We start from the raw sequence: 104802 nt of genomic DNA, 5'->3' as shown, positions 1-104802 counted from the left end.
CCTCTGTTTGGCCCTGGGTTCCTCAACATTTTTATGGGAAGGTCACTAATAAACTAAGTGTGTAAATGCTCTACAATCCAGTTTAAAAAAATAATAACTGCTACTGGTGCTTACTCTACATATTTTCTGCAAAACACATTTATTTACCTTTCTTTCTAATAAAATACACCCAGCAATAAATAAAAGGCAGTAAAAATATCCATGGTTTGCTATTAAACTTGATATATTTTTAATGACAAGTTTTAGTATACTGTTTTTGGACAGATCAGGCATTATTTGGAAACAAGCATCCAGTGAGGACATGACTGAGATTAGCACCAAGGTACAAACACAATTATTTGTCCCAAGTATAGTGTCTGTATTGAGAATTTAAATGTCTCCCCTGAAAGATCAGATTGCATATTAAAATGGTCGATATACTTCTAGCAATGAGTCACTTGAATAAAAACACCACCATAAACACATTAGCCTTTCTGGGGTTTTGTTTTGTTTTTTAAGTTTAAACTACAGTCTGGTGAGTTCAGTTCATCACATGCTCATATAAGCACAGCAATGGCAGAGAAAGAGTCTTTGGAATTTCAAAGTCTTTCTTTTCCTTCTTTTTTATAAAGAGAACTTCTCAAGAGGGTGATTCAACCATTTCTCGGAGACATAAGTAAAGTGACCTGAAAAAAGGAGGATTTCTTCAGTCCCCACAATTAGCTGGCCACTTCATTCTGTGGGTCTGAAAGAATAAGGCAGGAGCCAAGGGCACCCACGTGATGCCCTCCTCTGTTGGTTCTCTTTCTCAACAAGTCCTGCTTGGTCTCAGACATCCTCCTTGCCCACCTCATCTTTTCCCATCATCCCTCAAGGGAAGGATTCTTTAGGCAACATCAGGGAATCCCACCTAAACAAAATCCCTTCAGGAGCAACAGAGTTTGAAAATGGCTTCAGAAACTAGAGAATAGTGTTTTTGTTTCCTTGTTTTGGAATTCTGGGCAAAGCACCACTTTTCTGGATCCCTAGGTGTTTAAAATAAAGCAGCAGGACGTAATAAACCACCCAAATTAGGTTTACCAGAAACTTAGATACACTCCTTTCCTTTTTGCAGACCATTTAGGACAATGCTCCCAGAAGGTCACCACATTAAAGGAAGCACAGCCTGGGAACAGCAGACGTGACATCTGTTGAACTTACTTTTCCATCTGTCACTGACACAGGCCACGTACGCATCTCCAGAACTCTTGGGGTCTCTAAGGGGCCTGCTAATCCATTCCTTCTCCTTTGCCCTTAGACCATCCCAAACACAGGATGATCTATCCTGTTCTTAAAGACCTCCAAGCAAGAGTCCACAATCACTCTTAGCCAAACATTTATAAATAATTTCCCTATGGCCTTTCCCCATTGCTCTGGATACACTTATACTTCCCATAGCTCTTCCATAAAGGAAATAAAAATATTGTAGCCAGGAGCTTGATAAGACCTACATAAATGACTTTTTTTGTGGTGCTAGGGAGTAAACCCAGGGCTTCTATACTCCCATCCCCCCAAACAAAATAATTTCTTTTTTCTTGATACTGGGGATTGAACCCAGAGAAGCTTTACCTCTTGAGCTACATCCCCTCAGCCCGTTTTATTTTTTATTTTGCAACAGGAGCTCATTAAGTTGCTATGGCTGGCTTTGAATTTGTAACCCTCCTGTCTCAGCCTCCTGAGTCACTGGGATTACAGACCAGCACCAAGGCACCCAGCAATAATTCTTAATCTTACCCAATAATCAATGTCATGAAAATTTTCTGATAAAAAATTAACTGAAAATTTATAAAGTATAGGTATAACCCGTTCTGCAAGTTTGTTCTATTCAACCTTTTATGGAAATTGAAAGTTAAAGAAAAGCTTAACCATTACCCCTATCCTGATCTGGAAGAACTATGGAACTGCTACAGGAACTATGACCATTTAGAATTCAATGGCACTGATATTAGAAAACATTAATGCATTTGAGGTCAGCCTGGGCAACTTACAAAAATCCTGTCTCAAAATAAAATTAAAAAAAAAAGGGCTGGGGATATAGCTAAGGTGGTAGAGTGCACCTGAATTCAATCTCCAGTACCTTTAAAAAAAAAATTTTTTTTTAATACCTAAATCTAGGAACTTCTCAATCACAAGCCTAAGGCCAAAAATAGGTTGGAGACCTATGTACAGATTAAGCCCAATTTTATAACATATAGCCCCAGAAATGAAATATATGACTAATCAAACAAATGAAAATATTATTTTTGTCAGGCACATGACCATGGGTACACAGATCTAGGCTTGAAAGGCACTGACTCAAACCTGGGAAAAAATGGATTGCTAATTTTACTTCTTCTGGACACCAGTGTTCACTATTTCTAATAATCACATAGGGCCAAACTATGCTAGTAATAAAAGGTTTGTGCTTTAACTAGTGGCTCAATTGACCTGCAGTCCCAAACCAGAAATAAGGTTTATATGTAAAAATCATCAATGCTGATAATCCGAGAAAAAAGCAACATCCCAAATGACCACAATGACATCTAAACACAGTGTCTGGCAAATATAGACTAGGAAATGTTCTGTCAAAATAAAGATGTGAAACCAGGAAGCAGATGGCAAAATTCTTTCTAAAACCTTAAGGAACATTTTAGGCACTGCCGACTGTTCTCCAAATAAAAAGAGATGTTTCATCAAGGGTAACTGAAGATAGTCACCATAATAACTGCTCCAAGCCTCTCTACTTGGCTCACGTGGCTGGCTTGAGAGGGGAAGCGGCCCTCGTCAGGGCATGAATGCACACCCTGCGAGGTGAGACTGGGGCAGCTCGCTGGCATTCTGGAGGAACTCCAGAGGCCTGCGCTGGGTTTCAGTCAAAGGCAAGGAATCCTCAACTCTACTTTCTGAAATAATGCTTTGTTAGGCAATCACCTTCTCTATTTGAGATTTCTTTTACGTTTTTGTCCCATTGTCTTGTTTTCTAGGCTGTGTATACACCTGAACCTTTCTAGACAACTGGGGAGTAATAGTATATACTTGTATGCTGCCTTTTCCCCAGATCTACTGCACTGATGTTTGGAAGACTCAAAGGAAACCATTAATAATGGAATATTTCATATTTTATAGACAGGGAAACTGGCCTCAGGAGGACCGCTCTTCATTCATATAATTTACATGAAAGCAGTTCTTTCTATAGGTCATAAAGTTGTAGGTGATGCGATAAAATGGGCTAGAAAAAAAGGATTTTTTTAGAATGGGGATGATACAAGATCGATTTCTGTAACTACCTTTTTATTCCTGAAAACCTTTTATTCTCAACCTAAACCTACCTCTACTCCTGGGGACTTCCCAGTGTATTTCTTTATGTCTTCTAGAGGCCACATGTTAACAACACCTTTTGTGATCTACATGAGTACAACTATATACATATGCAAAAGTATACAGGTATATGCCAAAGAGAAAGTTAAACCAAGAGCACTTTTAATTTTAGGTGGGGAGCAGGGGGCGCTTGCTGGCAATTAAACCCTAGCCTTATGCATGCTAGGCAAGTACTCTATGACTAGCTGTACCATCAGCCATAAAAGTACTTTAATACTGGCTTAATAAATGCTCTCTTATCTACCTTACAGACTATAAATAGTATTTAGGCTTAAAAATATACAAAACAAAATTCTACAATCTGGCTTTTTTTGGTGCCGGGGATTAAACTCAGGGCTTCACATATGGCCAGGTAAGCACTTTACCACTGAGCTACAAAATAATTTTTAATATAATCTATAGAAATGTTATCCCTTTTCATTCCTCAAATCATCTTCAGAAAGCCAGAAAAATAAAAATCTTGTAGCTGATAGGGACCAGTTAAAAACACCAGAATTATTTTGTCATAAACAATATTCTTCTACTTTATATAAATGTACATCTACATCTAATCTTGGCATAATTTAAAAGTGATTATTGATATTTACAAAATTCAGGTCCAAGTGTTTTTCTCATTTTGTCTCTATTTAATCTATGCCAATCCTCAAGAAGGATGGTATGAAAGTGGGAAGAGAGGTAAATGTGGATCCAGAGCTGAGGCCAGGGCTTCATTCCTGGGGGCCTACTTTTGCTGAGTCTTACCCAGAATCTTGTCATTTTAGGCAATCATTCAAAATTGAATTATCACTTCCACTGGCCCTGACACTCCATGTCAATAGTTATTTCTTGCCTTATTCCCCTCAGTAAATATAAACAATTTATAGCTAAGCTGAGTGTAAGAAAACAGTTAAGGCCAAAAGAAACTTCATGTGTGCTGCTACTCTTGATAGGCCAGAGCTCAAATCATATACTTAGTCTTAACAAGAAAGCAAAAGGAGGGAGGGAGGAAGGGAGGGAAGGAAGGAATGATGTTATCTTTTAATTCACTAAATATCTTGACTGAGGCTGTAGCTCAGTAACACTTGCCTAGCATGCACAAGGCCCTGGGTTCAATTTCCAGTACCACAACAACAAAAAAATTGTTTATTTAGAAAAATTCTAAACAAAATATATTAAATATATTTATTTTTATAACTTAACATGCACATTTTAATAATCTTTTTGTTTCCATACAAAACAATCCAGAGCTTTCTGAAGAAAAAAGAAAAAAAATGGCTACAGAGAACCCTTTAAACATAAACATGCATGGTTCAAATAGCAACAAGAGACAGGGCCTTCATCATCACTGGTGAGCCAGTTTATTCCAAAACTTTAGGCAAATAACAGTGGTTCTTCTGTATCTTTTCCCCAAAAAACTTTATTATAAAGACCCATCCTTCATCCCAAAGGGTCATTCTTACTAATGAACCATGCCAGGCTCAGTAGCACACACCTGTACTCCCAGCTACTTGGGAGGTTGAAACACAGGGATCATTCGGAGGAGGAAGATCACTTGAGCCCATGAATTCAAGGCCAGCCTGAACAATACAATAAAACCCTGTTCTCAACAACAAAACATATGGCAGAGGAGAACCTCCATTTTCATAGAAAGAAAATGAGAGAGAAAAATAAAAAATAACAATATAGCATAAATATTTTTACCCTAAATAGCAAGGACTTTAGATAACATGTGGTAATAATTTTATGTACCTCAAAGTACATAAAATTTTAACAATATTTAAAAGAATAAAAAAAATCATCTTCTTGACTAAGTGTTTCAAGGCATGTCAAACTGCAGGTTTACATATGACAAAGTATTATGGACCACCAAATATGTACAAATAGGAACTGCAAGCATTTCAGTTCACTGAATATCCAAACCAAATAAGATGCAAGGACCTACAGAATAAACACAAAGTCGGTCTACAGTGTTTGAGTTAATGGGATTTAAGACCCTTCTATTTTGTTCTGCAAGATAATTTTGAATAGTTCTGTTTTGTGTGTCCACAGTTATTCAGATAGAGATTTTTTTATTCTGAAACTCAGAATATTATAGGCCATAAAAAGCTTCAAACTCTAATGTTGGTATAGTCTGATTCAAACATTTAAAAATAGATCCACAGCTTTCATAAAAGTCCCTTGTCTATTGCAAAATATAACTTTTAAACAAGAATGTACCATACTGATAATTGTAGTTATCAAAAAAACTGACTGAAATAATCACTGAAATGTCAGTCCAGGAGACCCTTGATCTTCCTGTTTGGCTGGCATAACAACCTACATTTCTGTGCATTATATACTGACACCCCTAATAGACTTCCTATGCTGATTCTGGATGTTCGTGGGAGGCAGATGAATGAATTTACAGTTATTTTACTGTGCCAGAGTTGGTTTGTTAATAATTTGACTCTTAAATATTTCATTTGAGTACGTGGAAAACGCAAAACTCAATGGCTGATGTACTAGGAGGAATGAGAAAGCTTTAGCCTTAACTGAGTGCACACAGGATTTAAAACACAGGCTGTGTTCAACTGAGAAAAGAAGCAAATACAGGGAACATGCTGAAAAAACACTAGTTGAAAGTAAGTAACCTAATCGTACATCTAAAAAATGAAACATAATTAGAAATTCCAGAATGATTTATGTATGATCTCTAGAACTTTTCCCCATTTTTGTCCATAAAATGCTCACATATATTTTTAGGAATATACTGAGTAGGATATGAAAGAAAGAGATTTCATGTGCTGAAAACTGACCCATGACCAGTTTTTTTTTAAATATTTATAGAATGAGTCTGTTAAGATTAGAAAAATTTGTTTTAGCAATCAACAAATGCAAGCCAAAAAAATTAAACACTAATCTACAGTAAAAGGTGCTACACAAGAGACATTTATTAATGTTCTGTTGTATTTACAGTTTTAATATAGCAAACCAAGGTGAATTACCACTTGGGCAGAAAGCACATCATTCTACATTTATAACGCATCAGTTTCTGCTAACACATTGTAAAAGCAAGTAGTACAGTATGTTAGGGATCATCTCAAAAGTTCCAAGCTAATTCTTTCTTTGCTCTTAGTACCTAATCCTCTGGGACTCTAATTATACAGTGTCAAGAATTACATTTTAGTAATTAAGTTGCATTTCTCCTTACACTTTCTATTTTATACAGTGACAACACCTTTAGAATTCCTTAGGTACATACCACATAACAATAAGGTACTGCAAAATTTCAAATACAGACCATAAAAATTAATATTTATTTATCAATTAAGAACATACATTTTTGACCACACCTTAAATGTATTTTTGTACTATAATTTTGCTTCCAGGTGTTCACACACAGTACAATAAATTTCTAGATTAATTTTAACAGCAAATACGGATTATGTGCAGAAATGCAGTCATAACAAAATTTTTAACTTTTGAGAAAACCCCTTTAAAATAGCCAGCCTTAAACATATCTTACACTAAAATCTTTTAATTCCCAATTTGCTTTGAGATGGAGGATGACTAAAGCAAGACTGCCCCCTACTGACTAAAGGGACATGGCTCCATGCTATTTAAAATGACTACAAACAATACATAAGGCATTATTAATACATCACAGACTTGATTGCAAGAGCTTTTTCAAACATTAACCACTAATGATTCAATGATTACAGAATTATGCATTAACTATTAAAATTTTACACCTAGGAACAAATAGAGAGAAATGATCTTTTCAACAGTACTTTATTTTTTAAAGCAGGTGATTATTCCTCTGTGTTCTGCATCTTGATTCACTTCCTGCAGGTGTTCTCTTGCTTCTTGAGAGAGAATTCATAAATGCAGGAAGGCCTTTGCCAGAAAACATCTGCCAGAGAAGGATATTGAATATTGAAACTCTAGTTAGCTTGTTATTTTGGCTGAGAGAAGGATGTAGTCACAAAAGAAAGCAGGATGTTTGGAGACACGAGAAGTGCATTTTAACATAGTTTTCAGATTACTATATAATGACATCATGGTATTCAATAAACATTCAATTTTTAGTCCTTAACATTATCAAGGCCTCAAAAACTAGAAAGAACTGGTCTGCTTTCTCTAAAAACCCAGGGTAGGGGTTTCTCTCTTCTGTTCTAACAAAAGAACAGAATGAAGTAACAATTCACCCTACCTTTAACCCTGTCAGGAATGACTAAAACTTAGAACAGAATTCACATGCTCAAGTAATCTTCCTAACACACCTGAAGCTACTGTTTACCCAGACAATTCTGTCAATCTCACTTCCATTGAGGATGTTGATGATATCATGCTATATTTAAACAGACCAAGGCAAAATTTTAAAAACACACTGTAAACTCACAATTTCCATAAATACTTTTTAAAAATAAATTTTATAAAAAGCCAAAGTATTCTGGGGGTTTCTCTGAAAATAATAAATATATGTAATCCTGAAATATTTTAAGAAAGTTATATATGATTGAAATATAGGCTATCAGAATAAAGTCAATAGTGCCCCTCTCACCTTTTTTGGTGGTATTGGGGTTTGAACTCAGGGCTTTGCTCATGCTGGGCAAGCACTCTACCATTGAGCAATATCCCTATCCTGTTCATACATCTTGTTAAATGCCCGTTTTAATTTAATACTTTGAGGCAATTCCATACTGGCATAGTAAATTGTTCTGATTCTCATGGAAATAACTTGGGAAAAACTACCAGTTACTTCCTATTTTAATGCTAAAAGACAAAACACTAAAGAGATAACATTGATTACTGTAGTAAACATTTATTGAGAAACCACTTCTAGTACCCAGAACCAAGTGACAACTTAATGGGATCAACTGACAATTGGATGGGCTCATACACAGGCCTTTAGTTTACCTTTCTCTCTCCAGTTACTATAAAAGCCACAGGAACTCCACCCCAGGCACTTTTTAAAATATTTTGCTTAGATTACTGGATACATCTTTAAAAGGCTGTTCAAATGCAGACAAAGTACAATACTGGAGGAAATTAACATAGCTTTTAAAAACCATCAACATTTTTCCAAACTCCAAATTCAGTTAATATTCAGTAAACCAATGATACTGACTACAAGAGCAACTGTTATTTAGATTAAGAGACATAAAAGATTTGAAGATCTCAGAATATACAGAGACATCAGAGAGACAAGGAATTATAAGGAACTATAAAAACCAAGAAGAAAAACGAAAATTGGCAGACTGTTACCAAATAGAGGCTTTTATAACTAGGTCAGACTCATTACAAACCAAAGTGATTTCTGTTTTATCTGTTTTGATTAATGATGAAACTAATGAAACAATGCCTCTTAGGTCAAAACACTAGTTTGCAAGAACATTATGATAGAGTACAGGCAACATTTGTTAGTTCATGCTACTTCATCAATAGCCTTAACTGTTAAACCACTTTAACTCATGCAAAGACAAAGCCTGACACTCAACAATCATTTAAAATCCCTAAGAGGCTGGGAGCAGTGGCTCATGCCTATAATCCAGCTACTGGGGAGGCCAAGGCAAGAGGATCACAAGCTCAAGGCCAGTTTGGGCAATTTAGTGAGACTCTGTTTTAAAAAAATTAATAAAGTGTTGGGGTTGTGGCTCAGTGGTAGAATACCTATCTTCCTAGCAAGTTCAAGTACTTAAATTTATCCTCAACACCATACACCAAAATAAACAAAAACATCCCTAAAGAGGACCTAGATAGGTTACCATAGGTAATCTCAATGACCATACAAACTCCAAATAAAGATTCTTCCAAAAGGCACTGCTGTCTAAGACCCAGAGGCATGTTCACATCCACTTGACTAGCAATATCACATAAACAATGGTGGACTACATGAGCTGAAGGACAGATTTTGAAGACTGTGGATATCATTATACTAAATTTTGATCTGACCACTTTGGAAACAAAAGGGATCCAAAAGCCTATATATCATTTAAATGAAGAAGGAAGACAACCAAACCAGTTCTTATGTATGTTTTGTGAATTTTTAAAAATAGAAAATCCACTGTAAACACCATTTGTACTGTCTTGCCACTCAAAACAAAAATCCATTAAATCAAACTTTACCTTGAGAAGAAATTCCTTTAATAAAATGAGAGGTATTAAAGGAATTGGAAGAGGTGAAGTGTGTGCTATCATATAGAAAAAATTAAAATATTTGTTCCCTCAGGTATAGCTTACCAAGATAAAGGAATCACTTACAAAAGGGCCCTAGCTCATTAAAGCCAGGGCTTAAGGATAATTTTCTTTCTATTTAAAAAGACTTCTAAATATATTATACTTCATATGTACAAGTGCTTTTGGTACAACACAAATAGTGTTAGATATAATCAACTAAGTTACTACCTTATAGTTACTGTAGCGCATGCCTCATTTACCTGGCAGCATCAGAGAAGGTAGTGGTCCATAAAAATGTACTTTTCAGTGAACATAGTACATTTATTTTTTATTTTTCAAACAGTGCTAGGGATCAAACTCAGGAGGTCTCTGCATCCTAGGTAAAAGCTCTACCACAGAGCTACATCCCCAGCCCTGAACAGAGTAAATAAGTGTGAGTAATTTTTACTTTTTACCATATCAAGTAAAGATGTTTCTAAAAGAAATGCTTCTTTTTGAACAACAATAAGGAACATTTGCTTCCTCTCAGTCACACAATAGATGACACTGTGTCCACCTTTAGCAGTTTCTTCTGGTTTTTGTTATCAAGTAGGAAACCAGTTAAACTGAGGTAATTAATGTACCTTCCCTGTTGGCCTTCCAGAGCCTCCATGGGCTCTAATGGGGTACTTGACAGGACTACCTGAGTGTCAATAGGCTTTTGTAACATCTGCTTTGGTCTTTGGGGGATCAATTCCAGGTTGGTTTTTTATTTTGGGTAGCCAAAACTGAAAAGTCACTACTCTATACTCTCCTCTAGTAAAATCTTAATACAGCATGAAAGGTGTGTTATTTTTCTGCTATGGCTATTTTTAAAATTTTAAATTTCCTTTCTGTGGTCTTTCTGACAAAAAGAAAGCTTTTTTTTTTTCTTTTTTCTTGAGGGGCGGAGCTACCAGGGATTGAAGCTAGAGGTGCTTAACTACTGAGCCACATCCCCAGCCCTTTATATTTTGAGACAGGTTCTCACTAAATTGCTTAGAGCCTCACTAAATGGCTGAAGCTGTCTTTGAATTTGTGATCCTCCTATCTCAGCTTCCCCAGTCACTGGGATTATAGCATGTGCCACAGCGCCTGGCTATAGTTAGCTTTTTTTTCCCATTTACACGTTTTATTTGGAAATGTTTACACAAGTACAGGGAAACTAAATTTTTGAGATAGTGGATACTATTAGATTATCAGTTTATTATAAAAGAGACATGGAAATTATTTACATGATGAAAGATTTCAGAGCTTGAGTGGAGTGGGCAGCTTCATAGGATGCCACTTCAACAGAGATTCGTTTCAGTCTACCTACTTTCCAAGAATGTCTCCATCTCTAAATAAGAAATAATCCTTGTCATCTAGAATTACTTTGGTGCCTCCATACTTTGGGAGAACTTTACCTCCAACCTTTATACTAACTGGCTGAATCTCTCCACCCTTTCCTTTAGAGCCTGATCCCACAGCTACTACTGGTGCTTGCAAAACTTTTCCTTGAAATTTTTCTGGAAGCATAATGCCTTCTTTGGTTACAGTTTCGGCTGCACTCCTTTCAACCAATGCTCTGTCAAAAAGTGGAAGAAACTTTCTAAATACTTGTCCAGCCATGACTCTGCACCACCGCAGCTCGGACTTCACTCTTGGTTAGCTTTTAACAAGTGACAGTACCATCAAAGAAAGCAGGAGTCAATAAAAGAAAAGCTTTCTCACTTGATGGGTTTCCAGTACATCTTCTAACTAAATTTACTCTGAACTAGAGAAAGAAAGCTATATGCATTTGGATCTGAATGGAAAGTTCTTATCCCCTTCAATGGACAAAGCACATTCAATCCCATGGTATGTTATGGCTTTTCAGGCTTCCTCTGGAGATCCTGAGAATTAATAAGAATATCATTAGAATTCTAAATGCTACTTTAGGTCTCCAAAACTCTTACTTTGAAGTTTTGAATCCTCTATTTTAAGAATGATTTTCAAATCAACTAGGATGTCAATGCTATCATGCCCTCTACTGGGGGATATGAATTTACTATACATAAATTTTTTTTCTTGCAGTGCTGGGCATTGAACTCAGGGCCTTGTATATGCTAGGCAAGTGTGCTATACCACTGACCTATTTCCCCAGAGCTGAAGCACTGTCAAGAGTCCTGATTTCAAACAAGCTCCTCAACAGTTCTCACAGCATTATTATCAAGGACTGCCTGCTTTATATCATAACCCTAAATACTTTTATTTTTATTCATTCATTCACTTATTATTTATTTATTTATTTATTTTGCAGCCCCAAGGGGCTATATCCCCAGCTCTTTATTTAATAGTGCTGGGGATTGAACCCAGGGCCTTGTGCATGTGAGGCAAGCACTCTACCAACTGAGCTATATCCTCAGCCCCTCCCCAGCTCTTTTTACTTTTTAAAATTTTGAGATAGGGCCTCACTAAATTTCTGAGGCTGGCCTCAAACTTGCTATCCTCCTATCTTAACTTCCTCAGCCTCTGGAGTTGCTGGGATTACAGATGTGTTCACCATGCCTAGCTAGATGTATTGTTTTAAATTCAGAACACTCATAAAACATTTCAAATTTTTAGAAAATAAAAAAATTTTCATTAAAGTCCCTAACAATCTAGGAAATCTGACTATTTCAGGCTTTCTATGCTATTTGTTATAGATAAAAAGCAAGATTAAATGCATGCCCCTATTAAAGATTCAAATTTTTATCCAGCTGAAGAACGTAGAGAACAGAGGGATGATGTCAGTCCACTGAGAAATTTACTGCTGCCTATAGAATTCATTATTTACAAGAAGAGAGAAATCTATCCCCTCTGGATCTTTTGCACAGCAATGTTTTAGGGGAGATTTGTGGTGATTTCAGCCCTGTTTGTAAAGAACCCTGTAAAAAGCATTAACTTTTGATCTTTGCTATTTGAGAATTAACCCCAAGGCTAACTGTATATTATAATCAGATATGTAGATGAAAGATGACAACAGTAATTGAATAAAACAGCACAGAACATCTGATAGGCCTCTTAAAGTTAGAATGTCCTAGACACAAAGACACACCACAGGCCTTAGGGCCCAAGTCAGTGTTAATCCATGTCCAGATTTTGTGACCATAATCAAATTCATAACATGCCACACATTTTTAAACATGTAATATTAAGATTCTCCCTTTAAAAAAAAAACACAAAGTACATAATCCCTTGGGGAAATAATTTTAACACAGTTTAAGCCATCTGTTACTTACATACGTATATTTAATTCTACATGTAAAATGTTTAATACAGTATCTGACACATGGAAAACTTTATAATGGTAAGACTATATCACACTTGAAAAACATTTTTATTATATTCAAGAAGGTATAATCATATTATTCTCTTGCTTAAAAGCTTTTTTAACACTGCCTCATAACATGGCAAATTAAATACAGTACTTAATTTTCTTGAAGCATACACCATATACCTGAGACCACCATAAGCCTTCAAAACTGAGAAACCCACTTTTAGTACATCATTACCTACATAAACTATGATACCAGACAGCAAATACAAACTCCTGTTCTCATGGGCTTAGCTTGCACCCAGTTAACATGTCAGTGGGTTAAAGGGCAGCTCTATGAACTTGATGCTTCCACTGAAAATGGGCTTAATATTCAAGATCGTTAAGAACACTGATTGAACCTGTTTTCTAGTCTCAATTCTTTATATTCTTTTATGTTCCCATTGAGTTGTTGTCATTTGTATTTCCCTGCCTCTATTTCTTTTCTTTTTTTTTTGGGGGGGGGGGAGGGGTATGGCATTGGGGATTGAACTCAGGGGCACTGGATCACTGAGCCACATCCCCAGCCCTGTTGTGTATTTTATTTAGAGACAGAATCTCACTGAATTGCTTAGTGCCTTGCTTTTTCACGGAGGCTGGCTTTGAACTCTCGATCCTCCTGCCTCAGCCTCCCAAGCCTCTGGGTCCCTGCCTCTATTTCTGCTCTGTACTCTGCCTTAAGTGACTCTGAAATTCGTTCCCACGCTATCCAAATTTCCACTTGCTAAAACTCTGTCATTTAACATTAGTCACTACTGCTACACACATGTTGTTGTAAACCTTGTGTACTGACCTCTGAGTGGTACTCAACATTCCACTCTTATCATCCACACAGCTCCCAAAAGCCCAAGGAATAGAGTCATGAGGGCCTAGATTGTCTTACCAGAGAGCTTTATCTGGCATATTCTTTTCCCAAGGTTCCCTATCTCTTCCTTTAGGTAGCTATTTCTGTCTACCACTGTAAGATGGAGTCAGCCTCTTGGGAAAACCATGTGTGAATCAAAGAGCTTTGGCAGGGCTTAGTCCTCCTGTTCTAAGCAAGGAGAAAGGTCCTTTCTCCCCTTCCTTCTGTGGGGTTTGACTCCCCTCACCACAAGAGTGATAATATATGGGTGTGATGTGAAAGAAGGCACCAGGGAAGTTGTAAGATGTAAGATATAAGCCTGTTGGGCATAGTGGCACATGCTTGTAATCCCAACGACTATGGAGGCCGAGGCAGAAAGATCACAAGAACAAAGCCAGCTTCAGCAACTTAATGAGACCCTCAGCAACTTAACAGAGAGCCTGTTTCAAAATTAAAAAAAAAATTAAAAGGGCTGGGGACATAGCTCAGTGGTAAAACACCCCTGGGTCTAATCCCCAGTGGGGGGGGGGGGAGAGAGAGAGAGAGAGAAGCCTTATTGAGCTTATTAGCAGCCCAGACAAATGAAATTCCTAAAGTACTCTTATAGTCTCTCCTCCTCACTCTGGCCTTAGGGACTCTACATGATTAGAGAAGAGTGATTAGGCATGAAGGGTTCCTTGTGAATGCTGTCCTCTGGAACTGGAACAACACTAAGAGGATGTGAGAGAGATTCAATCAAGCAATGAAGCTTCCTGATGACAGCATTAAGATCGTTCCTTCCTTGGTATAATTAAAGCATGAGATGATGTTTTCTCCTATGGCAGTTTGCTCACTTGCCCTTATCAATGTTTTTTTGTAGATATAAGCCTTAATAATGTAGAAACTACAAAAAGACAGGGACTGTGCCTTCCTTACCTTCTATTTACCCTCTACCACAAACACTTACTCTAAAACTGAATAGAAATCTTCAGTGTAGCATGATTACACTGGGATAAGAACACAACCTCCCCCACACCACCCCCATCCCCACTCCACCCCACCCTCATACCTTTAATAAATAAAGAGAACTCTGGTCCTGGGGAGATTTGAGAAAGTTTCTGGCATCTTCCGGACTTTTGCATAATTAATAAATCCTCTGAGAAACAGGAGAAAGCCTAATTTAAAAAAGAAAAGTCAAGTGAATTTATAATTTCCATGTTAAGTCTTCACCCCAGAAATATCCCTCTTGATAGCAATTCTTTGTCATTTTTCTGCTAAAGGATATTAAAGCATGAGCAATTTCCAGAATTTCCAAAAGATTTTTTATAACAAATTATCCATTTATCAATGAGAAGGCATAATTTCATGAGCCAAAAGTCTATTTTGCATATTGAGAATCTAATAGGTCTAAAAAGGAAAAAGAAAAGATGAGGCCAGACATTTATATTTGAAGGCCACACTATCTACTGAGTTTAAAAAAATAAAAAAAGGATGAAAGTAAGTAAGTAATCCAAGATAATAAGTTCCAAAACAGGGAGAAGTTAGAACAGAGTTTTTCTCAGGTAAAAAATATTCTAAACTTTCTTGAGATTTTTTGTTGTTGTTGATGACAGTACATAAAGCTGTCCACTAGATGTCAGGATGCCTCCACCTATTATAACATTTCTCATATTCTCTGCTATTAAGCTCTTCTTTCTCTACTCTCATTAATGCTGTTTTTGTTTGTTTGTTTGTTTTAATGACTATACCAGAGTCTACTCATTTACAGAAGTCTGCACTTCTTGAAATGGTTTGTGGGGAGGTGATGCTACTCCTCCAATGGAAACCACACACTCCTGACTCTCCTTCAGAGATGGTCCTTGAGTTTTGAGTACATTTTAAACACTGCTATTGAAAGATAGATAAAGTTTACTGTATATAGTAAGATGGGCTCCAGTTTACTTACTGACTTGTACAACATAACCACAATCTAATTTTAAAACATGTTTCTTACTCCCCCAAACCCTGTGCCCATTAGCAGTCACTACCCTTTCACCTGTTCCCTCCTCCCTCTTTTTTAATCCATCACTTTCTTTTGGACACATGTTTAAGTATACTCAGAGGTGGAAAACTCTGTACTCAGGAGAAATGATTTGGGCAATAAGCAAGAGTTGTTGTGGCTGGGCTCAGTGAATACGATTCTGTTCAGCATCAAAAGCACACAGTAGGGCTGGAGTTGTGGCTCAGTGGTAGAGCACTTGCCTAGCATGTATGAGGTACTGGGTTTGATTCTCAGCACTGCATATAAGTGAATAAAGGTCCAACATCTAAAAAAATATTTTTTTTAAAAAAAGCACACAAACAGTAAATTAAGGGTTACCCTTCCAAATACTGGGATGGGCGAGGAGGGAGGCAGAGTCCTTCTAAAAGGGAGAGCATGTGACCTGTATATGGACGGGATAGTTACGAATCAGCTCAGATCCAACCAAAGAGTGCTTTGTGGGATGAGAATATAGATCAATTTTGCTGGATACTCCAACTTTTAAGAAAAGTAACACAAAACAAACAAACAAAAACCTCATGGATGATTTCTATGAAAAAATTTTGATTTGTAAATGTTGACAACTACAAGGAAAAAAAAAAACCTGTGGTACAGCTGGACATAGTAACATAATCCCAGCAACTCAGGAGGCTGAGGCAGAAAGACTGCAAGTTCAAGGCCAGCCTGAGTAACTCAGTGAGTCCCTGTCTCAAAATAAAAAATTTTTAAAAGAGCTGAGGATATATCTCAGTGGTAGAGTGCCCCCTGGGTTTATTTCCCAGTATTGCAAATATAAACAAACAAAACAAAGAGTTGAAACAAACCACAACCACAGGCTAGATGTAGTTCATGAGCTTCTAGTCTGAGACCCATGCCAAGTCCCTTGCAGAAGAAACTCCATAAAACAAGTTCTTCTCGAGAAAAGTTCCAAAAATGACCCAAACATTGGGTGCAAAAGCATATAAGTATAACCAATGTCTTAACATGTTTTTGCATATAAGAAAACAGTACACAGCAGGAATGATCAATGATAAAGTATCATAAATCCATCTTCCATGAAACTTTTAAATAAAAAAAATCTATCCATTAAATTTCTTTAAATAATTTATGCTGCAATCAACCAGTCTGCACACATACTTAATAATTCTGCTTTGGTTCATTCAGGATTTGATTTAACTTTAGACTTCAGGAGAGAGGGGTAGTCAGGCTTTCTCTTGAAAATACAATTTAGAGAATAAGCAAATCAAAGAATTATTCTCCCTAAGTTATTGTCTTGTTGGTAATTTTTATTATTAAACTTCTCAGTAATCAATGGAGGGGGAAAAAGAAAATCACTTTCTCTCTCTTGAATTACTGGAATTCCAATGACCAACAGCACAGTGAATGATGCTGCTTGCAGAAAAGGACAGGGAATAAAGTGATAAATGACTTGTATTTTCTATGTAAAATTTAGGGTCAGCAACACATGACTCTGTCAAACTAAGCAAAGCAGGTCCTGAATCTATTAAACCTATTAAGCACCTACTGGGTATGGTTACTAGGTTGTGCCAGGTCCATGAGCAGAATACCACCAAGAATCTTTAATACAGAGGCAACAAGAGGGCCCAAACCAGGAGGTAGGAGAAAATAGTGTCACCAATGGGGAACGTGGCAATCACATCAAACAGCTGCAAACAGCCCAGCTCTTGCTTCTAAGATGTAACAACAGTGATGATGGCCTCTCTTATTGTATCATATACATTTTCTAAATGAATAATGAAGAAGCCACATTAAAACAATTCACCCCAGTGGGCTTGTCTATTTGTTTGCTTTGTCTTTTTTCTTTTTACTTCTAAAGGAAATAATGCGTAAAAAAATAAAATCTTAAAACTGATAGTCTGGGCTGAGGATGTAGCTCCAAGGGTGGAGTGCTTGCCTTACATGCACAAGGTCCTGGGTTTAATCCCCAGCACTATACACACAACACACACACACACACACACCAACACACCACCACCACCACCAACAACAAAAACTAATAGTCTGAACTACCTGGATTTTTTTTTTTTAAAGTTTCCTCCCCACTATAAAATAATTCTTAAATGGTAAACTAAAGAATTCTAGAAAACCAATAACAGTCATTTCAGAAGTTATGTCTAATAAGGCTATCCATTTCTGTTGTCTACTGAGATCTAACCAAAAATGAACTATATACACTCATGAGTTTAATACACCTATGAGCAATTTGAGGCTGAGTTTGTGAACACTTTGTGGCAATAACAGGGAGGAAACTCCACAGATTAACCAGTCTTCTCATGAGTAATGCTCTACTGATCAAATGGGGATGAAGTATCCATAAATGGGTTAAGAAAAACCACTACAGACTCATCATTAACATGCACATTACTCTGATGGTGACAACAGCCTAATCTTTAAGAAAGAAACATTTTCAAAATTATACTTTTAATGGATAATTATTATATTGCTATGTAATAAGATGATGGTTTACTAAAAGTAATTTTACTTGTAAAATTTAACATAAATTTTTCTCTCCTTATATTATATTAGAAGTGCTTACCTAAAACCAGGAACACCCACCAGAGCCAGTACTGACCATCAAAGTATCCAGGGAAATAGGTGGAAAACTAAAAAATAAGGAAAACACTTTATATCAGCTTAACAAATACAATTTTACACAGTAATTTAATGGCGCATAATATACAAGGCATTTGTTAAACCACTGCTGACATTTAGCCCTTATAAAAGTTTAGAAAGTGCAAGTTGAGGGGATGTAGCTCAGTTGGTAGAGTGTTCGCCTTGCGTGCACAAAGACCTGGGTTCAATCCCTAGCACTCCCCCACCAAAAAAAGGCAAGTTGAAGTATGTTAATGTGTTACTGATTTGAAATGATCTGATAAATGCAAATCTATTTCCTTTCATGAAAAGCAGTCCTTTTATAGCTTTAGTTTTATGGCCTCCTTGTTTTCGGTTTTTGTTTGGTACTATTATGGGCCAGGATGTGCAAGGACCAAACAGACTCCATTTTATCCTGAGACTCCATATCATGTAAGAAATGCTTCTCCTGTGGGAAAGCCCCACCTCTGTACCCATTAATAGTTACCTAGCAATTCTTATACAATATAAAATTGTTCTCTTTGCTTTCCATCTTTCTTGGGCAATGTCCCTTGTCAGAGATTGATTATCTAGACGTTAGTAATCATTCTCTTGTACTCAACTAAGGTCATTTTGACCCACTTCCTTTCTGCTTGCTTGCTGCTATGCCAATCTGGAAAGTCCTGTGGGAAATACCAATGTACCCATTGCATTGTCTCGTTAACTATCCAATTCAGCTTCTGTACTTGCTTGCTTACATTGGCTAAACCTCCAAACATCCCTTTTGTGGTTTTTTGGCTTAAATATGAGGCCAACTTTAGGTGGGCATGTTACTCTGACCATCTTCTTTTTAGAGAGTAGAGTGTCTGCCACTGGCCAGCAATAAGGGCTTAATTGGAATGGCAATGTGTGGTCTGAGAGTTATTTGAGGGTCTTGATATCAGTTTAACAGTACCAGGGATTGAACTCAGGGGCACTGGACCACTAAGCTACATCCCCAACCCTATTTTGTATTTTATTTAGAGACAGGGTTTCACTGAGTTGCTTAGTGCCTCACTTTCTCTGAGGGGCTGGCTTTGAACTTGCGAACCTCCCAAGCTGCTGGGATTACAGGCGTGTGCCCGCCCCCACCCGTCCGACCACACCTGTAATTTTAAAGTATATAAAAATTTTTAAAGTAATTAAAAATTTGACTTTTTAAAAATACCCCCCCAACACAGTATTTGTCCTTCTTAAAACATGCTTCAATGAGAGTTTTACTTGATTTATGCAATGCTAAAATTAATTGTTTTCCTAATATTGCCTCTTTTCTACAAGGCCCAGTTTTGTTCCTACTCCTCCAGCCTTGCCTTCACCTTGGTTAATCCTATGCTTTTGCTAGTAACTGGTTTAGAAATGAACACAGGGTGTCATTCTGGCCAACAGAAATTCAGGATTTCTGAGAATGCTTCCTTGCTCTTACAGAGAAATGGGGAAAAAACTACCAACAACAAAAAATACAGATAGGCCAACAAGATTTTTCAACTTAAAAAATTTCAATTTTAAGATGTGTGAAAGCAATAAGAATTCAGTAGAAACCATACTTCAAAGTACCGCTCTTTTCCTGCACTAGTCACATGCAACGTTCTCTGCTGGGCAGCAGCAGTAAACCACAGCTCTCAATCAGCCATGTAATCGTGAGGGGAAACTGGCACTCTACTGTATACTCTGATGCTACTCTACATTTGGTAGGTTAGGTTAGGTGTTATCAAATGCATTTTTGACTTAATAATATTTTCAACTTACAAAATAAGTTTATCAGGACATGACTCCATTACAAATGGAGAAACCACCTGTAACTCCCTTTCTCCTGTTGAGTGCCATTGTGTTTCAATGTAGTATCTGAAACTGCCACCTTTAGTGAGAATGATAGCAACATGCTAAATATCAGCTCTCCCTCATGATGTTCATGAACTATTGATTTAACTAACCTCCATTTCAGGACTCATTTTCATGGAGAATAAACTTTCTCCATTGTTTTTCTGATTTTCTAAGCCACTTGGAGCTGGGTTTTCAGTTTCACATTCAAAAAGCATCCTAACTGATTTAAGCTCATCATTTGAATCAGTTAAAAATCAGTCAAAAATTTAGTTTCAAAGAAAGATGAGAAACTAATTCTATCTGTTTTTTTTTGGAGGTTTTGATATCAAAGAATTTACTGTAGTTGGAGAATTCATATATAGCAGTCCCCCACCCGTCCATACAGAATGACTTTCAAGACCCCCCAGTGGATGCTTGAAACTGCAGATAGTGCCAAACCCTAGGTATAAAATGTTTTTTTCCTATACGTACCTACCTCCAATAAGGTTTAATTTATAAATTAGGCACAGGAAGAGATTAACAATAACTAATATTAAAACAATTTTAACAATATACTGTGAAAAAAGTTATGTGAGCATGGTTTAGCTCTCAAAATATCATATTGTATTATAAACCTTAGAAACTTCAGTAAATAGGGTGTGGGGGTTTACTCCTGTAATCCCAGAGAGACAGGAAGATTGCAAGTCTGAGGCCAGGCTGGGCATTTTAATGAGATCCTAGCTCAAAAATAAAATAAAAAAGTGTTGGGGATATAGCTCAGTGGTAGAGAACTTGCCTAACATTAAAAGGCCCTGGGTTCAATCCTCAGTACTGCCAAAAAGAAAGGAAGAAAAAGGAAGAGGAGGAAGAGGAAGAAGGGAGGAAGGGAGGAAGGGAGGAAGAGAGAAAGGAAGCGGAACCCCAGTCTATGATTCTTGCCCATTTATTATCAAGAACTGACCTTTTCACAAAAAGAAAGCACTTTATGGCTTCTTTTTGACATATCCAAATTATGAATTATACTTTGGGGCCATTATTAAGTAAAATAAGGTTGACCTGAACCCAAGGGTTTTGATAACCTGATAATCTGATAACTGAGATGGCTACTAAGTGACTACAGTGGGAAGTTTATTCCGCATGAGTACACTAGCAGAACAATCCTTCAGGTTTTGAGTGGGATGTTTCATTTCATCACACTGTTCAGGATGGCATGCAATTCAGAATGAACAAATTGTTTATTTCTAAAATTTTCCATTTAATACTTTCAGACTTGGATTGATCACAGGGAACTGAACTGAAAATAAGAGAGGCCCATGATATAGTATTTTATTTCTTAATAAACTATAACAAGACTTAGAGAAGGAATGAAAACTTCTTTGTGGCCTAAGTTCTTAACTTAAAGCCCAAGTTTTAGATGAATGCACATTAGCTACCTAGGGGGAAAGCTCCTGGTTTTTATCAGATTCTTAAAGGATTCTGGAAACCTAAAAATGTTAAAAGTGTTCCAGAATAAATAAAATGAAGCTACTTTGAAGAACTGAGTATTTAAGTATGCCAACTTACAATGAGTAAATTGATTTGCTCTATAAGGAAGACAATAGCAATAATAAACTTAACGGAAATCAGAGAATATTTTAAAAGTTGGGATGTTTTATAACTTTAAATAACTTTGTATGATTTTAACTGGCAACTCCCAAATCACTGAAGGTACACACATCTCTCTAATCTGATCCCTAATGGAGCAATATTTGTTAAATATTGTTGTCTGCACAAATATTTTGCCCTAACTAATCATAGAAGGAAGGAAAACAAACAGAGAGAAGAAAATAAGAAGAAATTAAGATTAACAATTCAGAAGAATTAATGAGAGGAATGCCTGTTTTTGATGAAACACCAAAGAAGTGATATCCTTTTTATTATACAAATAACTAATTTTGGACTGTACATACACATTATCTTAAGTATTAAAAACAAGAAGGCAGAGCTGGGGTGTAGCTCAGTGGTAAAATGCTTGCCTAGCATGCATGAAGCCTACATTCAATCTTCAGCACCATGAAAAATAAATAAATAAAAACAAAGAAAGCAGCTGGTGAACAACCTGTAGAATAAACCAATATTCATTAGATTTAACAACAAAAATTGGATGCAGGAACCACTTGCAACTGATTTTGGTTCAACTACATTATAAAACCAGAAACAAAGATTAGTATAATTTTAAATGTTGAGATAACTTCGAAAATGCAAATGAAAAAAGTCAAACATTCAAAATCATTCTGATTATTGTCTCTCTGGAGGATCTATCTTTCCTGTTGTACAACTTACCCTGACAATCAGGATCCACTTAATTAGAGAGAGACCAAATCCTGAGATGGCCCCATACCTTCCTGCAGCTGAGGTGGTCAGGCAAAAAGACAGGAAAAACCCAATCCAGTTGAAGAGGAATGCCACTGAAAAAGCAGAAGGGGAAAAAAAAATGCCAGCCAAGTCTTATTGGAGAAGAAGCAGGAATGCCCTTTACATCTGCCTCTGCTTTGGTGACTTTCCCAAGGATAAAAGAGAGCCTGTCCTTCACAACCCTTACCCCACCTCTCCCAAACATCCATCCTCTTGTCTTCTCCTAAAAGCAATAAAAAAAAAAAATCCTCTTTGAATATCATTTTATACTATTATGTTTATTTCTATTCATGCCCAAAATGCCTTAACAGTCACCAAAACTGTATACTCATGACCTGTGCTCTTCACTATATGTTATATACTTCAGCAAATAAAATAAATGCCTGGGGCTGGGGTGGTGGCTCAGTGGTATAGTGCTCGCCTAGTATGCATGAAGCACTGGATTCGATCCTCGGCACCATATAAAAACAAACTAATGTATCCACCTAAAAATCTAAAGATACATAAATAAATATTTAAATAAATAAATAAATACCTTGGCCATTAAATTGGTGCCCCCAGATAATCTGATTCATGTTACTCATCCTGCTGTGAATTCTAACAGTTTATATAACATTACCTCTAAAAACATTGCATTTTCTTTGTTTTAATAGAGAGAGGAAAAAAAATAGTTGCTCATTCTAAATGAGACTCATGAAAAGATAAATGAACAATAATATCAAAGGGAAAATATCAGGCTGATTTTGACTTATCAAAAAATAGACGCTTATAGAAGACAATTTATCAGACAAGGGCATTTAATTCCTACTCTACAGATTAGGTGTGAATAGGAATAATGTAAAGACACTCTGTGGACTTGGAAAATGAAGCTTAGCTCATGTAAAAATGCATAAATGCTTTTTTTATAAAAATGCTTTAATTATATTTTCCACATATTAATTCAAAGCACCCTGGTTTGTAAGAAGTGACTTTGCTGTGTGTATATACTTACTGAAAAAAGTTAACATGAAAATCCCATCATTTCCTATCCTCAGCTGGTCAGCATCATCAAAATCATCCCGGCCCACAAAATCTTCATCCTAATTGAAAGAAAAAGGTAAATTTCATTTTGCATCATAAAGTAAAAGATATAATTAGAGTTGAAATAAATCTTTCTTTTTAATCTCTATGGTTTTCTAAATAAATTTTTCACTTTATAATCCAAATTCTTTTTTCCCCCCACTGGTGCTAGGAATGAAACCAGGACCTCCTGCCTCCTAAGAACACACTATATCACTTAGCTGCACACCCAGCCCCAGTGGAAAGTCTTTTAACAATACATTTCAATAATTTAAAAGTTCAAAATGAGAAATTATATCCCATCTAATTCAAATGTAAAAAATAATAATAATAATAATTCACAGGCAGGCGCAGTGATGCCTACCTGTAATCCCAGCAATTTGGAAGGCTGAGGAAGAAGGTTTGAAAGTTCAAGGTCAGCCTCAGCAATTTAATAAGACCCTCACCAACGTAATGCAACCCTGTCTCAAATAAAAAATATAAAAGGCTGGGAATGTAGTTCAGTGGTAAAGTGGGGAAAAATATTTTTTAAAGTTCACAAAGAACTATTTTCTTTTTCAAAATTATCTTAAAAAAATGTTTACACATTTGACTTAAATTCTAGAAAATCAGTAATCAAGGGCCTGTTTAGGGCCTATAATGTAATAGCAATTTAGGACCGTACTAAGGAGATAGGAGGAAGACAGCATGATACATAAGCAATCTCTAGAGCTGCCCACTGCTCAACTTGTCCATAAGCATTTGTTTGTGTTGGTATATAAGTCTGAAACAAATTCACCTACAGTCTTACTTGCATACAGGATCTTTTCTATCCTAACTTGAAAACACAATATTGCAGATTTTAAAGAAACACGATCTTGACCAATACCAACATATGTGGCTTATCTTTTCAACTGATGTAGGTATGTACTGAAATATTTAAAGGTAATTGAGTATACCTTAAAATTGAAAGTAACAAGCTCTACATAGCTCAAGAAAGGCACTAAAATTTAAAAAAAAAAAAAATCAAAACTTGTCCTACAGAGAAAAGGGTCTGGAGAGGAACATATATACCAAACTGTTACTGGTGGTTACCCTGGAGAAGGGAACTAAAGAAAGGGAAGTGTCAGTGGCAGTTGTTTTTTCTAACTGAAAACACTTCCCCTATCATTTTAAATCTTTATAAGAATGTTTTGTTTTACAGTTGTGTTTTGTTTTTTTGGTGGTGCCATGAACTGAACCCAGGGGTACTCTATCACTAAGCTACACCCCCAATCCTTATTAATTTTTTATTTTGAAACAGGGTCTTGCACCTAGTTGCCTAGATTGGCCTTGAATTTGAGATACTCCTGCCTCAGGCTTCCTAGTCACTATGATTATAGACATGTACCACAATGCCTAGCTTAAAACAAATTTTTCAAAAATATTAAAAATCTAAGTTAATATTAGCAGAATAAGATTTTGTCTTTTTTTTTTTTTTTTTTTTAAGGAAAGTGGAAGGATATTGGGAATTAAACCCAGGGGCACTTTACCACTGAGCTACTTCCTTAGCTCTTTTTATTTTGAAACAGTTTTATAAAAGTTACTGAGGGTCAGTAAATTGCTGGGACTGGCCTCAAACTTGCATTCCTCCTGCTCCAGCATCCAGAGTCACTGGGATTTGCATCATTGCACCCAGCTCGTCCCCAGCCTTTTAAATTTTATTTTGAGACAGGATCTCACTAAATCCAGGCTGACTTAGAACTCATGATCCTCCTGCTTAAGACTCCTGAGTAGCTGGAATTACAGGTGTGCAAGACAGGCAGAAACAAACTGTTTTTTGCATAGCTACACAAAGTTATACACCAAAAATACATGAAGCAACTTATTCTGTATATGCTTTCTAAATGTTCTTCCTGTCCTTGGGATCTTTTCTATCATGATTTCTCCCATAAATAGTTGCCAGATTAATGTTTCCAAAATATTAGACTATCCCTTCAATACTCCTGATTTGAAAGGACTCCACATGAGCCAGATACAAAATTTAAATGCCTCAGTCTAGCATTCCAAGGATCATACAAATGAGAGCTCTGGTCACATCTTTCTATTTCCCTTTAGAAGGTCCTTGCTCATGAAAAAACCAATGATTACATCCACAAAACTGCCTTATACTGGGTTAAATTTACATCTGCTTTCTGGGCTTTTTCCCTCTGGAATGCTCTTAATTCATCAAAACTCTGGGCTTACTACAAATCCCAACTTTCCCCATGATCACCTAGTAAAAAGTCAGTTCTTAATGCTCATTGCTCATCTCAGAGTAGATATGAATATCTGTGGGCCTTTTAACCTAGATGGATTTTAAGCTCTGTATCCTAATATATACAAAGCTCTTTACTCATCCACTACAGAATATGTAGCACCTTATACAAAAAAGTGATCTATGCATATCTCCTGAATAAGACAGCATTAAGAAACTCTTAGGTACATGTCTATAATACCAGCTACTAGGAAGAATAAGGCAAGAGGATTCCAAGTTCAAGGACAGCCTGGGAGAGATATCCTGTCTCCAAAAAGGGGGTGGGGGTGTAATTCAGTGATAGAGTGCTTTCCTAGCATATGTGAGGCCCTGGGTTCAATCCCCAATATTATACACCACCCTCCAAAAAAGCTCATAACTATGCATACTTTTCAAATAAAAGATGAGCCAGATACAAATTTTAAATGCCTCAGTCTAGCATTATACCCCCACAAATGGTATTAATCATCTCCAGAGTGCTCTAGTGCATCTATTCCAACAGGTTTGTAGAGTACACTGAACATACTAGGAAGGACTCTAGAGTCTAGAATACCTAGGGTTGACTTTCACTTCTGCTACTTATTAGCCAAATGACTTCAGGCAAGTTAGTTCATCTCTTTGGACCTAAATTTTAACATCAATACAATGAAGATAATATACTATCTACTTTGAGAGGTTATTTGAGGGTTGAAAACAATATACAAAATATATAAAAGCATCAAGCACAGTACCAAGCACATTTTTTGCTTCCAGTAAATACGGCAGGTCAGGACTGTTTTGTGTTTAGACAATAAACTCCACAAGGGTTCTTAAGTTTTTCCTTAGTACCAACAAGATCTGAATGCATGTTATCATGTAGGATCAGCTTTTACTGGGCTTATAAACTATTTCTTTCAAGCAGTGGTTTTAGGAGCTCCACTCCTTATAGTAGGCACAGCCTATAAACAGCCCACTATCCTAAAGTCAGGGGAACTTCTTTCTCTGCCCTCCCCCACTACTAGAGATTGAACACACTGGGTGCTCTACCACTGAGCTTCAACCTCCAGCTGTTCCAGGTGTCCACCCCACCCCACCCCACCCCCAACCCCAGCCAGAGTTTTGCTAAGTTGTTGACGCTGGCCTCTAACTTACAGTCCTCCTGCCTCAGCTTCCCAAGTAGCTAGTGTTAAAAGTGTGCACCACTATGCCTAGCAGGACTTCTCTTCTTATTTTACCACTCCCTCCAGTTTCTTGCCAGGCCTAGACCCTGAAACCCTGATTGCCCCAACTTTCCAATATGAGGCTCAAGATTCTACATCCATCGATCTTGACCTGCACGAATATTTATGAAACTATATGTATACTGCTTACAAAAACATCAAGAGCCAAGAGTACCCCAAAATCTCTGCGGGCTTATCTCATCTCATTCTCATGAATCAACATCAGGCTAGATGAGATCTGAACTCATTATACCCCCACAAATGATATTATCTGGACTGCTGGAGGAAGTTCAATTCTATGAACTTGCACATATTTGTTCTTTCTGTAGACCTACCTAGCAACTACCTACCTAACACCAATCTATTAATTGTGCAGAATCAAGGCAGTCAGAGTGTTTCCTAAATTAGTCCCTGCTCCAAGATGTTTCAATCACCCTAAGAGACTTAAGAAAGCTGTGGCAGCAGTTTTAGAGACAGAAAAAATAAGCTGACTTTTGTAGTGATCGATTATCTGCTCATTCATACTTCTATAACATTACTTTTCAGGAAGAAATATTTATTATCCTAAAAGAAAACGTACTTGTTTAAAATTAGCTATACTTTTACTAATCAATACTATCCCAAGGAATAACAAAATTGAATAATGAAAATAACAATTCCCATAAAACAGTCCATCATGTATCAGAATGGCAAACTATACTTACTCTTCCAGGGACCAAAGGGATGGTAGCTTCAGCCTTGGTTCTTTCAGCCTCATCGTAACTGGGCAGCGTTGTAGCCACATTATAAGATGGGGGCTTTGGAAACCCAGATTCATCTTTGTAGTCAAAATAGGCTGCAGGAAAAAAAATGTCACCATTGTCTGATGAGTCGCTGAACTAAAGGAATAAAAGGATTTCCATTAATTGTGGCAAATAAAATCCATTCTTTTCCTAAGATACATATAGAATAACTGAACCAAGACATACATGTAGGGCTGGGTGGTAGAGCGCTTGACCAGTAAGCCTGAGGCCCTGGGTTCAATCTCCAGTACAGGAAAAAAAAAAAAAAAAAAAAAAACAAGAATGTAAGAGACTATGGATGATTTTTAAATTTATTCAATTCTCAGTTATTTGAAATCTAGACTCACTTTGGACCCTTATTTCCAACTGCTTTTCAAACACTACTTGAGAACGCCATCGTGTAGGTTCTCAAAAGGCACGTAAGTTTAATAGTAGAATAAGGAAAACAGTTCAGCAAAAAATACTTCACATGTGTACATGTAAATCTGTATTGTGGTTTCCTCCTATTAACAACGCGTAAATCAACTGGAAAGAAAAAAAAGCCAAAGCTTAAAATTCATTTCTTATTTTGGTACTTTAACTCTTTCACGTGATTTTTTACCACATATTATTTCCTTTGGTATGCTTAATTAAGCTAACTAATTCAGTAACAGAACAATTACTTATCTCTATTAAAATTTTCATTTCCTCTTTTTAACACTGCACCTCCATTCTCATTGACCTCTCTTATGAAAGATCCAATACAAGCAGAAAATATAGAGCTGTAAGTGGATTAAATTTTTACATAATTCTTCCAAAAAATTTTAAAATTTGAAAAAATATTCCCATTCTCATCAAGTTTTAAACATTTTTAATTTAATTATAATTAACTTCCAAAATTTTTACTGTAATCTATTACTAAAATGGTCAATCAACATAATGCACATCATTAATAAAAAAGGAAAAATATTCTACTATCATGACATAGGCATAAAAGGTATTTGATAAAATTCATACCCATAAAACACTTAGTAAAACAAGAGAAAAAAAACTTCATTAATCTGGTCACAAATCTCTACTAACAAAAAAAAAAGGTGAACAACATAGTTAATGATAAATTATTAAAAGTTTTCTTTCCTAAGATTTGAGAATGAAACAAAAATATACACTATTACCTCTTCTAACTAAACATTTCTTAAAAGTCCTAGGCTGGTACAATATGACAAGAGAAATTAAAAAAACAGATTTAAAAATTTAAAAAAAAAACAAAAAACCTGTCAATTATAGATGACATTACTGCATATGTAGAATATCCAAAATTATCTATAAACTATTAAAATATGAGAATTTAGCAAAGTCTCTGGATATACAGTTAATATAAACCACGAATCATATTTGTATATACCAGCAACAAATGGAAAATGAAATCATAAAGGATCTTTTACAATAGCACCAATAGATATCAAACACCTAAAAATAAATGGAATAAAAAGTGTGCAGGACCTTCTACAATGAAACCTACAAAATATGGAAAGAAGTTAAAGGCCTTAATAAATAAATCATGTTCATAAACTCAAAAACAACATTATATATAAAAATGTTAATTCTCTTCAAACTGACCCACAAATACAGTGTAATATGAACTAAAATTCTAGCAGAGCTTTTGTTTTGTCCATTTTATGGAAACTGACAACCTGATTCTAAAATATAAATGGAGGCTGGGGATGTGGCTCAAGCAGTAGCGTGTTCACCTGGCATGCGTGGAGCGCTGGGTTCGATCCCCAATATCACATAAAAAAAATAAAAAATAAAGATATTGTACCTACCCCCCAAAAAATTAAAAAATAAAAAATAAATTTAAAAAATATATATACATGGAAATATAAAAGGTCAAGAATAGTCAAAGCAATTATGAAAAGCTAAAAAACTGAAGGAACCCAGTACAGTGGCTCAAACCTATAAGCCAAGCTACTCTGGAGGCTGAGGCAGGAGGATCATCAAGTTCAAGGCTGGTCTGGTCAACTTAGCAAACCCTATCTCTAAAGTAAAACATTAAAGGAGTTGGCATTAAAAAATAATAATTATAATAATTGAATGGGTGCATAGGGCTGACACTGTGGCTCAGAACACTTGCTAAGCATGCACAAGACCCTGGGTTCAATCCCCTAGTAACACAAAAATTTTAAAAAAAAATTTTTTTTTAAGCTGAAGGACCCATAATCAGACATCAAATTTATAAAACAGCAGGGTACACAAGGATAAATAAATCAAAGAACACAATAGTGAGGCATAAAGAGATCTACACAAATATGGTCATCTGAATTAGAATAATGGTAATACTACAGAAGAGTGGAGAAAGATGGTCTTTTCAGTAACAGTGCTGGAGCCAAATAGATGTCCAAACTAGAACAAAATTAATCTTGCACATTACTTTATACTATATAGAAAAATCAACTGCAGATGGAATACAGATCTTAATGTGAAAAGCAAAATAATAAAACTTTTAAAAGAAAATGTAGGCTGGTTGTGGTGGCACATGTCTGTAATCCCAGCAACTAGGAAGGCTGAGGCAGGAGGATAACAAGTTCAAGGCCAACCTCAGCAACCTAACAAGACCCTGTCTCAAAATAAGAAACAGAAAAGACTAGGGATATAGCTCAGTACCCTGGGCTTAATACCCAGTACCAAAAAAAAAAAAAAAAAAAAAAAAAAAAGGTCATGAAAATTAAATTGAAACTGCCATGTAATCCAGTTTAAAGAGTTTACTTAAAAAAAAGTCACTTTTCCACATTAACTATTCATGTATATACACACTTAAGAAAATATAAAAAAACACATGTATGTACATCATTTATTATAAATACTCCATGTATAATTTATTTTTCTTTTAACCTAGTTATATGAAGACATTACAAAAACCTATACTTTAATCTGCTGGCATAGTCATGTTTTAAAATGTCATTTTTTAAAAAATATTTTTTTAAATTATAAATGGACACAATACCTTTATTTTATTTATTTGTTTTTACATGGTGCTGAGGATCGAACCCAGTGGCTCATACATGCAAGACAAGCGCTCTGCCACTAAGTCACAATCCCAGCCCCTGGCATAGTCATTTTGAATACATTAATACAACTGATACCTACTTACTACCTGAAATGAAAACAATCAAATAACATTTTTTAAACATTTATTTTTTAGTTGTAGGTGGACACAATATCTTTATTTTATTATGTGGTGCTAAGGATCAAACCCAGTGCCTCACGCATGCTAGGCAAGCACTCTTCCTGAGCCACAATCCCAGCCCTCAAAGACATTTTTTTTAATCTTTTATTTATTTATATGTGGTGCTAAGGATCAACCTGTGCCTCACACGTGGTAGGCAAGTGATCTACCACTAAGCTATAGCCCCAGCCCACTTAAAGAACATTTTTATTTCTCTATTTCAAATTATTTTTTTAAAAAATTGTAATCCATCAATATGGGTATCTCCTATAATGTTAAGTTTTTATGAAAAGTTTAATGGCAATCTTTGCATGTTTACTTAGTATATTCAAAACAAACATTGTCTAATACTTATTAAATACTCCAATCTATATACTACAAAATAAAGTAACAATAGATTAAGTGAGTATACCTAATAATGACTTGTGCTTTTCCCCCCATCAACAAGTACATATGCTCTCCAGTCTTTAATCATTTTTTTCATAAATGGACTAATGGGTATAAATAGTCAACATTCATCTCAAAAAAAGAAAGGCCCTTTCAACAAGGAGAGAAGGCTATGTTAAAGGTCTCCTTTTTTCAAAAAGGAAAACTCTTGCTCAAAAATCATTAAAAAATTGATATTCTTGTATAATTCATAATCTACAAATAAACACATTTTCTTGACACTTCATTTAATAGGAACTAAAAAGATCTAGAGATGTACGAAGTAAGTTCCTCCCTCCCTGCTTCCTCCCTTCTCTTTATTTTCAAGGCCTGAATATTAAGCTAGCTCGCTCCCTCCCCACCACACCCCTCTCTTTTTTGGTAGTTGGGATGAACCCAGGGGCACTTTATCACTGAGCCACGTCTCCATTCCTTTATTTTATTTAAATTTTGAGACAAGGTCTCACTAAGTTGTTTAGGGCCTTGATAAGTTACTGAGGCTGGCCTCAAAACTTGTGGTCCTCCTGTCTCAGCGCACTGAGTTGCTGGGATTACAGGTGTGCACTACCATGCTTAGCTTCAAGGCCCAAGTATTAAGATGAAATACCACAAACCCCAAAGACTATATATTTAAGAGTTCATCAGGCCTGTATTCCAGAAACAGTCTACCTTGACTTTATACCCAGTCTTAAGAAGCTTTGATATTTACTGTTCGGGCCCACAATCAGATAAACAAACACATGAGAAAGAGGTGAAAGGACCTCAAGCTGGTGGCAACAAGGCATATCATCTAACAATGGTGGGGGGGACAAATATGGAGAACCTATTCTTTAATCACAAAGTTCTATAAATCTCAATGAAGTACCTGTATGAATATCTTACAATGAACCCCACTATTTTATATAATGAATCTCCCTCTATAAAAAAAAAAAAAAAAAAAAAAAAAAAAAAAAAAACCTCAATGAAGCCATCACAATACTAGGACATCTACCAGAGACTGTTTCTAACTGTAATCCCTAAACCATACAGAAAAATTTAAACAAAGAATATAAGATGTAAGAAAGACCGAGAAGTGTTTGAGAGAGTTCTGTCTAAAATGATCTAAAGTTTTACAACACAGAAGACAGAAACTCAGATACTATTCAGGAAAAAAAAAAAAAAAATCACATTCTGATGATTTGGGCTAGCTAAACATAACGGACTTTTATCATTAATAAAAAATTCTTATTAATTTAATGAGCTGTGATTTTTACTGGGTGCATTTAATGGAAGACCAGAATTTATGGTCTAGAGAGAAAAAAGGATGACGGCATTATGATTTCTTTTCCAAGTCTTGATGTTCCAGGCTTAACTTAGTTCTAGAAGATAATCTAGAAATTTTCCAAAACCTTATATTAGCAGGATTTGTTTCCAGGTATTTACAAATGAAAGAATCATAACTAGTACAAGGCAATAGAACTACAAAGAGTTCAGAGACTGAAGACAAAATAGAGAAATACTGACTGACCTGTTCTGTGTAACTATAACAGCAACCTCAGAGACACAGAGATTATCAATCTTATATCAACTGACAATAACTGTCCAACTGCTGTATTGAAATGAGGCTGTGTCTGAGCTCTACAGGTTGAATGATGTCCCAATTCACCTATAGTATCTATCTTAGAAGCAGGCTGAGTTCAGTCGTGGCACATGGGTCATGTGTATGCCACTCTACCATAGTTCTGTTTTAGAGAATATGGAAGAGTTTCTACCAAAACTGGTCAACTTTGAGAAATTAGAGCAGAACTGGTATTCAGAAACTAGTTACCAAAAGACGTCAATTACTGACATTTTCTTTCTCCTTCCCCAACTTGTCCACACATACATAACAGATAATCTGGCATGAGAAGACTAAGCAAAGAAAGTTTAAGCTATGAGAAACAAATTGGAATGAAAGGGTTGGAAGATTTCTAGTTTTCTTCATTAAGGATTTACTAGCATAAAATACATTTAATACAGTATATTACTGTATCACTGGTATTACTGGCTATAAGTACCAGGATCACAAAGGGCAAAACAGCTAATGAAGAATTCAATCCTAAAACTGAAAGTGATCACCCAATTCCTCATTTTCTACTTTTTTAAATTTTAAGAGTCAGCTGGAATAAAATTAAGCTCTATACAAAAGCCACAATGAAATGGGCTTCTATCTGTTTTTCAGTTTAGTAAAGTGAATTTTTTTCATCTTTGACCACAAACTAAAAATAAAGCCAAGGATAACTTAAGAAAAGCTGATGCAAAGGCAAATAGCAATAAACATATACTAGACAAGGTCTAAGTGTATTTTATTTAAGAATTCAGTAACCACCTTGCCCCATTACCTACCTGCACTCTCTGCAGAGATGCTGCTATAAGGCGGTGGAGCATCACCTGCAGCCTGTTCAGGTTCCCCAGGCTCTTCTTCATTCTGCAACTATAAAAATTTCAGATATTAATGCACATATAAAAATAATTAGAGAGAAGAGAACCTGAAGATGGGAATAGCCTTTCTGGAAAGCTGGTAGTATGTTTCAAAGCCTTAAAATGTGATCCTTTAAAAAATATATTCTACTCCTAGGAAATTGTTTTATGGAATTAATCAAAGAGAAAATGTTAGATAAAAACGCTATTGCAGCAAAAAAATTGAAGCAATCTAAATTCCAATCAGAGAATTTACTATAGTACTTTTCACAAAGGACTATTAGGCAGTCATGAAAAATAAAAATAAAGTTTTGACAATTAAGACAGATATTCAAACCGTTGCATGAAAAAAAAAGAGAAAAAAGCTAAATTTACCAAAGAGGATACATCAAATAATTTATTTTTTAAAAGACAGATATAAATTGGGTATGTGGTGCATGCCTATAATCTCAGCTTTGAGAGGCTGAGGCAGGGGAATCTCAAGTTTGAGGCCAGTTTGGGCAATTCAGTGAGACACTGTCTCAAAATAAAAAAATTTAAAAAGAAATGTTAAAGGTCTGTGGGTGTAGCTTAAGAGTGCTTGCTTAATATGTGCAAGGCCCTGGGTTCAATCCTCAGTACTACACACACACACACAGAAGACTGATTCATAATGCAAAGAATATCTAGAATGCTGGACATCTACAATTCAACACTATTATCTCTAAGCAATGGAAGTATAGCATTTTTTCCTTTTTGTTGTTTATATGTATGTTCTATTTTTCTGATGAACATTTATCACTTATATAATTTTATAGTTAGAAAAATAATTTGTTAGGACAAACACAAATCAAGGAAAACCAACAATTATCATTTTATTCAGTTTACACATAGAAATCAAATCTTAAATAACTGAGATAGTTACAAAAACACAAAATTCTAACATCTATTTAGACATCTCCCTTTTCTCCATCTCAGCAACTTTCTTAAATAGCCAAATCTTCTGGTACACTATTTTAATGTTATTTATATTTTTAGTGTTGGGGATTGAACTCTGGGCCTTGGGCATGCCAAGCACATGTTCTACCACTAAGTAAATCCCCCAGTTCTTCTTCAGTTATTTTAAATAACATACTGAAAGTGTCTGCCTGCTGTTGCTGGTATGGACAGTCTACCCAAGTTACCATCATAGGAAAAAAAGACTTCTCTTAATTTTTCCAGTGTGATTTGCAGCCCATATTTATTTAAAAGATGAATTTGCTGGAACTGGGAGCCAATCTGTAAAGTACTAACAAATATTCATTGATGTAACCAATTTAGGGGTCTGGCCCTGGCTTCAGCATCATAATGTATAGAGTCAACTGAGATACTTACAAAACACACACCACCTCGAATCAATACTCTTACTAACTCTATCACAGACTGAGACAGAACAAGACCTAAGGTGTCATAACATGAAACAGAACTCCCTAATCCATTAAATTCCAATTAGCCATCTCAATCTCTATGTCCCATGCTATTAAAAACCAGATTCCCAACAAACTTTTCCAATTACTATTGCAAAGCATTCAACTTCAAATGAATTATCATACTTTGTTCTCATCAGCATATATCATCTGGGCATATTTTTTGAGTCCTAGTAATCTAAATCAAAGGCACTCCCCAAATAATTGTGTTATAACCTAAGATAATTTTTTCTTATAAATGAAAGTGTAAGGGCAAAATAGCTATAGGAAAGTCAAATACTCTTGGGATGCCAAATCACAAGAACAGAAGCAAAAACAGCTTTCCAAAAATGTTACCTTACTGTAAGGCAGCCAGGAATGTCCCTTATTTAAGACTTGTCTGATTTCTGACCTGTTTTATATTTCCTGATCTTGGTCAAAGTAATCATATTTCCTCTGTATAATTTAGGTTTCAGAAAGGAAACATGGCAATTCTAAGAAATACAGATGTTCAAAGACTAAAGAGGTTTTACATGCCTGTGTCTATAAGATATGCTGCCAGTCTCCTAGCAACCTGGTAATGTGAAATCTGATCATTGGCCATCACAGTAACAGATAACAGATCGAAGAAATTCCAACATTCTCAGAAACCCCAATTTTCTCTTTGGTGAGGAAAAAAGAAAGACTGCTCCATTAAAAATCATCACTTTAAAATCATGTAATATTTCCATCTTTTAAAAGGGAAAAACAAGCTGGGTACAGTAGCACATGCCTGTAATTCCAATGACTTGGGAGACTGAGGGAGAAGGATTCCAAGTTCAAGGCCAGCTTTAGCAACTTTTGCAAGACCCTCAACACTTTAGTGAGAGCTTATCTCAAAATAAAAAGTTAAAAGGACTGGGGGCAGGGGGGTGGGGGGACTGGTGTAGATGTAACCCAGTGGAAGAGCACCCCTGGGTTCGATAATCCCCAGCACAAAAAATAAAACATTATGACTCTATGGTATAGCAGAGGCTCTATACCACTGGGGTGATCCCAAAATCTCACCTCACCTTCACACTCTGGCTTACTTCTATAATGTTGGTGCTATTTTTAAAAATAAAACTATAATGTGTAGGGGGGAGGAGCAATCACCTTTTTAAAAAAAATACTTAGTGATCCCAATTATGTTCAATGATAACTTGCTGGACAATAAAATTGGTTTGTTTTTGTTTTTATATCAGAAATTTAATTCAGGGGCACTCAACCATTGAGCCACATCCCCAGCCCTATTTTGTATTTTATTTAGAGATAAGGTCTTGCTGAGTTACTTAGGGGTCTCACTTTTGCTGAGGCTGGCTTTGAACTCAGGGTCCTCATGCCTCAGCTTCCTGAGCTACTGGGATGAGAAGTGCGCCACAGCACCCATCCCCTAAAATCTTAAACATACACATTTTTACACTTTGGGAACCAGGTCAGGTACTCACTAATAAAGGAGAGGGAATGTGTATAGTAAAACTAGAGCGAGCAATGAATTATTTACTGTTGAGAGCCACAGCCAAAGGGGCCCCAGCAAACTTCCAGCTGCCAGCAAGCTTCAGACTGCCCCAGCAACATCTAGCTGATTGGCTCCTCTGCGGTGATGTTCATTGGGCTGTTTCCCTGCCCTTCAGACTGCCAGCTGATGATTGGCTCACAGCTGCCCCAGCAACATCTAGCTGATTGGCTCCTCCACGGAGCTGCTCATTGGGTGACTTCTTTGGCTCTGCCCACGCAACCCAGCCAATCGGCCTCAAGAGGAGGAGGATTGTGGGAGGAAAAGGCTGGTGTGGGGGAGAGAGGCTTGTGGAAGCCGGTGGTGGCAGTTGGGCTCTGAGGGTTTTTCCCTGGAGCTGTTTTGTTTGGCGTTTGTAGTTCTAAAAATAAAGTTAGTTTCTTTTTGACAAGTGGCTCCTGATTTGTGCCAAGCCAGACTTCGGCATTTGGTGGCTCGCACGGGGAGCAACTGAGGGTAAGTAAACTGCTCGCCCCTGAGGGCAGGGCGAGAGGATGGGGAGCCATTCTAAGTCTCCTCTTTTGTTTTGCTTCGTTTTTGTTTTAACTTTCCTGTCCCTGGAGATGAGTAAGAGGGAAGAAAAACCACTCACATCTGAGGAAAAACTATTTGCGTTTGAGGAACAGATAGGGAGAAAGGACGGATGCATATGTCAGGAGGATAGAAAGGCTGTTATAATGATTTTGTGTGGTTCCCTTTTTATTGGATTCTGTCTCGGTTTTGTTTGGCGTCATCTTGTTGGGTTGTATTATAGTAGAAATACGGGATCAGCAATTAGTAAAAAACAAACCGAAAGAGTGTTAAGTAAATTGTTAGAGGAAGGAAGCTTCCCAGTAAAATCAAGAGCAGTCAGGGCATACGTTGATGTAATACAAGAATATAGCCCATGGCTTTTTAAGGAGGAGCTGTTAGATATATCACAATGGAACCATCATGGTGAAGATTTAAAAAGAATAGAAAAGAACAACCCAGGGACTCTGCCAGTTGGCACATTGTCATTGTGGACGTTGGTATCTAGTTTGCTTAGTCCAAAGCCTTCAGTTCAGACAGAGGTAGAGGAAGAAGAAGACATATTGATTCAAGTAGAAGAGGAAGTCTCTCAAGTTAGTCAGAAAGAGGAAAAGATTCAAGTGAAAGAGAAGGTCTTTCGAGATAGTGAGACAGAGGAAGGAAGTTTAGAGCAGAAAAATCTATCAGGGGAAAAGTTAAAACAGGTGACTGCTAATAAGACCCTTTTATTAGAGAGCGTAAGTGTCCAACCAACAGCACCGCCTCTACAGGAGACTGCTACTAACAGCATTCTATCACCAGAGGGCGTAAGTGTTCAACCAACAGCGCCACCTCTACAGGAGACTGCTACTAACAGCACTCTATCACCAGAGGGCATAAGTGTCCAATCAACAGCACCACCTCCATATGCTAAGAGACTCCCAACCCCCGCAGTTGATAGTTTGGATCCTGAGACAGGATCTCAAGTATGCCCTGTATTTGAGGTAGGAGGGCAGCGAACTTACCAGGGTTTAAATTTCAAATCAGTGAAGGAGCTAAAAGAGGCTGTAGCAACCTATGGTCCTCAAGCACCCTTCACTGTAAGCTTGGTCGAATCCATTACCAACTTAAGCATGACGCCAGCAGATTGGGCTAGTTTGTGTAAAGCTGTGCTAAATGGAGGACAATACCTGTTATGGAAGGTTGCCAATGAGGAATTTTGCAAGGAGACGGCTAGTCGAAATGCAGCAGCTGGTTATCCTCAGAGAAATCTAGATATGTTGTTAGGAAAGGGACCTTATGAGGATCGGCAGCAACAACTTGCATATGATCCTGGTGTATATTTACAAATTGCTGTAGATGCAGTTAGGGCATGGAAGTCTTTACAAGAACCTGGAGGTTTACAAGGTCAATTATCTAAGATAATACAAGGAGCTAATGAACCTTACGCTGAATTTGTAGATAGGCTTATTCAAACAGCTACCAGAGTTTTTGGGAATACAGAACAAGCAATGCCATTTATAAAACAACTGGCTTATGACCAAGCGAATCGTTGGTGTAGAGATATCATTAGACCATGGAAACATGAAGATTTAAACACATATATTAAATTATGTAGAGACATTAATGAACAAGGGCAAATTGTGGCAGCTGCAGTAAAACAAGCTTTAGATGCCAGAGACATTAATGAACAAGGGCAAATTGTGGCAGCTGCAGTAAAACAGGCTTTAGATGCCAGAGACATTAATGAACAAGGGCAAATTGTGGCAGCTGCAGTAAAACAGGTTTTAGATGCCAGAGACATTAATGAACAAGGGCAAATTGTGGCAGCTGCAGTAAAACAGGCTTTAGATGCCAGGCCAAGAACATGCTACAATTGTCAACAAACAGGACATTTTAAAAGGAATTGCCCCATAGGAGGAGGGTTTAACAAAACTAGGTATCAAACAAGTAGAATACCGGGTATTTGCCCACGATGCCGTAGAGGGAGACATTGGGCTAATGAATGCCGTTCTCAAACCACCATAGAGGGTACTCCATTATATTGGGCTAATGAATACCGTCCTCAAACCACCATAGAGGGTACTCCATTATCAAAAAACGAACAAGGACAAGGTGTTTATCCACAATATCGTGGACAAAGGCATCGGGCTCCGTTGCCAAAAAATGGACAGGGGGCCCCAATGCTCCGGGGCCCCAAACCACAAATATACGGAGCACTGGAGGAACCCAGCAACCCCAGCAACCCCATCAGGGTAGTGCCCAGCACATCAGATCCCTCATCAGACAAACCAGAGGGAGCGCAGGGTTGGACATCTGCGCCTCCACCAAGTCAGTACTAACTCCAGAGATGGGAGTTCAAATCATTCCCACAGGGGTAAAAGGACCTCTTCCCAAAGGAACAGTAGGCTTATTATTGGGACGCAGCTCTTCTACTCTAAAAGGACTTTTGATAAGTCCTGGGGTAATTGATTCCAATTATGAAGGTGAAATAAAAATTATAGCCAGTTCTCCAAAGGGTATATCAGTAATTTCACCAGGAGATAGAATAGCACAGTTACTAATAATACCAAGCCTACATGATAAATTTTCCAGTCATGTTGTAGAAAGAGGTTCCAAGGGATTAGGCTCCACAGGTGTAGATTGGGCTATGCTTTCTTTAAATTTAGATTCTCGCCCCATGCTAAAACTAAATATTCAAGGACATGAATTTAATGGGCTACTGGATACAGGTGCAGACCTTAGCATCATCTCTCGTCAAGAATGGCCAAAACATTGGCCATTACAACAAGCCACTCAATCGCTTCGAGGCCTAGGAGTGGCGACTAATCCCGATAGAAGTGCAATGCTATTAGATTGGAAGGATCCTGAAGGATGTGAAGGAACTATACAGCCATATGTATTGGATCATCTTCCCGTAAATTTATGGGGACGAGATGTCTTAGATCAATTAGGTTTGACATTAACAAATAATATCAATCAAAATGCACCCACTATTATGGCTAGACAAGGTTTTAGGAAAGGAAAAAGATTAGAAAGACAAGAACAATGTATAGCAGCACCAATACAAATAGATCAAAGAACAGACAGACATGGGTTGGATTTTCACAAAGGGCCACTGAGACAATAAAAATTACATGGAAATCAGAAAGACCAGTATGGGTTCCTCAGTGGCCCTTGACTAAAGAAAAGACACAAGTAGCCCATGATCTGGTCAAACAACAATTAGCGGAAGGACATATACAACCTTCTGTATCTCCCCATAATACCCCCATTTTTGTCATCAAAAAGAAATCTGGTAAATGGAGACTACTGCAAGATTTAAGAGCCATTAACAATGAAATGGTCATTATGGGACCTGCTCAATCGGGGATTCCTCAATTGTCTGCTTTGCCAAAAACTTGGTATGTTTTAGTTATAGATATTAAAGATTGTTTTTTTTCAATTCCAATTCATCCTGAGGATAGTCCACGTTTTGCATTTACTATCCCTGCACTAAATCATGAAGGTCCTGATCAGAGATATGAATGGAAAGTACTCCCTCAAGGGATGGCTAACAGCCCAACTATGTGTCAAATTTATGTTAACAAAGTAATCCAGCCACTTAGAAATCAAAATCCTGAACTACAAATATTTCATTATATGGATGATGTATTATTAGCACACAAAGCTAAAAACACATTGCTAGAATGTTATGCCACACTTACAAACTTATTAAAAAATTATAATCTAGAGATAGCAATAGATAAAGTACAATTAAATTTTCCAATTAATTATTTAGGAGTTCTATTATCCTCAACCATGGTCCGTCCACCAAAAATTCAAATACGAGTAGATCAACTCAAATCACTTAATGACTTTCAAAAGTTATTAGGAGACATAAATTGGATAAGGCCTTATCTAGGTATTCCAACAGGAGAATTGGGACCTTTATTTGATATCCTAAAAGGTCCATCAGATCCAAATTCACCCCGAATGTTAACGCCTGAAGCAAGAAAGGCATTAAAAATCATTGAAACATATATGGAAAATATGCATTTGGATAGAATTGATATAAGTTTGCCTTTATTATTTATTGTATTACCAACAAAAAATATTCCTACAGGAGTATTTTGGCAAGAAGGTCCATTATTATGGATACATTTATCTTATTCTCCTAACACTATTCTTACTAGATATCCTGAGGCTGTAGGACAATTAATACTCAAAGGAATAAAAACAGCAAAGGCAGTGTTTGGAATTTCTCCCCATAAAATTATTACTCCATATACTATGAATCAAATTGATGAATTAGCTAATGAGTTAAATACTTGGGCAATAATAATGTGCAAATCTAATGTTTCATTTGATAACCACTTACCATCTAATCCTTTATTGTCTTTTTGGTCATTGCATCCTGTAATTTTTCCAAAAATGACAAGAAAAACACCTATCATGAATGCTCCAAATATATTCACTGATGGGTCAAATAATGGTACAGCAGCAATAGTTACACCTGATCAAACTTTTACATTTTTAGTACCCAAACAATCGGCTCAAAAGGTAGAGCTTAATGCAGTATTACAAACTTTTGTGATGTTTAAAGATTCTGTATTTAATTTATTTTCTGATAGCCAGTATATAGTTAATGCTATAGTATCCCTTGAAGATGCTGGTAGAATTTCCCCTTCTTCTACTGTTTTCTCTTTGTTTTCCACTATACAAAGTTTAATCTGGGACAGAAAAGATCCATTCTTTATAGGACATATCAGGGCACATACAGGATTGCCTGGAGCTCTTAGTTTGGGCAATGATTTAGCAGATAAAACTACACGTGACATACATATTTTCTCTGTACTAGAAGAAGCTATAAATTTTCATGAAAGATTCCATGTCAATGCTAATACTTTACAAAAGCGTTTTAAAATAACTAAGGAACAAGCTAGACAAATAATAAAACAATGTCAAAATTGTGTGACCTTTTTACCACAAGTTAATCTTGGAGTCAATCCTAGAGGATTGATGCCTAACCATATTTGGCAGATGGACGTCACACACTTGCCAGAATTTGGAAAATTAAAATATTTGCATGTTACAGTTGATACTTCTTCTGGATTTTTGATGGGCTCCCTTCATGCCGGTGAAAAAACTAAAGATGTTATAGCTCATTGCTTACAAAATTTTGCCACTGTGGGCATTCCAAAACAGTTAAAAACAGATAATGCCCCTGGTTATACGTCTACTTCTTTTAAACAATTTTGCTCATCATTTGGCATTACTCATATAACAGGAATCCCATACAATCCACAGGGTCAAGGCATAGTTGAAAGAGCTCATCAAACTATTAAAATGTACTTATTAAAGCAAAAAGATGGAATTGGGAAGGGGTATATATTCCCCAAAGATAAACTTAAAATAACCCTTTTTACTCTAAACTTTTTAAATTTGGATTCATCAGGACTTAGTGCTGCAGAAAGGCATATGTGTCCAAAAAATGTACATAAGCCCAAGGTACTTTGGAAAGATATTCTAACAGGACAATGGAAAGGTCCTGACCCAGTAATTGTCTGGAATCGGGGGTCTGTTTGTGTGTTTCCACAGGAAGAACAGCAGCCGATTTGGATTCCAGAGAGATTAACCAAGGTTCTGACCCAGTGATTGTCTGGAGTCGGGGGCCTGTTTGTGTGTTTCCACAGGGAGAACAGCAGCTGATTTGGATTCCGGAGAGATTAACTAAAATCCTGACCCAGTGATTGTCTGGAGTCGGGGGTCTGTTTTTGTGTTTCCACAGGGAGAACAGCAGCCGATTTGGATTCCAGAGAGATTAACTAAAGCGATTTCTACAGACCAAAAAGAAGATGATTTAGCTCAAATCCATAATAGCTGATATCCAAAACTCCAATTTGGCTATCCTTACATCTGCGACAGAACCAGGATGCTTTTTTCAATATCTATTTTATTATTGCCCTTTCCCATATCATGAAGTTCTATTTTATTTTTTTGAGCTCATACAGACCTAGGTTAATGTTTTGCTGATCAGTTCTATTTTTTTTTGACTATAGAGTTTTTAAACATTGCAATAGAGATTTTACCTGTAAAAAGTTATAAGGCCTTTACTATTGTGTTATGTGTTGTATGTATTATATTATGTGTGCACACTTGTGTTTTGTGTTATATGTTTGAATGTACGTATGTCCAATGTACGTATTTCTATATATCATATATGATGAGCGCTCATGAAAAGATGGATCCAAATATTTTTTTTTTATTCACGTGATTTAAATGGTTTAATTTAAATTGGGTAAATAACTGTTAAGAATTGTTTTAATATGTAAACAAAAAAGGAGGTTCTGTTTGTTTACTCTCACCTTTCGTTTTCATTATATTTAATAATTCTCTTCACTATAATGTAAATTGTTAAGAAAATTGTTTTCTTTTAAGAAAATTGTTTTCTTTTAGTGCCTTCTGGAATGTTACCTAATTTTTTCTTTAGCCATTATTGCCAGAATTTCTATCTTCATCCCAGTGCCGATGAAGATAATATAAATTGTTAAGAAAATTGTTTTCTTTTAGTGTCTTCTGGAATGTTACCTAATTTTTTCTTTAGCCATTATTGCCAGAATTTCTATCTTCATCCCAGTGCCGATGAAGATAATATAAATTGTTAAGAAAATTGTTTTCTTTTAGTGTCTTCTGGAATGTTACCTAATTTTTTCTTTAGTCATTATTGCCAGAATTCCTATCTTCATCCCTGTGCCGGTGAAGACAAAGATAAAACTAATCTACAGTTTCTGCAATAGCCATCACTGAACTGCTTACAGAACTTACACTGAACTGCTTACAGAACTATGTGTCACTTGTATGCATTGTGAACTATCTGTTGGTGCAGCGACTTGTGTAGTGTTGGGATATTTTTGCTGATGATATCATCGGTGGTACAATTTTCCCAAAAGGAGCCGTCAATTGACTTGGTATATCTTCCTCCCTTCTGCTTGTCATGATCATTCAGCTAAAATTTGGGGGTCAACAGAGGTGAGGCAAAGAACCTCACCCCCCCCCCGCTGAGACCTCTCCACAGGTGTGGCTGTACTGGACCGGTAGTCAATGACGGGTAAGATCCAATTACAATGGTACCAACCTAAGACAGGAGGCTGACGCCCTGAGGTCAGCTCATCCGAAGACGGGTAAGGACCATATGTATTGGACAACCTAAGGCAGGCACGGTCCATAAGCCACATGCTTGTTGTTTAAACAGAGAGGGGGAGATGTTGAGAGCCACAGCCAAAGGGGCCCCAGCAAACTTCCAGCTGCCAGCAAGCTTCAGACTGCCCCAGCAACATCTAGCTGATTGGCTCCTCTGCGGTGATGTTCATTGGGCTGTTTCCCTGCCCTTCAGACTGCCAGCTGATGATTGGCTCACAGCTGCCCCAGCAACATCTAGCTGATTGGCTCCTCCACGGAGCTGCTCATTGGGTGACTTCTTTGGCTCTGCCCACGCAACCCAGCCAATCGGCCTCAAGAGGAGGAGGATTGTGGGAGGAAAAGGCTGGTGTGGGGGAGAGAGGCTTGTGGAAGCCGGTGGTGGCAGTTGGGCTCTGAGGGTTTTTCCCTGGAGCTGTTTTGTTTGGCGTTTGTAGTTCTAAAAATAAAGTTAGTTTCTTTTTGACAAGTGGCTCCTGATTTGTGCCAAGCCAGACTTCGGCAATTTACCTGGTTCCTTTTTTTTTAATGCTACTGGAGATTGAACCCAAGGCCACTCTAGCTCTAAGCTATACCCCAAGCCCTTTTAATTTTTGAAACAGTCTTGCTAATTTGCTGAGGTTGGCCTTGAACTTGCCATCCACATGCCTCAGCCTCTCAAGCAATTGGAATTACATGTGTACACCACCTAAACACAACTCAAAAATTTATTTTTTAAGATTTTCTTTTTCTGTGTCTGGGAACACTTCCAGAGGTCAACGATCTCTTCAGCCTCTCTTCAGAGCTCTGAGAATAAGTATATCATTGTCACTTTGGGTTGCAGTTGGAAAGGCTCAGAGTCTCATATCAATTAGATCACTAGGAGCCTACCCCAGTCCATCTTAACTGTCACAGAAGCTGAATTGTAGGTGATCCTCTAAGAGGCAGGTCTAAAAGCAATAGGAATTTCTGTTACTGCAAAGTGCTACGGGGCAACTGTGATACTAGCTGTTGGGGACTGGATTCTTTTCATCATATTTTTGTTAAAATTTGACCAATTTTACTTAACTCTACTTTTAATTAATTAATTAATTTCATTAATTATTTATTGTGGTTTTGGGTCTTGAAACTGATCCATGGCCTAGAGCATGCTAGGCACTAAGCCAAACACTTAGCTTTACCACTAAGCTAAACCTCAGCCCCTCTACTATGATTATGGCACTTCTTTTTCCAAACAGCATTATTCAACTGCTTACACATAATAGAAAATACTGAGTTTAATACAAAATTGTCTGTAACTACCTTTATCTCTACCACTGAAATAAGAACAATAATCATCTTAAAATTCAGGTGGCCTTTCATTTTACTGCACTCTACATTATTACTTTACTTTCTTTTCTATGTTCCCACTTTAGATATATCATAATCTATAATTGTACCTCTTGGCCTTGATCACCTTCAAATCCCACCCCACATACCCAAACCCACACAGTACTGAGGTTGAACCCAGGTGCACTCTAACACTGAGCTTCATTCTCAACCCTTTTTATTTTTATTTTAAGAGGAAGTCTCATTAAGTTGCCCAGGTTGGCCTTGAACTTGGGATGCTCTTGCCTCAACCACAGTCTCTGGGATTATAGGATGCACTACCATGCCCAGCTTTACTCTAAATTTTAAAAAAATATTTATTTACCAACAAATGCTACTCAAGATTAAGCCTGCAAATAAAATAAAGGATTCTCACCCTTCTCATTTCCTCTGCATCCAACTACTACTGCTATTAGAAATAAATATGACATTTTAAAGACCCCCCAAGAGCCAGGGTACAGTGGTACATGCCTGTATTCTCAACAACTCAGGAGGCTGAGGCTAGAGAATCATTTGAGCCCAAGAGATACAGGCAATTTTGATTAATATAGTGAGATCCTTTCTCAAAAGGAAAAAATCTCCAGTGTGTAGTTCTAGTTCTCAAAGAAATAAATCTGAATTTAACAAGTTTAAAGACATTTATACCACAGGCTTTAATTTGTACTTGAGTTCCCACCCCAGCAAGAAGGTTTCACTACCACCCTCTCCTAAGAAGTTTTAAAGATAATCTTCAGTTTAGAAACAAGCTGTTTTTGAGCAACAGCAGAGCCAAGCCTAGGATTAGTGCTCAATAAGGGGCAACAATTTATAACTGTATCAAATGTCAGTACCTATAGGCACTAAAAAGTCATTCTTCAATTCTCTATATTTACTAAGAATGGGAAAACAACAAAAGAAACCTACTAAATAAAAGCTGGGCACAGCAGCGCATACCTGTAGTCCTAGCAACTCAGTAGGCCGAGGCAGGAAGATCTCAAGTTTGAGGCCAGCCTGGGCAACATGAGAAGACTCTGTCTCAAAATAAAAAATAAAATAAAAAGAGCTGGGGATGTAGCTTGGTGGTAGAGTACCTGCTTTGCATATGCAGGGCCCTGGGTTCAAATCCCACTACTGAAAATCAAACAAACAATCTCATAAATAATATGCTCCAAGAGAGGTACCAACACATGTTATTCAGTTTTTCATTGCTGTGACCAAAACATCTGACAAGAACAACTTAGAGGAGAAAACATTTCTTTTGGCTCATGGTTTCACAGGTTCAGTCCATGGTTGGCTGGCTCCAAGACAGAAATAGCACAGCAGAAGGGTGTGGCAGAGAAAAGCTGCTGAGGTCATGGCCACCAGGAAGGGGGATGGGTGGTACAAGGAAAAGATAAACCTTCCAGAGTTCACTACCACTGAACTATTTCCTTCAGTTGAAGTCCCGCCTCTCTGCAGTTCACTATCAATGATCAATCCCTAATGGCTTAGTGGTGCAATGCTTCAATCCTCAGTACTACAAAATAAGTAAATAAATAATTCTTGCAATTTCAAGTCCCTTCTTTAAGTTGCCAACTTAAATAAGTCTCATAAAATCCTGGGTCAATGCTTAAACTCTAGTTTTAAAAGTTAATTACCATTTTAAATTCTACAATTTGTAAAACTTTCACCTTAAAATGTAATTTTTAAACCTTTCATTACCAACCCACTACTTCTGTATACTCTAAATCCTACCAAAGGAGACGGTATAATTACCAGGAAGTAACAAGCACATTCCTTTAGATAAACAACTGAGTATGCAATTTTACTGTTATTCAAAAAGAGCCACAATGTTTGTGAAGACTATAAATTCTTTATTGTATATAATGTAACTATAAATTGTGTCACCCTAACATCCCCAAATTCTTCCCATTCAAAAACAGTTCTCTGTTAAATGCTTTTCCCCACTCTGGATAAAACCCAGGGCCCTGCATGTGCCCAGCAAGTGCTCTACCACTGAGTTCCAGCCCGTTTTCTACTAAATTGCTATAAATTAGGGGATTATATTTTATTTTATTTTGACAAAGTAAGTTACACTCAGCAATAAAAAGGCAACCCTATTTAAAAATGGACAAAGAATCAGAATGGATATTTCTCCAAAGAGAATACACAAATGGTCAATAGACACAGAATGCTCAAAATCATTAAGTAATCAGGGAAATTCAAGTCAAAACCTTATCATTTCACAAGACAGCTCAAATAAAAAAGACTATAAGGATGTTGCTGCCTATGTGGAAAAAGTGGAACCTTAATACACTGCTGGTGAGATGTAAATAGTGCAGCTGCTATAGAAAAGTTTGGCAGTTTCTCAAAAAAGTTAAAACAGAGTTACAATAAGACCCAGCAAATCTACTCCTAGGTACACACACACACACACACACACACACACACTCAAGAGAAATGAAAACATGTTCACACAAAATCTTGCACATGAAAATTTACAGCAGCATTATTCATAGTAGCCAAAACGTCAAAGGATAAATAATATGTGGTATATTTCATTTTTTAGCCCAAAAAAGTACAAACCACTAATACATGCTATGAACTCAATACATAAATGAACCTTGAAAACACTGTACTAAGAGAAAGAAGTCACTAGTAAAAAAGACCATATGCTGTACTCTTCCATTTATATAACATTTTCAAAAAATGCAAAAATCCTTTTTATTGAGGGGCATAGTCATTAACTTAGCAAGATATCATAATTTGGAGTAGTTAATAGATGTACAGTTTCTGCTATCTTGCCAAATTCAGGGGAACAAACCAGTGACGAGTCTCCATTTCAACCTTTCTTGCTTTAGGACTTTTAATTTTTTTTTTTCCAAGTAGCCCTTTAAGTCTGAAGTAAGCCTGATTTTTTTTTTTTTTAATGGAACCAATTAGAAAAGGATGGACTCAAGGACACAGTCTGGTTATTAGCTTGAATGCTATTAAAAGATGCTGAGAGATCTGCTATTTCCTTTTTAAAACATTCGGGCAAGTGTCTCTTTATTTCCTCAGTTTTTGTAAAATCATGACCCACTGAGGTCAAACCATTAACCTGGAAGACTCTTGATTGCAGGTTTTACTGAAGCTGGGTGCCAGGAAACATTGGGGACCATTTCTTTGAAAGTATTTTGGTGGAGCTATCAGTGGTAGAGATATTTGGATGTAAGGTACAGATCCCAAAGGTTGGCAGGTTAACAAATTTCTAATGCTGCTCAAACATCTCACAGTGCTAATACCATAGCCATAGTTGGCTAATTTATTATTTTCATGGATGTGGAGTCATTTCTCCAAATGCCTTGGCTAAGGAAAGTTGAGGTTGGAGGAGATGTATGCCTACTATGTTGTTACCTTCTTTTCTTTCTTGTTAATTTGAACCTAAAATAAGGAATAGAAAGTTAAGGAAGATAATCAGAATGATGATCATAGTTCACAGGATTTGCTTTCTCATCTCTAAGGATTTATATAAATACTGAGAATATTTTCTCTCCTGCCAAACCAAGTGTTCATCAGTTGTATTTATATTAACAGTGACAACCACAAAAATCTTTAAATAGAAAGCTTTACAAACTAATAGGTTTTCTAAGAGGATTTACTGCAATATTGTTTTTTGCATATGTTGTATTGATTTTAAAATCATTCTAATTACTTGATTTTCCTCTGTTTGGGTGAATTTTAATATTTAATTATTTTCATTTTGGCATTAAGAAAATTTGTATTTATCTTTTCTTTCTAACATGAGTGATACTATTAGGGATTGTCTAAATTCAGTGTATTTTTTTCCCCCTAGTACGGGAATTGAACCCAGGGTGCTCACTGAGCTACATCCACAACCCTTTTTATCTTTTATTTTGAGACAGGCTGCCCTTGAACTTGTTATCCTTCTGCCTTAGCCACTGGGATGTTAATGGGATCAAAATCCTTTCCTTTTTGTTGAGGGGCATAGTCATTAACTTAGCAAGATATCATAATTTGGAGTAGTTAATTTTGGGTTTTGTTTTAAGTAAAATTTATATAATATAGTTTTCCTTTTTCAAAATTAAGAAATACTCTTACCTGTTTTGAGGGGGCATAAAATTCACATACCATGAAAGTATTCTACCACTTAGCTACATCCCCAACCCTGAAATATTCTTTTGTTTTTTAATATTTTTTTTTTAGTTGCATGTGGTTTATGTGGTGCAGAGGATTGAACCCAGTACCTCACACATGTGAGGCGTGTGTTCTACCACTGAGCTACAACCCCAGCCCCCTGAAATAATCTTTTAAAAGTGTAAAGTTAACTGGGCCTGGTGTAGTGGCATGTGCCTGTAATTCCAACAATTTGGAAGGCTGAGGCAGGAAATTTAAGTTTAGCAATTTAGTAAGGTCCCAAACAACTTAGTGAGACCCTGGCTCAAAATAAAAAATAAAACAGGCTGGGAATATAGCTCAGTGGTAAAGCGCCCCTGGGTTTATCCTCAATACCACCAAAAGAGAAGCATAAAGTTAGCCAGATTTGGTGTTGCATGCTTATAATCCCAGCTACTCAGGAGGCTGAGGCAGATCATAATTTTAAAGCCAGGCTGGGTGATTTAGGGAGATCTTGCTCAAAGTAAAATAGAAAGGGCATATAGCTCAGTAGTAAAGAGTACTTGCCTACTATGTGGGAGGATCTGGGTTCAATCTCTGGTTCCAATAAATAAACAACAGAAAAAAGCATTTACAGTTCAGTTTAGTAATTTTTGTTATATCCACAAGGTTGTACAGTTATTACAGCTGTCTAATTTAAAAACTTTTTTCTTTTTTATCAGGGTCTCACTATGTTGCACAGGAATTTCAATTCTTCCACCTCAGGCTCCACGGAAACTGAGATTATAGGTGTGGGCCATAGCACCCAGCTCTCAAAACATTTTTTTAATCACCCCAACTGAGTGTTGTAATTACAAATATCTGTAATCCCAGTGACTAGGAAAGCTAAGGCAGGAGGATCAGAAGTTTGAGGCCAGCTTCAGCAATTTAGCAAGACTCTGTTTCAAAATAAAAAAAAAAATTTCAAAATAAAAAAAAAAAAAGAACTGGGATGACCCCCAAAGAAACTCAGATCTTAGCAGTTAGATGCTTTCTTTCTATTCCACTTTGTCAGAACTTGGCAACATCTGATCTTTCTCTATGGATTTTTGCATTTTTTGAAAATGTTATATAAATGGAAGAATACAGCATATGGTCTTTTTTACTAGTGACTTCTTTCTCTTAGTACAGTGTTTTCAAGGTTCATTTATGTATTGGGTTCATAGCATTTCACAAGACAGCTCAAATAAAAAAGACTATAAGGATGTTGCTGCCTATGTGGAAAAAGCGGAACCTTAATACACTGCACATGAGGTCCTCTTCTCTGGCAAGAACACTAAGAGCAAAGAAATGGATGCAGACATTTCCACAACCCCTATTATCAAATAACATTTCATTTTTCCATGCTTATTACTAGATTAATTTAACTCTACTGTACAAGTACATAGAAAAAAATTTAAAAAGGAAAAAAAATATGGAGCTAGAGACCAATTCAGAAGTTGCTATAGTAACTGAATAAAGATTATCGAGGCCAAAAAAAAAAAAAAAGTGCCAGGCCTTGACTGATGTTGGTTTGGCCAAGGTGAATGTGGCTGATGTTTTTTACCTCATCAACCCTACAGTTTAGTGAATAAAAAAGACAAAGAAGTAATTGCACACACATTTGCCACTAATAATAATAAAGGTTAAACACACACATTTGCCACTAATCCTTCCAAAGCCCTCTTAAATGTAGACATTAGTAAAATGTTGTTCATTTAAAGGCAAATATCTACAAAGATAAGCAAGAGGAGAGGAAGCAATAAAATCCTGAAAGCCAAAAGTTGGATGACAAGTGGTAATTGACTCATGAGACCCAAGAAAGCAGAATCCTAGAACAAGAAAGCAGAAAAACAGCCTGTTTGCACCCAAATAAGGTCAGAAATCTGTGGCAGCAGTTAAGTAGGAGTGAAAATGGGCTTTAAAAACAGGAAGTTTGGAGGAGCAATTAAACATATACAGCTCTCAGGATTTCCATTAGAAGAATACAGATTTATTCTCAGGAGACGTAAAGCTGAGAGCTCTTGACCTAAGACACTGGAGTTTAAGGGAAAGGGTAACACACGGAAAAGAGTGAGAGATTTCTACACTAAATATTGAGAGCTCCCTGCCTTCTTTTTCTAGTCACTCCTAAACTCCTAGCAGCCAGACCTATTCTTGAGGAAACTGACCAATCCATGAGAAAAGACCCAAAGACAATGACACAAAGAACAGCCTAGAGGGCACACTATATAAGGTACAGGCCACAGTGAGAAGCTCCATCAAACATACTGAGCTTCCAAACTGCTTTCCTGGTGGAGCACTCTGTTAACGTGCAGTCAAAGGATTACCACAGAAAGCTTCTAACACAAAGGGTTCATAAAAGACCAACCAGGGAGAAAAAAGCAATGAGGAGCAAACAACCACACTGGCAAATGGAAACTTAAGGGGGAAAAGGAGCTAGGAGTGTAGCTCCCTGGTAGAGCATGTGCTTATTAGCAGGTACAAGGTCCTGGGTTCAAAGCCCAGCACCAAAAGGGAAAAAGATATGGATAGGGAAGAGGAAGAAGAAGGTGAAAAGGAAGCAGAAGAAGGGAAAGAGAAGGAAAAAAGGAAGAATTGCTTATTAAGGCAAAAATATAAAAGTCTGAATCCTATAACATACAGTGCCTAAAACCAAAGCTTCAAAATACTAAGACTACTATTGCTCATTCCCTAGTCCACAAAATTTCATCAAAATTTCAGAAGGGTAGGGCTGGGATGTAGCTAAGTGGTATAGTGCTAGTAGGCATGAGGTCCTTGGTTCAATCCCTGGCACCACAAAAAAATAAAAAATAAAAAAGGTAAGGGCAAAGTAAAAAAGTTTTGTGAAAAAAATTATATACATATATATTATATATAAATATATAAGTATATATAAATTATATATATATATATCCAAAAAATGCCTATAATCAGTGGTGCATGAAGGTCCGTAAGTTCAAAACCAGCCTCAGCAATGTTATATAATACTATAACATTCAGTATTTAACCTATAACAATTAGCATATTGTGTTCAAATAGTCTTTGTGACTTAATTAAAGAAAAAATGTTATTTTGATCACACTAAAATTCCTAAAATGTTTTAGCAACTTGGTGAGACCCTGTCTCTAAATAAAACACAAAATAGGGCTGGGGATGTAGCTCAATGGTTGAGTGCCCCTGAGTTCAATCCACAGTACCAAAAAAAAAGAAAGAAAAGCATACTGTTTTCCTTAAGATGTATTGTTTGGTTAAAAAGCAGGGGGAAATAAGGATAAAGTCAAACTTATAGAACTTTGCAGGAGAGTGAATTTAATGTATACAAATGTTATAAATTCATTTAGGTGACCAGGAAGACCCAGGATAGTATGCAGAATGTGAGAAAACTATATAAATGTATGGAAGAATCTAATCAAGAGTATGGGAGAGGGGCTGGAGTTGTGGCTCAGTGGTAGAACACTTGCCTAGCATGTGTGAGGCCCTGGGTTCGATTCTCAGCACCGCATTTAATACATAAATAAAATAAAGATCCATCAACATCTTAAAAAAAAAAAGAGTATGGGGAAAAGGTAGAGTGAAGGGGAAGGGAGAGGGTATGGGAGTAGAAATGACAGTGGAATAAGATAGATATCATTACCCTAAGTACATGTGTGAAGACACGAATGCTGTGAATATACTTTGTATACAACCAAAGATATGAAAAATTGTGCTCTATATGTGTAATGTGAATTGTAATGCATTCTGCTGTCATACATAATAAACTAGAATTTTTTTAAAAAGAGTATAGGAGAAAGGTGCTGACCTAAGTAACTCTGGAAATGAGTAGTCTGCAACCAAATATATATCCTGTCCTCTAGTGAATAAGACTGTTTCCCACACAGGCATGGGTTAACAAGTCTAATGACACTCGACCTGCATATCAGAACTGAAGAATTAAGTAAATGAATGCCAGATGGGGGGAGCCAAATTTATCACTGTTGGAAAGAGAGTTTACAGATAAGGGAAATAGGCTAGATTGATTCATGTGGTAATGAATTAGAGTAGAGATATTAGTATGAACTTTTGTTTAGCTTCATATAGACAGATGGTAACATACAGAAATATTTATAGGGCTGGGGGTATAGTTAAATGGTAGTGTGCATACTTAACATACTTAATTTTTTTTAACAATAAAAAAAGCAAAAAAATATTTATAGATGGAAATAACCACAGGGTAATATATACACATATATTTCCTTGCTTTGTCAGCTTACAAGGCCTGGAAGAACAACAGCCCAGTAGAAATGAATGTAGACATGGCTTCTAGTATTATTCTCCAATAAAAGGAATTTTCCCTGGAGAAATGCCCAATTCTAGGAATTGAGGAAATACATATGATGAGTCTGGTACCAAAAAGCAAATGAGTGCGTTAAAAAGAAAAAAAAAGAAAAAAAGGAAAGAAAGAAACAAAAGCACAATGATGGTCAAGGGGGCACAGGCACTACCTCAAGAGTTCCCACTAGCCAAAGCTGGAATAATTTTAGTGACAAAATAAATTGCTATTGAATTATGACCCAAAATAATTATAAGTATTTGAGTACATACAGATATAAATTTTTATAAATCTATTCAGATATAAACCAAAACTTAGAAATTAATAGAGAAAAGACATCTCATACAGATAAATTCTGCATTATTTATGCAAATACCCTGCCTTTTGTGTTAAGTCCCCACTCCTTATGTATGGGATGTTGCATATTGACTTCCTCACAAACAGTATAGTATGGGAAGAGGGTAAAAGAGTATTTTTATGAGAAAGAAACCTGCCAAACATTACGACAAGCAATAAGTCATATTGATTGCATGTGTTTTAGTCAGCATTTTGCTGCTGAGACTAAAAGACTGACAAGGATAATTTTAGAGAAGGAAAAGTTTATTTGGGGCTCATGGTTTCAGAGTTCTCAGTCCACAGAAAGCTAGCTCCACTAGCTCCATTCTTCAGGACTCAAGACGAGGCAAAACATCATGGCAGAAGAGTGTGGTGGAAAGAAAGGGCTCATAGGATGATCAAGAAGCAGAGACAGACTAAGCTCAGCTCACCAAATATGTACTCCAAAAGCACCCCCAGTGTGACTCACCTCCAGCTACACCCTCCCATCCTGCATTCACCACTCAGTTAATCCTTGTCAGGGAATTAATTCACTGATTGAGTTAAGGTTCTCACAATCCAATCATTTCACCTTTAAATCTTCTTACACTGTCTCACACATGAGCTTTTGGGGGACACCTAAAATCTAAACAATAACAGCAGGTATTCTTGATAGAATGTAATGAGAATGGCACTTTACCTCTGTGGTCTTACTCATCAAAATCCACAACTCAAGTCTAACCCTAAGAAAAACATTAAAAGAATCTAAATTTAGGAATACTCTACAAATATCTAACCTGTACTAATTTAAACTGTCTAGATTATCAAAAACAAGGGAAGTTGGGCTACCACAGACAAGAATCATGAGGACTACATGTAATGTAGTATATGAGAGGGGATCCTGGGGTTGGGAGGGTGGGGAACAAAACTTAGAAAATCTGAGCTAGGCACAGTGGTGCACATCTGTGATCCCAGCTACTCACAGGGCTGAGACAGAAGGACTACAAATTCAAGGGTAGCCTGTGCAACTTGGTGCCACTTTGTTTCAAAATAAAAAGTAAAAAAGGGTGGGGGGAAGGGAATGTAGTTCAATGGTAGATGGCCCCTGGGTTCAACCTCTGGTACTGCAAATAGTGTTATCAATATTTTATCATTAATTATGAAAGTTTTATCATACTAATGTAAAATATTAACAGAAGAAAGTAGGTGTGGGTATATGGAAACTGAGTATTGTCTTCTTAGTGTTTCCATAAACATAAAAATGTTCTAAAAAGCACATTTAAAAGTATGAAATGGAGGGGCTGTAGTTATAGCTCAGTGGTAGAACACTTGCCTAGCATGCTTGAGGCACTGGGTTCGATCCTCAGCCCCACATAAAAATAAAAAAATCAAATAAAGTTATTGTGTCCATCTACAACTAAAAAAGAAAAAAAATACTAACTAGAACTGCACGTGATAATGCACAGCTGTAATTCCAGGTATTCAGGGAGCTAATGCAGGAAAATCACAATGTTCAAAGAACAACCTCAGGAACTTCGCAAGACTTTGTCTCAAAATTAAATGAAAGGACTGAGGATGTTGCAGTTCAGTGTCAAGAGTATGTGTGAGGCCCCAGGTTCAAGTCTCAGTGCCACCAAAAAAAGAAAAAAAAAAAGAAAGAAAAAAAAAACAAAAGAAAAAGGGGTAGGTGTGTAACTCAATGGTAAAATGAATGTTTAGCACCCCAAAGCCCTGAGTCCAATATCCAACATGTGTGCATACACGCTCACATTTGCACGTGTACACATGAATAAAAAAATAAAAATTTTTCAACAGCAAAGGAAAGGTAAGAAAGTCTAAAGAATATATACCAAACTTGAGAAGTTAATACTTCTGGAGAGGGACTGGAAGAAAAAGGAAAATCAAATTTTCCTTTAGAAATTTACTGCTTGAATCTAGCACTTGAATTTATCTATGTATTATTGTATAAATTGAAAATTTTAATTTCTTACTTTTATTATTACTATTATTTGCAGTACTTGGGATTGAACACAGGGAGACCTACCTCCAAGCTACATCCCCAGCCCTTTATAAAAATTTTCTATTTTGATTACAGGCTGGGTTCAAACTTACAATCCTCCTGCCTCATTCTTCCAAGTAGCTAGATTAAAAGCATAACCCACTCTGGTGACATGTTTAACTTTAAATGTCACATTTAAACACTGAATGTTAAGTAAAATCATTATTAAAGAAAAGCCAATCTCTGAACACTTTTTTTGGGGGGGGGGTATCAGGGATTAAACTCAGGGGCACTCAACCACTGAGCCACGTCCCCAGACCTTTTTGTATTCTATTTAGAGACTGGGTCTCACTGAGTTGCTTAGCACCTTTACCAAGATGCTGAAGCTGGCTTTGAACCCACAATCCTTCTGCCTCAGCCTCCTGAGCCACTGGAATTAGAGGTGTCCCTAAACACTTCTATTTCTATTCATAAACTGTCCAATCTTCAGAATCACCTCCAAATTGCATTAAAGCCTCTACTTATGGTAACTACTACTTAATCATTCTCATATATTAAAGGCAAAGTAGAAAAATTGTCAAAAGAATATGCTAAATTGCCAAGGGAGATAAGAAATTAATATTACTATTAAAATTACATATGAAGGGAACTGCTATAAGCACTAAGATAATGCTTCATTACAAATATTATTAAATTTGGGACTTTTAATATAAACTATGTTATTCAGAACAATAAGAGCCTAATTGTAACAGCAGAATGTGTTAAGTGGTGTCTGACAATACTTGGCTTTGTATTACTACACTTGATGAAGTTAACAATACATACTATACTTCCACCTAGCCAGTCCCTCCAAGCAATTACAAATGGAAAGTTCGTAAAGCCCAATGAATTTAATATGATGTTTACCAACTGCTTAGATTACCAGCAACAATAACTTGAGAAAAAATGACTATCAACATGATTTTCAACATAAATCTGTAAGATAAGAATCTTTATCTAAATGGGCACTGTTCACCATTACAAGAATATGGTTCTGCTAAGCAGTTGTACTTATTCAAAAGTAACATAAAAATAAATTAAGGAACCAAAGTATTTATTTTGAAGCCCTAAGAACAAATAAATCAAAGGTTGTAATTTGAATCTCTTCAAGCCCTTTTTTTTTCCATAAAAAATTCAAAGTCATCCTCATGATAGGATTTTAAATAATATAATTTACTATAATGTACTATAATTGATGTCTAGGATAAAGTAATTTGGAGTTATGTAGAGAATAAGTGGGTGGCACATCCTTAAGAGCAGGATTCCCTAAAGCAGCTCACTTGGATCTTGGTTTCAGCCCAAAGCAGGAAATCCTGCCCTGTTTCCAAGGGGCAGACAAAAAAATGAGTAAGCCAAACAAATTTCCTCTAACAAAGAGTCATCAGTGAGATCAGGCAAGAAAATAAAGATGGATCGATAAGAATCCACCACTGCGACAAAACAACATGAGGAACAAGGTTTACCAAGAGTGAGTCAAATCAAATACAAACGACAGTTACACAGCTCCTGACATTGACAAATCCTGCTTCCATATCCCTAACATTACAAAAGAGCTTTCATGATATATTCATCAGTGGTAATATCTGCTTTAAGTATCATACCATTTATTATTTTTAGACAGTTAACCCAGAAATATTTACAAATAAAATGACATTATTTCTAGGATTTGCTTCAAAATTCAAGGAACAGCATAAATGAAACAAGATTGACTGACATGATAATTACTGAACTTGGGGTGATAGGTTCATAATGTTTACTACACTTTGTTTTTTAACTTCTTTTTATTTTTAGTTACACATGACACTAGAATGTATTTTGGCAGAATATAGATAACAGAATATAACTTATTCTATTTAAGATCCCACTCTTGTGATTGTACATGATGTGGTCGTATTTACAAATACAAGGCTAGAAAAGTTATGATCAATTAATTCTACTGTCTTTTCTATTCCCTTCCCTCTAATCTATTTTTGTATGTCTGAAATCCTGATAGTAAAAAGTTGAAAATATAAATATCATTAAGAAATAACTCTATCCCTACAACTTAACAAAACAAAAACCCAATTCAAAACTGAGCTAAGGACTTGAATAAACATTTCTTCAGAGAAGATATACAATGGTCAATGCAATGAAAACATGTTCAACATCACTAATCATTAGGAAAAGGGAAATCAGTACTGCAAGGAGATATTACTTCACACCCATTAAATGATCACTATCAAAAAAAAAAAACAGAACAGGAACAAAAGTTGCCAAGGATATGCAGAAACTGCAACCCTTGTGCACTATTGATGGGAATGTAAAATGGTGAAGCACTATGAAAAACAGTATGGCAATTCCTCAAAAAATTTAAAATAGAATTATCATATCACCCAGGAATTGCACTACTGGGTATAAACTCAAAAGAATTAAAAGCATAAACTCAGAGTACACCCATGTTCATAGCAGCATTATGCACAACAGCCAAAAGGTGAAGGTAAACCCAGGTCCATCAACAGATATCTAGATAAAAGCAAATTTAGTATACACATACAACAGGAAATCATTCAGCTTTAAAGAAGAAATTCTGACACCTGCTACAATATGGATGAAACTTTAAGACATTATGGTAAATGAAATAAGCCACTCAACAAAAGTACAAATATTGATAGTATTTATAAGAGATACTAGAGTAGAATGGTAGTTGAAAGGAGCTAGGGCAGGAATAATGGAAAGTTATTGTTTAATGAGTACAGATTTTCAGTTTTGTAAAGATAGAGACTGGTTGCACAAATGTGAAGGTACTTTATGCCACTAAACTATATACTTATGGTTCAGGGTACAGAACATGCTGAGCATGTATGAGGCCCTGGGTTCAATCAATAGCATCAAGAAAAATAAGTTAACAGTGTATTTTGTATGTATTTTACCACAATTTTTTAAAGTTTTCAAAGCAACAATTTATTCATCTTCTCAATCTTTTGCAAAAAATATTTTACAAAAGTTTTTTGAAAAAGTTTTCTTTGATCACTGACAACTGTAGGCCATTTATATAGAAGTAACCTTAAAAATCTTGATAAAACATTGTATAGAGTATTCCATGATACAATTATGACTTATAAAACTAAAAAAATAAAAAATAAAACAAATCACATGGGCACTATTCAGTCCATCCTCCAAGGTCATGACTTCATCTAATATTTTAATGCAAATGATTCAACCTGTTAAAATATGAGACTCCCTGGGTACAGTGGTGCATGCCTACAATCCCAGAAGCTTGGAAAGCTGAAGCAAGAGGATCATGAGCTCAAAACCAGCCTCAGCAACTGAGCAAGGCCCTAAGCAACTCAGCAAGACCCTATCTCTAAATAAAATATTTAAAAAGGGGCTGGGGATGTGGCTCAGTGGTTAATTGCCCCTGAGTTCAATCTCAGGTGCCAAAAAATATATGTGTATGTGCACATGTATGACTCATTTCCTGACCTATCAAACTGTTCCTCCAAAATCTTAAGAGAACTTACCTCAAAAGGTGTCATTCCCGAAGCTGCTCTACATTCTTATCAAGACTACAATATAAACTTACCAGTGATGCTCTCAATGCACACATTCACTAGTAGGCCATGAGTTAAGTACGAAATCGAACATTCTGCAGTTTATTTTTGAACCTATATGACAGTATCATCATCACCCACTGGATTCTCAAAACATCTGGCATGAAGAGTAAAATTCACGTCATAAGCAAAGGCCTACGACACTATGTATGGGTCTACATAGAACTTTTCAAAATAATGCATTCACATGGTTGGACGCATAGCTGCAGTTTCAAAATGTAAAAAGGAAAAAAAAAAATAAATTATGTTACAGGAAACCTATAAGCCGAGCGTTTCTTTATGGTCTGTCACTATGCTAAATTCCAGTTGTGCACATATTAAAATACTGATTTAAAAAAAAAAAAGACAAAGGAGGTCTGAGGATGTAGCTCAGTGGAAGAGTGCCTGCCTACCATATGTAAAGCGCTGGATTCAATCCCCAGTATCGAGGGGGAAAAAAAAAAAAGACTGATCCTAAAACAACCATAAAGGGGCTGGCAGTGTAGCTCAATGGTAGAATACTTGCCTAGCTTGTGTGAGACCAGAATTTGATTCCCAGCCCTGCAAACAAACAAACACCATAAAGGCAAATAAAACAGTTTGCGATTATGAATATCACATCATTTCCTGTTACATTTACTTTGCTTGAGACCACCTCATTTTGATTAACCCAATCAAATAGAAGTGAGAACACCTCTGTGACAACCCAGGGCATGTTCCTATCAAGTTGCTGGGACAATTCACCAACATTCTATAATTCAAAAGCCTTTTTAAGTATGTATATTCTTTGATCAAGCATCATGACACCTAGAAATTTACATAGGAAATAGCTGAAGATATATGTATGGAAGCTTCAGTGGATGAAAAAATTTATAAATTCTCAGTGGCTACCAATGGGCAATTGATTACATGACGGTCAGCATATAATTACATGTCATGCAGACATTAAAAACATTTAATACAGCCAGACACAATGGTGCAAACCTGTAATCCCAACAGCTCAAAAGACTGAGACAGGAGGATCAAGAGTTCAAAGCCAGCCTGAGCAATTTAGCAAGGCCCTAAGCAACTCAGTGAGACCTTGTCTCTACATAAAATATAGAAAAGGGCTAGGGATGTGACTCAGTGGTTAAGAGCTTCTGGGTTAAATTCTCAGTATCAAAAAAAAAAAAATATTTGATGCAGGAATGTATTCATACTATGCAATTATGTGAAAAGGCACATTACCAAATAGTACTAAAATATGAACACATTTTAATATATTCTTTGTACACACATGCAAATTTATAAATGTATATGCCTGAAAACATGATAAACATGGACACATGCAAAAATGAGCACAAATACTATCAGAAGTGGACAGAATTAAACATTAACATAAGAGGATATGCTTGTATATATATGTATGAATATAAAAGAGTACATATGTATACAATTATCTGCTAATTCCTGTGCCTATCATTGAATCATAGTCTGTTTTGTTTTTTAGTTTTATATATTTATTTTATGATACTGGGATTGAACCCTGGGATGCTTTACTGCTGAGCTACATCCCCGGTACATTCTAGTTTTTATTTTGAGACAGGGTGTCAAAAGTTACTGAGGCAGGCCTCAAACTTTCAATCATCCTGACTCAACCTCTCGCATCACTGGGATTACAGGCAAGCACCACCATATCTAGCCCCTTTCTCTTTTTTGAGACAGAGCCTTCCTAAATTGCTTAAACTGGCCTATCCTCCAGTCTCAGTCTTCCAAGTAGCAGGATTATAGACTGAGATTATAGGCATGCACTGCCACACCCAACAAGTCCTGTGTTTTAAGTAGGTATGTGTTTATTCTTGTAATCATAATTTAGCAGCTTTGACCTTGAAAAAGTTACTGAGCCTCTCTGAGACTTTTTTATCTATCCAATGAGAACAACCCCTGACTCATAAGGATTTTGTAAGAATTAAATGAAAAAAATGGATGTAAACCATTTAGTGCTCCGATTGGTGCAGAGTAAATCAATATTAGCTTTCCTTATCTGTACACATGTATTCTGATCTATACTTATGTATATTTACATGACTATAAGTCCACAAAAATACACAGTAAAGTAATAGCTCTGGTTATCTCTGAGTGATAGATTAGTGTTTGGGGAGGTATTTTTGGCTTTCATTTTTTTATAAATTTTCTAGATTATGTTTTCATTTTTTTTAAAGATTATTTCTTGAAAATAATTATTTTCAAAAGAATGAAATAAAGATAGCCTACCCCTGACATAGCTCAATTCTGCAGAATTGAAAGCTATTAAATACTTCACCACAGAATCTATAATTGTGACACTCCAACAAATTCTCTATTCTAGCAGTACTTCAGCATTAACCAATAGCTCAGAAGATGGCAGTACAAAGAAAACAGCTCTTTTGCTTGTTTGCCTTAGCCAAGACAGGATGGAAAAAAAAAATGACTCAGATGACCCTACATGGTACAAGTGATTTGCAAACACCTTGGTGACAGTTAAGTGACATCTGTGATTCGAATTTTATTAAAGCAGGTAAGATCTCAGAGTCTTGTCCAAGGTCATACAGAAAAACATGTGCTACACCCCAGGCTGTTAAGAGATACGAGAATTAGACTGCACTGCCACAATCTGGGGTGTGTTTGTGGAACCAAGAGGCTAAATTCTTAACCAGTCATTTCAGGAGTCCGAGCTGGAGGCGGGGACGGAAGGCGGCAGCGAGGTGGGGGGGGGCGGGGGAGGGGATTGGAGGAGGCGGATTACAACACTGGGCTGAAGACAGCAAAACAGAACAGTAACTGGCTGCACCAATGTTAATCTACACGTTTTAATCATGTCTGTTTTCCTTAGTTCTAAAACATAAAATTGCAAATCATCTAAGACAGAAGCTTCTATTTCATAAAACCAGAACATCGTATGCGAATTATAACCGAAAGCGTTTGAACCGAGACAAAAACACGAGGAATTATTTGGGGTTCCAATCAACATCAGTCACTACCTGGCTCAATTCCCAAAATTACGAGGTGTTAGATTCATACCTCGTAGAAGGTCTCTAAATTTCCGAGGGAAAGCCAGTGCAGACCGTGTGTAAGACTAGCAGCTCTTTTCCCTGGGGCCTCAATTTACAAATCACACCCGCGAGATAATAATCCAATCATCTCTTATAAACGTCCTCCCTAGCTATGCTATTAAATTTCTTTAAACGTCACTTCCAAGCGTTTAAAATACACCCAGGCACACGCCCTGTGGCTCCACTGTAGCTCTACATTGGGCGCATCACCCCAGTAAAAACATCGCCTCTGCCAAATCTACTGCAAACTGCGGGGCTGTCTCTCGCTGCGTTTTTCACTTTTGTCTTAAAACCGAGGCGAGGGGGATGGGTTTCGACCCACAGACGAGGCTCTGAAACCCTGAGTAATCGCATCTCGCTGTGGGGAGCAGTCGGCGGCAGCACCAGCGATTTTATCTTTCTCTTCACCTCGTTTCCCTTTCCACTTCACGTCTTCCCCCACCCCTTTCTTTTTCTTTTTTTTCCAATGACATCAAACCAAAAGGTGAAAAGGGGGAAAATGTCCCCAGATCGATACCTCCTCAAAGTCGCGAGTTCTGACTCTGAGATCTGCCCGCCCGGGAAAATGCGGGCAACAAGACAGGCATCGGGTTTTTCACCGCCAGGTTCCGCCCCGGCCCGCGGCGGCCTCGAACCAAGACCAGGGCCCGCGGACCCGCCCCAGGCCCAGCGCGGCCTGCCAAGCCCCGGCGTCGAGTAGACCATGGCCGGGAAAGGCCTGAAGCAACCGACGGGTAGGGCCGGACTGGGGTCCCGGATCCCGGATGCGGGATCCGGGGTCTGGGGTCCAGGATCTGGGGCTGGACTCGGGTGCTGCTTACCTGCTGGTATCGGCTGCCGCAGGCCGGCTCCACCGCCGCCAGCGCCGCCAACGCCAACGCCATGGCGCAGCCGGCCGCAGGGAAGGAAGGCAAGCGAGCGAGCTGAAAGGGCGCGGGCGCTGCGGCCTGGAAGCGCTGCGAGGCCGAGGGGGACGCGCCTCGCGTGGGTCTCGATGGTCGCCGCTCCCGCAGAGACGCTCCTCTCAGGTTGTGAGCGCCGCCGCCGCCAAGGCTCCGCCGCGGCCCCTGGGGAGGAGGCGGGGACCAAGACGACGACGCGGCGCCGCCGCCCCGCCCCCGACTCGCGCCGCCCTGCCGGGCCGGGCCTCGCCCTGCGCCGCCGCTGCCTCATCGCCACCGGGGGCGGAGAGGCCACAGCCCGGTCCTAGAGGCCGTTGGCCCCAGCCGAGGCTGACCGTCTTACACAGCGGTGGTCCGGTGCCCGGTATCGGGCAGCAGCATTTCTTATCCACTCCCGGTGCTTATCCTGTTAGGACCGGGGGCAGCCAGCCACAGGGCGGCCGCCAAATCAAGTCTTTGTGACCCTGATGAAAAGTACATGATATTAAAATGTCTCTGTCCATAAATAAAGTTTTATTGGAACACTGCAGCTCTCTTTTGATTGGTATAGCCCTGCAAATCCTAAAATACTTACCATCTGCTTTTACAGAAAAAGTTTGCTGATCCTAAACCCTACTTGAGAGTGGGTTATTTATAAGGGCAGCCTAATGTCTATGCAGTCCTTTACCTGTGGATACAGAAATCATATTTTCTGAAACAAAGATCTCAGAACATGAAAGTCAGAACTTGAAGGATTTAGCCTCGCTAGGAGTTTTCCAAGGAACAGGAACATGTGCAAGGCCAGTAAGGAGAGAGCTTGCATCGTGGGAGAACTGAAAGGAGTCTGGCATAGCTGCCAAATAGGAGATAAATTATCAGTGGTGCACAGATGAAGAAATTATGCCTGAAGAGATTAAATATTTTACCCAGTGACACAGAGCTAGTAAAGGATAAAGTTGGAATGCAAGCCCATTAAGCCAGCTCTCTTAGCCATAATCAAGCAACTAAATTATAAGCTTTGTGAAGAAAGAATATTTTTCTTTCCAGTCTTTAATGGTCTACAACATCTAGTACACTACAGTTGTGCAGGCATTCAGGGTCTGTTTCCTCTTATCACATCCAGCCATCTGGAATTGCTTCTAACCACATGTCCAACACAGAGGGGAATATCAAAAACAAAAACCACCCTCAGTCTTTGAAGCTTGTTGCACTTCCCATTTCTTCTTGATTGCCTTTCCAAGTTGCAAGTCTAGAGTTGATATTAATATGATTATCTTAACTTCTAATTTTCAAGTTTAGTTAACCACATAAAACATAACTGTGATTTGGATCACCCTGAGGTTTATGTAGCAGCAAATCACATTATTAAAAGTTCTAGACACTTACCTTCCTTACTTCGAAGTTACTGTTAGCATCCACACTCCTACCTATTTGTCCCTATTTCCAAGTGTTAGCCTTACATGTATATGTGTGTGTGTGTGTGTGTGTACTCACTGGGAGAGTAACAAATTCAAAAACATGCTAAATGGTAAGGTCTCCTTATCTCAGAGGCTCCTCACTCCTTTTTTATTTTTGTTTTTTTAACCCAGAGAAACAACATTTAAATGTAATAAGGTACAGTGAATTGAACAAAGATAATGTTTTTCCCCTGGTCTTATATAAGGGGGGAAAGTCTAACTTGAAATTTTAAAAAAATCATCAGTAGAAAATAGAAATCCAGGCTTCTTTGTCCAGATTGTCTAAATTTATATACAAGAAGGAATAAAAAAGAATATGTCTGTCTTGCTACATATGGCTATTGGAGCAACAACTGCCATCTTTATGCATGTCTGCACTGCTGTGGCTTTTTCTGGAAAAGGAATTGCTGCCCTTCCATCTATTTCTTTCCTAAATTACTTTCTTCCTCAGTATCTATAAACTTCTTGCATGTGGACCCAAGTCTTTTACCACAGTATAAATAATAGGCTTTCTCATGGGAATATTTTCTCCCAAAAGCAAAAAGAAAGTTGATTTCTAACTTCCAATTTCCCCTTCCTGCTCCTTTTCTGATGTCCTCAAATTAAAATCTTTTGCAGTAACAATAAAGACCTTGGGTGTGCTCTCCCCGTCTTTTTCCCCAAAGTTTGTAATAATAAATAAGTTGATATTTTTTTGCCTTGATTCAATGGGTGGAAAAACTGGAGAATTGAGAAATTAAATCACCACTGTATAAGGCCTCCAGTTGGCAAATAAACTGTAAAATGAAGGGGAAAACTGAATTTCTTATACCCGGGATCCATGCCTGGTACATTCGAAGCAGACAGAGAAGATAATCCAAGGCTGTAAAAATTGCACCCTGGCTTCATCTCTAGATGTTGTCAAGAGAGTTTCCACAGAGAAAGTTATTAATTTCAGATTGCTACACTTAGAAACTTATTTCCCCACAGAATAACAGTAATACTTTCCATGTGCAGTATTTTTATGTGAATTGCTGATTCTGAATCATCCATCCTGAGAGAGAGGAAACATTATGGACAAGTAAGAGCACAGCTCATGTCTGTATTGCTTTTTTTCTGCAAGTTTAGATAAAAATCTCCAGAATAGATGTGGCCTTCTTTCTTTCACATCCACACAAGGCTTGACCTAGGCAATGCTCAATTCAGTAATTAAACAAGAAGTGTTTGTTCAATTTGTTCAAAGCCTCACTAGTGTAACTTCTCATTTGAGCCCTTGAACTTTTCCAGCTAATCTTTACAGGGCTCCAGTGGAACCATGCAGTTTCATTTCTACTCACTTACCACTTCTTTCAATTCTCATTGCACTACCATGAGCTTCATTAAGAGCAATAGGTAATTTCTTCGTATTACCAATAAAAAAACTTTTCCACTGATAATTACTGCTATGTGGAACACCTCCTGGGGCTTGTACTCTATCACCATCTCCATAATCCTCATAACAAACTATTTGCAGATAAAGTGATTGAGGAAATTGACAACACTTGCTCAGCTAGGGAGTGGTGGAAATGCAAATCTGCCTGACTCAAAATATGAGAACTGCTCTGTTCTTGGAAAGAAATAGAGGACATGGAAGGGCCACTCCCAACCTTTGAGTCTTCACAATGAAATAGAGAAAATAGTAATCAGGTATTCAAGACATCTTGAAATATAATAATTGCATATGGGAACTGGGAGCAGTGGCACATGCCTAAAATCCCAGTGATTCCAGAGGCTGTGACAGGAGGATCATAAGTTTGAGGACAGTATCAATAACTAAGAGAGACCCTAAGCAACTAAGCAAGACCTGTCTCAAAAAGCAGGATGTACTGTGTGTGTGTGTGTGTGTGTGTGTGTGTGTGTGTGTGCACGCACGCACGCACTGGGGATGTAGTTCAGTGGTAAAGCACTCTGGTTTCAATCCCTAGTATAAAAATTACAAAACAAAACCAAAAAACAAAAATTGTGGGTTGGAGCTGGAATATAGCAATTGCAGAGTTCTTGCCTACATGGGTGAGGTGCTTGGTTTTGTGTTTGCAAAAAGCAAGTCAACTGCAGCTGTGTTGAGCTATATTAACAAATACTGAGAGATATGGAGAGAATGACATGTCAGATGAGGTAATCAGATAAGGATTGGGAAGAGAGGATTTAATATTAGAAAAAGGTTTTATTTTGATGGGAAGATGAGAAGGTCTACCAAGTTGTAAGTACTGCTTGTATAAAAGCTTTACCAAAAGTTCACAGAGAGGGTTAGATAGTAAATATTTTAGGCTGTAATATTTACAGCTACTCCGCATTGTCTCACAAACACAGTCACAGACAACAGCAAACAAATTGGGCAAGGCTGTTGCTGTGGAATTGTTCACCCAAACTTCATTCCCAAAGCAACAGAGTTGGAAGGTGGAGCCGAATAAGAGGTGATTAAGTCATGAATGGATTAACGTTATCTCAGGAGCCAGTTAGTTATTGCAAGAGCAAGTTGTTATAAAAGAAAATTGCCCACTCTTGCTTGCTTGTCCTCTCTTGCCCTCTCTATTCTGCCATGGAATGACGCAGCAAGAAGAGAGGATGCCGGCACCTTAATATAGGACTTTTCAGCCTCCAGAACTGTGATAAATTTCTCTTCTATATAAGTTACCCAGACTCTATTAAATTAAATTATTCTGTCACAGCAGCACAAAATGGACTAAGACAGATGTGTTTCAGGGAAATTTTATCTTAGGGACATTGAAATGTGAATGCCACATGATTTTCACAAATTATGAAATGTTATTCTTTCCATTTGTTTTCAACTATATAAAAATGTAAAACCCTTCTTAACTCTTAGGCCACAGAAAATTAGGCCATGAGGTACATCTGCCCACCCCCGCCCCCATAGTTTGCCAACCCCTAGTTTAGTAGCAAGACAAAGGAAATTATTTGCTAAGAGTTTGAGAAGGAAGTTTAAGCCAGAGAGTAATGTAGAAGACCTATTGGAAAAGGAAGGGGATAAGAGAGGAGAATAAGAATGAATAAAAGATCCTAAAATACAGGCAGATAAATGGTTTCTGGGGAAAAAAAAAAACATGAGAGAAATCAAATAGAAATCCAACATGGGACTCTGAATTCTTTGACTTACCTTTCTGCCACTAGAATCCAACTGATTCATTCATTCAACAAATATTAAGTTAGCACCACTGTGAAGGGAGATCAAAAAAGACCACCACGCCTCAAATTTTTTAATATGTGGGAGGAGCTGGGTGGGGATGGAGCTCAGAGGTAGAGCCATAATGGATTCTATCTTCAATAACGCATGCGCGTGCACACACACACACACACACACACACACACACACACATACACACACACACACATCTGCATGCTGACTTTACTTTTTCTGGTTCCCTTTCCATAATTTATCTCCCTAATCCTCTCTTTCTACAGCTGAAGATGGTAGTTAAACCCAAGTCCTAAACTACCTCTTTGAGAGTTACTGATTTCCCTCAGTGTCTAACCATATATGAATTATATGTCAGCAAGTTTCTGTTTGTTTTTCTCTTGTTAATCTGTCTTTTGTGACAGGTGCTTAGCCAAGAATTTAGAAGAGTGAAGGGGAAATTGTTTTTCCTTTCCCTCCAAGGTGCTATGGGTGGCCAAGAAATGAGGAACAGCAAAAAAATGTCCATCCACAAGGAAATCAAGTCTCTGAGCCTCATCTTTGGATGCAATGTTCCAATCAGTTAACTAAGCTCTTTGAATGAAGTAAAGAGGAGTAGGGAAAATGCTCAACTCCTCCAACCCTCCAGCTCATCCATGAGGTAAATCAAGGGCTTCTCGCATTTCCCAAGGTGACAGTTTTTTTCACTGTTTAGGGAGCATCATAAGAAACAAAATTACACAAGGGAAATGCTAAACTTGGAGCTCTGTACTGCCTGGGGTGTGGCAAGGGAGAAGCAATATGTGCTAATTATGACACACAAGAGAAGTCACCTGCAGGGGCTCCCACTGGAAGAAGCTGGTGCTGGCTGGTGGAAACAGCAGAGCCTGTGGGCATGCAGGTTGGTTCACACAGGTCTGTAGCCAACTCTGCCCAGGTGACTTAGAGCAGGTCTCAGGCAACATGTAAAAGCAGATCTCCAGTCTAAATAAGATTACCCTAGAGCCAGGGGACAAGACCATAGTTTTAAAGGAAGATTGAAATCCTGGCCAAATTATTCAGGACTTTTAAAAAAAAAAAAAAATATATATATATATATATATATATATATATATATAGAGAGAGAGAGAGAGAGAGAGAGGCAACTTCCATAAATCTACTAATCTACTGATGATTTCCTGAGTTCATACTATTTTTTTTATTTTTTAGTATTTATTTTTTAGTTGTAGTTGAACACAATACCTTTTATTTTATTTATTTATTTCTATGTGGTGCTGAGCATCAAACCCAGGGCCTCGCACGTGCTAGGCGAGCTTTCAACCGTTGAGCCACAACCCCAGCCCCAGGACTTCTTTTTTAACAGGAGGGACTATCCTTCATCCCTCTTTAATAACAAAGCCCACAGATAAGGACACGCTCCCTTTGATGCCAAATTTCTCCTTTATTCCACCATAAAGTTTATGACATATTTCTAATTGTCCAATGTCCTAACCAAAGGTGATATCGCTGGTCCCAAGAAAATTGCTTTAAAAACAACATGTGCAAGGCACACTTTCTTTACACCACAGGCTGCCAGGCAATTTAAATTTATTATCTTTTTCACCACTCACAACACACACAAGAGGTAAAGTCAATATCTCATTCTATAGATGAGGGAACAAGTAATATGGAGGCTAATTACTGTGTGTATGTGTGTACATGTGTAAAAGAAAGAGAGATTAGGACTAAAAGAAATTCATAAATCATTTAGCTTGAGATTTAATTTTGTTGATGAGGAAACCGAGCTCAGAGAGGTTAAGCTCATGATCACACAGCCAAGAACTGGCTTTGGGTTAACATATATCACAATGGCCTCCTGTTCTCTGTGAGTCTGTGCCCCAGTGTGTCATGATTTGAGGATTTGTACCATCCTCAGGTGTGTTGGTACAACCAAGCTGTGATTTAAAAAAAAAAAAAAAATGGTGGTGTGTTTTCTCTGTATCAGATTGGTAACTTGGGGTAAAGTCAAAATAGGCAACTCTTCCCCTTAATCCCCTCCCCTCAGGACCTGCCTGGTGCTTGGTTATCTTTTGAATTCCTCACCAGCATCAGAAAACATATCTGAAAATATGTGGGTCTCCAGCTTTCCCAGAAGAGGCTTGTAACCTAAAAATGTCACTTTTTCCAAAACATAGCCTTTGCGTTAGGCGTGGTGGCACATACCTGTAACCCCAGCAGACTCCAGAGACTGAGACAAGAGGATTGCAAGTTCAAGACCATCCTCAGCAATTTAGCAAGATCCTGTCTCAGAAAATAAATGTAAAAAAGGGGGCCTGGGAATATAGCTAGGGGGTAGAATTCCCTTGGGTTCAATCCCCAGTACTTAAAAAAAAAAAAAAAATGCAAGACATAGTCTTGTGTGTGTGTTCTCCTTCCCACTCCAGGGAGTGTGCTTTTCTCTACCTGGAGACTGGGTTACCTTCCTGTGGAAGGGAGAAGAATGTCTCCTGCCAGGGAGAAAAGACTTTTTCTAGGAACTTTGGCAAAAATGGCTTTCTCTAAAGCAGGATGACTTCAAGGAGGAGGAGAGGTGTGAGTCTCTGGCCTCCTCTTACACCTCCTGAAGAGCATCTAAATGGGACAATGTATGTAAAAGTGTTTTGTAATCTGCAAATACCAGAACCTAGCACACACTCTGCTCACATTTCCTGCCTCTTCAAAATCTCCGTGGGTGGGAGGGACTTCACTAGTGGATACCTCCAGGTTTTCCAGCCAAACAACCCAGGGAGACTTCCTGTCCCAGGCTGTTTGAGGGTAACATTTTGTGTGCTGTGCTGAGATTAGAACCACTGCAGAAAGCAGGCATGAGACTGGGTTTATGCCAGATAAAGTCGAGTTTTGGGCAAGCAACAGAGTTGGGCAGACAGGGAAAGCTTTTTGCTCCGTCTGGGATGATCTGGCAATGGATTCGGTCACCACATCAGCTTGGAGTTGGTCTTCATACAAAGACTGGTCTGCTGGCTACTTGTCAGAGCCAGGCGGTGCTTGATTTCCGTGGAACCTTGTCCTGTTAGAAATGTTTTCAGTTCTTTTATTCACGCATTCACTCTTCTAACAGATATTTAATTCTTACACCACAGGCAGCTTTCTCTGTTTAAAAAAAACGCCTCCACTTGCTGCCCACATACAGGGAGTATAGTTTGAAGATAAGCAGTTTACACACAAAAGGTAAAAATATGCCTATTACCACTGCGTCCACTCCTTACCATTTTTGTTACCCTGTCTATAAACCAGAGGTCCCTTTGGGGATATTTTCTATTTCTGGAAACCATCATGCTCTAGAAAGTACTATTTTCACAAGGCCATCCTACAGTTTATAATTTTTTGTATGGCATTTTTACAGTATTTATTGAGTACTTCTATGCCTAGCTTATGCCAGAATATGAAGGAACGTGAAAGAAATAATATATATCATTAAGAAGAACATGATCAGCGCTTCTTGCTTGGTTGACAAAAACAAACAACCAAACCAAAAGATGAACAAGCCATATAAGACGTCTTGTCCTCTCACTCAAGTGAGGGTGGGTACATGAAATGTCAATGCACAATCCTGGCAGGGAAAATGCAAGTGATTCCTAGTTCCCACACTCGCAACAGACATCAGTAATCAATCATGATGCTCTCGGTGAGGTCAGATGCAGACAAGAACCTGCTCATCACTGTGCTCTGAGTGGCCACTGCCAGTCATCTGGAGTGGGCAGGTAAACTACAATCAACCCAACCACCAACAGAAATTCAGGAAAGGAAAAATATGGCCCTATGTGCTGAAGCGGCTACAAAAAAAAGCCATAGGGGAGGGAATTTTAGCCCAGCCCCGTAGGCTTTGATCATATTTGGGTAGAATGAGTAAATAGGGAAGAAAAGGGAGGAAGAATGAGCTCAGTGCCCTGCTATGGCCCAACAGAGTCAAAAAAGGAGAGTAACCTACCCCTGAATGGATGTTTCTGTTTTTGTTTTGGTAGTGAGGACTACTACTCAGGGGTGCTCTACCACTGAGCTACATCCCTAGACATTTTCTTATTTTTTTATTTTGAGACAGGTTCTTGCTAAATTGCTGAGGCTGGCCTCAAACTTGTGATCCTCCTGTATCAGCCTTCTGAGTCCCTGGGATTACAGGCATGCACCATCACATCTGGCAGAGTGGATGCTTTAAAAGGCCATATTATGAATGGATAAAGAAACTGTGATATTATACACAATAAAATACTACTCAGCCTTCAAGAAGAATGAAATTATGACATTTACAGGTCAACGACAGAGGTGGAGAATATCATGCTAAGCGATGTAAGCCAATCCCAAAAAAACAAAGGCCAAATGTTTTCTCTGATAAGTGGATACTGATCCATAATGGGTCGGGGGGCAAGGGAAGAATGGAGGAACCTTGAATGGAGCAGAATCTCAAAATGGGGGGAGAAGATGATAGAATGAGATGGACATTATTACCCCTATAGATGGGTAAGACTGCACAAATGGTGGGACTCTACCTCATATACAACCAGAGAAATGAAAAGTTGTGCTCCATGTATGTAAAAAATAAAATTAATAATAATAAAAAAAGGCTATCTCATGGCTAGGGACGGTGCTGCACAAATGTAATCCCACCTGGGAAGCTAAGGCAATATGACCCTAAGCTCAAGGCCACCTGGGCAACAGGGCAAGACTCTGATTCAAAATCAAAAGAATGAAAAAGGGCTGGAAATGTAATTCAGAGGTAGAACAATCCTGGGTTCAATCCTCAATACTGGGGAATGAGGGGGAGCCATGCACTTTTCTATCATTGTTTCAAAATTTATTTTTATTTATTTATACTATTTTTTGATTTTTCTTTATTTTTATCTTATTCCATTCTAAATACTTATTACACAAGCTTTGGGGCCATCATGAACACTGTGCATATTGTTCTGGTACAAAGGTATCCACCTGAAGGGGCAAGTGGAAGAATTCCAGCTGGCACCCCAGTGGCTGGTATAGTGCTGCACCGTTAGCAAGAGAGACACCCATTCCTATTCTGCACAGTCTCCAGAGGAGCTAGCAGTAGGCCTCCAAGTAACCAATACTGATTGTAGAAAAATTTAGAAAACACAGCTGGTTGTAATGAAAAAGAAAATAAAACCGACCTGAAATTCCACTATTAAAATATAAAAACTTTTAATATTTCCAAGTTTTTTTATGTCCAGATTTTTTTTATGCATATACACACATTTTTTTTGGTTGTGGTGGTGATGGTGCTGCAGATCAAACCCAGGGCCTTTACATGCTAGGTAAGCACTTCACCCCCAGCCCAGTTTCAATTTATGTATTTATTTGGTATTGGGGATTGAACCCAGGAGCACATAACTACTGAGACACATCCTCAACCCTTTTCAAAATATTTAGAGGCAGAGTCTCTCTGGATTGCATAGGGCCTGGCTAAATTGCTGAGGTTGGCTTTGAACTCACCATCCTCCTACCTCAGTCTCTCGAGCTGCTGGGATTGCAGGCTTGCACCACCATGCCTGGCCAGTTCAATTTTTAAAAAACTTTAATGTTTTCATATTCTTTCTATTATTACAGCTTTATTGACAGAATTTCCACACCATATAATTCACCCATTTAAAATGTTTGATTTGATGGCTTTCAATATATTCTCCATTGTGCAACATTTACTACAATCAATTTTAGAACCTTGATAGAAAAGACAGCAGGTGCAACATGGTATCATTTATGTTTCTTGTCACCAAACCCAAACCTGAATTGTTTATTTGTGAAATCTGACCTTCCAAAAACGCAGGAGAGAGATGATTACCAAATCCCATTGAGCCAACAGATTTTTTTTCACACTACTATAAGGAAAATATTCTTGAAACAACCCAGTTGTTCATTGTTCCTGCTGCAGGGGGATGGGGAAGCATCCTTCTACCTTTCTAGGTTTTTGTTTATTTATTTTGTGCTGGGGATTAAACCCAGAGCTTTGTGCAAATTACACAAATACTCTACCACTGAGTTACACCCCCAGCCTTCTAGGTTCTTTGGTCTACAAATTAAATGGAATGAGACAAATTAACAGGAGAAAAAAATCTAATTTCATATATATATGTATGTATGTGTATATATATTTTCCCCCAAACGTGAGACTTTTAAAGAAGGTCAGATGGTTAGAGTTTATTTATGTTCATGTATGGGGATGGTGACAAAAATTATGGGATGGTGAGGAGAGGGAAGCATGGTGAGTAACAGTTGTCTTGTTCTGCAGAAAAATCTCTCAGGTAATTAAAGTTGTCTCAGAGCAGCCCACAGAGGCTGATGGATATGGAGTCAACCACCAGTCTCTCTCCTGTGATTGAGTTAGTCTTTCCTGGTTGATAAGATTCCTGGGAAGGGGATTCATGGCACTTGAGTTCCTTTTGGAGGATGTATCTTTAGGCAGAGAAAGCCTGTACCCCTCTTCCCCCAAAGTCCTCAATTTAATGTAATAAGCACATGAAAGCAAGCATGGTTTGGGGGGTCTTTGGGGTGGCGTTTTCTCTATTCCTTCATTGCTTTCCTCCACCTCATTTTTTTTAATAGTGCTAGGAATTGAATCCAGGGGTGCTCTATCACTGAGCCACATCCCCAGCCCTTTTTATTTTTTATTTTGAGACAGGGTCTCAGTAAATTGTTTAGAGCCTCGCTAAATTGCTGAGGCTGGCCATAAACTTGCAATCTTCCTGCCTCAGGCTTCTAAATCGCTGGGATTAGAGGTGAGGTCCATGGTGCCAGATCCTCTATATTACTCTACTAGTAAAACTCGCCAACTCTTCCTAGCTCATCAGAGCTCCCCTATATCTTTAAATGCTGCCCTGTTTATGAATCACTAATAAAAACAATTTGATCTTTGAAACTAGGGCTGGGAATGTAACTCAGTGGTAGGGCCCTTGCCTAGCATGTGTACAACCCTGGATTTGATTCCCAGCAACACACACACACACACACACACACACACACACACACACACACACGTGCACAAACTCACATGACCTTTGAAACCAAATTTTTTAAAAATTGCTTTTTTAAAAAATTTTCTTTAAGAGAGAGAATTTCAATATTTATTTTTTACTTCTTGGCGGATACAACATCTTTGTTTGTATGTGGTGCTGAGGATCGAACCTGGGCCTAACCCATGCCAGGCAAGCGTGCTACCACTTGAGCCACATCCCAGCCCCTGAAATTTGCTCTTTAACAGAACATTTCCATGACCTCACAAGACAGTCTGTACCAATAATCACTCTCCATTTCCTCCTGACCCTTCTAGCTGGAGGCAACCATAAAACTCCTTTCTGCCTCTATAGATTTGCCTGTTATAGAGGGAGACTATGTGGTCTTTTTGTATCTGGATTCTTTCACTGAGCATATTTTCAAAGTTCATCCATTTTATTGGAGTAAAATTCATATGGCATGAAATTAACCATTTTAAACCATACTATGTTATGTTTTCCAGCCATCACCTCTATCTACTCACCTAGCGGTCCCTCCCCACTCCTCTCTGCCAGCCCCTGGCCATTACTAGTCAATTCTCTGTCTCTATGGATTTTCCTGTTATGCACGTTTCATGTAAATGGAATCATATAATATGTGACCTTTTGTGACTGGCTTCATTTACTCAGCATAATGTTTTCAAAATGGTTCCATAATTTCATTGCACGTATCTACACTTAATTTCCTTTTTTTGTCAAATATTCCCTTGTATGGATATGCCACACTTTGTGTATCCATTCATCAGTTGCTGGACATTTTGGTCATTTCCACTTTTTTGCTATTATGAATAATGCTGCTACAAAGTTTGTATATAAGTTCTTGAGTGTACTATATACTTGTTTCAAAAGGAACTTTATCAGGGCTGAGGGTGTAGGTCAGTGGTAGAACACTTGCCTTTATATCCCCCAGCACCACCCAAAACAAATAAACAAAAGCATTAACTTTTGCATGTAGTTATATACTTTATGCAAATACCAGTTATATCCTTATGTAAGAACCAGCTCTTCAAAATGATTAAGAAGTTTATTTGCTCACAGCCTTATCTCTTTAAAGCCAAATGCAATTGCATTTGTAAGTTCTTTAATCCTTTAGTCTATGCTATTCAAACCACCAATACGAAAATTAAATGAAGAAATTACTTAAGAAAACAGCAATCTGGTGAGGGTCATGACTAGGTGGGCATTCAAAAGGATCCAGTGATAATGAAGGTGAAGGGAAGTTTAAATTTTCCCTCTGAAAGTTCTGTGATTGAGCCTGATGAAATAACCTCACAGAAGATAGATTAAAAGGAAAAAAAAGGTATACAAATTTATTAACATGTGCATGTGCATGAGAGTCATGCAAAATATAAAACTCAAAGGAGGGGTTAGCTAGGGGTATGGCTCAGTGGTAGGACACATGCTGTGTGAGTCCTGGATTCAGTCCCAGCACCACAAAAAGGAGGAGGAGGAGGAGGAGGAGGAGGAGGAGGAGGAGGAGAGGGAGGGAAGGAGGAAAAAAGTTAGATGTTGAATCTTAAATACCCTCTCTACAGTGGAAAAGAGAAAGGCAAATGTGGGGTAAGTATTTTAAAGGGGTAGTAAAAGATTTTTAGGAGAGGGCTGGGATTGTGGCTCAGTAGTAGAGCACTTGCCTTGCACGTGTGAGGCACTGGGTTCAATCCTCAGCACCACATAAAATTAAATAAAGATATTGTGTCCATCTACAAGTAAAATATATATATATATATGTATATATACTGGGTTGGAGCTCATTGGTAGAGTGCTTGCCTAGCATGTGCCAGGCCCTGGGTTCAATCCCCAGTACTGTAAAAAGAAAAAAGAAGTACTCAATAAATAGCAATATTTTAAAAATATTTAGGAGAAATGAATGAGCCTAGTGGACAGATAATGGGCTGAGACAAAGTTCCTCTGGGTTCTAGGTGTAATGTTTGATTTTAAGTCTCTTCTTCTGTGATATGAATTTAATCTTCCTTGATTAATGAAATTTCAGTAAGAAGAGTTGGAGAAAATCGTACTCCTTGGCAGATCCCATCTTTTGGTAGATAAGGGAAATTCAGAGAAAGCCCTTTTCTATACTTCAGGAGAGAAAAGGAGTCAAAGATAATTGAAAACCTGGGCATGGCAATGCAAGCCCATAATCACAAGTACTAAGGAGGCTGAGGCAGGAGGATTGAAAATTCAAGGCCGGCCTTGACAGTTTAGCAAGACCCTATCTCAAAATAGAATGCAAGCCTCCGCAGTGGCACACTCCTGTAATTCCAGCAGCTCTGGAGGTGAAAGCAGGAAGATCAAGAGTTCAAAGCTAGCTTCTGCAATTTAGTGAGGTCCTAAGCAACTCAGCAAGACCCTGTCTCTAAATAAAATATAAAATAGGGCTGGGGATGTGACTCAGTGGTCGAGTGCCCCTGAGTTCAATCCCTGGTACCAAAAAAAAAAAAAAAATGCAAGATAGACACCCTATCTCAAAATAGAATAAAATAAAGTACTGGGTTGGAGCTCATTGGTAGAGTGCTCGCCTAGCATGTGCCAGGCCCTGGGTTCAATTCACAGTTCTGTAAAAAGAAAAAAGAAGTACTCAATAAATAGCAATATTGATATCCAAAAAGAAAGAAAGAAAGAAAGAAAAAATTGAAAGGCAGGGATCTGAGACTATTTTTCCAGCTCAGCATGTCCAAGTGCATTCTGAGCCCCAACATTGGCAGTGGTGCTAAAGTAACTCCATTCATCTGTTTATATACTTTTGAGGTTTAATTTTTTTTTTTTAGTTTATGGTCATATTTATTTCTTTTTTTTATTGTTGTTCAAAACATTACATAGTTCTTGATATATCATATTTCACACTTTGATTCAAGTGGGTTATGAACTCCCATTTTTACCCCATATACAGATTGCAGAATCACATCAGTTATACTTCCATTGATTTACATATTGCCATACTAGTGTCTGTTGTATTCTGCTGCCTTTCCTATCCTCTACTATCCCCCCTCCCCTCCCCTCCCCTCCCCTCTTCTCTCTCTACCCCCTCTACTATAATTCATTTCTCCCCCTGGTATTATTTTTCCCTTTCCCTTCACTTCCTCTTGTATGTAATTTTGTATAACCCTGAGGGTCTCCTTCCATTTCCATGCAATTTCCCTTTTCTCTCCCTTTCCCTCCCACCTCTCATCCCTGTTTAATGTTAATCTTCTTCTCATGCTCTTCATTCCTACTCTGTTCTTAGTTACTCTCCTTATATCAAAGAAGACATTTGGCATTTGTTTTTTAGGGATTGGCTAGCTTCACTTAGCATAATCTGCTCTAATGCCATCCATTTCCCTCCAAATTCTATGATTTTGTCATTTTTTAATGCAGGGTAATACTCCATTGTATATAAATGCCACATTTTTTTATCCATTTGTCTATTGAAGGGCATCTAGGTTGGTTCCACAGTCTTGCTATTGTGAATTGTGCTGCTATGAATATCAATGTAGCAGTGTCCCTGTAGCATGCTCTTTTTAGGTCTTTAGGGAATAGACCCAGAAGGGGAATAGCTGGGTCAAATGGTGGTTCCATTCCCAGCTTTCCAAGAAATCTCCATACTGCTTTCCAAATTGGCTGCACCAATTTGCAGTCCCACCAACAATGTACAAGTGTACCCTTTTCCCCACATTCTCGTCAACACTTGTTGTTGTTTGACTTCATAATGGCTGCCAATCTTACTGGAGTGAGATGGTATCTTAGGGTGGTTTTGATTTGCATTTCTCTGACTGCTAGCGATAGTGAGCATTTTTTCATGTACTTGTTGATTGATTGTATGTCCTCCTCTGAGAACTGTCTGTTCAGGTCCTTGGCCCATTTGTTGATTGGGTTGTTTGTTATTTTATTGTCTAATTTTTTGAGTTCTTTGTATACTCTGGATATTAGGGCTCTATCTGAAGTGTTAGGAGTAAAGATTTGTTCCCAGGATATAGGCTCCCTATTTACCTCTCTTATTGTTTCTTTTGCTGAGAAAAAACTTTTTAGTTTGAGTAAGTCCCATTTGTTGATTCTAGTTATTAACTCTTGTGCTATGGGTGTCCTATTGAGGAATTTGGAGCCCGACCCCACAGTATGTAGATCGTAGCCAACTTTTTCTTCTATCAGACGCAGAGTCTCTGATTTGATATCAAGCTCCTTGATCCATTTTGAGTTAACTTTTGTGCATGGCGAGAGAAAAGGATTCAGTTTCATTTTGTTGCATATGGATTTCCAGTTTTCCCAGCACCATTTGTTGAAGATGCTATCCTTCCTCCATTGCATACTTTTAGCCCCTTTATCAAATATTAGATAGTTGTAGTTTTGTGGATTGGTTTCTGTGTCCTCTATTCTGTACCATTGGTCCACCCGCCTGTTTTGGTACCAGTACCATGCTGTTTTTGTTACTATTGCTCTGTAGTATAGTTTGAAGTCTGGTATCGCTATACCGCCTGATTCACACTTCCTGCTTAGCATTGTTTTTGCTATTCTGGGTCTTTTATTTTTCCATATGAATTTCATGATTACTTTCTCTATTTCTACAAGAAATGCCATTGGGATTTTGATTGGCATTGCATTAAACCTATAGAAAACTTTTGGTAATATCGCCATTTTGATGATGTTAGTTCTGCCTATCCATGAACAGGGTTTATTTTTCCATCTTCTAAGATCTTCTTCTATTTCTCTCTTTAGGGTTCTGTAGTTTTCATTGTATAAGTCTTTCACCTCTTTTGTTAGGTTGATTCCCAAGTATTTTATTTTTTTTGAGGATATTGTGAATGGAGTGGTTGTCCTCATTTCCATTTCAGAGGATTTGTCGCTGATATACAGGAATGCCTTTGATTTATGCGTGTTGATTTTATATCCTGCCACTTTACTGAATTCATTTATTAGCTCTAATAGTTTCTTTGTAGACCCTTTTGGGTCTTCTAGGTATAGAATCATGTCATCTACAAATAGTGATAATTTAAGTTCTTCTTTTCCTATTTTTATGCCTTTAATTTCTTTCGTCTGTCTAATTGCTCTGGCCAGTGTTTCGAGAACTATGTTGAACAGAAGTGGTGAGAGAGGGCATCCCTGTCTTGTTCCAGATTTTAAGGGGAATGCCTTCAATTTTTCTCCATTCAGAATGATGCTAGCCTGAGGCTTAGCATAGATTGCTTTTACAATGTTGAGGTATGTTCCTGTTATCCCTAGTTTTTCTAGAGTTTTGAACATAAAGGGATGCTGTACTTTGTCGAATGCTTTTTCCGCATCTATCGAGATGATCATATGGTTCTTATTTTTAAGTCTATTGATGTGGTGAATAACATTTATTGATTTCCATATATTGAACCAGCCTTGCATCCCAGGGATGAATCCTACTTGATCATGGTGCACAATTTTTTTGATGTTTTTTTTAAGACTTTTTTTTTCGAGAGAGAGAGAGAGAAAATTTTAATATTTATTTTTTAGTTTTCGGCAGACACAACATCTATGTGTGGTGTGTGGTGCTGAGGATCGAACCTGGGCCGCACACATGCCAGGCAAGTGCACTACCTCTTGAGCCACATCCCCAGCCCAAGGTTTAATGTTTAAATTGAGATAAACACTTGATGGGTTTTTCCTATGAATTCTGCCATTAACAAGATTGCTACAGATAAGGTTCAATAAAAACCAAAGAAGCAAAACATAGGACAGACAGTTTTTAAAGAACTTGATTTCCTCATTAGACCGAGTTCTTTTTTAAATTTACTATACTAGCTTTATTGTTATTTCAGAGTTTACTCCTTCAAATTACATTTTTAAAATTTTTTATTTGTTCTTTTTAGTTATATGTGACAGTAGAATGTATTTTGACATATCATACATAGTATACCTTCCCATTCCTGGGGTTGTACCTGATGTGGAGTTTCACTGGTGGTATACTCATTATGAATATAGGAAAGTTATGACTGATTCATTGGACTCTTGAGTTCTTGAAAACAAAGACTGTCTGTTGTTTGTGATAAGGTGGGTGGTGCACCATAAATATACTGTACTCACTAAAAAAAGAATGAAGGACCACACAGTGGCACACACCTGTAATCCCAGCAATTCTAGAGGCTGAGGCAAGAGGATCGTGAGTTCAAAGCCAGCCTCAGCAAAAGCAAAGTGCTAAGCAACTCAGTGAGACCCTGTCTCTAAATAAAATCAAAATAAGGCTAGGGATGTGGTTCAGTTGTTGAGTGCCCCTGAGTTCATTCCCTGGTACCCTCTTCATCAAAAAAAGGATTGGGGATGTAGCTCAGTGGTGAAGTGTGGGTTCAATACCCAGTATCAAAAAGAAGGAGGAGGAGGAGAAGGAGGAGGAGGAGGAGGAGGAGGAGAAGGGAAGAGGGAGAGAGGGGGAAAGGGAGATTATAGGAGAGGGGGAGGGGGACAGGGAGAGGGGGAGTAAGGGAGAAGGGGAGGGGGACAGGGAGAGGGGGAGTATGGGAGAGGGAGAGGGGGACAGGGAGAGGGGGAGTATGGGAGAGGGAGAGGGGACAGGGAGAAGGGGAGTATGGGAGAGGGAGAGGGGACAGGGAGAAGGGGAGTATGGGAGAAGGGGAGGGGACAGGGAGAAGGGGAGTATGGGAGAGGGAGAGGGGACAGGGAGAAGGGGAGTATGGGAGAAGGGGAGGGGGACAGGGAGAAGGGGAGTATGGGAGAAGGGGAGGGGGACAGGGAGAGGGGGAGTATGGGAGAGGGAGAGGGGACAGGGAGAAGGAGAGTATGGGAGAAGGGGAGGGGGACAGGGAGAGGGGGAGTATGGGAGAGGGAGAGGGGGACAAGGAGAAGGGGAGTATGGGAGAAGGGGAGGGGGACAGGGAGAGGGGGAGTATGGGTGAGGGGGAGGGAGATAGGGAGACAGGAAAAGAGGGGGAAGGGGAGAGGCTGGAGGAGGGAAGTGGGAGAGGGAGAGGAAGAAGGGGAAGGAAAGAAGTATGTGTTCAGGTTCAAAATCAGATTTTCTAACCTTTATCTTTTCCTCTTCCCCTACTGTTTACTCCTCCCAACCCCCAGCCACATGGAGTTCTGAGGCTGTGTCCCTGTAATCCCAGTACTCAGGAGGCTAAAGCAAGAATATCACTTGAGTCTGGGAATTAGAGGCTAGCATAACGAGACTCCTATCTCAGAAAGAAAAAAGGGCAGGGGCATATTCCGAAGTCTCAATTTACCCGTGTATTTATCAGTGTGGGGAAGGGAGGGGCGTAGCATCAACAATAGAAAAACCTAATGCTCCTGTCAGACATTCTACCTCATCTGCCAATTTTGGAAGAAGAGTAATTTCTTCATACTTTGAAATCTGTACTAAGAAGCAAAAGAGAGCAGGGGAGGGCAAGGAAAACATGCACTTTAATACTGAATCCAAATGATTTACCTGTTCAAAGGTGGCCATGAAGGATCCCGCCCTCCACCCAAGGCTCCCTGACCCCTCAGGACCATGTAATTGCAGCTGTTTTCAGCTCCAAGGAGAAAGAGAATAAGCAGACAGGTCAATGCCACCATTTCTGGCAACCCGTCTGCTTAGTGAGTGCAGATAGCATTAGGCTTGGCGCAAGAAGCACCTTTCCTACCAGGCAGCCTTGTACTCCGGCAGACACACTGAAGACAAACTGCCCGCAGGTTCCAAAAACTCTTTACTGGAAAAGGCCTCTTTTTCCTTAGTTAGTTCAGCCTTGGTGGACACATCAGGTCAGAGATGATATAGTTGATCGCCAAGTGCCTGAAAAATCCCACAGTGTTCCAAAGACCCACCCCGACTGGAAGTGTTATTTGGGGATCTGCCGTGCTGGCTCTTTGTAACCCTTGGTAATCACTTCAGATGTTACCCCCCCACCCAAGAAGTACCTTCCCTGGAACCTCAAAACATCTTGAGATGCCTAGGTTAAATGACCAAGCCAGCTTGGCCTAACATGGAGACAGTAGGATTATAAATTCAATGGGCCCCTTGATCCACTGTCTTCCTGTTGGTGACACAGGAGGACACTACAGGTGACCAGTGGTAGCGATACCACCTGAAAGGTATCCATTAGTTGGTACTCAGTTTTTCCCTGTTTTTAGCTTCTAGTCTGATGGAACTGTGACTCTGGCACCACAGTGTTCACTGCCAATTTCACACACTGTTAGGTTTCCTGTTCTTTCCTGCTTCCATCAGACTTTGCTTCCCCTCTGGGAAGCTGGAACGGAGTGGAAAGCACAGTGTGATGTGGCAGCATGCTGGGGTGGGAGAGGCTGTAATTGCCTGGGGAGACCGTGTCCCTTGGTGATTCCCATCCACAGAAAGCTTGCTCTGCAGACTGGAGAAATCGACTCACTCCATCCTCCCCATCAGGCCCATGGCAGCCTGGCTCACCCATCATAGCTAAGCGCAAGATGGGTCTGGGTTCTTTACACAGCCACTCCAGGCAGCTGCCACCAATGGAACTTAACTGCAGTAGTTGGCAGTCCTACCTGATTTATTATAATAATGGAAAAAGAAAAGATAAATCTGTTTCCTGAACTGGATTTGGTTGTGCTACTGCTCAGAGCCTTTGTATCATTCAGAACCCTGTATGTATAGTGCAGTTTTATAAATTTCTCCTAACAGCAAAAGTCTGTAAGATGAAAGGTCTCCTTGTTTCTGTAAGGAAAAAGAAAATCTTTCCAAAATTATCTTTTAAAAGCAAATTTTAAGTCAGGTGTGGTGCCACCTGCCTGTAATCCCAGCAGTTCTGGATGCTAAGGCAGGAGGATTGAAAGTTTCAGGCCAGCTTCAGCAACTTAACAAGACCTTGTCTCAAAATAAAAAAATAAAAAGCCTGGGGAATGTAACTCAGTGGTAGAGCATATGCTTAGCATGTGCTTAGCAATGCCCCTCCCAAAATTAAAATAAGATAATAAATGATATTTAGTGGGATTTTTAATATTTTTTTAGTTGTAGTTGGACACAATACTTTTACTTATTTATTTTTATATGGTGCTGAGGATCGAACCCAGAGCCTCACACATGCTAGGATAGCACCCTACCACTGAGCCACAACCCCAGCCCTGATATTTAAAGTTTTTTAAGCATGAATAATTACAAAGAAGAAAATAATTAATGGCTACATTCTCATTGCTCAGATTATTCCTGTCAGTGTCAGATAATTTTGACATCACAGTAATAATAAATACAGTTAAAATTTAAAGCGTGAAAAATAACAACTGATATCTTCTATTCTTGCCCTTCCTATAGTAATAATATTAATTATTAATAGTTTTTTATGGATTGTTCTAGAAACGTATATGTATTATTAAATCAAACTTATAGGAGTTTTGGATCAATCTCTTTTACTGAGCTCCAACAGATCAGTCCAAATGAAGTCACCCAGGATGGGATATAGCTCAGTGGTAAAGAACTTGCCTAGTATGAGCAAGGCCCTGGGTTCAATCCCTAGGACCACCAAAAAAAAATAGAGTCACTCTTTTTAGATTCCTCATCACTGAACCAAATCAGCTGGCCAGCCTTTCAAGAAACCAAGACAAATGAGAGAAAACCACCAAATTTCCCAAATAGGCTCACTTCAACTGGCATAATAATGAAATTCCCTCTGCCTTAATCCTTACACACACACACACACACACACACACACACACAGAGAGAGAGAGAGAGATAACCTGAAGTAACCTGATGTTAACCAATCAGTTATTTCTCAATTGTTAACCAACCAGTTGTTTCTCATTTTTTTTCCTTATAAGGAAAAGTAACTGAAATGACCAATGTGTCCTGTGTTCTCAGTTACTGCCTTTCAGGCTTTCTTGTCTACAAAACCAACCTCCACTGCTCAGCTGGTGGGAACACTTATTCTATTATATGTAATATAATGAAGTGCTACACTATTCCAGAATAAAAATTAAGCAATTAAGATCAAAATAAATTGTTGTAATTTTGTCCTTTGACAGACCATACATATATTTTTTTAAATGTACCAAAAAGGAGGAGAAGGGAGAAACATACTCTACAATTTGTTCTGTACCTTGGCATTTTCTCTTCTTACTAAATAATAGGTTTTGGCATTCCTTCCTGATCCACCTCATTCATTCATTCACATGATTTTCCAAAATATGGATGCACCATAATTTATTTAATTAGTGTCCTATTAATAGTAAAACCTCTTTTCAAAACTTCAGTGGGCCCCTTGACCCATTTGAAATGCTACTCATCAATATGGGAGAAGGGATCCTATTTTTTTCATTTGTTCAAAATCCTGCCTCTCTGAAGATCAGTCAGCTCAATCCTCAACATCTAGCAAATCAACTATAAAGCAAACCATCAGCAGAGCTGGGGTAGGGCGGGCGCCATTTGAACAAAGTCATTTGTAATGCACCAGAATGCAGAACTCTTGCAAGTATCCTGAGGAGTGACCACTGACAGTCCTTGAAGACTCATCATATTATGGGGCCAAGTGGCCTTGTCCTGGGAAAAATCAATGCAGCATTGCTTCACACAGAAGCTTCAGACTCACAATATTTCCCAGAAGACGTGCAACCCTGAAGATGCTTTATTTTATTCATGATGGGTATTCCACTACAGCTGCTGAGTTTACTGGTTTCCTATTTCCAAGATGCCTTAATAGGCGGGCCATCTTAATACCTGTATTTAAAAAAATTCTCTAAGAAAAGAGATCTTCACTAATACAATTCTGCAGGGGAATTGGGGTGGTGAGTTCAGATCAAATGGAAACTAGCCTCATTTGACCCCTCTGTTAGCTGTGTATCCTGGGGCCTGTCACCAAATCATTCCAAGCCCATAAAATGAAAATAACAATACCTACTCCTCAGTGTTGTTGGGGTGACTGGCTAGGACAGCTTATGTCTTTAAAAAACCCTGTATATGGTATTCTCTCACCTCTATAGTTAAACATGTATCTATGTGTTTATCTATAAAGAGATATTTGAAAAGATGTTTACCAAAATATTAACTTTGTGGTTATTTTCCCCCTAGGGGTGATACTATTAGGATTTTTACTTATTTATTTTTTCCTAGTTAATTTCCATATGGCTTGTATTTGTTTTGTTTTTGTTTATACAATGATTAGGCATGATACTTATAAAAAATACAAAGCCATTTTCAAGATGAGTTAATGTATGAATATGAAGAAAATCTCACACAGTAAATGCGATGGTAAATGTAATCACTGTGAAAAGCTATGAGGAAAGGATGACTCATTTGATCCCCCCAAAATTACCATCTAACTATTTAAGACCCACCAAAACCCAATCCTTAGGAATATGGGCTTTGGAATTAGACAATCCTGGGTTTGAATTACAGTTTTTTCTGTATTTTTCATCCCTTCATCTTCAAAAAATGCTACACCTTAAGGAAAACACTTAACCACTTGTAATCTGAGTCCCTCCTCTATAAACTATAATGTTTTCCCCTCTATTCAATTGCCTAAATCTTATACAACCTTCAGAATTTTTCATATTTCCATCTGCCCTGAACACATGGTATTCCTAGGGTACTGACAGTCTTGGTCATTCTTCAGAACCCTGTATGTATCACTTTTCAGCCTTTTGGCTAAAATCAAGTGCAGAACCCTGGATGCAAAAACAAAACCTACTCGTGGCCAACACAACTATTTCCACATGCAATATCTATCTTCCCTTTCTTTGTACCAAAAGAACTTGGATTCCATGCAGGGCAGCAATATGTCTATTTAAAAATAATCACCTCCCAGACTTCTTTGCAGCTAGGAGTGGCCATATGGCCCAGTTGGATCAAGGAACTATAGCCATATTCTTTTATAATAGACTTCCAGGAAAACAGCTGTATCCCTGAACAGAAGGGAGCTATTCAGCTGATACTCTTTACCCTCCACTCTTTTCCCTGTTCCTGTCTAAAAAAAGGAAATGACACCTAGAGTCACAGTAGCTGTCTTAGCAACTGAGAATATAAGATCTCCACACTAAGAATGACAGAGCAGGAACACAGAAGAAACCAGGTCTTTGATGGCTTCATAAGAGCGTTTACAAATCCAAGACCCTAGACTTCTTGCTACCTGACAAAAATAAATCCTTAGTGGGTCAAGCTATTATGCTAGGACTCAATTCCATGCAGCTGAACACAGACCCAAATGGAAACACTGCCTTAAGATGTTGCTGTTCGGGCTGGGGATGTGGCTCAAGCAGTAGTGTGCTTGCCTAGCGTGCGTGCGGCCCGTGTTCGATCCTCAGCACCACATACAAAGGAAGATGTTGTGTCCGCCGAGAACTAAGAAAAAATAAATAAATATTAAAATTCTCTCTCTCTCTGTCCCCCTCTCTCTCTCATTCTCTCTTTAAAAAAAATGTTGCTGTGAGGATTCACTTGTAATCATGGTTATGTGTTTGTTTTCAGTTTCAGTTTTTGTTGCTAAGGATTGAACCCAGGGCCTCTCAAATGCTAAAGCATGTACACTACCATCGAGTTATATCCCTGGTCACAATTTCAATGTTTGGCAAACACTTAGTCCAATGCTTGAATACAGAGAGAGATTAATAAATGTTTAGAGATGAGTTCCAACTAGGAATTGAAATTTTGTCAGAGTACAGGCTATCATAGTACCTTGGGAACTTGAACTCTATTTATTTATTAATCAGGGTCTTAGAGAATTATGCCCAACATATAAAAATATTTGTAAATATAATCCTAACAAATGTTTCTTGAGTACCTATAGTGTACCAGACATTGTTCTAGATGGGGCTACTGAATTGAATAAGACAGATAGAAGCTGGGTACAGTGGTGCATGCCTGTAATCCAGCAACTGGGAAGGCTGAGGCAGGAGGATCATGAGTTCAAATACTGCCTCAGCAATTTAGAGAGGTCCTAAGCAATTTAGAGAGGCCCTGTCTTAAAATAGAAACATTATGTATATAAATAAACAAATAGACAATTTAAATTTGTTTATTTAAATTAGCAAATGTGTGTGTGTGTGTGTGTGTGTGTGTGTTTGTGTGTGTGTGTGTATTCCTAAGAAAGTATCAACTGTGCAAAGATCTGGGGGCAAAACATTACAGACAGAGGAAGGCTCATCAAGGCTTTAAAATGACTATGCATTTAGTGTTATTTCCCTATTACCTCCAAAGGAATTCAGAGGCAAGGAAATCCACGTTTTATGTGTCCTAGAACTATACAATTTGGGTCACCCTCTTTAAGAAAAAGAATGCAAAATTATAAATACAAAATGGAGCTTTGAAAGAGGTCTTTTCAAGTGAGAGGCCTTGAAGTTTAAGCTTCAGGAACTTTATAGAAAATCTATTCTTGTTTAGATCTGAGGTGATAAAGACAAGGAGATTTGAAATACGAATTACTCAGACTCTTTGGGTAGCTTGAGACTGGAACCACTATGACATGTACATGTAGCAGCATTAACCAGATCTTAGTCAAGAAATTTAGACCTGCAGGTTCACTATATGTACCTATGGAGCATTTGAAATGTGCTAAATCTAAACTGAGACATGCTATAAGAAAGGGGAAAAAAGTTGACATTTATAACAAGGATCCACAAAGGGTCATGCAATTGAAGGAAGAGAATTTAGCTGGATCAAATACATATAGCACCACAGATTTAAATACCCCAACTTCCATCTCAACCTCTCTAAACTCACACATGTGCTCCGTTTTTATCTTTCTCATTGCAGATCAGCTCCATCTGCTTTTCTGAGCCGTGGGGCAGAAAACTACAACAACCTGAATCGCTGCAGTTTGACATTGTAGATTCAACCACCAATTTCGGGTGCAAATTCCCAGGGAAGCATCTGATTGACAGGCTTGAGTCACTGTCCATTCTCGGGTCAGATACCTGCACCATGGCAACCAGAAGACTGATCGACCCTGGGATCAGGACAAAAGCAGTCACCTGAAAATGAGAAATCACTCAGCTCTGTCTAAAAGAAATACAGAGCAAGCTGTAGATGTCATTTTAAATTTTCTGACAAACACATTAAAGAAATACAAAGAAACTGGTGAGATTAATTTTAATGATATATTTAATTATTCCCACCACATCCAAAATAGCTTTACTTTAACATGAAATCAATACAAAAACAAGATAGTTTATATTCTTTTTTACATACTGTCTTTAAAATGCATTGTGCAGGGCTGGAGATGTAGTTCAGTGGTGGAGTGCTTTCCTAGTATGTGCAAGGACCTGGATTTTGTCCCCTAGCACTGAAAAACAATAATGATCTTTAAAAATTCAGTATGTGTCTTATAGCATGTTTCAATTTACATTAGTCACATTTCAAATGCTCCATAAGTACATATAGTGGACCTGCAGGTCTAAATTTCTTGACTAAGATCTGGGTAATGCTGCTACATGTACACATTGTAGTAGTTCCAATCTGCAGTAATCAAATAAAAGAACTGTCCTGCCTAATGCAGTTATCATTATTGTGTGTCTCCTTTTGGGCTCAAATAAATATGCAGGATTAATCATCTTTGGCTTTCATAGTGCATACAGCAGAAGCACATTTGCTGCCAAATTGCAATTATAGAGTTCTTTCTTTGATGGACTCAGAGTTAATGTTTTTGTACTTCCTTTATTCTAGAAATGAAATTAAAGCCACACACACACAAGGCCCATAGAAATCTGCAGCTCCATCAGCAAATTGTTCAGGCTCAGAGAGAAGGTCATTAGACTGGTTTTATATGGAGCCCATAAAGCATCGGGAAAACAGATAAATGTCAAAATATTAGTTGCTCAGTTGCACTTGAGCTCAGCCTCCCAAAGGTAATAAATACACTTCTCCAAAGTATGTCTGCTTTCTTTTCCATTTTTTATATTCAGGTAAATAGATCCTAAAAGGCATTCTCCTTTCTTATATGGAGAAAAGAGTATATACACACACCTCAAGTTAGACAACATGAATTTATACGGGTCCATCTTAGTTTGAGAAACTGATCAACATTCTGTGTCTACAGATTTCTAAGGTGAGTTTATTGCAAAAACCAAATGTAACTAGTTTAGAAGTCTCTTGTTTTTCCTTCTGGAAGCAATTTGTAAAAATAATTTGATAGCTGGTATACATTAAGTGATTATTATGTCCCTGCATTGTGCCAAGCAATTACAGATATTAAATCACTTAACTGTTGCAATAATGCCATAGGTAAGTATTATTAGCACCCCCATTTTACAGGGAAGGAAACTGAGGTTTGAGAAAGATTAAGTGATTTGCTTAAAGTCACATGATTACTAAACAATGAAGCTAAGAACCCAAGATTTGCATGATTCCAAAGTCTTACTTGCTGAGGTCCGTGTGAAATCTGGGATACTTTCTAAAATATAAGGCCATTGAACCTTGCTTCACAGGGCCAAAGCTTCTACTAGAGGACTTCTTGGGGTGGGGGGGCAGGGTGTCTGAGAAGAAAGGATAGTGGGAATGAGGTCACCAGTGAGCAAGGCTATAAGGTGGCATAATGGGGCTCCTTTTAACATCAGAAAAATAAAGACAGATGTTTAAGTGAGTGGGAGAAGGCAATTGACCAATCCTGGCACAGAAGGGCTGGACTCTAGTTCATTGCAAACCAGCTCTGATCTAGCTCAGCGGCCCTGAGCAAGCCACCTGTCTTCCAGCTTGTCAGAGATAATGGCTCTGCCAGGCCTCCCCAAGGGCCTATTTGGATTAACTAGTTAATGGTTATTTACTAGTATGAAAAGGCAAAGGGCCCAATAAAATTTCTACCCAGGCCTTTTAAGCAGGGAACTGAACCCCTGTGATTATAAACGATGAAGGAAGATCAAGCCCTCTTCAATTTTATTGTCTTAATTGAGCCATTTGGTAGTACTAGGCCAGATAAGAAAATAGTAGCACGCCAACGTTGATTAGTCAACTTGTCTTTGAGAGAAAACACCAGTAATATTCTTAGAACCTAATTTAATTTTGGTAACCTCAGGCAATGGGTAGGCATTAAATAAGTGTTTGTTGAATGATCAAATGCAAGAATTTGATATTTGCTCAAGCACCTATTACATATCAGACAGTGGATTTCAAATCTCAAGTGTTCAAAAGCCACCTCTCTGATGTCAATATTTGTCCTGGAGGTTAAGAATGTTATCACATACTCTACTGTGGATTTCTCCCAACAGCAAGTGCAGAAGTATCATATTAATAAACAATCCTGCTTGATAGCAAAGTTTCAAACTATTCCTCATACAAAGAGGAATTAAAACTCTCCCAACCCCTCCCTTGACAGGATGACCCTAGAAGACAGACATCTTCATTTGTCAAATGTAGCATAAATAACAGAAATATAAGAGATTTTTTTGTTTTGTTTTTTCCATGGTGCTGGGTAATGAACTCAGAGCCTTGTGCATGTGAGGCAAGCACTCTACCAACTGAGCTCTATCCCCAGCCCTCAGGAGTTATTTTGATAACAGATGTAAGTAGAAAAAGTATGCAGAATATTTTCGCCTTTGAAGGACCATATCTACTCAAGTTTTCACAAGGCAAAACTAAGTAAATTCCCAGTTAGGGATCAAAATCACATCCCTGCACCCTCCCTATCAACATAAGGGGGTTGGAGGAGGTCTCTCCAGAGACAGGAGAAAACACCGACTCCAATCTTCCAGACTCTTGATGGGCCATAAAAAAGAATTTAAGAGTCAGGTGTAAATGGAGTATTACTCTGCATTAAAAAATGACAAAATCATAGAATTTGGAGGGAAATGGATGGCATTAGAGCAGATTATGCTAAGTGAAGCTAGTCAATCGTTAAAAAACAAATACCAAATGACCCCTTTGATATAAGGGGAGTAAACAAGGACAGGGTAGGGACGAAGAGCTTGAGAAGAAGATTTACATTAAACAGGGATGAGAGGTGGGAGGGAAAGGGAGTGAGAAGGGAAATCGCATGGAAATGGAAGGCGATCCTCAGGGTTATACAAAATGATATATAAGAGGAAAGGAGGGGTAAGACAAGATAATACAATGGAAGAAATGATTTACAGTAGAAGGGGTAGAGAGAGAAAAGGGGAGGGGAGGGGAGGGGAGGGGGGATAGTAGAGAATAGGACTGACAGCAGAATACATCAGACACTAGAAAGGCAATATGTCAATCAATGGAAGGGTAACTGATGTGATACAGCAATCTGTATACGGGGTAAAGTTGGGAGTTCATAACCCGCTTGAATCAAACTGTGAAATATGATGTATTAAGAACTGTGTAATGTTTTGAACGACCAACAATAAAAAAAAAAAAAAAGAGTCAGGTGTAGTGGCACACACCTGTAATCCCAGCAGCTTGGGAGGCTGAAGCAGGAGGACCAGAGTTTAAAATCAGCCTCAGCAACTTAGGGAGGCCCTAAGCAACTCAGTGAGACCCTGTCTCTAAATAAAAATATAAAAAAGGGCTGGGGATGTGGCTCAGGGGTTTAAGACCGCTGGGTTCAGTCCCCAGTACCAGAGAGAGAGAGAGAGAGAGAGAGAGAGAGAGAGAGAGAGAGAGAGAGAGAGAATATTATTTAAGGACATATCAGGTTTTAGCAAAGAGGATAAGCTTTATTAAAGAATGACAGGTAAAGTTAGCTGCAAATTCTCAGCAGATATAAGCTATCTTGAGAGTAAGAAGCATTTTCTGAGTCTTGGGCTTTTTTTTTTTTTTTTTTTTTTTTAGTTTGGATAGTCACACTACCTTCATTTTATTTATTTATTTTTATATGATGCTGAGGATCTAAGCCAGTGCCTCAAATGTGCTAGGTAAGCACTCTGCCACTGAGCTACAACCCCAATCCTTGGGCTCTTCTTTTAAAGGAAATTTTGGGAGGAGTGGGCATGAGAAGGGATGTGGGCGTGTTGTTAGTCTAGTGAACTCAGTTCTTTGATCATGGATCACAAAATGTTAGGGTGGTCTGCTCTTCTCCAAGATCTCATGTTGACATTGTCTCCTCCATCTAGATAATGTTTGAGTTGTGTCAATATTACATGTTTCTTAAAATATATCTCCTTTATTTTATCTCATCTGAAAATACATTGTGTAGGCAAATAGTGCATGTGAGCTTTAATTTAAATTAGGCAACTTTCATAAATGAATGAACTTACAGTAGCTAAGATTCGAAGATTCCTCAAAAATTTTGAGATTGATGGGCCTGGAAGAAAAGCAGGCCTCGGAATTGAGTCTGATTGTGGGGCTTTTAGATTTATAGCCAGTCTTTATTTTCCTTTTCTTTTGTCTCCTTTCTACCCATCTTTATTTTATCTTACCTCATCCCTAACCCTTAACTAGAAAAACGTAACATGTGCAGGTTTTCATAGAAATCACCAGGCTGCTGGGTGTGGTGGCACAGGCCTGTAACCCCAGCAACTTGAGAAGTTGAGGGAGGAGATTCTCAAGTTGAGGCAAGCCTGGGCAATTTAGCCATAACCTGTCTCAAAATAAAATAAAAATGGCTGGGGATATAGCTCAGAGCTATAGTATTTGCCTAACATGCACAAGGTTCTGGGTTCAATCCCCAATATTGCATGATAAACAAACAGATAAATAAAATTGAGGGCCTTGCATATGCCAAGGATTGTTCTAGGCATCAGAAAATCAAAGATCACCTGCTCTCCTAGAACTTACATATTAACAACCCCTTTTAATTAGTCAATAAAACCAACAGAGCTGAGTGCCCTTAGGTTTGTAGCTTAACAAAATGAAATAGCCTTCTGCATTTGTACATTTGATTATGTTGATTCATTATTTCAGCAAATATTTACTACGCAACTACTGGGCTACTTTGGAGCAATCAAATATATTGGGTATCATGTCTTCTCTGGGCAGACAGAAATGTAGGAGAGGAAAAGAGTCTTCACCCTCCTGGGGTCACTGTCTAGGACCCCTGAAAAAAAACAGATTAAGGACTTCGGTTATGGTTCAGTGGCAGAGTGCCTGCCTAGCATGTATGAGGAACTAGGTTTGATCCTCAGCACTGCATACAAATAAATGAATAAAATAAAGGTCCATCAACAACTTTAAAAAATTTAAAAAGACTAAAAAAGAAAAATAAACACAAGTTTAATAACATGTGCATACCCATAGGAGCACTTGGTGATGAGGGCCTCAAAGAGGTGGAGAGGGATTAAAAACCTGGGATTTGCCAGGTACACTGGTGCATGCCTGTAATACCAGTGGCTGGAGAGGCTAAGGAGGAGGATTGCAAGTTCAAAGCCAGCCTCAGCTACTGGGCAAGCCCTACGCAACTCAGCGAGAGACTCTGTCTCAAAATAAAAAATAAAATGGGCTGGGGATAGGCTCAGTGGTTAAGCGTCCCTGGGTTCAATCCATGGTACAAAAAAAAAAAAAAAAAAAAAAGAAGAAGAAGAAGAAGAAGCTGGTTTATAGAGCACGTTAACAAAAACGTAATAATACATTTTTGGAAAAGTAACAAGGGAAAGGGAAAGGATTTGAGTTTCTTGGGCAGCAAATTGAAAGGATATGTCAGGCATGGTAGCACACGCCTGTGATCCCAGTGACTTTGGAGGCTGAGGCAGGAGGGTCACAAGTTCCAGACCAGCCTCAGCAACTTAGTGAGATCCTGTATTGAAATAAAACATAAAGATGTCTGGGGATGTAGCTCAGTGATGAAGTCCCTGGGTGCAATTCTGAGTACCTGCCCCTACCCCCACCCATAATGAAGGGAGGTCAATTTTGAGGGAAATAAAGGAAGAGAAGGGCTAGTTAATAAAGTTTGTTAAGTAGATTCCTCTAGGGTCTTTCTGGGCTAAGAGTCTAGAGCTTTCTGGTGATGAGCTTCTGTCCTTCCTAGTAGAGAGGGACTAGGAACATCTTCACAAATTTATATCCTGCTTTTAGGTAAATAGGGGAGGGCAGAGAGCTTTTCTTGTGTCTACTTCTCAGTTACCTTCAGCCCCAAATAATCCTTATGTCAGAGTGGTATATATTGGGGTAGTACATTTTGCTACCCTTCCAATATATAAAGCATTTATAGAAAACAAACAACAAACAACAAAACCCCACCATAATAGAAGTTATTAAATGCCATGGGCAAAGCAGATAAAATGCTGTGAATTCAGAGAAGAAAATTCAGCTTCTTGAAAGAAGTAACGAGATGGTGCTCAAGTTGGCATTTGAAGGATGAGAACGATTTGCATATGTCAAATGGGAGCAGGGCAGGGCACATTAGGACGAAGGACAGTCTGTAACTGACCAAAAAGAACCAATATTATTTTCTAATACATTCAGGTTAAATAAGACAAGTTTGTGAATTCAGACTTCAAACAAATTTCATTTATCCAAATGAAGGTTTAAATCTGCTATTGTCCTCAATTCTCCTGAACGCTCAAGGTCAACCTACAATGAAAATCAAAAGAGTAGAAAATTGGTTTTATCTCACATGCCCACTGTCGATCTAGCTACTGGAAGTATTGTGTTGCTAATAATGCTCAGATTATTAAGGTGCAGCCTGTGATGGATTAGTGATGTCTATCACAGGCACAGGATGTGACCGTTGATCTGTGTGCCATCCGTGGGTTAAGATCAGATAGCTGAATTGCCCAGTGAGAAATGCTCTGTAACAAAGTTTTCCAGACTGTTTCAGCAGCAGAACCATTTGTTCACATGAAATCTTACTCAGAATTCAATCTATTAAAGAGCGGAGCTGGGGGCTGGGGATGTGGCTCAAGCGGTAGCGTGCTCGCCTGCCATGCGTGCGGCCCGGGTTCGATCCTCAGCACCCCATACAAACAAAGATGTTGTGTCTGCCGAGGACTAAAAAATAAATATTAAAAAAAAATTCTCTCTCTCTCTCTCTCTCTTAAAAAAAAAAATAAAGAGCGGAGCTGTTCTTGTTGAAGCAGGGAATTGAGGGATCTAGCATCCCACCTACGCACTCTCCTCTCTCACCACAGGGCACTCAGCACTGCCTAAAAAAAATCACTGCTTTATGGGATTGTTGCTTTCCATGTGATAAGAGGGACAACATGTGATATATTTTTCATATTAAATTTTTTAAGAGGGATGTTAATCTCCATTTTACAGATGCAGAAACTGAGACCTAGAGAGGTGAAGTGATAAGTCCCAGGTTCATCATGACAGATGGTAGTCATGAAATCAAGAAAGAGGAGCCAGACAGGCCTAGTGGCATATGCTTGTCATCCCAGCAGCTCAGGAGGCTGAGGCAGGAGGATGGCAAGTTCAAAGCCAGACTCAGCAACTTAGCGAGGCCCTAAGCAACTCAGCAAGACTCTGTCTCAGAATAAAAAATAAAAACAGACTGGGGATGTGGCTCAGTGGTTAAGTGCCCTGGGTTCAATTCCTGGTACCAAAAAAATAAAAAAAGAAGAACTAGGAGCCAAGTACCCCCTTCTTACTTGGGCTAGGATGCCACTGGTCTCTGGCTCTGCAGCTTTACAGAGCTTATTAATAGGCAACCAGAGGCTTCAGAAGAAGAAAGCTGAATTTGGTTTGAAATAAATGCAAGGGGGAAAGGAGATAGTCCTACCTCTCTGTCTGAAATTCTGCCTCACTCTGCCTTCACCTACATATCATTTCCAACAAGCTCCTTTGTCCCTGACACATTAGAGGTCTGCAATCCAGAGCAGGGTAGGGCTCCAGCAAAGGTTTAAGTTTCTTTGTCACTTCATGCCACTTGCAGGAGCTGTGGCAACCTGAACATGATCCTCTTCTTCTTTTTCCTCCTCTATTACTAAGGAGAACCTGTCATCTCTGCATGGACCAGTTCACAGGGAGGAACTGCACAGGGCTGACTCAGGGCAGAGGGAGGTCACAGTAAATCCACAAGTAACACATTTTAAAATGTCAAAACACATGTTTTTTCATTTTTCTTTTCTTTTCTTTTCTTTTTTAGCACCGGGGATTGAATTCAGGGGCACTCAACCACTAAGCCACATCCCCAGCCCTATGTTGTATTTTTTTTAGAGACAAGGTCTCACTGAGTTGCCTAGTGTCTTGCTTTTGCTGAAGTTGGCTTTGAATTAGTGATCCTCCTGCCTCAGCCTCCTGAGCTTCTGGAATTAAAGGCATGTGTCACCATGCCCAGCTCAAAGCATATTTATTATCCACCAAACCCACTCTGTTTATCATCACCACCACCATGTCTAGCCAGGACCTCTGTGGCAGCCTCCCCCTTCTTCTTACTCACTGTAGCCTCAGGAAGATTTCTTCTATTTCCCACACTGCAGGCAGAGAGACCTTTTAATAATGCAAATCTCAGTGGGGCACTCCTTCACTAAAAACCTTTCAAGAGGGTTCTCATTGTTCTTAGTACCATAGAAGAGTACTTACTTGTGAAAATGTGTGTGTGTGCGCGCTCACATGCACATATACTCTCTTAAAAGAGGCTGGTTTGCAATATTTAAAATGGAATTCTACATTAGGATGGGCTCCACTTGCTACACAGCATGATGTATTTATTTATTCATGTATATTTATTTAAGTCCTGACTCATCCACAAAGGAATTGGAGTGGATGAGTTTATAATATTCTGTTTTCTGAGCAGTCAACACCAGGAAGCTTTCTCAGCTACATTTTGGAAATGTCAATCCTATGGTATGAAATAACTGCAGAGCAAAATAATAATAAATTAGTGTTCCATTATCCTAAAAGTCCTGAAAGGAAACAAAGATGAGATACCTGCAGAGATATTGGTTCACATCTTAAGTATGAGTTCTGGGTCACCAAATGGGCATTCCAAGTGCATTAGGGGAAACTGAGTCACTACCTAACAAAGCAGCTTCAGATATCAATATCATCCTAGCAGTCCCCAAGTCATCGGGGCCTTTCACCAACCATGTCTCTACAATTTTAAGGGCCCTTTCTGATAGTTTCTCCTTGGTGGACACATATATTTAATTTTTAAAGTTACTTATTTTTAAAATAACAAAATAGGAAAAATAATTTACCTGTTTTAAATTATGTAGCAAAACATGTTGAAATTCTAAAGGTATAGAATGCCTATAACAAAGGATCCTTGCCATCCTGTGGTCCTCTCCAGAAGTAGTGGCAATTACTAGTTTCTAGAAATAGTTTGTGCATATACAGGCCTATATTTATATTTTCATTCAAATAGTGGAATTCTATTCACATGTCCTGTATCTGGCTTTTCTCCCCCACCTTTTTTCACTCAACAGTTTATCTTGAGGCTCGGCTTCATCATACTTGCTTGTTATGTACCATGACAGGGCTGTGTGCTTGGGACTCTTAAAGGGCATGGGGGGTTTGGTTCCGGCTAAACTGAAACTGACTTGGGGCTACAGAGAAGGGTCCACATCTACTCAGGCTGATCCACAAGTGCATCATCTGTGTAGCAGGCAAATCTGGGGTCAATCAGCTCCAGCCTTCTGTACATCACTCAGGGACACTTGCTCATTTAAAAAAAATTTTTTTTTTCCTTAAATTTTTGATACTGGGGATTGAACCCAGAGGCACTCTACCACTGAGCTATATCACCAGCTCTTATTATTGTTTTCTTTTGAAACAAGGTCTCACTAAATTGCCCAGTCTGGCCTCAAACTTCCAATTCTCCTGCCTCAGTCTCCCAAGTAGCTGGGTTTACAGATGTGCACCACCACACCTGTCCTACATGAAACCATATTCTGTATTCTACAACTTTCTCCCCACCCCACCCTCTGTTACTAGGGATTTAAACTTGGGTGCTCTACCACTCAGCAACATCCCAAGCCCATTTTTTTTTTTTTTTTGAGACAGGGTCTTGCTACATTGCCTGGACTATCTTCAAACTTTTGATCTTCTTGCCTCAGCTTCCCAAGTCTCTGGGGTTACAGGCATGTGCTACCACGTCTGGCTACCAGTTACTTTTTTCAATGACATTGATTTGCCTTTTTCATTCAATGTATGTAGGTCCACATAAGTTCTTTGTAACTATCACATTAATATTCTATTTTATATATGTTCTTTAGTTGAAGGATTTTCCTCTTAATGAATGTTTGAGTTGTTTCTAATTTTTTGTTATTACATACCATGCTGTGTATAAAAACAACATTGAGGGGCTGGGGTTATAGCTCAATAGTAGAGCACTTGCCTAGCATGCATGAGGCACTGGGTTCCATCTTGGCACTATATAAAAATATAAACAAATAAAATAAAGACAATGTGTCCATCTACAACTAAAAATATATTTTAAAAAGACATAGAAGTAAAATAATTTCTATAAAATATAGCAGTTTTTTGTTGTTGTTTTTTGGTACCGGGCATTGAACTGAGGTGTGCTCTACCACTGAGCTATCTTTTCAAAAATTCCCAGCCCTTTTTCAAAAATTTCATTTGAGACAGGGCCTGGCTAAGTTGCCTAGGCTGGCTTCAAACCTTTGTTCTCCTGCCTCATCAGCCTCCTGAGTGGCGGCATTACAGGTGTGTGCCATTGTGGTCAGATGAGAAGAGGAATTTCTGAGGTGCAGGGTATGCTCATTTAAATTTTTAAGAGATGATCTCAAATTACCCTCCACAAAGACAGCTTCAGAGTCTCCATTAGGCAGGTGCATAGTAAGTTATATAGGACTGTGATTTTGTTTGCCTTTGGAGATTGTGCTCAAGAACTGATATTAATGTTCACAAGCAAAAGAAGACCTGCAGATCTCCTGGTTAATGCAAACCCTAAGCAATAAGTGCCATCTTTGCTATCATTAGGGATAGAGGCAGAGAAGAGCACACAGAGGACTTGTGCAGAGAGAAGGCTCCTCCTTGGTTGGGCCTCCTCCTGGCTGGCCCCCCTGCCACTCCCCACCCCATCTGTGTTTGGATAAAGCCTTGCTTGCACATGGCCGAGACCAGGGGTTTGAGGAGAAGCAGTGCTGTGCAAAAATGAATGTTTGCTCCACCTCAGATGTCAGGAGCCCCCATTGTCCCTATTTGAGCAAACTGCTAATGCTGAATTGCACTGACTCAGACTGAGCCTGTTTCTGAAATGAGCTTTGCTTCTTGATTTGTGATTTAAAAAAAGCCATGGTCTGATTTTCCCAAGTCCTCTAGCCTTCATGAACTACCCTTTCCTTCCACATCCAAATAAATGGGCTTCTTTCCACATTTTACAACTGTCAGCAAGGCCAGCTCATTCCCCATGATAACTGTGGATTCCAGGATTGCTGATGTATTCCTGGTCACTTTCTGCCCCTATTTCTCACTTTTTTTGGGGGGAGGGGGGATACTGGGAATTGAACCCAGGAATGCTTAACCACTGAGTCACATTCTCAGCCCTTTTTATTTTTTATTTTGAGACAAGCTCTGGCAAAGATGCTTAGGGCCTCGCTAAATTGCTGAGGCTGGTCTAAAATTCATGATCCTCCTGCCTCAGCCTCCCAGGTAGCTGAGATTACAGGCATGCAACACTGTGACCTGGCTACTTCCTACTCTTGAATCTGCTGTTGGCTTCTTCCTTCTCTCTCTCTATGCTCACTATAGTCACTATCCCATTCTTTATTGTTCAAATACCAATGATTTAATTGAGGCTTAAGGGTAAAGGAAAGGGATTATGGCATTGTCCCCCACAGGAAACATTACAACAAATGTTTGGTAACACTCTTTTGGAAAACTCCTCAGCCATTAAACCCTGCATTGAACTGGTGGATGAACTTCCCAAGCCTGTCCTATGGCAACTTGCTGGGTTACCACCTGTCTCCCAAGAGCTCTCTACCATCTCCCACATCACTTCCCATTCAACTGTCCAGGGAACAGTTCCTAAATTCCTGTTGCTTCATTTCGTTGAACCATTTAACAAGTTCCATCCCTTTTTATTTTATTTCAAGGTAGGCTCTTGCCCAATTGCCCAGGCTGGCCCTGTTGAACTTGTGATCCTCCTGCCTCCGGCTCCAGGGTAGCTGGGATCACAGGTGGGCACCATCACACCTGCCTAATACACCTTTTTCTCTTTCTCTTAAAACCACAAGACTGCTCTGGTCTTGGGCTTGCTCTTCCCCAATCACTCTCCACACCTGTTGATGAATAAACGAAAGAATCAATGAGGACAATGAAGAGGACACCCCCAGGTGAACATGTTGTCTGAGGAAATATTCCAAGGTAAGGGTCCCAAAGGAGCTGCTTCTCCACGTAGGAGCCTGGTTCCTCACACTGTGAGGCAGGTGTAGATCCGAGCCCCAGGGCCTTCCTGAGATGGCAAAGGCTACATCTCCCTCCGTTGCACCCCGTCAGAAATGCCTCGAGTGCTGCAAAAGGGCACAGCTACTGCCTCCCATGCTGATTTCCATGCTGCTGTTGCTGCCTTCTCCCCACCTCCAGTGAGCCCACCAAGTTACCATAGCAACAGAGGACTGCACCAGAGTCCAAATGGGGATGTCTGCATCTCCTAGTACCATTGGCTGGGAAGGGAAGGGGTGGTCAGTCCACAGCTGTGCCCTTGCCCTGTCTGCCTCTGGCCTGGCCTGATCTGGTCACTGAGCAAAGTTCCCTCCTCTGGCCCTCCACCCTCTCCTCACTTCCTCCCTTGAAAGTCTGAGGAAGCATTCACTTCAGGGTCTTGTCCTCTGTATTCCCTCTCCCACTGTGGAAGGAGAGGGGAGGGATGGCCTCATCTCTGAATCCTATCCAGGCTCACAAATTGGGCAGAAGAACAAAGGCACAGGAGTCTCTGATCACTCAAGTTCTCAAGACTGCCTTGAGAAGATTTTCTTTCTAAATACCACTTTGTTATTCTAACTAGTCACCTCTTGGAGTTTTCCAGTCTCTGTTGATAGGCTTTTTGGTAACATAAAAGAAGCCAAACCAGGGTTTTACTCCACAGAAGCCAAGAGCCTTTTAGGAAATCTGCTGTCCTTTGTCAAAGTAATGACAATCGCATCTAACACTCATTGAGTGAATGTGTAATAAGCATCACTTCCCAAAATCCTTACAACTGTCCTGCAAAAAAAAAAAAAAAATATATATATATATATATATATATATATATATATATATATTAGTAATCTCTCATTGCAGGTGAGGAAACTGAGGCTTGATCGTTCCTCAGGTCACACAGTTGCTAGGAAGCCCTGCTGTGAATCTGAGCTCTGGAAGCCCAGACTCTGAAACCCAAGCTACTGGCCACTGCTGCATATGGGGAGGCACAAATAGCCACATGGAATGACATATTTAGCTTCCCCATCTCCAGCCCCAGTTTGTCCCAAGGGCCCTCACGTGGCTCCTCCTGGCCACAGTAGCCAGCAGTTGTTGGCTCTGTCCCCATGCTGCATCACCCCCACACCCGCTCAAAGTAGGAACAAAGGCAGCATTTTTAGCCCCTTCTTTAGAAACCTTGACTCCTGGCCACACGAGCAGCCCCTTGGATTGGCTGTTGCCATAGCAACTGGCTGCCGATTTCTGTCCAATTATGTCAGCCCTGAACTGCAGGACCTCCGTGCCCATTTCCTGCCCGGCCTCCCCAGCCCTTTAGCCCAGCCCCTCTGACCTCAGGGCAGCTTTGAATGCCTACATTTTCTAATTTCAGCTGCCTTTCAGTTCTCTGGTCCTTTCTGAAACCTTTGTGATCTGCATTGAACTTCTCCCAGCAGCCAATTTGCCACACGGGCGTCTGGCTCTTTATCTGTGGTTTATGAAGCACTGATTGTGCATCCAGCCTTGCACTCAGCACACCCACACGCCCCAATGGGCAAACAGCTAAGACACACAAACTTCAAATATCCCAGACTCAGTGTCTGGCGCTGAGATGTTTCTGCAGCAACTGAGACTCGCAGGGGGTCTGCGTCTGCAGTGGCCTGATTTCCAGTCGGCTTCTTTGAACATTCATTTATTCATTTGATGATTCATGAGCACGCATTATGTCGTGGGCACTGGGGATGCCAGGTTAAACAAGCCACAACAGAACTTCACATTTTCCTGGAGATAAAGGGGAGATGAAAGTAAACAGGTAACAAATAATTTAAAAATTTAATTCGGGGGCTGGGGATATAGCTCAGTTGGTTGAGTACTTGCCTCACATGCACAAGGCCCTGGGTTCAATCCCCAGCACCATTAAAAAAAAAAAAAAATTAACTTGGGGATCATGGTAAGTATGGAAAGGGGGAAGGGACTGAGGAGCTCTGATTTTAGGACAGAGGCTTGTCTCTGCTCCCCACTTCCATCCAGTGGGGCACCCCCCCTGATAAAGAGGGTGAGGACGAGGCACTCAGTAGCTACTCAGTGTCTTAGATCCAAATGGCAGAGACCAAGCTTCAGCTTGTTTTTGCTGCTCTAGGGACTAAGGCAGCTGCAGCTCTGAGGCCTGAAGTCACTGGAACTTTGTCACCGTCTCTTCTAATTCCAGCTTCCTTCCCTCTCCTGTGGTGGCCCTCCTCACAAAACATCGTGGTTCTGATAGAGCCTGTTGAGGGTGTTGATTTAACATTCCAGCAGCCATCTTAATGTTTACCATCATTTTATGAGATAAGTTTCTCGCTTTCCTGTACTTCCTCTTACCCCCATTAATGACCTATCCCATGGCACCATAACCCTAAGCCCATCCCAGAAGGACAGGATCCCTTTGCTCAGGGAGGGAAAGCCCCATGGTGCCATACCTACAGCTCCAAACCCCCACCCCACAAAAGCTGAACACCCCAACATCTCGGGGCCTCTCTCCTCTCTATAGAGAGATGATCTTTGTTTGTCAGCTTTGACAAATAAACTTTCGTGTGGATCTCTGCCTGGTCTCCGTCCATTATTTCTCGCTTACCGTCTCTTGCTTTCTCACTTTCCTTTCAGCCTGTGAGTCTTATTTTTCCGTCATGGGAGACAGCCTGACCTCAAGAATTCTCCACTCCAACACCAAAACTCTAATGGAAGAGACAGATTGGCCTGAGCCAGAGGTCCCCCTCCCTGGACTAACCAGCGATGCCTAAGGATGGGGTCACAGGATGCAGACAAGCAGGTTCCCTGGTTCCCAGTTAGCTGTCTGTGGTTGGGGAAGGCTGGCAGTCCCAAGTGCTCAGAACGCCCTTACAAAATGAGCCCAGTTTCATGTGCGCTCCCTCCACCTCACCTCACTCCATCCTACTCCCACTTTATTTTTACAGTCTCCCTTCTGATCCTGAGAGGCAAGTTTGTGGCCTGTGCTCCAGCTCAGGCCCCA

General features: G+C 38.6%; 1 protein-coding gene and 1 pseudogene across 1 annotated transcript; both read right to left on the bottom strand.

Annotated features, from left to right (window-relative positions):
- Positions 1-6261: 6261 nt before the first annotated feature.
- Positions 6262-64338, bottom strand: Ndfip1 (Nedd4 family interacting protein 1). The gene is made up of 8 exons (XM_005324230.3): positions 64071-64338; positions 33805-33892; positions 27732-27862; positions 23507-23594; positions 22444-22568; positions 18248-18314; positions 14740-14845; positions 6262-7246 (listed from the first exon to the last, which is right to left on the bottom strand). The coding sequence occupies exons 1-7, from the start codon at positions 64131-64133 to the stop codon at positions 14742-14744; spliced, it is 666 nt and encodes a 221-aa protein (XP_005324287.1). The 5' UTR covers positions 64134-64338; the 3' UTR covers positions 6262-7246; positions 14740-14741.
- LOC101957137 (10 kDa heat shock protein, mitochondrial pseudogene) lies at positions 7157-14701 on the bottom strand (annotated as a pseudogene).
- Positions 64339-104802: the final 40464 nt, after the last annotated feature.

The sequence above is a fragment of the Ictidomys tridecemlineatus genome, chromosome 1, assembly GCF_052094955.1.
Source record: "Ictidomys tridecemlineatus isolate mIctTri1 chromosome 1, mIctTri1.hap1, whole genome shotgun sequence".
In the NCBI taxonomy this organism is placed as follows: Eukaryota; Metazoa; Chordata; class Mammalia; order Rodentia; family Sciuridae; genus Ictidomys; species Ictidomys tridecemlineatus.
This window is presented reverse-complemented; position numbering and strand designations above follow the sequence as displayed.

Excerpts from the sequence above, each read along its gene's own strand:
- Ndfip1 (XM_005324230.3), bottom strand. The coding sequence starts at position 64,133 with ATGGCGTTGGCGTTGGCGGCGCTGGCGGCGGTGGAGCCGGCCTGCGGC. Across the intron at positions 22,569-23,506 it reads TTTCATGTTAACTTTTTTCA|TGGCATTCCTCTTCAACTGG; the intron begins GTAAGTATATAC and ends CTGCTTTTTCAG. Across the intron at positions 18,315-22,443 it reads AGTGGATCCTGATTGTCAGG|TTTTCCACCTATTTCCCTGG; the intron begins GTAAGTTGTACA and ends CTTATTTTTTAG.